Raw genomic sequence first — 144179 nt, 5'->3', positions numbered from 1 at the left:
CATGCAATGTCAGGAAATAATGGGTTAACTTGACACATTGTAGCAGCAAAGTCTGGACTGTGATCAAATATTTTTTAGCTCTTCTGTCCCCCCAGATCCTGAGTTATGCTATACAATTATTATATATATATATATATATATATAAACCATGATTTATGTTAAAAATGTACTACCCTACATGTGCTTTGTATTACATTTACACTGTTTAAATGTTTGCAGGTGTGTTCAACAGGTATAAATGTATCCCTATTATTGGAACAGCATGCCTAACAGGGCCGGACTGGGACTAAAAATCAGCCCTGGCATTTAAAGCACACAGGCCAACGTGTTGTGAGCTCCATGCACTATATTGTTGCACACTGATGCTGGCGCAGTGCGCGTTGCTGATGCTGTACAATATGATGTAGTATGAGTGTGTGTGTGGGGGGGAGAATTATTTCTCCTAATGACCCTCAACATTACATTGTTAGCACCCCATTTACATCAATAAATACCATGACAATACATTATTAGTACCCAAATTACAGCAATAAATAACCATACTTGCCAACTCTCGGAAACAAGTTTCCGGGAGAGGGGGCGTGACTGGAGGGGGGGAGGGGGCGGGACGAGGCCAAACGTGTCATTTTGGTCCCACCCACCGCGAAAACATAATTTCCATCGCGGGGGGCGGGCCCAAAATGACGCGATTGGCCTCGTCCCGCCCCCTCCCGCGCTCCAAAATGGCGTCAATCACAGAGAATCGCGTCATTTGACGCGATTCTCTGTGAAATCCAGGATGCGGGAGAAATGCCAACAAGCCCGGGAGCCTGGGAGACTGAACCAAATTTCGGGAGTCTCCCGGACATTCCGGGAGAGTTGGCAAGTATGTAAATAACCCCCCACACACACTCATACTACATCAATCACCCTCACATTACAGCAACCGGCATGACCCCCCACATTACAGCGTCCAGCATGATCCCCCACATTACAGCATCACCCCCCACATTACAGCAACCGGCATCACCCCCCACATTACAGCAACCGGCATCACCACCCACATTACAGAAACCAGCCTCAACCCCACATTACAGAAACCGGCATCACCCCCCACATTACAGCAATACCCTCTTCTACTTATTAACAATACTAAGCCCTAAACACACTACAACATTGCCGCCACTACGCCACCCCATACTACAGTAATAACACCAATTATACAGGCGCCACTGTAGGAAACCAATGTTTTGCTTTTTTCACATCTCCCACAACATAGCAACAACAGAATACTTACACACATATAGGTAACAGGTACCATTTTCCCTCAATTAAATAGTAATGGCAACATTTTCATGAATCATTCCACATGAAAAAAAACTCTAATGAATATCTAAAAAAAACATAACTATTGAATGATCATTTGAACCCACCGCATTAAAAGTATTTCCATTTACAGCAAAATGTCAGAGAAAAATATTTTTTTTACTGACTTTTTTTAGTAACTGGATATGCGTCTTTTCTATTCATTTTAAATAACACAGTATAAATTAAGGGGGATATTGGAGGTGGGTGAGAGATAATTGGTTGTGGTCCATCAGTTTGATGGAAAACAGATGGGAAACATTTAAATTATTTACCTGGAGACGTCTACCCCCTTGACTCACAGGCAGGACCGACAAGAGGAATTTTGGGCCACGATACAGCAACTTCTTTGGGCTCCCATCATATTTAACAATGAAAGACTTGCCTTTGGCAGAAGATCATATTCTGCCACACCGTAGTGCGCCCAGTTCATATTATGCCACATCGTAGTGCCCCAAGGTCATATTATGTCACAATAGTGTCCCCAAATAACATTATGCCATAGTAGTGCCCCCAAATCATTAGTAGTGCCCAGACAAAAACTCATTCACAAATAAAAATTGGTACAGCATATCAGATACTGAGAGTGTGAGTCCCAGGAGCAGCTTAATACACCATTTACAATGCAAACAAAAAGATATATTGACACAATCACAGATAAAATTTATGATAAGCAGCGTTTTTCCTCTTAATTAAAAATCTCTGTACAGATAAATATGCAAGAAACATTACAGTGCAATAATGAGCAATACATGGTGTTTTAAACGTCATTGGATACACAGTAGTGCCCCCAGTTCATGAAAGGATGGTTAAAAACACATTGCACACAAGAAAATGTATGAACTTACCTCATTATGGCATCCTGTGTTCTGTTGTCCTACTGGGCACGCTGGGCAAGGAGGGAACAGCAGCTATCAGCTCACACAGGCAGTCGGGAGCAGGAACAGAGGGCAGTGGTCGAAGCGGAAATTTAGAAGTGGGGTTATGGAAAATATAAGTGAATGGAGTATGAAGGCTTGATTTTTTTATTTTTTTTTAACACTTGTCCCCTCTGTGCATTCCCATTCTTCATTACTACTTATGTTTTATGATGGCTGCATTCCTGACATTACTATTCTTAAGATGTCTCTTCCTTTACACTTTCTTTTACCTATGCCCCTGCACCACCTTCTCCCCTGACGCTCTCACACGTCTTCCTGCATTGTCTACCCCCTGGCACTCACACGTCTTCCTGCACCCTCTACCCCCTTGCTCTCTCACCCCTCTTCCTGCACCCTCTACCCCCCTGGCTCTCTCACCCCTCTTCCTGCACCCTCTACCCCCCTGGCTCTCTCACCCACACTCCCAGCACCCCCTTCGCCCTGGCTCTCTCACGCCTCTCCCAGCACTCTCTACCCCCCTGGCTCTCTCACCCCCTCTCCCAGCACCCCCTTCACCCTGGCTCTCTCACCCCCTCTCCCAGCACTCTCTTCCCCCCTGACTCTCTCACCCCCTCTCCCAGCACTCTCTCCCCCCCTGGCTCTCTCACCCCTCTCCCAGCACCCCCTTCCCCCTGGCTCTCTCACCCCTCTTCCAGCACCCCCTTCCCCTTTGGCTCTCTCACCCCTCTCCCAGCACCCCCTTCCCCTTTGGCTCTCTCACCCCCTCTCCCAGCACCCCCTTCCCCTTTGGCTCTCTCACCCCCTCTCCCAGCACCCCCTTCCACCCTGGCTCTCTCACCCCCTCTCCCAGAAGCCCCTTTCCCCTGGCTCTCTCTCAACCACTCTCCCAGCACCCCCTACCCCCTGTCTCTCTCACCCCCTCTCCCAGCACCCCCTACTCCCTGGCTCTCTCACCCCATTCCGCCCTGGCTCTCTCACCCCTCTCCTAGCACCCCCTTCCCCTTTGGCTCTCTCACCCCCTCTCCCAGCAACCCCTACCACCCTGGTTCTCTCACCCCCTCTCCCAGCAGCCCCTTCCCCCCTGGCTCTCTCACCCCTTTTCCCAACACCCCCTACCCCCTGGCTCTCTCAGCTCTCTCCCAGCACCCCCTTCCCCTTTGGCTCTCTCACCCCCTCTTCCAGCACCCCCTTCCACCCTAGCTCTCTCACCCCTCTCCCAGCACCCCCTTCCCCTTTGGCTCTCTCACCCCTCTCCCAGCAGCCTCTACCCCCCTGGCTCTCTCACACTCATGATCCCTGCAACTCGCGGCACCCCCGTGACCCCCCCCCCCCGCGTAAATCACGGCACCCCCGCGACCCCTCCGAAAAAATCGCGGCACCCCCGCGACCCTCATTAAGCGCGATCAGTGCTGCTGAGCACTTTTACTGCGGTCCTTCTCCGGCGCGCTGTAGTCTCCTTACTGAGGAGATCTTGTGAGTCTCACTCTCATGAGATCTCCTCAGTAAAGAGCGTACAGCGCGCCAGAGAAGGAGGTAAGTGCCGGGGGGGGGGGGTTTGGCACAGGCAGCTCGGATCATGGGGGGGGGGCCCTCACGGGGGAATGGAGGCCCCCTTAGCCCAGGGGCCTCCATTCCCTTAATCCGGCCCTGCATGTCGCCGGTTCACCGGTTATCCTTCCTTGGAACACTTTTGGTAAATACTAACCACTGCATACTGGGAACACTCCACGAGACCTGCCGTTTTGGAAATGCTCTCAGTTGTCATCTAGCCATCACAATTTGGCCCTTGTCAAAGTGGCTTAGATCTTTAAGCTTGCCCATTTTTCCTGCTTCCAACACATCAACTTCAACAACTGACTGTTCACTTGCAACCTAATATATACCACCCCTTAACAGGTACCATTGTAACAAGATAATCAATGTTTTTCACTTCACTTCTTAGAGGTTTTAATGTTGTGGCTGATCGGTGTCTATAACATAAGGTAATTCATTCATCCCATTATTGCAATAACAGGAAATAGCTGCCAAAAGATGACTCCGGTTGTCAGATATGCCAGAGTAACTAATACAGTTTAATACCTTGTAAAAATATTTAGTTTGAATCAGACTAAAGCTGGGTACACACTCATGCAATTATTGCACAGATCACACAGTAATCAACCATTTGTTCAGATACTGCAAGTGTGTGTACAATCCCGCGATCATGTTTTATCATACCAAAGCACATCGCATATGTTGATTTGGTTTTATAAACTTCCTAAAAATCACAATCAACGATGGAATGATGTCGGGAAAATGTGGAAGTGTGTTTCCACACACGACCAGCAGTGTTGGCAGGTATCTGTAGAGTGTGCAGAGTCACAATCTTTTCAGCAGATGGTTATGAGAGCTGAAGATCACAGATCTCCAGGTAAATTGTGTAGGTATGTACGAATGAATCTTTATGCTTATCAGCAGAGCCGTAACGAGGCCGGTGCGGGCGGTGCCGCCGCCCCGGGCGCAGTCCCAAGGGGGCGCAATGGCCGCCCGCACCTGCCTCTGTGTGAGGAGTGAAAAAAAATAAAAATTAAACAGACCTCAGATTCAGACTGCCGGCCGCCCGGCGCATCCAAAATGGCGGCCGGCACCCGGCTCCACCCCCTTCTGAACTCTGCCCTCTGCCTCAGCGTCTGATGTCATGACGTTGCTAGGCAACAGAGGAGCAGAGAACCAGAGAGGAGCCAGGCAGCGACGGCTAGACAGGAAGAAAGAGGAAAAAAGTAAGTTTAAAAGCAGGGGAAAGGGGATGTGTGTTGCTATTATGGAGGGAGGGGAGGGGGGGGATGTGAGCTGCTATTATGGAGGGAGGGGAGGGGGGGGATGTGAGCTGCTATTATGGAGGGAGGGGAGGGGGGGGATGTGAGCTGCTATTATGGAGGGAGGGGAGGGGGGGGATGTGAGCTGCTATTATGGAGGGAGGGGAGGGGGGGGATGTGAGCTGCTATTATGGAGGGAGGGGAGGGGGGGATGTGAGCTGCTATTATGGAGGGGAGGGGGGGATGTGAGCTGCTATTATGGAGGGAGGTGGGCATGTGAGTTGCTATTATGGAGGGAGGGGGGCATGTAAGCTGCTATTATGGAGGGAGGGGATGTGAGCTGCTATTAAGGAGGGGGGATGTGAGCTGCTATTAGGGAGGGGGGGTGTGCTGCTATTATGGAGGGGAGGAATGTGTGCTGCATCTTGCTATTATGGAGGGGAGATGCTGCTATGCTTTATGAGGGAAGGGGGAGTATGCTGCCATAATGTGTGAGGGAAGGGGGGGATGTATTAATGTGTGATATGAGGGTAGGGAGGTTAGGTGTCTTAGTACATGGGTGGGAGGTAGGCTATTAATTTAATGGTGACGTTTAGGTGGGGGCTAATTATTTAATGGGTACTATTTTATTTGTGGGGTGCTGGTGGGTCAATTAAATTTATTGTTGGGGCTTTTTATTTTAATGGTAGGGTCTATTAATTTCAGGTTAGGTATTTATCTGTTTTGCAGTCACAAGAATGCTCTCTGTATTGTATGGTGGTCATAGGAATGCTCTCTGTATAGTATGGCAGTCATAGGAATGCTCTCTGTATAGTATGGCGGTCATAGGAATGCTCTCTGTATAGTATGGCGGTCATAGGAATGCTCTCTGTATAGTATGGCAGTCATAGGAATGCTCTCTGTATAGTATGGCGGTCATAGGAATGCTCTCTGTATAGTATGGCGGTCATAGGAATGCTTTCTGTATAGTATGGCGGTCATAGGAATGCTCTCTGTATTGTATGGCGGTCACAGGAATGCTCTCTGTATAGTATGGCGGTCACAGGAATGCTCTCTGTATTGTATGGTGGTCACAGGAATGCTCTCTGTATAGTATGGCGGTCATAGGAATGCTCTCTGTATTGTATGGTGGTCACAGGAATACTCTCTGTAAGGTATGGCGGACACTAGGAGGCTCTTTATATTGTATGTGTGTATGTGTGTGTGTATGTATGTATATATATATATATATATATATATATATATTATATTCATTTCGTGCGATGGTGATAAGGGGGCACGATGGGATAAAGTTGGCTCCATGGCACGGTGTGATAAAGGAGAAACTGTGATGAAGGGGCAGTGTGATACAGATGGTACTGTTACATTTGTTTTAATTTGTTTCAGTGAGTTTTATTTCAATAACCAATTCATTTGTTATACAGCTAGCATGTGATAGCTGCATTTAAAGTACTTTGATCTATGGAGGCTCATTACATAAAGATCCTTACAAAGCCAGACCGTGGAGAATGGGGAGGGAGGTGGTTTCAGTGCGGTCTAGAACTTGTAAAGAGCTAGCTACGCCCCCCACAGTAGGTTGACCACGCCCACTCGACAATTGACACTCCCACTTAGATGGGGGGCGCCGCTTCCCTATCTCGCCCAGGGCACTAAAATGGCTAGTTACGGCACTGCTTATCAGGACTTTCAGTCATTGGTGAAATCATTACAGAATCGAATCTGAAGTAGATTGCATTAGTGTGTATCTAGCTTTATATGTAACACCCAACAATTAAAATCCTGTGCTTACTGTAACACAACACTTGCTATTTTTAATAAAAATAGGTGTTTGCCCCATTGCTAACAAAAAGATGTATTCTCTGTTTATACAACTAATTTTGTGAGTTAACAACCCTTTCATAATCCTTTGGTACTCATAAGTTTTACTGCCAAATCTTTTTAGTATATGAAAATATCTAAAAAAAAAATAAAAAAAAAAGACGTTTCAATAATCTAGTTTCAACACTTATAGTGGCAAAGTAGGGCATGATTCATCTTCGGACGCAAGTCCCGTTGTGTGCCGCATCTTGTGTGACATTGCTCTGTACATGCTCAGAAACAGACTTTATGCCAGTGAACGCAATTTCATGCAATTCATGTCCAAACGCAAATTATACCTCCAAATGCCTACAAATTGAATGGCAGAATGGGGGCGGGAAGGGGACGGGAAGGGGCAGATGCACGCAAGAAATGTACAGTAGTGTCGTACCGAGGTTGAACGCACGCACCTTCGTCAGATTCAAGGTACAAGTTTTTTAATCGTCACACTTACCCCAGCTACATGGCAGGTGTAAGTACTGACTGATCGTGAAAACTGATATGTATACATGCCATAACATGAGTTTGCAAGTAAGAAAAATTGTAAAAATGCATTTTATGTACATTATGCATTAAGAACATACTGATTTATGTATTTTGTGTAAACAAAATAACAACAATTTTTTTTAATGCATTTTTATTATTGATTATAATATTGAGAGTTGTTAATTTATTTAATAGATCTTTTTAGGCATGCAGTCTCATGGGACTATATTGCATATGCATGTGCATATCCTGCAGTCTGTTCTTTCTGTCTGTATATGGCAAGTTAAATATAGCCAGAGTGTACTACAAATGGAAATGTTTCTTGAGATCCGCTTGTACTTGAATCTGGATGGATGTGCGTGCACGTTACATAATTTTTTTAAGCGCAAATTGCGTTCACATTGCATTCCAAGATGCATCGGGCCCATAATGTGTAATTTAGTGGTGTCAGTGACAAGTCATACTTTTACTTATCACTAGTTTTTGCTGAGACAAAAAATTATTTTGACAGTAATTTACAGATGGTTTGCAACCAGTAAGATATATAAACACATAAGCAAAAATAATAATATTAATATTGGACTGATATGATTATACACATAAGCAATTTCTGTAACAGGCCAATCATAGACACAACTGTGCATTTTAATCACCTCTGCCAGGAAATAGCTACAGACTGCACGTGTATGTTTGTATCTCTGTGGAAGATGTACTATGACAGCCTGCACTGAGTTTCTTTCTGAAACCTGGCAGCTCCCGGTACACAGACATCCTGACTTCTAGCAAACACTCAGGTAATGTAACCTCTGATTCTGCTGCTGTCACAACCCTACCACCATCCCCAGTATTTGCCAAGTTGTGCTACAAAGAAATGGCTGCAGCACTCCAGCACATAGACATAGTCATTACTAATTTTTCTCCCAAGCATTTCCTCCATGGAGGCTCCACCATTCCCCGTCCCGGCTTTAGGGAGATTGCCATGCTCATTCAAACGTCTGGGAGCTCACCCACTTTTCGAGAGTCTCCCGGACATTCTAGGGAAGCCTGCATTGCACTTCCAGACATGGCCACTGGTCATATTCATAGCTGAGAAATTTTAAACAAACTGACCCTAAGATGTTTATCATTATCAATCTTACAACAGTTATATCATAGTGACCTCAAGAGAAATATCAATATTTCCTTATAATTATAATCTAAAAAACTCCACATTGCTGTGTTGTTTTCCGAACGGCTGGCAGTAACTATGAAACATACAATAAATGATGTTAACAGTAGAAACAATTGTACCCATATCCTTCTTTATTTACACTTTCATTTTTTGTATTCTAAAACGGTTTTAAAAATTCAAGGAAAAAAACAATAGGTTAAACAATATATATACTGTATATAAATATGTGAAAAAAAATACATATAAGGACACATTAATAAAGCCCAACGCTGCCCCAGGAAATTATTGGTAGCTGGTGGCAGTGCTGCTATAAAGCTACTCTTAGCTTGTAAGACAGGTTGGACAGAGTCACTTGACCTTCTGTATCATGCCATTGTGTATATCATGATCACCTCAATGTACTGCATAATAAGTTAGTGCTTTAGAAATAAAAGATAACAATAATAATACTACATAAAGGGGATTCCATCTTCAGATTACTTTAGTTTATTGTCTTGTACATGTCACCCAGCAGCTCTTTCTAAATATATTTCTCTCATTTTCTAGTTTAATTCTGTCATTCTCAGTATTGTCTGGTAACAATGTTTTGCTTTGTCTTTGATACAAATTTTGCATCTGGATACAGTGTATTTAATGCAGAGATCATAGGAGAACTGTTGTGTCTACTGGCAACACAACTAAACAACTCTGATTATATAAATACTGAAAAGCATAATAAAGATAAACAATATACTGGATTTTTGGCCAAAACTGTTAAAAAATATCATAATTGTTCCAAAACGGCATTGTTATAAACTTTTGGATATCTATCTATCTTCTGACCTCTAGGGGGTTAATCCCTGTGGATGAAAGGGTACATGGACAGTTGGCATCTGCTTGGAATGTCTTTCATCCAGGTTGGTAAATAAACACACTGAAGTGAATAGACCAAGTGATTACTAGACAAGAAATCTGAAGCATCTCAGGACATCTTAATGAATGACCGACCTCAACACTGTACCATGTTGGGAATAATTATGAACTACAGTAAATAACATAAAGAAGAGATTGCTACTTCATCTCTGGGTGCTGAGGTCCAGGGGAGGAGGGGTAGAGCATTGTTATGTGTGTGTTGGAATGGTATATAAGAATGTATAAGAAGAATATTAATGAGACACATCCCCCTCCCATGCACCATATGGTTTTCTCTCAGTTCCCTGTCCTTTAGCTAGTTCACTTAACCTCTAGATACACATAATTAGGAAACTGTTCTACTAATCCAGTTGGCAACCCCAAATACCAAGCAGATTGTAAATAATGTATTTAGTAAAAACTGAAGGAGGGCATGCATAAAATGAAAATTTGAAGCCAGCTGAAAATCCATTTAAGCATGTTCTTTAGCAGGTGATAATTTCCATAAACTAAAATGTGAATCTACTTGTAGCCTGTTATCTACTGCAATAAGATGAATTTACTGCACCTCTGGATCAAACAGCTGACAGACTGCCTTGCTAAGAAACATTAGTAAGTGTATCATATGAATGTCTTTATCACAGTAAACATTTGTGTCAAACAGGAGGGGGAGGGAGTATTCTAGGCTATAAAAATAACTCCTCACTATTGATGGTTTGCTAAAAAAAACAAACTGGTCATCTAAACTGAATTCTATAAATACATAGAGCAAATGTAAAAGAGCACGATGTGGATCCATAGCAGATTTATTAAACATTATTAACAATTTTGTAAGAACATTTAAAAATGAATAAATAAACATAAACCAAATACATATAGACAAATTACAAAGAGCAATTACAATAAATAAAAGTGACAACTATTAGTGTTAAATTAAAATATATTTTTATATCAAATGTTACATCCGTCACGCCTATCGTTTCTACTCCAGACGATCCAGCAATTGTGTCAAAAGCTCTTGCTGCTGCTGATGTACAATTCCCAACAGTCGGACAGAACATTTGGGAATTACACTTAGACAACAGCTGAAAATCCCAGAGTTGCCTAATTCTAGTATAGAACACAAAATAGAAAATAAAACATTAGATACACATAGCTAACTATGTAGAAAATGGTTGTCCCTGAGAGGTTTTGAAATAAAAATTAGACACTTGTGAAAGTACACCTCCCAATGACATAATGTACAGACTCAAGAAGTGGGAGCTCAGACCCCTCTCAATACAAAGTTGGCAGTGACGTTCAAGGAAGACCTGAAGTAAATCTCTGGGAACAAATGCTTCCTATTTTTCAGTTGCAAAATAATCTATATTGTCATTTAAAAACCACCCAATTGAAAAGCATGAATATCCAGTAAATTACAGAGTTTTCACATATAACGTCCTATAATGAATATAAAATTACATCTTACCAGTTAGTGTCACACTAGTCATCCACCATCTGCACTTCCTCTCTCTTTCATGGTCCTTGGTCTCGTGCCTTCCTCTGTCAGGACAGTAATGGTTGCTTTCTTTTTTGCCTTTTTAGCATGCTAATTATAGGTGCCCTCCTCATCCTGCAATGGAAAAAAAACATAATGTCATGCCAAGACTTGAAGTGTACAAACCACTTGTAGTGACTATGTACACAGGCTGCAAATTGAGATTTCAAAAAAATTAGGCAAAGTCTTCAGTCTGTGAGAGTTAGACAAAATGAAATAAAATGTATTAATTAAGCTTTACACCAGATTTGCTTATATTTAGATGGAACCACAGAGATAATAGACAATCTGGTAATGGCCAGCAGATCATGTCAGGAGACATGACAATAATCAGAAAACACAAAGGGGTAAATGCATCAATTAGCGGTTATCAAAAAAACCCACCAATTTTCTTCATTTAAAAAAGCAATTTTAGTAAAGGCAAAGCCCGGTGGGTTTAGGCTTTAATATAATTGTCACTTTAAATACCGATGGAAAATCTCAGTAAATTGGGGTTTTAGATAAACGTTGAAACCCATAAGCAAAGACAATTTTAATTGTAATCCTTAACTTTACACTTATAAATGCTACTGTTACTATTAATAGCTTTGTTGCAAAACTGAAAAAAAAGTAACCTGAAAACTTCAAGTCAAATAAGCAGTACCAAAATGTGGAATTCCCTACAAGACGTTCCCCTAGCCTCCAAACCTTCAAGCGTTTCCTGAAAAAAAAAATCACCTCTTTAGGCAAGTTTATCAAATTCCCGAAACACCTTCTTAACTTTCCTAAAATATTCAAACTAATTACCACCTGTCTACACAATTCATGCAAAACTTACATTTATTCTCTTTCTATACTCAAAAAGTTTCTGACATCTAACCAGACATTGGTGTGTACCTGAATCATACAGCTCCACTTAGTACTTTCTCATTTGCTAAGACAATATACAATTGGTGGCATTTAACCTCATGTATCATACTCAAAGTTTCCAATAGATTGTAAGCCTGGGAGCAAGTCCCTTACCTTGTTGTTTATACCCAGTCTTGTATTATTACTATGTTTGTTTCCCATTTGTAAAGCACTGCAGAGTAGGCAAGCACTATATAAATAAATGTTGATAATGTTAATAATAATCTCTTTTAATCACTCAATTGTGCAGTTGAGACCCTTTTGCCGACATTGGTTCCTGCTGTCACTGGAGGAGTCATTATGAGGCATGAGACAGCTTTCCACATGTGACTAAACAGCGGTCAGGTGTTCAGTAATCACTATTTTCATGTAAGACTTGTAATCCGGCACACAGAAGTTTGATTAAACTTGGCTGCAGTGTAGGACGCAGTGGGAGTGGGAGAGGGTGTAAGTTACGTAGAATCTACATCAGGGTGATTAAATGAGATTTTAGCGCATCACACAGATTTTACTTACTAACATTGCAAAAAATAAGAAACAAAAAAACAATGTTATGCCACAACTGAATTGCGGTAATTGGAATTTAAATAGTGATTTAATAGCAGGAATTTAAACATTGAGTTTGCACAAGAGAAGTTAGGAAGGAACCACTGTGTGAGTTCTATGGTGCCATCTGCTGTCAGGTGCTACACAGTGATCTGGCTTTAAAAAAAACCAAACCAACAACATTCAGGCAATGGCAATGTACAGTAAAGTAAATGAAGTTTAATTTCTTCTACACAATCTAAAAAAAATATGAACACTACATACAGGTGTAAGCATGTACTCACTACCTCAAGCTTGCACTTGTCATGAGTGTGTGTTATACAGCAGTATATAAGGAGCAGCGACATCACACAAAAGGAGGGGGCCTAGCCAAACACCACCACTTGTATAAACCCTGAGGTCTACATTCCAGCCTCAATTTGTGCCAACTTGTGCTAGCATTTTCTGGTAACAGGTGTTAATATCTGATATGCACTGCTCGCAGCAAAATGATGCCCCATCAATCTGACTAATCAGAAAAACATCTGAACTGGATGGAAAAGGTTAACAAAACTGGCTATCATATTTCAAGATGTTGAGGTCATGACAACATGTGCCTCTGCCTGTCATACAACATTACTCCATTTTAACTTAGCATTACTACATTAAAGTGTTTACACAGTGCATATATATATATATATATATATATATATATATATATATATGCTCACCTTTTTCCCTCTATAACAGCTAATTATGCTGACACTAACATTTAATATTTAAGCTGGGTGAACTTTAGTTATAGTGACTAAAAGTTATGAATTGTAGGTTTTGGATAAGTTTATTTCTTAACTTTTAATGTTATGGAGTGATTAAAAATCAAAGTTTTAAACATATTCCATGTACAGAACCAGGCTTCACTTTATACGCCCTTATTTGTTTTTAACAAAGCTGGACAGCAGTGGGGCCCACATTCAGCAGGTTTTTAGAGCCTCTAGGTTTCACACGGCTTGGCAAAAACTTGCATTGCACGTGCAGAATATTGGATGTAATATAAAGCATGAGTAAAAGTAAAGGTGCTAAAGCCCCAAAAAAGAAAAAAAAATAGTTAATAAACATAAAGGGAAAAAAACAAACTATTTCAATCCAGAAGTCTATGGAGGTATTAGTGTGACAAGTTCTTGTATATCAAGGTTCTGTCTCTGTCTTCTTTCACAACAAAGCTTGAAGAAAATCTCAAAAGAAAGCAAGACTGGCAAACAGGAATGAATTTGTTATGCACTTAGAAAATGTATTTAAATGTCATCTGATGTAATTAGTGAGCTGTATCCACACCCAAGTGCACAAATGTGAAATGCACATGCAGAAATGACTTACACTAAAGACCCCACTGTACATTCACTATGGCAAAATGCCCTTTCCCGCCCCCTTCACTCCCCAAAATCGTAGGCTGAAGTGTGCTTTGCGTTTGAGCGGACAGTGCTGTGTTTACTGGTATATGTCCCGCTTCTGGGCATGTGCAGAGTGATTTTGCATACAATGCGCTCAATATCAGCAGATACATACCTTGTGTCACGACCTGCATCCTGCAGCTCCTGTCTGCAGGTACTTTGTTGGACCTTTTGTATATATTGTATCCTGCCTGTAGTACTACTATCCACCAAAGGGGCCAGATCATACCTTTCCAGAGGTATCCAATCCTGTAATCCGCAGGCTACTGATCTCTCCACCTCTTCCAGAGGTATACACCCTGCAACCCGCTGACTACTGCATCTCTCCATGGCTTTACAGCATTGCCTATTCCACTGTTAAGAACAGTGGTTATATTACTGCCTTACCAGTTTTGCATCCTGAACCTGTATTTCTAATAAACCACTTCGTTCAACTACCTTCTCTCCGTGGTCTTACATTGGGAACCCCGACACCTTGATGAATCAGGCCCAAAGATTTGAGTGGCCAGATCACTTTCTGTATCTCTGAAGCCTGTTAATGCGGTTGAAAGTGGTCTGCCCACAAAGGCTGATAGTGATCATCTTTTGATCAAATTTACTAACATGACCGATTATTATCTGGTGTTTGGTTGACCACATAACCAGAATACTTCATTCTTCATCATGACAATAGCACACTTCGCAAGTTTTTTGGTGAACCCAGCTATGATTAAAGAATCCAACAAGTGTATGAGGCATTAAAACGTAGTTATATTAATGACCATGCACTGAAAATGATTCTCTACAATAGGTAGTGGAACAAAAGGTGTTTGTAATAAAGGTTTAGGACAGGCACTGCTGAAACACTTAGTTGCTGCGTATACCCTGGCTTAGTAACCTTTAAAGAACACATGCATTTTATTCTCCCCACGATGGCACCTTCAAACATGGGAGTGACATTTTCTACTGTGCGGACAATAACATCTGGGACTAAAAGTACCTTTCTCCTCTGTGTGGTAGCTACTCTGCACAATAAATAATTATTAACAAAGAAACATGAAACATTCTCTGCACCTTATCAGCTTCTTGCACCCGTTTAACTTCAATCACATTCTAATAAATATTAACAAGAGTGGCATCATTGACTTGGTCATGGTCAAACTGCTGAAGTGTAAACTGTTTGCTACAGCAATTAAGTACCCATTTGTCTCCGCCTCAGGTTGCAATGTTTCAGCTGGTGCCTCCTCCCTCCCTGCCAACGCCACTTCACCTGCTGCCGTTCTCAGGGTGTTATCCTCTGTTTTGCTACATTCTCTCCCAAGTCATTCTCCTTAGAAGTCAAATCATCTTACATTGTCTGAAAGACCCAAATAATAGCTTTAATTATGGAAGCCAATTCTACTAGTTGCCATTGTTGCAGTAATAAGAAGGCCTGTTTAATCCCATTGTGTTGGTGCCATTGACGCAAAGGACCCAGACCTTTGGTACCCATTTCTCAACTGTAGGTTGCAAGATGGATGTTGACACCAGTGTCAGCTCACTACCTGAATCCACCAGAACCAGCACAACAGCTGGGAAAAATCTGAAGTAGCCAGTTTACACTGCAGTCCATTGGCTCTTGAAATGATGGTCTTTGAACCAAAATATGATAGACACCACCACATTGGCAAACAGGTCCAATTTGTCTACAGGTTCAGTTTTGTTCTAACTGGGTATTGTTGAAGTTTAATAATTGGATCTCTTGTGATGCAATTAGTACACAATCAAACAATTATTTTAGCAAATAACAACATGCAAATAAGTTGAATCTATTTATTTCTGTTAATATAAAATATAATGTGGTGAAGAAGCTAATTAATGTTTCCAACAAGTTAATTATGTAAAGTTTGGTCTCATTCTGCTCGCAATCGCATGAGAACATTTCCGGTATTAGTTATGTAGCGTTTGAACATTGTGAACGCTAGTAATAACTAATATTACTTTTCATACACCAGATAGTCACTTCAGAGATGTCATAATAAAACTAGTTTATACACGTCTACAGGCGGGAGCCACATATCCTTGTCCTGTTGCAGAAAGCAAGTCATTGTCCTGCTGCAGAAAACAATTTGGAGCCAATCAGACGACTCCCTGATGGTACTGCATGATTGATAAGTGCCTGCCTGTATTTCTCTGAATTGAGGACACCATTAATCCTTACCAAATCCCCAACTCCATTTGCTGAAATGCAGCCCCAAATTTGCAAGGAACCTCCACCATGCTTCACTGTTGCCTACAGACACTCATTATTGTACCGCTCTCCAGCCCTTCGGCGAACAAATTGCCTTCTGTTACAGCCAAATATTCAAAATTTTGACTCATCAGTTTAGAACATCTGCTGCCATTTTTCTGCACCCCAGTATCTATGTTTCTGTGCATAGTTGAGTCCTTTGGCCTTGTTTCCATGTCGAAGGTTGGCTTTTTGGACGCAATTCTTCCATGACCACTTTTGGCCAGATTTCTTTGAACAGTAGATGAGTGTACCTGGGTCCCACTGTTTTTTTCCAGCTCTGAGCCGAAGGACTGGAAAGCCAGGCAGGCACGACAGGGGGCAACATTAAACCAGCATAAGTATACGATAGAACCTGAAGGGTCTGCAATATACATTTTGAGTAGGAAATATGGCCAGAGAGGAACTGTGTATTGTGAGAAGTGGACAAAAATAGCTGCTGAATATATGCAACATTTTCATGTTTGGTAGCTTTGATCCTGATATATTGAATACAGTTAAAGATCATATTTGTATGCTAAGTTCAAGAAAATTATGGCTTAAACATATCACGTGTTTAAAATTGTGACAGTGTGAAAGCAAAGTTTGGTACGAAAGATTAGCACAGGTGCAGAAAGATAAAGAAAACTGTTCCAAATCTGAGCACACAACAGCACCACCCGCACCTTATGTGGTTAGTAACAAAAGCACAGCCAGGGAAAACAGTGAACCCTGTAAACTATATCCTGTTTTGGGAAAAATAAATGTATTAATTTTTGTGAAAGTGATGATGATGAGACTGCATTAATCTCTGCAGTAGCTCATACATTAGTTACAGGAAGGTTCACAGAGATCACGGAGGAAGGATACTGTCCCACTCTCATTTGCTGCTGCAGACACCAATAAAACTCTCCCACATTCTAGTAAGCACAGAAATATCCATTGTGGAGAGACAATAGTTCCAGCTATTGACCCTGGATGTAGCGATACTGTAGAATTACGGCCAGTAAAAATAATAGCTGTTCCCAATAGTAAGGCAGATAAGGATGGAGTAGTTCCAGTCAGGAATGTAGTCATGCATTGTCCTTGGAGTAGATCTGAATTGCATTCTATTATCACTGATTTCTCTGATCCTAGGAAAGATTTAGCTAAATGTCAAAAATGTATTAAAGATCTGGGGAATGCACACAAACCAACTAATATAGATTGGTGATAGTGTTGATAGCTTGTCTCCCTTCCAATACTGCTATTCCAAAGTTTATCAAGAATAGTCAACTTGAGGAGGATAGAACTGTAACTAATGAGGACAATCAGACAATTATAAAGAGCATTAATGTTTAACTAAGTGTACACTTTCCTGTGGTAATTAATTGACACAAAATATTTACCATTAAACAAAAGGATAATGAAAGTGCTGCAGATTACTTTGCAAGGGCAATGTCAGACATGGCTACATACACTGCAATTCAAGACATAAAAGACAATGTTCACCATAGGGAGGCAGTGGTATCAGTTTTAATGGATGGGCTTAACGAAAATTTAAAAATTAGGGTAGAGATAGCCATTCCAAACTGGAGAGGTATAACAATGGACGCCCTCCAGGAGGCTGTAGTCAGTCATGATAAAAATATTGTCAGGAAGAAAGAGATGGAGTGAAAAGACAATGACAGTAAGTATACAAGCTTTACAGATGTAGCCTTATTCACAGGGGTATGAGAGAAAATATTAAAACTGTGGGAAAGAAGGGCATGTTGCTAAACAGTGCAGAAAGAATAAGACACCCTTATATTCTTAAATTCACTATAAAAGGATTCTGACAGCCATACAACTGAAAAAGTCCACAGCACGGTGGACGAAACGCGTTGCCATTTGTTACCATACCAGCACATGCTGCAAGCTATCTGTGCTTATTTACAACTTGATTAGCCGAGAAGTGATCCAGTCCTATCCGTTGATGCGAGTACGCTGATTAAAGGACACAATAGGAACACTCTGGCGTCTATTTTGTTTTACACGGACTAACAGTCATCTGTTACCATACCAGCACATGCTGTAAGGCATTTGTTCTTTATCTACATTTTTGACTAGCCGAGGAGTGACCCAGTCCTATCCATTCATGCGAGTACGCTAACTAAGGACCTATTAGGAACACTCCGGCGTCTATTCTGTTTTCTACGGACCAACATCAGGTGCGCACCTGTTTCTACTGATCTTTCTACAGCGGAGCTAGCAAGCTGGCATGCTGCGACCAACACTAATAAGAAGTTGCAATCCCTCTAACATCTAAGGCAAGTTTGGATTGTGGAGGTATTAAGTTCCCAGACTTAACATTAGATTGAAGATTTACCTGGACATATTCCATTCTATCCACAATACCGGAGGACTTCTTGTAAATCAGTAAGATTGTGTTTCACACATCCTTAACATCTATGTAGTCTCCTATTTGCTGATACTTAATATTTTCCATACCATTGGTTTTCTGTCGATGATCCACCTTGTGCAATTATAATTATAATTATTGAGCTCATAGGCTTACCGAGGAACATACACCAATATTTGTAGTTCCCCTCTTTTATTATTACTTTTTATTTCTTGCTATGCTATTTTATTTATGATGGAATTTTTATACTGTAATTAGAGTAAACAGAGATGTGCATTTATCTTTTTTTGTATATGTGATTAAATCATTGGTATATAATCTCCAGATTCTCTTTTGGTTGTTTTACTTGGAGATTACTGTATTGACTGACATCTTACCTATGATGTTTGTCTTGGTCTGAGATTTTCCCAGCGCTGTCTCCACTTTTTGTACCATATATATATATATTTCAGGGGTGTCAGCACCATCCCATGATAGCTGCAGGGTTCATCTCTTTCCATATGTGACAATTATTCAGCGCCAAGGTTACTGTATTTTGATATTAGCCATACAACTACCTAAGGAAGTAGCCGTCAACAACTGTAAAATACACACATATGACAGGAACCCCATATCACTTGGTAATCACAGAGCAGATGAGGCTGCAGGATTTGTGTCACCTACAGGAGAAGGCTGTCTGGAAGTTGAAGGAACGTGGTCAAGAGTCCTCTGGACTCTGGAAAGATGAACAAGGTATGCCAGTATCTGCCAAGGCATATCTTCCAAGCTTAGCAGAGGTGGCACACTATCTGACTCACCTGGGTAAGGGGGGTAAGTGCAAACTGGTATGAGCATATTGGTGTGCACTGAGCTTCTCTTCACAGACTAGTAAGAAAGCAATGTCTTGTCTTACTTGTCTGAGAAGGAATACCAGAAGACAAATACAAACAGAGGCATCCCACATTCCTCCTACAGATGGACCTTTCCAGGTCATACAAATCGACTTTATCCAATTACCACCCTGCAGGATTCACAAATATGTATTCATATGTTTTCTCTACTGGGTAGAGCTTTATCTAGCTGCTTCTAATACTGCTGTTTTCACTGCAAAGAAAATCGTTCAGGAATTTGTTTGTAGGTTTGGTATTCCCAAAATTATTGAAAGTGATCGTGGTACACATTTTACTGGGGATGTCTTTCAGCTTATGTGTAAACTCATGGGTATTAATAGTAAGTTACACACTCTGTATAGGCCACAAGCCAGTGGGAAAATAGAGAGGGTAAATGGTACTCTCAAGAACAAATTGAGTAAGGTGATAACTGAAACTGGATTGGCATGGCCGGAATCTTTGCCACTAGTTCTCCACAGCATCAGCAACACTCCTAGACCACCTCTTAACCTGTCACCTTTGAAATACTTTTTAGCAGACAACCTCACTTGATGGTAGATCCCCAAGATGATTTAAAATGCAATAATGAAGTGACTGTTTAATACCTTTAAAAGATGAGCAAGCAGCTGAGACAGTAACCCCCCCCCCCCCTCAAAATACTGTATCCCATTAGATGATTATCATTCATTGGTTGGTAAGGTCTTAAACCAAATTGAATGCTGGGTGTATTCTCACGTGCCTTAGGGACAAAATAATGTAGGACAAGTACCCTTTCCACTAAATATCTCAAAGGTTCTTGAATTACAGGGAGGGAGAACCAATAGAAGAGAGGTATAATATTAGAAGATCCCCTAGTTTTACATTTTGCCTATACTTGGTAGACAAATCTCTATTGTGTCTGAATTTTACGTACGCAAAGAAACTTGACTATTGGGAAGCAGAATGAAACGATGAGAGAATAGCCCACTTCACAAGTGTGAATGACCCATTGATAATGTTAAAGTACAATTAACCAAAAAGGCTAAGGATACCATAAACGAGGCTATGTTACTATGAAAGTATTGGTTGGAAAAGTTCCTCTGGGTTACTGTTGAAACGTTATCCAAGCTGAAACTAGGTATGGGTAACTTTACCAAGACTTTGTGTAACATTATAATGGACTGTTTTATACCTTATATCCTTCCAGATGATGTATATTACATTAGTGGACGAAGGGAGTACAAATAGTTAACTCTGCGCTCCAAAGGAATATGTTTTCTAGGAAAGATAGTTCCTGATATAATGACTATTTCCCATGATAAAATGACTAACATTCAGAGAACAATCTCGCCTCCATATGTACACACACATTATGAACACATAGTCAAAAGAAATATGACTCCATGGAAAGAAAATATATATATATAGCCGCAAATTTAATTACAGAATCCACAGGGTTTCAGATCATGGTTCAATTGGACCCCACCAAGATTACTCAGGGAAACCTAAATTATAAATACATACAGGATCTGGCTAAACTAATTGATAATATTACTGAAATATATGATGACACATTCAGGTATATGGGTAAGGAGCTGCAAGCTTATAAGAAGGAATTAGTACAACTTAGATTGGTAGTAAATAATTTCATTGCAATTACTGGTGGATATTGTGTCACCTTGGCCACCCAGTTCGGTGTTAAGTGTTGCACTTATATCACTAATAATACAGATGACCCTAAAGAAGTAATTGACCGTAAAATGGATAAGATCCTACAGTTAAAATGGGAATTTCATAAGGCCCACAATTCCTCTTTATATGAAATAGGGGAAAGGTAGCAGGATCAATCTCATGGTTGTTGAATCCTGTCAAATGATTTTCAGGTTTAGGGGAATGGGTACAAGAACTGGTAACTAGTATAGGCAAGCTACTCATCCTTATAGTTGGTGTCTATAGTAATTGGCTTATATATCAGATGTGTCTGCTGTGTTGAAGTGTGGTAAACATTCAACTGAGATGACCACAGCAAATGGTAATGTGATGGTATTTAGAGGGACATATATAAAAAAAAATGAAGTGTTATATTACGACCCTGCAATAGAATCTTGAAAGGGTGAGAGCGTTGGATACACTCTCAAAGGGTGGACTGTTGAAGTTTAATAATTGGACGAAGGTGGTAATCAATCATTTCTGTTCTGTACACTACAAACCGTTGCAATGCAATTAATATGCAACGTAATTATTATCGTAGCAACATTTAAATATGTTTAATGTATTTTCTATCCTTTAATATAAAATATGAAGTGGTGAACAGGCTAATTTTTGTTTACAACATTTAAGTTACATTGAGTTTGGTATAATTCTGTTTGCAACTGCATGAGAACATTTGTGATATTATTTATATAATGTTCGCACATTGCAAACGGTCATTATAAATAATATCACTTTCCATACACCAAATAGCAAGTCCAGAGATATCATAAAAGAACCAGTTTATACCGGTCAAGAGGCAGTAGCCTAAGAAGGACACCTAGCTACAACAAGGAACAATGACCAGAGGAATCAACCAATGGCACGTCAAGTTCTTGGGAGGTCATGACCCATCAACCAATGAATGTGGACCTTGATACTGTAACTGTGTATCTTTGTGATGTCACTGCTTTGGAGAATCTTTATTGCGAACAATACATACAGACGTAACACTGGATTATAGCATACCGTTGTGTTTGGACAGCTTTCGCATACTGCAATTTATGAAACTCCTGCGCCCTTCCAAAAGGAGTAACTGTGCTTCAGGTGTGTAGTCAACCCTTTAATTGGGTATAATCAGTGGATTCTGTATCACATAGATGCTAATAAGCTTTTTGTGCATTACAACATTATACCAGTGCCAGCCCACTCTTCTTCGGCAATATTGTCTGCCGGTCCAGTCTCTCAAAATTGAACAGGTGTGCTTCCAGTAAAGCTCGAGTGGTTTAAAAAGGCATGATAGAAATGATAGGAAATTTGGTCACCTGTATTAGGAATAAAGCGCTGCTTGTGGTAAAATCATCATCTTATCTATAATATAAAAGCCTAGCGGTGTGTGTTAGTCTGTGTGTGGAAAAAAAAAAAAAGCTGCAGCGCCACCTGCTGGGCGGAGTTATACACTGACCTACTAAATTCTTAGCATTATCTAATATTCTAAAAGTAAAAGCCTAGCGGCGTGTGTTAGTGTGTGTGTGTAAAAAACTATTTTCTCAGAAAGGACTCATCCAATTGACCTGAAATTTGGTATACTGACATTATTTGACAAAAAAATTAGAATAGTGAAGTCAGTTAACTTCCATAATCCCCTCTTCCCCCCGTGGGAGGGGTAAGAAAGGCTAAATTTACGAGTTGAGGGCTCAAACTCATTTTCGTGAGGTAATTTTACCTCATGAACACACATTAAAAAGGGCGCTTGCATCGGGAAGTAACGCTCTTCCCCTGAGGAGGCCTGGGCTAGGCCCAAATGCATGACAAGAACCTTTTTAAGACCTTAAGTAGCTTAATTTGACTAGAATGCATGAGTATCATGCACAGGTTAACTTGTTTATTTATAAGGTGCCACAGATTCCATAGCACCAGATAATCTTACAGATATGACAAACATAAGTAATGACAAATAAATATAAAGACAGATGTAGCTAATAACAATGACATGAATACCATTAAGCATAATAAACCACTCATATACGTGAGTGAGGTAGAGTCAGGGAAAGTCGCAGCTATGGAGCCACACATAGACAAAAGAAGACAGACAGACCCCAAAAGAGAATAAGCAATTGGCAAGCTGGGTCAGAGGGCAGGAGAGGTACACAACATCAAATAAACAGGCAGAGAGTTCAAGAGTAGGCAGAGATTCAGTAAACGCAGCCAAGGTCAAACACACTGAATCCAGCAATAATGGCAAAGAGTGGATTTATGTAGGTCCTTACCAATCAGCAGTTGGGTAGAAATCATGTGAGCAGGAAGTGTTGACTGATCAGCAGCTCGGCAAAAATCATGTGAACAGAGTGTTGGCCAATCAGCTGCTAAGTCAGCGGTTTCCAAAGTGTGCGCCACGGCTCCCTCCCTCAGTGAGGAGCAGCAGCAGAGAGGACGTCAGGAAAGAAGGTAAGTAAAGAAGAGTGAAGGGGGGCACAGAGAGACAGGCTGAAGTGGGACAAGGAGAGACACACTGAAGGGGAACAGAGAGATACACTGAAGGGGGGCACAGAGAGACAGGCTGAAGGGGGACACAGAGAGACACTGAAGGGGGACAGAGAGAGACACTGAAGGGGGACAGAGAGAGACGCTGAAGGGGGACAGAGAGAGACGCTGAAGTGGGACAGAGAGAGACACGCTGAACGGGGACAGAGAGAGACACTGAAATCCAGCTAACTATTACCGTATTAACGGTAATAGTTTTTCCGCAGCGCGGAAAACAAAGAATTGAATATGCCCCATAGTATCAGATTTTGAAGTGAATCTAAGATTAGGATCATTTCTATCCAGATATTTCAAAAAATGTTCAAGCAGATCTAGTGGACCATACCTAATTATTATGAAGTAATCCATGTATCTACAGTGGAATTTAATATATTTCAAAATGATGGAGGCTTCAAATCCTGCCCACTAGGAAATGGGCAAATGCAGGAGAATGCCCTACTCGGAATTCGGCAGGCTCCCGGACTTTCTGGAACAGTGTGCAGGTATGAGTAAAATATTGATATAGCAAATTCTCTGTATCTGGCATCTTGGAATTAACCCCATTCAGTGCTAAGGACGAAGTGGTCTCATCCTGGACATACATGTACAGTACATCAAGAGTGTTAAGGCTGAGTTCCATTTATCTTGAGCACTCAAGAAGTTCAAAGTAATAAAAATATACTTACCTATCCTCATAACCTGTTGGTAGGGATCTGGAGAGGAGGCAGCAAAGTGATCACCAGACAATAACACCGCACACTATCGAAAGTGTGAATAAGACCAAAGATGAGGGTTTTAAAGTGAAGATTTTATTATGAGTAGAATCTTAATTTTTTTTTCTGTTTTGGAAAGGTGGATTGATGCTAAAGAACAACAAAGTATTTCATGGTTGTATTTAAAAGAAAAATACACGTTTGCTTTTAGTTCACTTTCAAAGAAAAAACCCACTAACACTTTTTTTGTGCTATTTAGGGTAGAATTTCTATACAGTGACAGGATATAAAAGCCGACTAATGTTATTTTCTGAAAACTCATCACAGAGTCTTCTGCAAAAAAAACCAAAGAATAATTTGTGTGGATACAACACAAATAAATGACTGGTTATGATGCTGCAATGTGACCAGCTCAAAAAAGTGCCACAATCAGCTGAGCACAGGGGTGAGAAGAAGCTCTGCGGTGAAAGGGTTAATGTGTACAACACAGCAGGGGCTGAGCATTGTTGACGTTATTACTCTGTACCTGACCAATACCTCCCCGTCTCCATGTGACACAGACACGAAGCATCAGTATGGGGAGCACGGCTGAGCACACTCCGGGCACAAAGACCTAACGTGCTCGGTGATCAGGCTCCCCCTCCCGGTAACCCAGAACTCCCTGGAATGTTCCACCCCCGCCCCCGGTCACCGCGCTCATCATACACGTCACAGCGCCGCTCTCAGCTGGGGCTGTAGTTGGAGTTGGAGGCTGTGGGTGAGTGTGGACGAGGCTTGTGTGTGATTAGTGTGAGTGTCTGTCCTTATAGTGATGGAGCCGTGTCCTGTGCACACAGCGCAGGCAGGGTGACTGCTGCAGTGACTGACAGCTGCGCAGGATTGCTGACTGTGTATGTCCTGCTGCTGGCCTGTGCACATACTTACTCATAGTCCTGCTTGTCGCTGTGCCTGCACAATGTGTTATACTGTAACCCTGTATGTAATAACGGCACACTGTCCGTGAGGGATCCACTGTCCGTGAGGGATCCACTGTCCGTGAGGGATCAGTGGATCTATAAAGGCTGCCACCCCGGACACTCCCCGACACATCAGATGTGCTTATAATAATCCATAAAGACGTCTCATCCCTTCTGTTTCCAAAACCTAAACTCCGATTCCTTCACGTTTACCAAACCCTCATGGACCCGTTGTTCATTTCAGTATTTGACAAGTGACTAAATCCTTTCAATGTATTGTTGTTAAGAAAAACTTGCTCATTCCTCCCAGTTTTTACCAAGTACCCCTCCTATTCCTCTGAGTTATCAAGTAACCTCTCAATCTTCAGTGTTATCAAGCGCCCCCTTATACCTGACTGTGTTACCAAGCGCCCCCTTATACCTGTCTGTGTCACCAAGCGCCCCCTTATACCTGTCTGTGTCACCAAGCGCCCCCTTATACCTGTCTGTGTCACCAAGCGCCCCCTTATACCTCTCTGTGTCACCAAGCGCCCCCTTATACCTCTCTGTGTCACCAAGTGCCCCCTTATACCTCTCTGTGTCACCAAGCGCCCCCTTATACCTCTCTGTGTCACCAAGCGCCCCCTTATACCTCTCTGTGTCACCAAGCACCCCCTTATACCTCTCTGTGTTACCAAGCACCCCCTTATACCTCTCTGTTTGCCAAATCAAATTAAATACAATAAAAATGTAAAATTGAGGTAAAAAACTCTCTCTGTTCTGTTTAGGACAAGCTTGTGTTGAAATAACTTTACACAGTTGTGTACTATGAACAACCCTTTCATGTGAGATGTCAGTTTGCTTATCTGTCTCCTAGATCGTACTGTTTGTTGTGATTACTGTATGTGTAAGGGTAAATACCTGTCTCTAAGCAAAATCCATTGTGACATTTGTGATGTTTTACAACAAAACCGGGGGGATTTTTATGTAATTTAAATATGTTCTGATAATGATATTTTATATAAAACACAATAGGCACTGAATTCTTTATATGAATAATGTCTCATATTCTGTGTTTACTGATGTCACTTGTTCAGGATTCATATGGACACTAGGAGCTAAGGACTTATATCTTCTGGTATTTTATGTTTAAAAGAGCAAGAAATATATATATAAAAAATGTTTGACACGTGAGGTCATTGGAGGACACACCAGTGACCTCAATGCGTATATTAATAATACTAATAATATTTGTTTTATATAGTGCCTTTCTTCCAAAAGGACTCGAAGCTTAATTTGCTTTAAGCACGTTGAATGGAATAAGAAGTTTTCTGAAAGTGTTTTGCAAGTAAAAATGTGAATGGGTACGCGGACACTGAATAATAACGGGTGCCATTATTAGACCAGTTTTCATTAATTGTACTAAAGTTAAAATTGATAGTAACACATTGTGTATTTTATGCCTGTAGGTATGAGGCAGCCTTGTGCACAAAACTTCTTTATGTGTTTTTGCCACTTTTGCCTGGGCTTCTATATACTTTCCTGTGCTCTACTGATACAGTGATTCAACAAGCCTCCAATGTATCTAAAAGGACATTTTCTCTCCTGGTTTGTTCAAACCAACACCAGGGTTGGGGAGTTTGGGGTGAAATTCGTCTTTAATATCATCCATAGACATCAGCACCACCAAATTGTTCCACCTAGTTATGAACACTTGTTGAATGCTTGGATGTCATTGCTAAGCATTTTAACATTCACACATCCACTGTACTTTTCTGTTTGGTTATTTTACAAACCATCAAACACTTTATATGGCATATTGTTCATCTGGTAAGTTAAAGTATATAGCAATAGCAGAACCTGCAAAAAAAACACATTAGGGACATGGTGCATTACTTGAACAGCAGTTCCTGGCCAAGTAGCTGCCTTAGACTGTTGGCTCTGGTAATAGTGGAGGCAACATAATGGAATATCTCGGAGCCCCGTCTTCCAACCATTGTTTTTCTGCTCACTTGTTTTTGTAAATCATGGCCTGTCACTGATGCCCTTTTCATAGTGATACAGTAGGTTGTATTATGGTAATAGTATCAATAAGTTGAGAAAATGACACAACAGGGACATTGCCAATTGCAGGATGTTCCTCCAAAGTTGATGACAGCAGGAGAAAATGCTTCAGGGAGGCTACCAAGAAGCTTACGGCAATATTAAAGGAGCTGCAGGAATTCTTGGCAGGAACTGGTCACTCCCTGCATATGACAACAATCTGCCATATTCTGGACTTGTGTTTTTCCACATTACGCCATAGCCTAGACAAGTCCTTTCTCACAAAAGAAAACATCCAACCCATCTACATGTTGCAAAAAAAACCAAAAAACAATCACAGAATCCATGGTAAGAAATGTCAAAGTTGAACTTTTTGGTCTGAAATCTAAAAGATGCGTTTTTCAAAGATAACACGGTTCACCACCCAAAAAAACACCATGCCTGCTGTGAAGCATAAGGTTGGCAGCATCATGTTTTGGGACTGCGTCTCTTCAGCTGGGACAGGGGCTCTAGTATCAGGATAGAGGGCATAATGAATAGCTCCAAATATCAAGATATTTTGGCACAAAAGATACTGGCTTCTGTCAGAAAGCTGAAGATGAAGAATAATTTCACCTTCCAACATAATCTAAATCCCTCATCCATGTGGCATCAGAAAAGGGAAATAAAAATCTTGGAATGGCCTAGTGAGAGACCAGACCTCGATCCCATTGAAAACCTGTGAATTGACCTAAAGAGGGCTGTGCACAGGAGATCCCCTCACAATTTGATGAAACTTGAACCTTTTTTGCAGGGAAGAGTTGGCTAGTGTTATAAAGTCCAGGGGGTAAATTTACTAAACTACGGGTTTGAAAAAGTGGAGATGTTTCCTATAGCAACCAATCAGGTTCTAGCTATCATTTTGTAGAATACACTAAATAAATGATAACCAGAATCTGATTGGTTGCTATAGGCAACTTCTCCTCTTTTTCAAACCCGCAGTTTAGTAAATATACCCCTAGGTATATGAAGCTGATAGAGATTTATTGAAAAAGACTCTCTTAAAAAAAAGCAAAGGATGCTTCCACAAACTATTCATGTATGCAACCAAGGCATTGTAGTTGGTTGTTGTTTTTTTCACTTTTTCCTAAAAAATGTTCTGTTTGTTTTAAACTTGAATTTTGTCGGTTTAAAGTACTCATTAAAGGGGAATTAAAGTGACTTATCTTGATTTCCAGCTTTATATTACATATGCTTGCAATTTCTATAAAAGTGTGCAGACTTTTTATATCCATTGTTTGCTGGCTGTATGTTTTCGTCATGGGCACCAATGTTCATAATGTTTGCTTTTATCCCCCTTTCAGAGACAAAAATGTACAGAATGCAGCATTAGTAGATCAGAATTATCTTTGTGCACATACACTAACACACAACCCTATAGATAGGTAGACTATGTACTCCATCCACAAATAAAGCATATACGCTTCTCCAAAAGAAGATTTAATCTGCTGTTTATTAAAATTGTGACTGGCATCCGTCAGCACAAGCCACAAGCATATAACATGTTCCTAAAACTTAGTGGATGAGACTTGGACACGGAGCTGTCATGTAAAAGGCATTACCCAGAAGTCTATTCTTCCTTTGAGGTGGATTATTTGCATATTGGTCCTATTAAGTGCAGCTTTTACGTTTTCCTAACTCCACTGCTTTAATGAGAAGCCAAAATAAATCCTTATTCCATATCATGTTATTTACTTTTGATATTTGATCTCTTTGCAGCACTCCAAGTCAGGATCTCTGAAGCAGCCTAAAACATCTGCAATTCTGGAATATTGTTTATACCTGGAACCCACCAATCATGTTGTGCTGGGGAAATGCTTCATTTGGACAGCTGGGACTAGGGGGGATTGATGACGAAATTGTTATAGAACCCAGAAGTTGTGATTTCTTTCTAAACAAAAAAGTCTGTGATGTAGGATGTGGAAGCAGACATACCGTGTTTGTATTGGATGATGGCACAGTTTATACTTGTGGATGTAATGATCTAGGACAATTAGGGCATGAAAAAGTCAGAAAAAAGCCAGGTAAGAACATTTCTTCTTGAGCGATTTATACAGTATAAAGAATAAGAATTCAAGAAGCAGTTTTTTATATTGTTTTGAATCAGAAAATGTTAATTCATGGTGACAGCTTTCTTTCACTTTTCCTTTGGCAACTCTCCACAAAGTGCAGAGGTCAGTCAGATGCGTAGTTTTGTGGATCCTAAATATATTAACTCCTTTCTGCCTTACAGTCTTATAGGCGAGTTCTATAAGGAATGTATAATTTATATTTGCATTGCTAGAACTATCTGTGCTTTTTTATTGCTTTTTTGTTTCTTTAGTAGCCAAAGGCAGCATTAGACACTAAGGAAAATGAGAATCTGTTGCATATCCACTGGTTCTGATGTCGCCTAGAAAATGATATAGTTTGTACAGAGCAGGCCACTATACAAGTGACTGTGGGCTTCAGACAACCACAGGACTAAACCTGTGGGATTCAGAAATTAAGAATACATTTGTCTTTGTGTAAAGTCCATCTGAAAATGCAAAAATGAGTAACTGTTATAATGCAGTCTCTGTGCAATCATATTAAAGTTCACAGTATATTACTTGACTTTCTCCTTATCTCATACACACTCCCGCACAGTTGTTCTGCAGGCTGCGTTTGATAACCCAGTGAATGTTGTTCCTAAGTTCCAGAATTGCATCTGGAAACAGAATTCTGGGGTAAATCTTTGGTATTTTCCTGTGCAGTATATCACTATATATAACATGAGCTACAGTAATGTTTTCGTTGCTGACAAGCATCGCCTTCCCTTCTGAGGGGGGGGGGGGGGGGGAGAGAATCATTGGTAACATCATTATCTATGTATCCATGATGTCTACCCCACCCTCTTATCCACTATGTGGACTAAAAATGTGAAAAGCAGAGAGCTCAGGAACAGTGCAATCTCAAGAGGGGCTTTACATATTAAAAAATAAATAAATAATTATTTCTCCTTTACCAATGATAAGGACAAATAATATGAAACAGAATGGCCACACTCAAAAATAAAAAAGGGACACTAACCTCCACAGAAAAATGTATATGCCAGATGTAGTTTTATATCCCTCCGTGCAAGCGGAGTAAATTTAGGGTCTTTGTCTGTACCTCTCTGTCAGAATTTTGTACCTCTCTGTCAGAATTTTATACCTTTTCTCCCACCCTGATGATGCCCCCAACGATGTCGCACTAATGGCTATTGTTTTGTGTCACTGGAGAACTCTGCGAGGATATGTGAAAAATTGTTATTTAAAAAAAAAATGATTGGGAAATAGAAAGGAAATAATGGATCTGTACTTTATAGTACTCATAGTATCTAGGTTAAATCCTACAGTAAAAATATTCATATACATCCATCCCTTAATGTGACACAATAAAAAAATACAGTTGCATTTGACTAGAGTGTGAGCATATTTTGTTAATTTTTTTGTCCGTGTCTACCCTGTTTTGATGTATGCTTGGGTAATTCAATGTACTCATCAGCATGCTCACAGCAGCACAGTTTTTTTCAGCAGTTGAGTGTGCTGATCGTGGGGAAAGTAGTGACCTGCCCAATCTATCATCATGTTAGGGAGGACAGGGCTGTATGTGACAGACTGTATCATAGTGAGAACAGAGGAGTGGACATAGGCAGGAAATCAAATAAGGAATTGGGTAGTGGAAGTAGCTGGGTCCTCGACCAGCACAGAACATTTATGTAAGGCTCCAATGCATGAATGGTGTGTCCAACACATCTCTATGTAAAGTTCATACATTCAAGTTGTTCAAAGTCCTTTAATATGATATCCCATGAATAAATGTGCGATAAACACCTCTTTCTGCTTTGTCATTCTGAACTAAGCTGTGAATAAATACATTCCCCCCCCCCCCTGCACATTTGTGTAGAGTAATGGGTTTACTTTTACCTTTTCTAGAGCAAGTTGGTGCCCTTGATGCACAGAATATTGTTGCTGTCTCGTGTGGAGAAGCACACACACTGGCACTCAATGATAAAGGTCAAGTGTTTTCTTGGGGTCTAACTAAGGATGGACAGACAGGTATTCATGTAATAGAAGAATATGTCAGAGTGCCAAGGTAATGCATTAACATTAATTATTACTTTGCTGTGAATGTGTCTGTTTGCAGTTGGTATTATATAATAATTGATGGACTTCTGTATTGTCAGTGATCAGTATTTACTTGGTGTTTTAGTATCTGTAAATATGAAGTTTCTTTACCACTAATTCGTTGTGCAGACAGTTTCTATTGTTCAAGCCATTGTATGCATACAAAAATAGTCCATCTTCTAGTAATCACTGTAGTATTATACAATCGTAGAAACTATATCTTTATGCTTCATTGTATATCTGTTTCACATTACATAGAATGACCTTTCATGTTTCTAAGTCAAATACATCACTCTCCCTCTTAATTTACAGATTACCCTTAGTGTGTGTGCAACATTGTGCACACCAGCATTTACCCAGAAGAGCGACAAGTAGGAAGAGTGCCCAATATGCTAATTACAAATCTGCTACTGTCTGCTTTCCTACCACCTCTCCTATGACCTCTTAGTGCACTGTACTGGACTCAAGTGCTGGGTGTTCTGCAGCCGGAAGAGCAGCTATATATTTTTATTATCAATACTGGCCTTATTCCCTTCTGGTGACTACATATTTTTATCTGACAGGTCTGAGATCTGGGGCAGTACGGTGGCTAAGTCTGCCTCACAGCACTGGGGCATGAGTTCAATTCCTGACCATGGCCTTATCTGTGTGGAGATTGTATGTTCTCCCCATGTTTGCGTGGGTTTCCTCCGGGTGCTCCGGTTTCCTCCCACACTCCAAAAACATACTAATAGGTTAATTGGCTACTATCAAATTGACCATAGTCTCTCTCTGTCTGTGTTAGGAAATTTAGACTGTAATGGAGCAGGGACTGATGTGAGTGAGTTCTTTTTACAGCGCTGCGGAATTAGTGGTGCTTTATAAATAAATGGTGATGATGATGGGATCAGTGCTGTACTGCACCAGGGATTTCACAATGTTTCATTAATTACAATGCTATCTTGCATTTTGTATTGATAACATAACTGTATCAAGCCAAGATTCTTGATTCAAGAAAATGCCACCTCAATACTCTGTTGCGACATGGCACGGCTGTTCATTTTACTGGTAGTTATTACTATTCAGTTGACACTGAGCTGCACACTTCCTGCTGTATCATGTTGTGTCTGATTTCAGCTACAGAATTCCACAGCCTAAGTGGCTCTTGTAGCAGCACAAGCATTTAGTATATTCTGGTGTCTTCTAGCAGTCAGGAGGGTGGCTGTTCTGAACTCTCCAAGCTGTTAAAGTTATTGGCTGCCCAAGTAACGGCAATGTTTAATAGAGACATGTATGTTTACTTTTAGCGGGGGAACGACAATTTGGTCTCTGGAGCAAACACTTAGGGGAGATATATATATATTTATATATATTATGGGTTAGGGGTATATTTACTACACTGCTGTTCTGACTAACCGCTGATTCTCTGCACTTTCCCGTCAATTATTTTTTTTTTAACGCCAATTTTATTAAAGACAAAACCCATTGTTTTGTTCATGCCCTAAGTATCAGCCAGTGTCCCTCCCTAAAAAGTATGACGCCCAGGCCACCATTGTACCTCCACATAGTGTCTGGTGGCATCATCTTGTTGAACAACATTTCCTTTAAAACCTGCTGGTTACTAACTAGCTATTCTTAAGTGCTGACAGTGTCTGCGAGTAGCAACCAATCAGATTTTAGCTGTCATTTTGTAGAATGCTCTAAATAGATAGCTAGAATCTGATTGGTTGCTATAGGCAACATCTTCACTTTTTTAAACCCACAGTTGAGAAAAGATACTTAGGGATTAATTTATTAAACACCATGGCCCCAACAGGATGAGGCCAGGCAATATGAAGCATGGTTTATTCTTTGTTCTAAATATATCTTTTTTTTTTTTTTTTTTTTCTTAGAAATATAAAGAGTTTGTCTGAAATACATATTGTGCAGGTATCCTGTGGCCATCACCACTCACTAGCACTCTCCAAAGGTAATACATTTAGTTAATATTACTGTCATCCTGCTTTTTAAAGTCTTTTTATATAACTGAATCTCTTCTCTTGATCATGTTATGTTATATTCCCCTGACCAGATATGTGGCAAATTTGACACACTGTTGGTCAGTTGACCACAGGGCTAAATATGCACTTTAGCAGGAAAAGGGAATATGATACAATGTGAATGATACTACAAGCTCTACCAATTTTGTTTTTGTAGTATGATTTTTAATTACTTATTCCTATCATGTCTGTTTTATACCACAGAAAGTGAAATTTACGTTTGGGGAGATAACAGATTTGGCCAGCTTGGATTGGGCTATGAGCTGAAGAAAGAGGCAGCACCCAAACACCTTAAGTCTTTATCAGGGATCCCCTTTTACCAGATTGCCGCTGGGGGAGCCCACAGTTTTGCGCTGACACTTTCCGGAGCTGTTTTTGGATGGGGGCGGAACAAATTTGGTCAGCTTGGTCTTAATGATGAAAGCGGTAAGAGTGGTTTCATGCTGATAACTTATTTTGTTTTTATTGTTGTCTATTCTACACAGTAAATTGAGTGTTAATGATGCATTTGATAAGTTACTAATGGTGTGCCCCTTCCAGATTGAGTGAGGAGGTTCAAAACCTTAAAACCTATTTAAAGTCCGCCTTCTCTTGAAGCTCTGTCTAATACAGAAATGCAGCAGCCAGAAAAAGATGGGCGTCTTAAATCTGGGTTAAACCTTTACTTGTTTTCCACTAGAAATCTGACCAGTCTGTGTCCACCCTCAACATTTTTGTTTCACCTGTATTATGTAAATTTCCAATTCCAAAAAGGTCTTTCCTAATTCTTTAGTTTGCAGTAATACCTATACTTTATAAAGGACTCCCAAAAAGACTTGTGTCCAGGTTATATTTCTTTCCACTGTACTGGATGCTCTGCTGATACTGACCATGGTTTCTCCAACCTGCAGGAGTGCATTGCCAAAATGTACATTTTACAGACCCCTGTCGGTTTGCTATGTTTCAAACCTGCCATGTGTCCCAGATACCTGTATACTAATACAGCTATTATGTTTTTTCCCCAAGCTAGAAGCATTTTGAACCCAAGTAATTTATTTCCCCCATGATTTGTTAACCTTGAGCTAATCGAATGTCAAGTTCACCTTTTTCTAACATATGTATTATTTCCTGCAGACAGATCTGTTCCGTGTCTTCTCAAGTCATTGCGTTCTCAGAAAATTGTACATATCTGCTGTGGTGAAGATCATACTGCCGCACTTACAAAGGTACAGTCTACTACCAACCATACAGAATACCTACCCCTCCAAATATATGGTTAGGTTTCACTAAAAAATCATTTATTCATGATTCAGATCTTTTCCATCCTTTTTGTTATGTCTTTAATTATTTTCTTTTCTGTTTCTGTGTTAATTTCAATAATTTTCAAATTAACGTATCATTATGAAGTACCTACTGTACCAAGTCAGTGCACCTCATACTCTCTTGTAGCTGTCTATGCCATTGCTTCCTGTCTAAAGATGCCCATCCACTCTCTGGTGCTGCCAGCCATTTAGACCTAATTGCCTGCAAATTGCAAATTGTATGGGCCCATAATGACTGCTGGTTCTGATCAACATTTGATCAGATCTTTCAGATGTTTTTCAGACTGTAGGTTCGCATATTACTGTGTTAGTGCAGTTGGACTATGCCCACAAACTGCACCCTGAAGAATCAGCCCAAACAGTGAATGATCCAACCTTTCCAATTCCATTACACAATTATGCTTGAATTAAATATTGATCCTTACTCGGTGCACTCTTGTCCATTGTCTCGATCTGCCCATGTAAGGGCAACTTAAGGGAGATTCTAAACCGTTTCATTTTTAGATCTATGTCATTGTGCCTTTATTTCATCAAAATATACAAAGTAGATGAAGATGTGACTTCTATCCAGTAAAATAACTGGATATAAGAGGAGCATCCGGTTCCGAAGAATTTAGTTGCCTTCATTATGTGTTTTCACTCTTTGGGGTCACGTATGCAGTGACGTTTCCAGCTTAGTTGGCTGTAATTGTATTATCTGTTTTATCTAGGAGGGTGGTGTTTTTACTTTTGGAGCTGGAGGATATGGTCAACTTGGCCACAACTCTACAAACCATGAAATCAACCCCAGGAAAGTGTTTGAGCTCATGGGAAGCGTTATCACACAAATTGCTTGTGGGAGGTAAATACACCCAAATACTTTTATCCCAGTTTTGTTCTTCCATTGCTTTACACCTTACTCCAACTGTTCAGTGTGTGTGAGTGATGCCGGATAAAATGAGGCGGTGAGTGTGAAGGCAAATCGCTTATAACCTCCATTTATGTAACATAAGACCAAATTAAGACCAATTAATAATTGAGACCTTTGTTATTATTTTACAAGCAGAATTGCATCTTAATGAAGGGCAATCATATAAAATAAATTGTATGTCTTTTCACTATTTAATTCAATACTGAGACAATATGCTTAAGATCTAATTTTCTCTTTATTTTCTAATAATTCATTAGAATACATAGGTACTGTATATGATACTGTACTGACCACTTGTTACCAATAGGACATCTATATTCTCTTGATTTTATGGCTATATATTATACGTTGCAGCGGGCTGTTAATGACAATCTCTGCTTTAAAACAAAGTTGGCAGAACAGACTTGAAGTGAATGCTGTTAATGATTCTTCATAGGAACACTTTGAAAAACACTACAGTCGGCTACAGCTGATTGGACATGGGCGTCTGCTACAGGGAGAGTAGAGAATGTTTCTTTAGGATGATAACCTTGAGTGATGTTCCACTTTAAAAAAAAAAAAAAAAAAAAGCATTTCACCATCGTAAAAACAAACAATGCAGTTTGTAGAATAGAGGGGAAATTGGAGAACAAAAGGAAAACATGTGAATAAAGTGTTTGTGCCTGTCAGCTTGAGATGAATGAGAGCATTCTGATTTAATATAGTCTCTAACTCATAAATCAATGTAATTGTGCATGAGGCCATTCCTCTAGCCCATTAATATAACCACATCAACCATGATTATCCTGCAACAATTTTAGTTGAGGTGGTAAGTCCCCTTCTTTCTTATTAGCTTGGAAAGTCAGCGAATTTTACAAATATATAGCGAAATATACACGAAAACTGTTGTACATATGTATCATTTCATGCACTGTCAAAAGGGTGACTTTCTTGGTCTATATTAAATCAATCACTCCAACTGCTGTGGAAATGTACACTAGTTGGCCAAGGTAGTAGTAGTATTATGGTTTTTGTTTTTCCCCTAGACAGCACACGTTGGCTTTTGTCCCTTCATCTGGGCGAATCTACTCATTTGGTCTAGGCGGCAACGGACAGTTAGGAACTGGATCAACATGCAATAGAAAAAGTCCTTTTACTGTTAGAGGAAACTGGATATCGTACACAGATTATTCCAAACATCCCAACAGTAAGTGTGTGTTTTTTGGTTTTATTTTTCTTCCCTTTTTCACTTTTATCAGATTTGTTTACTTCTAAATGTATTGGTTTGTTTCATATACCAGATACAGAGGGGTATTACTGCGTGAAGAAAATTTTCTCTGGTGGAGACCAAAGCTTTGCACATTACTTTCATACACAGGTATGGTTTAACATCCCATATAGTTACTCAACTTTTCATTGGCTTTTAATGGCATTTATGTTTCCATTTTAGCACAGCAAACTTATGCACTAAAATTCACACAGTTGATTTAACAGACCATATAGTGTCTTAGGTTGGTGCTATGCAAGAATATATATACGCAATGTGGCACAAGCAGATTTTCCCCGCTGACCACTTACATAAAGCTGAGAGTAGTGTTGAGGGACTGCTGAAAAAGGGCTCAAACAGTGCTTCACAAAGGTCTTTTGTGTCTTCTGCAAATGTCACACAAGAGACTAAACGGCCACTAAAATAAAAACTGGTTGAATTGCTCAGTACGTAGAACTTTTCAGGCAGCGTTTTTTTTCAACCAGCATGAAAAACGGTACCCTCAAATAACTTTTTCCCTAGCTGCTATTCTGCTGAGTGAAAATCTCTTCTGTGACAGGTTGTCGAGTCTGGGAAGCTTGTTTAATTTTAAGATGGCAGAGATGATTAAATATCAGATACCTGCAAGTTTCTGCATAATATGCATGACTTTGCCTATTTCATTTATCCTTTAAATGGTGACGTTTCTCATTTCTAGAACTGCCTCCCTCCAGATGACTTCAGAAAGCATAGCCATTCCAGAAAAATATGGACCGTAAACGCAGAGCTTATTGAAAGATTGCTGACTTTCTCAACTGGGAGACCTCCATTAGATTTAGTAAAGTAAGATTACCTTTTATTTGTTTTCAAAGGCCAAAACTATATATAAAACATAAGTGTCAAACTTGCTTGCTTATCAACAAAAGGACCCGGGGTTAAATTTATCAAGCTGCGGGTTTCAAAAAGTGAAGATGTTGCCTATAGCAACCAATCAGATTCTAGTTGTCATTTTGTAGAAAGTACTAAATAAATGATAACTAGAATCTTATTGGTTACTATAGGCAACATCTCCATTTTTTTTGAAACCCGCAGCTTGATAAATTTACCCCCTGGACTCATCCTGCAATTTTGCAGTCACACCGTATAGGTTGTTACCTGCATGTTAAGATTGTAACTAGTTAAAGGACTTGTCTACTTTCCAACAGCCTCCCATTCCTGTGTGAAACAAATTGGTCCTTTACAACCTGCACCGTTGCCTGAAGCAAGGAGACGGACCAACGCATATGTTACCAGGCAGCCACAGTAGTTTTCAGAGCAGAAATCCAGCCATCTCTGCTAATTCAATTGACCAAGACAGAGTGAGTAAGTGAATGCAGCATCTGATGTGATGGCCTTGGCTCCTGTCTACTAAAGTGCTCGCATTCTGTCCTGGCTGTGAGATGTCACATGAACAGATGGAATGCTCCTGCTCTGTAAACTGCAGCAGCTGTCTTGCAATAAATAATGCAGTCTGTCTCCTGACATATGCAACAGTGAGAGTCCAGGAGAGAGACCTTAATTACTAGTGAGGGCGACAGGACATGCAAGGGAAGTTGTCCAAAGTATACAACCTGTTTTTCAAGGGAAACTGAGTACAAAAATGCATTTGTGATATGTAAAAAAATGTCCCTTTAGCATTGTTCTGTATTAACATAAATTGCATGCACAGATTGCAAATCAAAGCTATAGAGAACAGATAGGGGAAACATAGCAAGCATACAATACAAATAAAAGCAGATTGGGGAAAATACTCTAGGTATTCTAACACAAATCATACAGGTTTTTTTTCCATTTCCCCCTTTAATTCATTTTATAAGCAAAGACTGTTTATTTTTTGTTTTAATAGTGAAATTGGCAAAGTGTTCTCATCAGCTGCTTGTCTAAATGGAAGTTTTCTATCAACCAGGTATGTGTCAATGGTCATCTGATAATTATAGAAATATAAGTCTGATGTAATAACCTGCATAGCGTCTTTGTGAAGACTACAGTCATGGCCAAAACTTTTGAGAATGACACATGTATTGGTGTTCACAAAGTCTGTTGCCTAAGTTTTTATGATGGCAATTTGCATATACTCCAAAATGTCATGTGATCAGATGAACTGCAATTAATTTCAGTCCCTCTTTGCTGTGACAATGAACTTTTTCCCCAAAACATTTCCACGGTATTTCAGCCCTGCCACAAAAGGACCAGCTGACATCAGGTCAGTGAATCTCTCGTTAACACAGGTGAGAGTGTTGACGAGGACAAGGCGGGAGATCACTCTGTCATGCAGATTGAGTTATAATAACAGACTGGAAGCTTTAAAAGGAGGATGGTGCTTAAAATCATTGTTCTTCCTCTGTTAACCACGGTTACCTGCAAGGAAACGTGCAGTCATCATTGCTTTGCTGCTAGTAAGATTGCACCTAAATCAACCATTTATCGGATCATCAAGAACTTCAAGGAGAGAGGTTCAATAGTTGTGAAGAAGGCTTCAGGGCACTTAAGAAAGTCCTGGCGCTTGCTGAACGGTCTCCTAAAGTTGATTCAGCTGCGGGATCGGGGCACCACCAGTGCAGAGCTTGCTCAGGAATGGCAGTAGGCAGGTGTGTGTGCATTTGCACGAACAGTGAGGCGAAGACTTTTTGAGGATGGCCTGGTGTCAAGATGGCCAGCAAAGAAGCCACTTCTCTCCAGGAAAAACATAAGGGACAAACTGATATTCTGCAAAAAGGTGCAGTGATTGGACTGCTGAGGACTGGGGTAAAGTCATTTTCTCTGATGAATTTCCTTACAAATTTTTTGGGGCATCTGGAAAAACGCTTGTTCGGAGAATGAAAGGTGAGCGCTACCATCAGTCCTGTGTCATGCCAACAGTAAAGCATCCTGAGACCATTCATGTGTGGGGTTGCTTCTCAGCCAAGAGAGTGGGCTCACTCACAATTTTGTCTAAGAACACAGCCATGAATAAAGAATGGTACCAAAACATCCTCCAAACATTCTACCAACCATCCAAGAACAGTTTGGTGACAAACAATGCCTTTTCCAGCATGATAGAGCACCTTGCCATAAGGCAAAAGTGGTAACTAAGTGGCTCGGGGATCAAAACATCGAAATTTTGGGTCCATGTCCAGGAAACTCCCCAGACCTTAATTCCATTGAGAACTTGTGGTCAATCCTGAAGAGGCGGGTGGACAAATAAAAACCCACAAATTCTGACAAACTCCAAGCATTGATTAGGCAAGAATGGGCGGCCATCAGTCAGTATGTGGCCCAGAAGTTGATTGACAGCATGCCAGGGTGTATTGCAGAGGTCTTCAAAAAGAAGGGTCAACACTGCAAATATTGACTCTCTACATAAACTTAATGAAATTGTCAATAAAAGACTTTGACACTTATGAAATGCTTGTAACTTTACTTCAGTATACCATAGCAACATCTGTCAAAAAGGTCTAAAAACACTGAAGCAGCAAACTATGTAAAAACAAATACTTGTGTCATGTCGTTCTCAAAACTTCTGCCCATGGCTGTACAGTGATGGACCTTAAAATCTTGCCCTTTCAAGGTGCTTACTATAAACCCTAGGGTCAAAGTGGGTAACGACAGCTGTTTGGAACTGCATCATATCCAGAGTCCTCCCCTGCGCAGCCAACACTGTATTGCACAACATTTTATTGGTTTTCCTTGAATTTGTCAATTAGATGTATTGAAAGACTTTGCATCAAAAATGCTGTCTTGCATTTACAGAACAGATAAAAGATGAAAATGCAAAGTGTTTATCACAATTATTAATACGCATTGGTGGGGACTGAGAAGAAGGGGAAAAACCCATTGTACGTGAGTCTTCGTGGCATCATTGAATAGAGACCAAGTGTGATAGGCTGACACATTCCTGACTCTTAGCTGATTATATTATAATTGTTACATCAGTACTCTCAAGTGTTCCAAATATATCATTTACACAAGTATATCGCCATTTAACTAATGGGCCAGTGGTTCTACATAATGCCAGGTGGGCATAGAGGCATCTCCAATGGGTAATATCATCATATGATGTTTGTTATCTTTTACTTACAATTAAATACTCTGTGTTTTGTTCTTTTTCTAGCAATAACGATCACTACAGGACGAGTAGCAAGTTCTCTGGGATAGACATGAATGTTGCCAGACTCTTCTTCCACAAGCTACTGAATTCTGCACAACCACAAATTGTACAACTGGTTAGTTTTGCATAAATGTCACAAATTGTGTGTACATTACACACTTGACTTCATTTTCATTATTTCCGTAGCTGCTGGTGATGGATAGATGGCTCATGAATATTGTTTCCCCACATAATACGATTGTCTTCACTTCTGTCTGTGTCAATATTACAAAATTATGTGTCGCATTCCTAACGGGGTGGTATATATAGACGTACCTGCTTAAAATCCACCCAAACATATTTCTGGCACAATGTAAAGTAATGTGTGTTTCTCCACACTAGATGCATCTATCTTTCCTGTCGCTTCCAACTTCGTAATATCGCCCGCATCCGGCCCTTCCTTTCTCATGAAGCAACCAAAACCATTGTCCACGCGCTTATCTACCGGCTGGATTACTGCAACCTTCTTCTCACTGGCCTCCCCCGCTCTCGCCTCGCCCCCCTTCGTTCTATACTCAATGCAGATGCGAGGCTCATCTTCCTCTCACGAGCTCCTCCTCTGCCTCACCTCTCTGCCTTGCCCTTCACTGGCTCCCCTTCCCCTACCCTATCCTTTTCAAACTTCTTACCCTCACCTACAAGGCCCTCTCCCACTCTACTGCCCCCTATATCTCCAATCTCCTCTCCATCCACACTCCCGCCCGGTCCCTGCGTTCTGCCAATGACCGTCGCCTCTCGTCCACTCTGATCACCTCATCCCACTCCAGAATTCAAGACTTCTCCCGAGCTGCCCCCCTGCATTGGAATGACCTCCCACGCTCCATCCGTTTGTCCCCTAACCTGTGCTCCTTCAAACGGGCACTCAAAACCCATCTCTTCCTTAAAGCCAACCAGCCTTCCACCTAACCCTCTCTCTATGCACAATCTCATCTCCTGGCTCCTCCTCTGTAGAGTTGAGCGCTTGCTCCCCCCCCTCTGACTCCCTTTATGCAGGCTGTCTGTTTCCCCTCCCTTTAGGATGTAAGCTCTTATAAGCAGGGCCCTTCTCCCTCCTGTCTCTCTACCTTCTCTTCTGCTCCAACTCCATTATATTTGCTTTGCCTGGAGTCTCTGAAGTCTTGGTATTACTCGTTTATTGTTCTGTACTGTTATTCCCTGTACTGTCCATTGTTTGTACTGTGTTCGGAGCTGCGGAAACCTTGTGGCGCCTTATAAATAAATAATAATAATAATCTTTCAAGTATTACGTGAAGGTTTCATTTTCAATAAATTAACTGTTTGGAAACTCTGAAGAGCTAAAAACAAAGACATCTTGCTTTTGTTTTTAATAGACTTTTACAGTTGGGTTTCATATAGCTGTTTCTCTTTTATACAAATTATTAAAATGACCCAAGCGAGAGATTGATACACTTGATTGTTGCAGAGAGTCTGTCTGAGCAGAGGATGATTTTACTGCTAATTTTCATTGACAATATTAAGATGTAACATGTGGAACCTACATAACTCTCTATACAGAATCTGACCCCCAGTGACCGGAGGGATGGAGATGAACACCTACAGTAGCTTGTATAGGAGTGCAGCATGGTTAGTAAAAGTAGTAGGTAGGGACACTGACATGGCAGCAATATGCTCTTAGGAGAGGCACTAAATATTCGGGTGTGAGAGAGTCCCAAAATTAAACTGTGAGATGAGGGTTATTTCATCCTGGTTTAAAATCCGTGAGGAGTTGTGTCAAAAAAAAGTTTACATCAGACGAAGCTTAACTTGCTCCATGTGTTCCTTTAATTGACAAAAATGTTTTATTAATTCCCACTGTTAAGCCAAATATTTGGTTTAATGAGAATTATGAAATCATGATTCCACAGTACAAGAAATGGAAACAAATTGCTTATCAGACTGTAATGTGCTTGGCACTCAAGGAGTCTAGTTATGTACGATTAACCAGGAAAGACATCCCGATTCTCACAGAGTTTGAGGGTTAGTACAAGTGCCAAGCCAGCAAACTAACAATTCTGCAGAATCTGATGATTCTGACCCTTGTCTCTTCCTGGCACAGAGTTACAGTAGATAATGCAAGCGGTGACATAGTAAACACATTAAATGAAGACACTTTTTTCTATTTAAGTTATTTTGAAACCTTTTCTTTTTGTTTTTTTTTGTTTTTTTCAGATTTGCCATTTACTTTCCTGTAAATTTACAAATCCGATTTGGAAGACTGTCTCTATTACTATTTGAGCTTGTATTCTGTGTTTCTCTACATAGGTGGCTGCTACTTTGGAAAAGAATTTAATACCAAAACTACCAAGTTCCCCGCCTGACATTGAGGCATTGAGACTGTACCTCACTCTCCCAGAGTGTCCACTCATCACAGATCCAAATAACTTCTCCTCTCTGACAATCCCTTTTGGGAGTGCAATTATTAAGCTTGATAAGACTCCATTAAAAGTTCTAGGTGAGTACAAGATTGCTACCAAGTGGTGCCATAAGCAATAGCTCCAACTGTAATAGGTGAACATGTGACTTAGTATTTCTATGTTGTAGAACTCACGTCATTTTAGATGTTTTGGGGCAAGCTTGCAACAGCACCATTATTACAACAACAAAGTAATCCATGCCATAGCAATTGTTTTTAACTTTCTGACATGACATTTTAAAGTGTTTAGCTATACTTTAAAGTGAAACTTAACCCGAAGAAAATATTTTAATTGTAGCCTATTTAAATTTCGCCTTTTCTTAAATGTTAGAAAGTCATCCAGAACTCGATAACCATATAACAGTATATTTTTCTTGTAAAGTCACTGAATCAGATGTATAAAGTGACTTGTTGGCAGTAATGTATAATACAGCTTAGTGTATATACTGTATGTATATAGCACAGAGTCCTCTCTCCTAATGTCTTCTCTACCCCCACCTCATCCACCTGTGCGTCCTTGTGTTATGTCTCTTATATGTTCTCTATATGTTTGTTGTATACCTTTTTTATATCTTCTGTACAGTTGTGTGCTTTTTGGATTTAATTTTGCCTCTTGGTCCTCTGCGTCTTTTTAATATGCTCCAATTCCCTCTGTACAGCACTGTGGAATTTTGTGGCGCCATAAAAATGAATATATATCTGTCAAAGCAACATATGTTTATTTTATTTCCCTATTTTTTTAATAGAAAACTGGTGGTCTCTGCTTGAACAACCAGAGTTTATGCGGCTAGTACAACTTTTTAAAGACGTTGTATTGCATCTCTTGAAACTCACAAAAATCGGAATTCCTCTTTCGGACAGAAGGATTTTCAACACACTTCTTAATACAGCCTTAAAGGTTTTGGAAATCCTGCACAGGGTAAGTTTGTATTTTTGGAGTGATGCTTATGAAGAGCATTAAAAAGAGTATATATTGTTTTAGAAGTATGTGTTCAGTGTAAGCAGGTCCATTATTATCGAACGCATCTTGGAATATCAGTAAACTTTTGCCATTATTACTGCTAGAGTGAACATGTAACTGTATTAGTCTCTTATCAGCTCAAGAAATTAGTATAACCTGAGAACGCAGCAAAATCATAAGGTATCGTCCTGCCTCTTGCATATCAGTTGGCCAAGTACAGAGCTGACATCTAATCCAATCTGTCACAAGAGAATGTTTGTCACTTAGGGGGATATTATAACTTATTTCCCTTTTCCAACATTTAAGGTGATGAGAACCATGATGGACATTAAATATATCTGTACTAGCATGGGATCTATTATCTTGTATGCTTACAGTGGTTTTCACAATAACAGGTTTTTCCATAATTTGGAGCAACATGTCAAAAATATACTAAAGTACATATGAAAATGACCCACCTGTCCCAGCACTATCTTTGGCCTTTCCTTTCTCATTAAATTATATGACAGTGCTCCTCACAGTGACTGTGGTATGATGTAGTTATTGGACATGTCTGTTTTATTTGTTAGTGGTTTTTGGAACAACTCTCATATCTGTATATGTTTAATGGTATATGCACTAATCTGCAGTATTTAGGGAAAGCAAAATATTCCAGGCTGAAATCCATCATATTGTTACTTCCAACAGGTAAATGAACAATCTGGACAGATTATACCATATGATAAATTCTATATTCATGAAATACAAGACTTTGTAGATATCCGGAATGATTACGTGAATTGGATACAGCAACGGCCACGTTGTTTGGTAAGTTTGGTGTCTCTGACATGTGCTTATCACTAATACAGATAAAAGTAAGTCATACTGCAGACCTCACGTGTCAAGGGTTTTGCCAGGGCAGTCCTGTTTTTTTGTCATTGCTAATTTGTAACTGAATATTATTTTTCCTACAATGCACACTTTTTAGTGTACAGTATCAGAATTATTAGCATGATCTGATTACTGTCCTATGCATTTGGCAACCCAAATAAGCATGATGATCCATGTATTGAAAGTAAACTTCCATATCTCACGGATGTGCCAGTTTTCTATTTCAGAAGTGTGGGACCCCCAAGATGCTTTCTTGGGTCAGAAATCAGTCAGGAAGTGATTGGGTATGAGTGGGGGTGATCATTTTATTCCTCCAAGCCTCAAAACTGAAATATTCAAATATTTAATATATAAACCAAGAAATTAAATGTTGTTAATTTAGTGTCGTCTCCCCTCTCCATTAGACAGCTAAAGCTCCTTCTACATCTGTAGGACATTGTCCAAAAAAGAGTTCTGAAAGCTGACAATACAGTCCTTTCAGTTACTGTGAATCCACACATTACATTTCTGCAGAACAAGTCTGCCAGAAAAATGGAAGAGGCTTTATGGACATATTGAAGTATAAACATTCCAAAGATTGCCTGCATTTTTCAGTTCATATATATATAATATATATATATATATATATATATATATATATATATATATATATATATATATATATATATATATATATATATATATATATATTATCTATATCTATAAATTATAGGCTAGACCAGCGGTTCCTAAAGTGTGCACCCCTGGGAGCCGCGGCGCTGTCACAGGGGTGCCGCGGGCCAGGCAGAAAAAAAACAACAAAACAAAAACTTACAAATCCGCTGGGCGCCGGGACCCAGTATCCTCCTCTCTCGTGCAGCTTGTCAACTTACAAATCCGCACGGAGTCGGGCGCTGGGACCCAGCATCCTCTCTCACGCTGAGAGAGGAGGATGCTGGGTCCCGTCACCTGGCACGTGCGGATTTGTACGTTTTTGTTTTGTTTTTCTCTGGCTGGCACGCGGCACCCCTGTGGCAGAGGGCAGTTGGAGGGGGACAGCCACTCTGGGCAGAGGAGGGGGACAGCGTGGCAGAGGGCAGAGGAGGGGGACAGCGTGACAGAGGGCAGAGGAGGGGGACAGCGTGAGGGGGCAGCGTGTCTGGATGCAGAGGGGGCAGCGTGTCTGGATGCAGAGGGGCCATTTTTGCACACAACTAAATAAGTATTTCTGTCCTAACCTAAATACTTATTACATTTTTTTGACCCAACTTCTTCTAAAACAGGACTGCTCAGTAATTATTTTGGAGGGGTGCCTTGAAAAAATTATGGAAACTCTAAGGGTGCCGCGAACTGCAAAAGTTTGGGAACCACTGGGCTAGACAATAGTATTGAGAGAGAGAGTGTAATTTTTCCCCCTTTTAATACACAAAAATCAAGCCCTAGAACAGTGAGAGTCCAGTGAAAAGCAACTAGATTGAAAGGGTATTCAAGTTCTTTACAATAAGAGCAGTGAAACGATGAAAAGCACCTCCACAATATTTGGTATTGCAGACACGTTACAAACAGTCAACAGAAGATTGCTTGCAAAAAAAAATATTTTGCACAGGTGATAGTGTGTTGACCCAGACAGTGGTTATATTACCAATATGATCTGGGAAGAAATAGGTTCCCCTCAGGATAAATTGGACTATTCCTTGTTGGGAATATTTGCTTTGGATCAACTGACTAGGAATAAGTAATACAGATGGTAGGCTTGACAATGTTTGTGTTACTAACTATGGTATGTAAGTTTGGTTAGACACTACTTTGAAACACTCTAAAATTACTCACAAAATGTAAACAATAAAAGTGGCATCAAATCATGTAAAGTCTGGAGAATGTATCCACCCAAAGCCAAACCTGCCTCTGCAGTGTACAGCTGAGCTGCCAAAGGGTAGACACTACTTAATATGTACACCCTATGTCTTTTGTAACTTCATGTTGCATTTGAGATGATTGCAAGTGTTTAAAAGAAATGCCTTTTGTGACCATGAAGTTGGTTTATCTAGAACTAGAATATTAGAATGTGGCATTGATACATGAGAGAGGTGTACTAAAGAGCTTTGTTACTTTGAACTGTCTCTACCCAAAACAGTCTGTACACAGCACAGGACAGCCGTTGTTACCTTTGTAGCCATTGTCACAGGGCCAATATTCTGTTTGTAATGTTTCATATCTAGACAAGTGCAAATGTTTGTTTCATTTCACAAGGTTATGGAGGTATTATCAGAGTGTCTGCTACTAGGGAAGATACATAGTTCCATTTTAAAAAGAAATAGTGACGGAAAATTTGGCTTGAGCAGGTCTATATCATATTTACATTGCACCTGTATGTAAGATGTGTTGGGAACTCGGGTACTAATGAGCGCTTTCCTCCTACTGCATTTTCTCAGGACGTAAACCAGGGATTGCCTGAGGTAAGAATAGGATTTTGTTTTGCTCTTGTTCGCCCTGCCATATCCATGCAACTTAAACTCCACATTCCCAGCATCTTTCTACCAAGTTCAGAGTGCATCCTAATTATGATAAACATAACCAGCATATATTCTAGCATCGTCCCATCTACCATACAACATCGACTGGTGGGAGGGGAAAGAGGGAATTATTTGTCTTTTATTTAGTTTTTAAAGGCAATGTTCGCTGCTTAGAGGTGGTCTTGTTTTTCTAAATATCTGTAACATATAAAGAGTTCATTATTCTTAATGATATACTTATTCTTAACACCTGTTATATTGATGTGTCAGGAAAAAAAGCCAGGTATCTCCCCCTGGTTAACAATAGAACTGCAAAACCTAGATATTATGACAAAATGGCTGCCTGTTTGCATGGCGTTTCCTAGAATGAGCCTTTTAAATGAAGTGTCAGACCTTGGACTCTACTGAGCAACAATTAACCAACAAAACACTTCCATGTTTCTTCTAGCTTGCCCTTTTTCTTCAATGTGTGCATAAAGTGTATCGCCAGAATTTACCCGTATCACATTTACACACTGTGTTGTCCCTTCTGTTTTACAGGGAGCAGATGGTTCTCTCACAATCTGTACATATCCCTTTGTTTTTGATGCACAAGCAAAGACTACTCTTCTGCAGACTGATGCATACATACAGATGCAGGTATGTTCTTAGTTTATGCCATATAGCTCCAACATTGTTTGGTATGCAGTGTTCTCCACAGAAAACGTTGCCAGCCAGGTGGCTTTAAGGAGCAGCTGGGAGGGGGCAGTGTAATACTTTGTAATAATATTGATATATATTTGAGGTTATTGCCCACACCTGCCAGGACTGATGAGACTGTTGGTCATTGGTCTAACACACACACTGCTGACTGTAGTGCTCACATAGTGCCTGTTCAAGTAGGAGAAACTAAACTTTATTCTATTATAATAAGACTCCAATAACCGGGTGGCAAGTAAAAACAGCCGGCTGGAGCACCCGGGAAATAGGTGCTGGGGAGAACACTGATATGGGAAGCAAAATTCTGAAAGTAGAAGTAGGAAGCAAGCTACTACAAATACACTATTTTGAGCTGATTATAAACTTCACTGTTGATTTTAAAGTATCAACCCGTGTTTTAAGGATGTAACTATAAATCACAATGTGTAACTCCAGACGCTAGCTACATGTTCCATGGCTCACTAAGAGGGTAAATGTAAACTGGTTCTGATGAAGGATGTCCAATTGGCTACATCAACAACCTTCATCTGCAACATTATACGTACAGTATATACTCCAGGTTGTGAGCCACTAGTTGATTATGGAACTGAAGGAGCAGTTAAGATTGCTTTCAGCTATTTTTTTGAGTGTTCATTATTTTTTTAAAATAGTTATTGTCTTTTAAAGATGATGATGGCAGCACCTAACTGAATTTGTTTTATTAGATGGCTGTTGACCAGGCCCACAGGCAGAATTTTTCATCCATGTTTCTGCCAGTGGTTGAGTCGGTGGACCCTTGTCTTATTTTAATAGTGCGCAGAGACAATATTGTGGGAGACGCTATGGAAGTTTTAAGAAAAACCAAAAATATTGATTACAAGAAGCCACTGAGGGTAAAGTATAAACATTTTTTTTTATTTTGAAACATTCAGTTCAGTCATTAATTATTACTAAACCTATTATTGTCCACCATAGGTTATTTTTGTGGGTGAAGAAGCAGTTGATGCAGGTGGAGTACGTAAGGAATTTTTCCTGCTGATTATGAGGGAACTCTTAGATCCAAAGTATGGAATGTTCCGCTATTATGAAGATTCGAGACTCATCTGGTTTTCTGATCAGGTACAGAATATAACATTGTCTAACTGCCATGTGACTAGAACATATGTGATAAAGTTATGTTTGTAGCAAAGCAGTTTATCATGCATTACTTACTATAGTAATTAATTTGCCTTTAATTTGTGGAAGAATGAAATTCAGGAAAATCCTGCAAAATGTATAATAATGTAAATATATTTTTTTTCATATGCAAAACTAATTGGATAATTTTTTTTAGTCTGGATCTTTTAAATTAAGATGAACGGTATAGTGAGCTATACACTTAATAACAAGGATAATTTGTTTTCAGTGGCTGCCAACCCTGCTCTGAAAAGCAATGTGGGAATTATCTTGGTGCAGCATTTGATTATTCTTAAGCTATAGTATCAGGACAAACGTTGCTATTCAATATATCTCATTTGTTTTCTTTTTGGGTTTTTTCTTTTAGACCTTTGAGGACAGTGACTTGTTCCACCTCATCGGTGTTGTTTGTGGTTTAGCAATTTACAACTTTACGATTGTTGATCTTCACTTCCCTTTGGCTTTATACAAGAAGCTTCTTAAAAAAAAGCCCACCTTGGATGATTTAAAAGAATTATCACCAGATGTTGGAAGGTAAGTGAGGATGTCCATATTAATAGCATTGAGAAGTCGCATTGTCATAGGACTCGGCTACCTTTTTTCTTAAGTATGACCTCTGTTGACCTCCCATAGTTGAGCATAAGGTGAATGTGTAAATGTCCTGCCACAGTTTGTTATGTAGTCCCCATTGAGGACCAGCTGTATTTCTCAGTGTGAAGCAATGGTTTAAGCTGTCTCATCATATGTGAGTGAGTGGTGTAGACTGAACTTGGGAAATAAACAAATGTAACTTTCATCTTATAGGGTAGTAGTGATTAACCCTCAAGCCTGTAAATGTAGCTCTAATCAAACCTCCTCACCCTTATTCTGTGTCAAATGTTAAGGTTGTATAGACTGCCCCCTTCTGGCTGAGCAATAAATTGGTTATCTGATTAACCATTCAGTATTTGCATATATTCGTGCCTCATCTGTGCCCAAATTGTGTCGTCATAAAACAAATAGCAGTCCCAATAGTCATCGGACCATCTAATTAGATCAATAACATGGGTGGTCAAACTGCCTAAACATTCTGGTGCGCAAACCTAGTACCCGGATCTGCCAGTGTATGGGCGACTTGAGTCTCTTTTCTGTTTAATAGTGTATGATGGATGGAGTGCACCTTGTTCCTATTACTTATTTCATACCTTGTGCATTTGTTTGACACTCATAGAATTTTGAATCATTCATAACATTTGAAAAAAGTGCATATATTTAAGAATATAAAGGCAAGTGATGTGGTGTTAAATCTGTCTGTCTTTCAGGAGCATGCAGCAGCTGTTGGACTATGAGGAAGATAACATTGAAAATATATTCTGTCTCAATTTTACAGTAAGTGTCTGCTCTTGGAAATGTCATTGACAACATATTTAACCTCCTCCAAGTCTTGCTGGAGCCAGGGACCTACTCACTACGAAAAGATCTTATTGCTCTTTGCTCTGTGATGAGTTTCAGGTTTCTCCTCTGGCAATTGTCTTAAATTCCTTAAACATCATAGTAAAATGGTACTTTCCCTAAAAACAAAGCGATGGAGGCTTTACTATTTGAGATTACGGATAACATGCACTACCTGAGCATTTTAGATGTTCTGAGGCATTTCGAATGCGCAGAATATATGTACTATAGAATGCAGACATTATTTAATAATAAAATTGCAAGTAGAACACTTGCTGTAACATAACCAACCACTTTCATTGCTAAAAGTTAATATCTGATTTACTGCTGTTAGTTACAGCATATTTTTGCTTTTTGCAGTATATTGTTAAATTAGACCCAAGATATACTGATTTCTTGCAGAGCATGTAATGGGAGCAGGCTTGTATTCTAGATATGCTTTGGTATTATTGGATACATTATACCGTTTCCCTGACATTGTAACCATTGTTGGACCATGCCAGTTCTGCAGCAGTGTAACCATTTGGTAAACCTAACTTACCCAGTATTGACTAGACTAATTTGTGCCTCATCTGGGGGACACTTCTCACCATGGAGTATAGAGAGTGGTGTGTTAGGAGTAAGGCACTAATACAGTAAAGACTTGTCTGGCCTGCTCCTTCCACTCTAAAAATGTGTTTGTTGTTGCAGTGATACTGTTATACATTGTTCTTATATTTGAAGCCAGGTGGGTTATAGTTAAGGTGTGGGATGCAGTTGCAGGATACAGGTGAGGGGACTGTAGCTACATTCATTCACCTCCTCCTTTCTCAACAGGTAGTACTGAACAGCTAAAAGCTAGGTGTGGTTGAAAAAGCTTGTAAGGGGTTAATTTCAGGAGGGGCTGTGTGCTGTCCTATACCTGGAGTGGGGAAGGCCATTTAGTATCCATTGTCCTCCACAGGACTAGTCCAGAGATTTTGTCTGGGACCCAGCAGGGGAGACTGTGGATGGACAGCTTCTCTCCACTTCCCCTCCAATCCTCTGATCCAGCACCCAACAATGTGAGATTTGCCCAGGGAGGGGAAAGCACTGTGGAAATTTGGCACCTGGTATAAGAAACCACTCAAGGGGGGGAGGGGGTATTTAGTCTGAGGATTGATTCCTGGAAGGTGGCTGGTATTGAGTTGCTGTTCTCTACCAATAGACTACATTTGTGACCGAGAGAAATCCAAGGGTTTTGGATTCTGCAATTCAGGACAGCAGGTGACTGTAACTACTTAAGCTAGTGGGGGGAAAAGGACAGATAATGTGGTAAACCTGTCTGGAATTTATTTACTGTTTAGTATATAAAATTCTAGTGATTGTACAACATTACATTTATTAATAAAAAACATTTTCACTACATTTGCCTGAGTGACTATAGGAACCTTAGAAGGTACTGGGGAGGCTTCCCTAGCATATTAAGGAATCCCTGGGTGGCCAGCCAGTGTGAAGTGGGTAGAATTGGGCCAAATAAACCCAGTATCCTCACACCGTTGCAAGTGCAATTCAGTCCCTATTGTCATCTGGGGTGATTGTCCCAGTTCTAAAGGAGCATAAGGCTTTGAGTTACTACTCAAACATTTTCTTGTGCAGAAACCGTTCTTGTCTTTCCACCCTGAACTTGCAGTCCCTAAACTTACATTTGAGGGTGGACAAGTTTAGGATGGAATCCATACATTAAGTTCCATAGAACAAGATGGTTTCCTCTTCTCCATGGGCATAAAGGATGCGTATCTCAACATCCCAATATAGGAAGGCCACCAAATCCTTCTCAGGATTGCAATCGAAAAATTCCATTACCAATTCAGGGCACTACCCTTTTGTCTGGCTACAGTATTTACAGAAGTTATGGCATCTCTCAAGGGGTGACTGTCATACTGTTCCTGGGTGACTTTCTTAAAAAGGTGAGCTCTGCCTCTCTTCTGACCCATTTGCGCTTGACCATGGATAATCAAAAGTTCAATCATGCCCCAGCCCAGAGCATGACTTTTCTGGGTCTCATCTTTGACTCCAGAGAGTGTTTGTTTTTACCAGAGGAAAAGATTCTAGCCGTTCAGAAACCAATAAAGTCCTTGTCTTCCAAGCAAGTATGTATCCTCCATTACATTAACTGATTAGGAGAATGGAATCTTGCTTCGAAGAAGTGTGGTTTGCATGCTTTCACTCCCGGACATTCCAGAACGAGATTCTAGCCAGGTGGTCAAGGTTCAATTCTCAATTGGCAGCATAGTTTTTCAAACTGTCTTCACAGACCAGTCAATCCTTTCTGTGGTGGCTATTGATGAAGGACCAACCAGGACCTGCCTTTCTCTTTATGGGACTGGACAATAATGACCACAGTCTGCAGGGATGGGGAGTGGTGACTCTAAACCTCCGACTTCAGAGGTTTTGGAGTGGCATATATAAAACACCAAGGGGAAATTAGAAGTAATCTACCAATATGGTAGACAGCCAAGTTCATGTGCCGGGCAGAACGTCATATGCCCGAGATCTCGGCGGTCTTTTATCCCAGGGGTAGACAATAGGTAGCAATCCATCCTGGAGAATGGTCCCTCCTCTAGAGATGTTTGACCAAATTCTGGAGAGTTGGAGGTCGACAAGATGGCCTCTCAGCTGAACCACAAGGTAGCTCGATACTGTGCAAGAGCCAGTTATTCGCAAGCATTGCTAGTGGATGCCATGACTGTTCTCTGGTAGTAACAGCTAATGCATCTTTTCCCTCCAATATCCATGCTACCTCGGATACTGAAGAAGGCTAAGAGAGAGGGTGTGCCAGTAATTCTGGTGGCACCAAGCTGACTGAGAAGATCATGGTACACCCCAGTTCCCTCTAAGATACAGTACACTCTACCAGATTGGTGAGCACCTCCTGGGCGGTGCAGCATTGAGCCTCGAATAATCGTGTAAGGCAAGAACGTTGTACTCCGTACAAATCTTCACAAGATTCTTCAGATTCAACGTCTTCCTTTCAAAAGACACCAGTTTTGGGCAAAAGGTTTTGTACGCAGCAGAGTCTGAGCTTGCCCACTCCTAGGTGCAGCTTTGGAACGTTCTCATAGTGAGCAGTGTCCCCCTAAACGGAATGAATGAGAAAAGAGAATACTGGAACTCGCCATAAAATCCAATTATCTGTATCCATTTGGGGGACACTGCGCTCCCAACCCCTTTATGTTGTGTTTTTCTGTTGAGTTTAGTTGCTGTTAGAGATGAGCGGGCTCGGATATCTGAAATCCGAGCCCACCCGAACGTTGCCGATCCGGGACAGATCCGGGTATTCCCGCCAATTGCAAAACTGAAACCGAGGCTCTGAGTCATAATCCCGCTGTCGGATCTCGCGATACTCGTATTCTATAAATTCCCTGCTAGCCGCCGCCATCTTCACTTGGGCATTGATCAGGGTAGAGGGAGGTTGTGTTAGGTGGTCCTCGGTCCTGCTATATCTCGTGCTGTGCTGTGCTGTGCTGTGCTTTATTTTTCAAAATAAATCCAAAACCTTAAATCCGAACCAAAACCTTTCGTCAGGTGTTTTGCGAAACAAATCCAAACCCAAAACCTCAAGCAAATCCGAATCCAAAACACGAGACACCAAAAGTGGCCGGTGCACATCCCTAGTTGCTGTTTGGTGATTGTTCCAGTCCTAACCTTGAGTCTTTGTTAGTTAAAAAACTGATGGGTCTCTGTACATTAGGAGGCATAGAGGGATAGGAGCAGACCAGTCAAGTCTTTACTGTATTTGTGCCTTACTCCCAGCGCCATCTATACCCCCTGGTGAGCAGCATCCTTCAAATGGATTCAGTGCAGCCCTTGGGTAGACTGTGCCCCTTCTGTGGCAGTTACACTGTGATCCAAAATATAAGCTATATCTGAACAATTGAGGTACATATTTGATGTGTAGCAATCATCTACCCAAAATATCCAGGATTAATTGTTTACAGGTGGAATCTATTGGTTACTTAATGAACTTTAATCAGAAATACCTTTGGACTATTTGCTTTAAATGATGCTTTCCAGTTGATTACCGAATAGCCGATCAAAAACGGATTACCAAAAGACTTTTTTAAATGACAACCTGAAACTCAAATCAAAGTTCGTGAAAAGTATCAAATGGTTTTTCCCCGTCAGTAAGGGTCATTTATGAATTGCAATGCTTCGTTATCTGCACAAGTGCGCCTACTTCCCCATGTAGCACATTTTGAAGTACTTGCCTATTTCCCATTGCTTTAAGCAAAATCAGTTTAGAACTCATTGTCCAACTTTATCATGCGACATAATTACGAGTAGGCTGTTCTTGCCTCATACAATGTATCCAAAAGCATCTTCTCACCACCCACCCCTTTATTTTTTTAGGCATTGTAAATGAAAGCCCAATAATGTTGCACAAATGTTTTGATTAGAATAATGTATTTCTTCTGACTGATGCATATTTGTCGGTCTTTCTCTTGAAAGGCAAATTACTCATTAGTCCATAGTTCAAATACACAGAAATTGAAAACATGATCATATCAAAAAAACACAGAGCAAAAGGAACTTCAGTCATCCAACCAAACAACTAGAACATAAAGACATACCATTATTTGCCAGAACATGAATTCATATTACCATCAGAATAAAATATATTAATCTCCATAGAAAAGTCTATAAATATAGCCACCAAAAACAATATAACTTGGAGATCAAGCTAACTCTATACTGTCCAGCTTCCATATAGTCTAAAAAAGATAGACATGGACATACATACACGCAAATTAATAAAATTAACTTTCAACAATAAAATATCTCCTCATATAGATACTAGTGGGACCACACTGATGGTAGAAATGCCAATATCGGGGGCAAACGCAGGATTTAAAAGGGGGGGGTTTCCGCCCCCCGGAAAAAAAAAAAATTGCGAGAGGGAGCTGCATTTCGGTGAGTCTGAATTCTACAGCAGCCGCGGCGCTGTCAAGCATCATCCGCGGCAGTGCTGTATTATACTACAATACAGCACTGCCGCGGACGCTTCTTTGACAGCGCCGCGGCTGCTGTACAGTACCGTTGGTTCGCGGAGGGAAGGGGTTTCTGGAGAACCAGAAACCCCCCCTGTGTGCGCCACTGAATATGATGATTATTTGAAACAAGAAAAGAAAGAGAAACCAGTGTTTGATGTAATAGGAGGAATTTGTTAGTTCTTTGAAGTCAAGGGCGAAGGGTTACCAGCCGCTGTTCCGCAGAGCAGCTCATTATCACATTTTCCTTAGAAGTGTGGCTCTCCCCTGCAATCATCCACAGAGCTAGATTAGAAACTCTGTCCCAGCAAAGCACTCATGGCTCTGAAAGTAGACTCTGTAAATTTCCATTAATAACAATATATTTAGCAGGGCAGTGCAGTGTCACGTCACTTTGCTTACTTGTCCAGTGGTAGATGAATTGTCTGCAATGAATAAAAGGCCAGTAGGTATGTGTAGATTTCACTTAAAAAATGTAAATAGTCCCCTATTTTCTACTTAGTATGGGACCACGCCAACCTGAAAAAGCATCTGAAAAGAGTCAAAAAGCTCTGTTTTGCCTATTCTATATATAATTGTTTGCTAGGAACACTCTCTATATTAAAGTGTATCTAGCATTTACAGTTACTGAAACATTTCCTGCCAGCGTGTCATAAACCTGACATTGAGTTAAACCAAGTAGTGCAAATTATATTTTGATCTACTCTTCAAACTGCTGATGTTAACTAGATGACATGGGGGTGGCCTTGGGTAGAAGACCATAAATTCTCTCCTTTTAAAGAAGGAGATGCTTCATTAAAGGTAAGTACTAGATTTGGTAAATTACATTGTGGCATGGCAAGCAAATTATTTTAAATACCAGATGTTATGTTTTGCACATTTAACCCCTAAAAAATACTTTTTTTCCCTGTTCTCACAGATTACAGTGGATAAATTTGGGACAACAGAAGTCCGAAATCTAATTCCAAATGGTGATGAGACACTGGTGAACCAAAAAAATAAGTAGGTTTCTAGTAATTTGTTAAGGTATAATCACTGCTGGATATAAATTGTATATAAAGTATATCCTTTTACCTTATTATAACAAAATAATAGAATAGTTACAACAGATAAACACCATATTATCCATCTAGACTATCTTAATGATTATTGTTCAATTATTTATAATGGAAACACATGGGTAAATGTGAACCATCAAGTCTTCCACACTGATTTGTTTTATGTGTGATTGTGCAAATAACATCCCACGTGGTCAGGGTTATGAATAAAAATGCAGCACTAGCTTGATTGCATATAATTATGGCTAGCATGCCTGTAAGATGAGACCTCGGTGTCGATTGCCAGGGGAGTGTTTGGCAGGAGCTTCAATAATCAAAACGGTGCAATTTGCTAATATTACACAAGCAAGGTGCTTAAGGTGATGTCCACAAGGATCTCCAAGGGAAAAAGGAAACCGCACAACTGCAAGGTAAAGCATGTGAGTGATTGCAGATCAAATTGACTGCAAGTTCCAACTTGTGGCACAAGCAGCCAGTTTCATCATAAACTCCACATTTGAGGATCTCATAGCTGGGTTGCAGAGCATGAACTGCTCATCATACCTGGCAATGCATGTTTGTGAGTTTAGTGGTGCAGTAGAATACCGAACAGTGGAGGAAGATGGTATGGTCAGATGAATCATCCGCCATCATGTTCTCAACCAACAGACGAGTACATGCGTGGCCCGTGTGTGTGTGTATAGTATATTTGTTTGTGTATCTCTGTGATGTATGTATATGTGTTTATATATAACACCCAGTTAATCAATATATGTAATAACCAGCAGTCAAAAGTTAGAAAATTTTCAAAATTATCAAAATCATAGTAATAAAGAATGCCCAACAATTGTGAATAAAAAAAGATTATATTATTAACATAATTATACCAAACAAAAATAAGGAAACATTTTAAACAATGTCAAATGTCTGGTTGGTGTCATTTGTCTTACTGGCTAATGCGATGCTTGGACCTGTAAACACTGGTTCTGGTGCTGATCACTTTACGATCAGTCAGGTGCATGTAATTTGCCAAGTACACAGTTAACCTCTGCTCATTTTCTCTGACAGTGTTTCTCCATCTTTCACTTACCCTGTGCACCTTCAATTACAAATATTTTGCTTCATTAGATAAACTGTGTGTTTCAGTTCTTTCTCTCTGATTTTCCCCATCAGGTTGTGAATCCTTTCTGTTTTGTTCTATGTTGCAGAGTTTCCCTGGTTCTGCTCATTTCCTTTTGTCAGCTTCCTTCTCCTTGGTAATTGCAACCTGTATACAGCACATTTGGCCAGATGTAAACAGATTATTAACTTCTTTCATAGACAAATTAGAAGTAGCAATCTTGTTAAATCGTCTTACTGACCATCTTCTTCTGCATGTCCTCCTCGTAAATGGAGGTATCATCCACTGCTTTCTTGATGGTCAGCATGGTCTGTTTCATTATACATGTGTTTAGTAATTCTTTTTGGAGACTCTCCTTAACTGACCATTCCTCACTAGAATCATCTGCAGATAGGGAATGTTTTTGCTAGCAAATATTTCTCTGACAGTTTCTGGTGAAGAATAAATTCCCATTCCTTCCTGGGAGCCATCATGTTGTCCTCTGGAAGAGCCCTGACCTCATTTTCTAGGTCATTATATGCACTCTTCAGAGCCTGGCTGACGTTTTCTGATTTCTCTTTCACCTGTTTTGTCTGCTCCAGCTACTCAGAGAGGTAACTGGGTACACGCCTCCATTCCAAGAATTTGCGTAAGTCAGAGCTCCGGAATGGAGCCCTCGGCACACTCACGGAGGCCAACAAAACGTATATTGCTGCAAAGTCTACTTTGTCATTCAAATTATCTGGGGGACACTGCTACCATGGGTTGTATGTGGAGCCTGGGAGTTGGCACTTAACAAGTTAATACATTTGTTTATACTTGCTGACTGAACTCCTCCCCTCTGTAGCCCCTCCTAGCCTCAGTGTATTTTAAGTGCCCAAGGAGCTGGGCTTACTGTGGCTGCTCTGCAGCTATCTTTTGCTGATATTAGATTTATTTTATTATCTCTTTTCTTAAACTTAGAAATTGGGGTGTATGTGCTGCACTGCAGTACATGCACTTACTGGGTTAGTAGTGGAAAGTATTCCATTACCAGGTCCCAGCTTCCACAGGAGGCGCACAGGACGCACCATACAGAAACTGCTATTGCAGTACAAGCAGTGACAACGTCGGTTTCTATCTGACCGCTGTCACTCAGAACCGCACTAGATGTCCGGCACTGCTGTTAGGCAGAGAGCGCCAGCCACTAAGAATGCGGATATTTGTCACTCAGAACCGCGCTAGATGTCCGCCGCTGCCATTAGGCAGAGAGCACCAGCCACTAAGAATGCGCACGCCCATTTACAATTCGGATCATGCCATTCCCCCTGACGTGCGGAGGGGGGACTGGGGATCATGATTCTGGCCACAAAGGAAAATTGGAGCAGGAGACTGGATTTAATATAAAAGCACCGCACAACAGCCGATTTTGACAGATACCGCTGTAGAAGTGGGAGAATCCCAGATAGGGGTTATTTCTCTCCCCCTCTGCCCCATCTGCTATGATGCAATGGTATATTCATGAAGCGGGAACTGCAGACATGGCTACAGCCATAACAGCTTCCTACCCAGGTTTCAGAGTATGTGTCTACAGGAGTGATGGTTCTCTCTCCCTCAATTCCACTTTGTTGCCACACAGAGAATGTTCTACTGGAAATTGTTTTGGATACCAAGGCCACAGTCTTTGGCCAGAGTGTGTTCTGGGGGACAGACTGAGTTTCATCCTTATTGTTCTCTAATGCTTCACAAACAGGAGGTTTCTTTGGGAATGGCATCCTACTTCGTGATTCTCCCTGAAGGGAGGTTACATCCTACTCCATCCAGGGCATATGGTAAGTAAAGGATTGGTTTTCACTCTCAACTGGGTAGTCCAGATGCTAAAATGTCAAACTTGTATCAAGAGGACGCCCTACTTAAATGAGTGTCCCTTACGGGACCATCTCTAGACAGACAAGGCCTTGGCCCTGGGCAATGGTACATGGTGACACGGATGCCGGCCTATGGGCTGGAGAGCATTGTCCTTCATCTAAGGGGAGGGGGGGCTCCGTATCTGACCTAAGGAACCTGATCTTTGAGAGGGTTCTACAGACATGGGTTGGACCAAAGTGTCACGTTACTGACCCAGCAGGGGGTACGGTCATTCTTCAAGAATTCCAGCCCTTCTTTGCTCTGAATATGCCAGGGTCAAGACATACGTCAACAGAGCGGGCAGGACCAGGAATGCATCAGGGCGTTCAGTTACAGTTTAGTTCATTGGGTGGACTTCTGTCATAATGGTCCCGCCGGGAAAGGGATAGTCTCTACGCAGATCTTCAAAGACTGTGCTGGGGGTGGCTCTACCCAATATACATCTCAGGGTGCCTTTACACGGTGACCAGGACCTGGATTCTGTTCAGGACCAGAGTTCCTATTGTTGAGGCGGCCTTCATGTCCATGCAGTGAAAGTCCCGTCGTTATGGCTGGCTTCTGATGGTTACGGAGATTCTCAACCAGAATAGTGGCCACCCTTCGGGTAGGCCAGGAAGCCTGTGGCTACTACAGTGCCACAGGGCGAGCAGGGCCTATGTGGGGAGGTGAGAGCATTAGTCCTTCACACATCTAACCCCCCCTCCCCCCCCCCCCCCTCATTCCTGGTCCTCACTTTCCACAGAAGATTACAGGTGAGTCTTCGGATCAGTTCCTGACTGATTCGGTATCTGCTCCTCTTCTTGGACTTCCTTTGTAAAGACAGAGGTTTGTGAACTGGCAAGATGTGTGTCCTCTTTGTCTAAGGGTTCCTGCCGTGGCTCCAGGACACTATGTACTTCTTCACTAACAACTTCCTTACCACCTCGGGTTCAGCTGAAGTGTTGTTTCCACATGAAGTGGATTTTCCCGATTAGAACCTTTGTGTAAGATATCAGGCTGGGGGCCAGATGACTGTATACCTAATTTTCCTATCCGTCATGTCAGGACTGTGACACACAGTTCCCTTATTCAGCCAATGCGGCTTTATAGGCTTCAATTCAACATGGAGATTCTGTTCCGGTCTTTCAGGAGGTAGTTGCCTCTTGGGACCTTATTTCAGTGTTTTCTCTTACCAATTGGGTCGTGTCCTCTATCTCATGTGGAGTGGCTGTTAAGATTTAGGAAGCCTGGCTTCCACTAGATTGGGTTTATGCTGAGATTAGGGAAGGCTGACAGCTCAGCAGACCATCGCCAGGAGTTTCTGTATTCAGTCTGACAGTCATGGCTGGTTCTTTTGGACTCCGTCTGTATTGGCTTGGTTTCCATTCCACCCACTCCGTGGGGGTAGACTGGGCTGCACTCGTGGGTGCTTTGGCGCATCACCTCAGCTGAGGAGTCATATAATCCTCTGGCTGCTATTCACATGGGTAACCTTGTTACTGTTGACCCTACGACCGCTGTTTTTTGGCCATAGTGTTGCGTGGTGGATTATCAGAGCATTCTCTCCCTTCAAGGGGCTGCTTTAGAAAGTCCCCATGGTAGCAATGTCCCCCAGATAGGATGAATGAGAAAAGAAGATTTTTGTATTTACGTTAAATCTCTTTTTCTGTATCCATCTGGGGAAACTGCGTTACCTCCCTTTTGCTCTTCTACTGATTGGTCTTGGTTGTTTGACTTCCCTTCCTTAGGTCTTTTGCATTACACTGTAGCTAGGATGGGTTGCAGAGTGGAGGAGTTTAGTCAATAAGTATAAACAAATTTATTAGCTTGTTAAGTGCCAACTCCCAGGCTCCCCACATACAACCCACAGTAGCTGTGTCCCCCAGATGGATTCAGAGAAAGAGAATTAACAGAAGTACAAAAATCTTCGTTTCCAGATTCAAAAGTTTTTGCTTGTAAACAGTGAAGTGAGAGGCACGACTGGAAATTTCACCTCTCATGGGACAGTAAAATCCTCCAAAGTAGATATACTATGTTTGGCCTCTCCCATCCTTTCTCACGTTTTGTGAACATCATGCCTGATAACGAGAGGTCCGTCTGGACACTTGTTAGCCTCAAGCTCAGAACGAGACCCTATGAGGTCAGCAGGAGCTGAAGGTTGCTGAGAGGTAGCCTGGGTGTCTCCTGAGTTGGGCAACATAGAGGATCTGGCAAATCTCTCCAATCAGACTGCCACAGCAGCGGTTTGACTGGACTTGTCTGTCACGGAAACTGAGACACTGCTGGTAAATATACCAAGAACAGGCCCAATAAAGTTTTCCATATCTCCAGAGCACTGTGGAAGTTAATAGTATAAGGATAACGGGTAGGGGGAGGTGGAGGGGAGCAAAGACAAAAAGAAGAAATATTGCTTCTGGGGTTGAAGTTGGTAACTGGACTGAAATCGCAGGTACCAATGCGCCAAACGGGCAGTGTAAAGGCAATACAGAGGCAATGCGTAGCACAGTTCAAAAGGATTTCACACAGCCCATTGGGGTACACAGTATACAAAATGAAATCCAGATGTAGGTGGCCAAGACAAACCACTTCACATGTAAACAGCAGGGAAAGTACAAGTTGTAGCAAAGGCAGGTGTCAGGCAGAAGGTAATAGTGGCCAAATGTGCAGTAGAAAAGACACCATGTTACTGCCAATTGAGGTACCAGCTTAGACATAGGCAGATAAAGGTAAGTATCATTGGGTAGGTTAAGCAGGATTATTGTTGACAGGCCAATAGCACTCGATTAGCGTTCAGAGTCTGTTACACTTCAGCTGTCTGTCTATTGCCTAGCGGAGGTGTAACGTAGTGGCTGCTCCAGTCATGGGAAAAAGGCACTCAACGCTTGACCAGTAAACAAGCTGCGTCTGCGACCACTGTCTCCTCTAGATCCAGAGCATCGGAAAAGGCACGTTGTGCTCACATCGTCTGCTTCAGACCACATAGCAAGGAGTAGGACCCAGTGTGTGGAGCCGTTAACGATGCACAGGAATCGGGCTCATCCCCACATGTGCACAGCTGCATCAGGCTGGGATAAGTCTAACCCTACAGGGTAGGATTATCCTTGTAGGGTGTCTGGTGGTTGAGTTGTCTCCTTACCAGCCCAACTGTGGTTCCTGCTCAGTCTTCTACCTCTGATGCTCATCTGCAACATGCCATCTTGCTACATGGAACTGTTGCTCTTAGTGTGCCTACAGGAGTTGGGTGACTGGTGTGCTGGTAGCTACCTACCACACTGGTAGAGAACACTGGGCAGGCCAGTTAATGTCAACACTATATAGAGAGAACTCCTACTGCAAGGGCTACTTGCTGCCAATTCGCATCCATTGGTAAGATTGATGGGTGTGCTCACCCAGAGTTAAGGCAATTTGATGCTTTTAAAATCCGTATCTGTGTGCAGATATCAATATCAGTATGTGTTTTTGTTCGATTGTATATACACTGTGTGTGTGTGTGTGTGTGTGTGTGTGTGTGTGTGTATGTATATCTATATATATATATATATATATATATATATATATATATATATATATATATATATATATAATCATCACACATAATAAAATCAGTGTATATTATATTAGTAATGAATAAAATATCACTTTTGTTAGATGTCATATAAATCTATAGCAATACATGCGTATGACCTTTATTTACTGTATATTTGTCATCGGTTCTGGGTCGAGTAATAATTTTAAATTATGTAATAGACTATTATATGTCATATCTTGAATACCATCTTTATTGATAATATATCCTTACTGCCCTGCTGATTAATGTAGTGTATGGCCAAAGGTACATATAGTTTTTTGTTTGTTTGTGGGTTTTGTTTTGTTTTTTTGGGGGGGTTCTAAATCATTTTGCAGTGGTTTTGCTTAGTATGAAAAGTAATAGACCCTGTATTCAGTATATAACTGGTGGGCCCCTTCATCAGACCACTTATGTATGTTAGATTGGGCCAGTTTTTTAAAGACACTAAAGTGTTAGAGACTCAAGCAGTGGTCCTGGGGTCCGAGCGTGGACATTTGTACAGAGCGATGACAGGGTGGTCCGGTATCATTTATGGTTGGTGTTGACTCTCTATATAGCAGATATTAGATTGCTGCTAGGCTATAAGCTCGTGTGCCCCATTCTCATGAACATCAGGGAGGTCTTCTGTGAAAGATTTCTTTTTATAAAGCCCTTAAATTGTAAGTGATGAAAGGAAGGCTGAGTGATTCCAGGCCCCCTCTGTGCTAAGAGTCCTCAAACTAACCAATGAGTCACTCTTACAAAATGAAGGTGCTTGTCAAGTGTACAGAGGTCAACGCTTACAGATATTCCAGCGATGCTAACAACTCATGACTACGTGGTATAAATAGATTCAGGCAGCCAGGCAAATTCTTCAGGCCCATAATGTAGAGATCTGATGATAGACCTATAAATAACAGTGTGAACAAATAACCTTTGTTTGTTAATTATCATGTCTGAGTAATAAAAAAATATATATATTTTCACATATTTAAGTCATGGTTCATAAATGGTTTTTTTTGGAAGTAGACATCGTCATTCCATACGTACTAACTGATGCAGCAGAGAAGCAATTAGATAGCCAAACAGAAATTAGAAACAATGAGTAGTACCTTGTATATCCTCCATGCTGTTTTTAAATCTGCTTGGTATGGCTCCACCTAATGGATACAGGAGCACATTTAAATATGAGTTAATCCATGTAACTTTTTTTTTTTTTAATTTGGGTTCATTATTGCTTATCATACAACAATTATGTAGATACAGTTCTACAACATCTTATGTGAATCTCTATAATTTAACAACTGTATAAATAATATAACAGAAAATAAAATGTAATAACTATTAGTACTGGGAAGCTAGATGGTGTACAGGGGGAGGTGAGACAGGAGGTAGGTAATCTGGATAGAGACATGTCCCAAAAAAGAGGCCAAAGTCCAATATGATAAGGGCTGCAAAAGAATCATCATTATCGGCAGGTATCGGAGGCAAGAAGTGAAGTAAACGGTAATGAGAATTAAGGAAGCGGGCTGTAGCCAAGGTGACAGTGGAAGGCATCGGGTCCTTTAATCCTCAGCAAAGTCGCTGTAACTTCTGTATATTTATCCTGAGCTGAGGAGATCGACTCCTCTATTTCCATATAAAGGTCTATTCTACTGGACCACTCTGAATTGAAGGGGGTCTGACAGATTTCCAGTGTACCGGGATTACATATTTTGCTGCATTATTCAAATGCTTTAACATCGATTTCTTATAAATGGAAATGGGAGTATTGTGGTGTGTGGAAAATGGCAGAAGCCCAGGTCTACTGGGACTTCATGTAACGTTTTTACTAGAGGTTTTGTTTTTGTGCAGCTATTCTTGCCGATAAACAGCTCAGAGATGCTTTGGTTTAAGCGTTGCTCTTAGATTATAAATTTGTTTTGCACAGAATGTTTTATCCATGTTAATATATATTCTAAAATGATTAATGCCTGTAGGTCATCTTGTGTTGTGTTGGGTAGATAGGTGTAGTTTAGACTATGCTTTGTGGATACACTCCTGTATTGCACACTGCCAGTGACACAGCTAAGACATCTATCTATACATTGGAGCCATTGCAGGTAATTCTTATGGCCAGTTCATTCAGTGTCTATGACAGCTCTTCTCTGCTTCATTAGCTATATTTATCTTGGTGTTTGTGAGAGAAAAGTTGTAGCATAATAATACAGTTTTCTTCATGGCTCCTCATTGTCTGTCCTTAAGTATTGTGTAATTAGACAGTACTTGGAGAGCAGCTGATTCAAATTATGCACAATTGAGCCTACATAAACAGAGCACTGTCTGCTCCTGGACAGAAAGTGATTCAAGTAACATAAGGTTCATGTAAAAGATAATTTTCTCATCAGCTTAAAAAAGACATCTAGCTGCTTTGTGCCTACACATGAAAACCTCTTGCTAAAAGGTAGTGGACTGAAACTGTGACTGTTGGACAACCCCTTCTTAATAAAATATGCCCCTGGTAACTCTCTGTTACCTATAGCTGATACCTGGCTTCCATCAGTGTAGGACTTGGTCTGCCCATACCTCTTCACAATGGAGCATGATCATTAGAGCCGTACTCAGTCAGCTGTGTTCACTGCACCATCCTCTCTCCATAATGATCTATGTGGCATTCTGTATATTCCAGTCAAACATTGAACAGAGGAGGAAACAAGGAATTGACTAATGGCCAATTGCTCAGGCCCTTTATCCAACTTCTAAAAGCAAATTCATCCTTAACCCAAGTCTGAACATAGTGACATTTTTAGATACACTGAGTAAACTATGATTTGGAGCAACATTAAGGTATACTGTTGATCATGACCTTAAAAGTCCAAATGCTGAACCAAAAATCACCCATAAGTCTTTATCTTTCCCCTGCCTTAATAATGAGATTTCTGTTTGATCTCTTTCAATTGTCCCCAAATCCACTGACCTCCTTACTCATCCTTCTATGATTGGCTGAAAGGCAGTATCTTCATTGACATCGGAGGTGAAGTAGGATTGACTTATACTGTGAGAGCAGAGAATGCATTTCCTCATTAAGGAACCTGTTAGCTCAGGGCTCTGATCACTATTACCTGTGGAAAAATTTAATTTTACATATTTATTTTTGTTTTAATTCACAGGCAAGAGTTTGTAGATGCCTATGTGGACTACATCTTCAATCGCTCAGTGGCTTCCTTGTTTAATGCATTTCACGCAGGCTTTCATAAAGTGTGTGGAGGGAATGTTCTAGAGCTCTTCCAGCCAAACGAACTGCAGGCCATGGTTATTGGCAACACAAACTATGACTGGAAGGAGCTAGAGAAGGTTAGTAAACCAAAATACTTTTGTTTCATTTCAATGGATTTCATTTTGGAACTCGCAAATGGTGGAAGTTCCAGACAAATGTACCCCACATCTCTGCTAGTAGGGTCTAAGAATGGTGTGGCATTATACGTTTCGTTTTGGGTTGGATTCTTTTGTAAATAAACAGAAATTCAATATTATAAATGGTACTATGATCTATATCTATGATCTATATGATCTATATCACTTGGTCTGGGTTTACTCTCCCTCTCACTGGTCCTCACTTGTCCAGTCATGCAATCAGAGATCCATATAAGAGAAGAGAGAGAAGAAAACTGGATTTTAAATTTGTTTAGCACTTTGTTACAAATTATACAATAATAACTGACTTACAACACTGTAAATAACAGTGAATTGGGCTCATAATCATAAACTGGAAACCGACCATTGTATTCCACCGAGTTTCCAAACAGGACAGGCGCATTTCACACAATGAGTGGTTTAGCTCATGGGGTACTACAGCTGCCGCTCTTTATATATTGAACTGCTGTAATTCAATAGGTTGGCAAGCCCCAGAAAGTTACAATCCATTAATTCAGTTAATAGTCTTTATATAAATGAATAAGTATATGTTTAGAATATCCATGTGGATATTGATTTATTAGAAATACATAAAATTATTTGAATTTATATTAATGAGTGAAACGTCATGGATAGGAACGCTGGTAGTTTTCATTTCTGGAAATGGTGGCAACCATAGTTGCCATCTAGTGATTGCATCTACATCAATGATAATCCTAAAATGATTTGGAAAGCCTGTAATTTTTTTTGTCTCAAAATGCTATTTAAAGATTAATTTAACAGTAATAAAACAGTTACAAAATAAAAAAAAAAAATATATATATATATATATTTGATGTCTTGTGTCTTGGTGTGTAGCATTATTTTTAAGGCATACTATTATTGTCTGTGTAGTCTGTGCATTAAAATGCAATTTTCAAAGTTCCAATATTAAGTTAATGTTTTTTCCATCTGTATTATAATCTGTATATTTGTGCAGATCAGCTGTGTCTCCACAACAGCCTTGTACAGGTACAGGATTGTATACTGTGGTAGTTCATAGCATGTCCATTTATGCCGATTGCATGTGGAGAAATAGGTTGCTTTTTTCACTCCAGAAGTATGTTGCAGATTCTCCCGCTATAACTGTTCATTTACATAAGTGAAAACAGTGGACCTACATTATAAAGGTGGTCTTGTGATGTTCTGCACCTACATTAGTGTTTATACAAAGAACAACATGGACTTGTGGGCCAATATGACGATGTCTGAGCGTGCACAATTGAGCATCTTATGATTATAGAAGCTGAGCACATTGGGGCATTGATAAATGTGGGCTATGTGCAGTCATGCACCTCATGCAAGGTGCAATATTTAAATGAGATTCAAGTGGTCGGAGCATTTCCTGGTTTGCATGTGGCTGCAGAGCTTTTTTTTTCTTTGCAAAAGGACTTGGAGCTGGTGGAAAACAAGTAAAAATGCATTTTATAGATTATTTCCACCAATTTAATGAAATATTCAAATGTACAAGAGCAATACAAGCAGTAAAGACATTTCTGGTGTCCCCTTACTTTATAGGGAAAAAAAATGAGGCTAAACTAGGTAGACTTTTAGGAGAAAAGTTTAAATTTATGTAAGGAATGGTCCTGGATATTAGAGAGATGTATTAAATATTAGCGATATAAATTGCAGCCCACTGTTTTGGGTGTTTTAACATTTAAGCTATAACAACAACATATGCATTAAACACTAATGCAATATTTTACATTGTATTTTATATAGCATACAGAATATAAAGGAGAGTATTGGGCAGATCACCCAACGATTAAAATATTTTGGGAGGTTTTCCATGAATTATCCCTTGAAAAGAAAAAGCAGTTCTTATGTAAGTATGGTTTTTATTTTATTATTTGATTCTGATGTCATGATAGTTTGAATATCATTCATCATTGATCTCTGAAACAATGTAGCTCTATGTGTAATCTGAATGCTCTTGCTGCAGTACTTCATTCACCTGACCATAGGCTAAAATAACTCTATTCATGTTTAAGACACCACGTAGCTTGAATGTATTTCAGGATGTAACATATATAAAACTATCAATGAATGTGAAATGGTAAAACGTAGTTGCTACAGGGCAGTGTGTGTGTGATGATTTATAGTTCTTCAAGTCAATGAGATGCGGAATGCAGCAAGTAGCAAAACTCTGTACTCTAAAAATATATATTTCCCTATAATCATTTGTTTCATAGCCTTTGTTAAATTATTAGGAAGACCGATTTATTATTCTCTAATAAACGTTGATGGCCTTTATTGTGAAATGTAAAGATATTAGAAGTCAGACATGTTTTGTGACTACATAAAAATTGAGTCCACAGGCAGATTGCACTCATACGGACCTCCAAAGGGGTTGGGTACGGTTTTTCGATTGCGAAAAATCCAACACCCATGAGACCTACAAATAAAAAACGAATGTATTAAAAACGTCGGGTTAGTGTTTAAACACTTGACCTGCGGGATCCCAACATTGCCGCTTTAAATTAACATTAATAGAAGTCGCAATGACACTAAACTGTAGTGCCAGACAGCTCTTTATTCGAAATCCCTTGCGGTCATCATGCTGCTCCATCGGTGATCAGGTAAGTCTATTAATATTTACATCGGTTTTTAATACATTAGTTTTTTATTTGTAGGTCTTGTGGGTGTCGTAATTGTGGTAATCATTTTAACGATTACCACCGCCTCCAAAGTGATTTCTATTATCCTTATACTTGACAGTAATGGGGTGCATTATTAGGACCGTGATTGGTTGCTGTGGGGGGGGGGGGGGGGGGTTGAACTTTTGTGATCAGTGTAATCTCCGGTTAAAGTAAATTTGATATAACATGAAAGGGATAAAACATAAAAGCTGTAAGTATTGTTCAAACATAGTGAATGAGCAAATGTCTCTGGTATGGATGAGGTATGTCCTAACATGGTCTTCATAGTGAAACTTGTTGTCTTTAATGACTAGTGATGGCGTACAGTTTATAATTGTATAGTATATCACGTACAGAGGGAGTAGGTGTAACTTTTGAGCTGTAAAAACAATTGTTTTTGCCATTAGCTTCGTGCACAAGTAGATTATAAGAAAAACCTGTCTCTCTGCTGGAATATATAAATTCAATCCTTTCATTATGTGTCATTTTGGTTTCTTTACAGTGTTTTTGACTGGCAGTGACCGGATCCCTATTCTTGGAATGAAAAGTTTAAAACTTATAATACAACCAACAGGAGGAGGGGATCGTTTTCTACCAGTTTCTCATACTTGTTTCAATCTTTTGGATCTCCCCAAATACACCAACAAAGAGACACTGAGAGGGAAGTTGATTCAAGCTATTGACCATTATGAGGGTTTTAACCTCGTATAAAGAACGCTTACTGAGGATTTTGCATCACTATCTGTTCATATATAGTCTTAAATAACTGAGCCAGGCCAAGATGATATTTAATATTCTATGTAGAGGGTTTTCTGATGTTTGTTTGCAATTATTGAAATACGACATCTGTACAGGCTGAAACACTGCACCTACATATTGTATATAACCACAAGTGTCACTCTGTTCCATCCTAAAATAAATTAGTCATTATGTGGACACAGGCTTCAATTTTCAAATCAATGAGTGTATTTCAAATCTTTAAACATTTATTTTGCCCTGTACACACCTTTGTAAAATATTCTATGGAAAATAAAAGGTTTTTACATTAGGATTTGATAGTTGTATTTTGTATACTGCTTTTATGTAATATTCTGCAAAAGCGGGGTCTACTGTTCCTACATGGTTTACATGAATTCCTCTTTGAAAAGTCAAGAAGAGGTTTCCTGCCAACAAGATGTGTTTCATTGGTTTTCAACCGCCATACAGTATATACATACTTTGGTGCTGTCAGGCTTAAGGTGGAGAGGATGTTAATAATACATTTATCTGAAGGGGGATTCTACATGCTTTATCTGGGGTAACCAGGAATTGTTTACATTGAACATTTGTGTATATCTCAGTGTGTAAATGTGTATTTCTATGTAGGTAAGAATGTCAAGACTGATGTCTCAGGCTCTCTTCATCAGGAATGTTCCTGGGTGAGAGGATGCTTGAGGGAGCTGGAGGGGAGACTTTTCCTATGTCTCCTTTTCACTTATATTCTGTGTAACTTTGTTCTAAGTCTTTGCATGTCAACTCCAGGTATATAATTATTACATTTAATATATAAATTTTAACATTGGTTGAGGGCATTATACAGACATCACTGGTTAAAAAAAACAAATATATACAAATATGTCCAGTTGTCTGTTTCTGGGCTTGTGCCCCAAGCCTCATTAAAAAAAATAAAAAAATCTGTATATGGTAGGGTTTGCTGCTTAATTTCTGGGGTAACCTTCTAAAGTTGTGCTAACTGTATAATGGTAATTATTAGAGATGTACCAATTTCACTTTTTATGGTTCTTTTAATTTCATTTTACTATACTTTTGTAATCTTTACAAAATAATTCAGCCAAAGGCTTTAGGCGTTACCTGAAATAAGAAATACAATGGTAAAAGTATTTAGTAACAAGTGCTTTCTTAAAGTTCCCCTAATGGTGTTTGTATGTTAGTATAAACTTCCTGCAACTGAAGATAAAAAAAACCTTTTCGGTTTAGAGACAGAAATATTCATATAACTAATTTAATTTCACTGTCAAATGTTACTGTTTGACTGAGACAGCAGAGGTACCCACATGATTATGTTTCAGCCCGGCAGCAGTACCAGTCCAGCAGCGCTACCCACATGATTCATTATCATTTGTTTATATAGATCCACGAATTCTGCAGCGCTGTATATTTGGCATTCACATCAGTCCCTGCCCCAATGGAGCTTACAGTCTAACTTCCCCACACACACGGACTATGATTAATTTTGTCAGCAGCCATTTAACCTACTTGTATGTTTTTGGAGTGTGGGAGGAAACCAGAGCACCTGGAGGAAACCCATGCAAACATAGGGAGAACATACAAACTCCACATAGATAAGGCCAGGAATCAGACTTATGATCCCAGTGCTGTGAGGCAGAAGTGCTAACCACCAAGCAACCGTGCTGCCAGCTCAACAGCGGTACCCATATGGTTGTGTAGTATCCCAGCAGCAGCGGTACCCGCATGGTTGTGTACTGTCGTGGCAGTGCATCCGGGTAGGTTAGTTCAAAAATCAAATTACAGGCAGAGTAATTCCCTAGAAGGACAGCATATCCACGTGACAGAAATGCAGTTCTTGACCACACAAGATAGTCACAGACTCCAAAAACACAGTGTATATAACAATGATTATTCAGCTTGCTGGTGATTGGTGGCGATATGACTGGTTAGCCGTGGAGTGTCCTTCCCCCTGCTGACTGGTGACTATTAGTCCCTGGGTAGAGGGTGCCTAGTAGTTTGGGCCAGTCGCACCATGCCATGTCCTTGTTGACTAGAGGACAAAAGTAGATTATATGGAATTTGTTTACTCTCCTTGTTTAGCCCATACTCCTCGTCTTGTCTTATCTTTGATTAACTCTTCCACTTCGCGACATTTAAGAATAAACCTTCCACAATACAGCCCTTTCAGCTGATTGACAGGCCAATCAGACGATAAATGACCAATTGACCCAATATCACAGTAGTGTGTATGTTCCAGTAATGAACAAGGATTGTTCTAAAGCACAGATCCAAAGTTTGATGTGATTGTTCAGCAGAACTATAAATCGTGTTCAGCTATGGAACAACGTCCTTCCCATCCAAAAGTGTGCACGAACTCACGATCAGGATTTCCATAGAGTTTACAGAGTCCTGATCTTTTCAGTACGATGATTATGATAGTTGAAAAGCACAGATCTGAGGGTAAATATTTTGAAACCTGTATAGTGTATATGCATGAATCAGCATTCTGATCAGGACTTTATTTTATTTTTCAGTCATTAGTACAATCATAGATAACACCTTGATTGGAAAATTCTGTAGTGTGTACTCAGCCTAACACACAATCAATAACCTAAAATATGCAGGAAATGTTGCATATTTTAGGTGTTATTGATTTTGTATTAGGCTGGGTACAATAAACTAACAAAGCCTGATGAGAACTGTTTAGTAGGCAGCAAAAGACAATGGAACGCAAATGTTCTTATATCTTATACGCTCGAGTACAAGTTCACAGGGTCGGTTTTCACACGTACCAACCACCCCCTCATCCAAATAACAAAAATAGCAGAACAGATAGGTCTGTTCTATGTTTTTATATCACACCCCATCCCACGAAAATGCCTACATGATATTAAATCTTACTTTGCATCCTGGTGGTCCACAGGAGTGGCTGGAACATGTACTCAGATGATGCATGCACTGCTACTGAATACAACCTGTGGTGCAATTCTTAGTCTCTGCTGATTTGGCACCAATTCCGGGAGGAGGGCAGAGAAGTGATTTTGTGGTTACATCACTTTAAAACGTACATACCTTCTACATTGCTATTGAGAACTGCTCTACTGGTTCGTATTGTGGGGCAGAAAGAGAGTAATCTTCAAATTGATAAAGCAGGCTTGGATTTGGTTTGATGTCAAAGTCTTTGGCCAGTTCCATGGACAAAATGGCTGTATTCGGCCAGAACACTGCACCAAATCCAGTAATTGGTACATCAAGCAAGACTTGAGGGTTATTCAGTCCTAGCCAAAAATATTGGCACAACTGCAATTTTTTTTAAACGCACAATTTCTAAACAGAGCGATTGTATTTGATGTCCACAATTCTTTCTCTGTTATAATGGCAGAACCTTTGATTTTTTTTCCTGAATGTAATACTGTATATCCTTTTTATATCTAAAAATGAAAAAAAAATGTTATTGACACCCTAGACTTGATATTTGGTAGCACAACTTTTGGTCAAAACAACTGCAATCAACCGCTTCCTACATCCATGATGCCCATCAGGGAGTTAAAACAAGCCCTCCTCCAAAATGAAGCTTTTTTTTTCCCTTCTGAACAAGAAATTATATGTACGTTTTGTATGTATGTATAGATATATAGATACATTTTTCTCTTTCAACCAATCTGGGGGACACTGCTACCATGGGGTTGTAGGTGGGGAACATGGGAGTTGGTTCTGAACTAGTTACCTTGTTAATTGTAAACATGCTGACAGACCTCCTCCCCTCTGCAACCCCCTGTAGCTCCTCAGTGTAATTCCAAAACACCAAGAAAGGGGAGAAAAACAACCAAATACAAAACAACAGAAGAGCAGAAGGGAGGGAACGCAGTGTCCCCCAGATGGAATCAGAGAAAAGAATTTATCGTGAGTATAATAAATATTATTTTCTCTTTCAACTAGTCTGTGGGACACTGCTACCATGGGAACTTACAAAAGCAGCCCCCTTATGGGCTCTGCTGCCCGGCTCATAAATCACGTATGCCCAAGGAGTTGGGCTTACTTTATTCTGACTAGTGAAAATTAGTAAGGATTTTTCTTTTATTTAATATTTTACATGTTTTTATTTAGAATAGTATCACAGCCTGTTTCAGTGTGTGATTAGAATCGGCACACTATACAAAAATGCAGACTGTACAAGAGCTGTCTCCGGGTGAGAGCCGACCAGACGGATTTTGTAAGTGTGACAAGTGGCTTCATAAGCCGTTGTCACAGTAGGTGGTCCCTGATGACCGACGCTACCTCTGGGTATAGATTGCTGTGATTCAGCGCGATGGTGGCAGCCTTCTTATGGACGCTACCAAGTTCCATATTTGCTCTGTACTTTTCAGCCCAGAACTTGATAGCATAATTTCTCGAGTAACAGGTGGGAAAGCACGTTCCTCCCAGTCATTGTACCTAAAGCGCAGGTACCAAGGCTCTGCTCATTTCGCCAGCCCTTTCGAGGGAGCTCCTCTGATAGAAGTCAGGTGAGCAGGGGCAGACCTTTCAAGACGTGCCGCTCCCAAGCTGCAGGAAAAACCAGCAACCTGACTTGCATCCACCTCCCCCATGGCCGTGGGAGTGGGGGAGCGTCTGCAGTTACTCAAGCAGTGGATAGCATCTTCTCCAGATTGATGGATTCAGGGGAACAGAAAAAGTTGCTACATGATTGATTTATCGGGTCAAGCCCCTCGTCTGTTCTTTCCCACCTCCTTACCACTTGACTCCACAAGAAGACAAGCAATGTTACTCTGTGTCACTTCTCTTCTTTCCACAGGGGTCATCTGACTAGTTACGGAAATCCAGAGACGCCAGAGATTCTACTCAAATCTGTTCTTGGTCACAAAACAGGATGGTTCCTTCCACCCTATTGTAAATCTAAAGTCCCTACCCTTACACCTACGGGTGGACAGATTTCGCAAGGAAACTGTTTGATCAGTGATAAATGGCCTGGAACTGGAAGAATTCCTGGAATCCATAAATATTCGGGATGCCTACTTGCACATCCCAATATGGGAGAATCATCCATCTCTTCTCCGCTTCACAGTGGGACGCTTCACTATGGGAGCCCCCACTATCAATTCAGGGTGCTCCCATTTGCTCTTTAGTTAGCGCCCAGGATGTTCACAAAAGCTAATTCAGTGATGGCCGGTTGTCTTCGTTCCATGGAGGTCAGAATAGTGCCTTACCTGGAGGACCACCTTATCAAGGCTGTTATGTCAGCATGTGGACCTCACTATCAGGGTGTCAGAGTCAAACTGCTGGATCATAAATCTAAACTAGCCTCAGTTAAACCCTTGCCAGAGGATGACATTCTTGGGTCTCATCATGGACACCAGAGAACAGAAAATTTTCCTTCCCAAGGACAAAGCTTGTTCCTTGCAGAATATGACGGCCCGGGTCCTGGCAGGCCGCAGTCCCTCCATGCTCCTCTGCATGAAGCTCCTGGGGAAAATTGTCTCGACCTTTAAGACTATTCCATATGGAAGATTCCACTCCAGAAGGTTTCAATGGAACCTTCTGACAGAAGTCTTCCAGATGCTAGTTCGCAGGTGGGGTCTTCTGGATCTGGACCTCATGGCGTTGAGGCCCAACAGTCAGGTTCCCAGGTTCTGCTCAAGGGCCAGGGATCCCCTGGCCCTGGCAGTGGACATCGTTGTCATGACAATGCGCTGGGAATTTGGGTTGGATTACCTATTTCCCCCCATCCCAGTTCTTCCACGTGTTCTCCAGCAGGTCAGGCAGGGAGGATTTCCAGTGATACTGGAGGCACATGACTGGCCACGCCGGGTCTGATATGCAGAGATTCTATTCATGGCAGTTGGTCAGCGGTTTTGTCAACCTCTTTTGTGATGACCTCCTCCTTCAAGGCCTCTTTTGACATCAGGACCTGCCTCTGATGGCTTTAACGGCATGGCTGTTGAAGCCAGCCTCTGGCGGTCAAAAGGGTTCTCTTCCAAGGTGGTGAACACCCTTTTGCGGGCTAGAAAAGAGGATTTGGCAAACCTACATCAGTAGTGTGAGAGTAGGGTCCGCCACACTGCGACATTTAACCTACCCCGTCTTCTGGCTTTTCTCCAGCATGGCCTTGAAATGGGGCTTCAGTTGGGTTCCCTAAAAAGTTCAGGTCTCGGCCCGATCTGTTTATTTTCAGTTGCTGTTGGCGGACATGCCAGACATAAGGACCTTTTTGCATGGGGTGTTGCACATTCAGCCTCCCTATGTGCCTCCCACTGATCCATGGGAACTAAATTAGGTGCTTACCATGCTTAAGAATCTCCCTTTTGAACCTTTACTGTCAACGGGCCTTAAGTTTTTGACGTGGAAGTTGGTTTTTCTGTTAGCAATTGCTTCAGCTCACAGAGTGTTGTTGCTTGGGGCTCTTTCATACAAAGAACCATACCTTATTTTCCATGACGGTAGGGTGATCTTCTGCACCATTCCGTCCTTTCAACCTAAAGTAGTATCGGGCTTTCCCTTAAACCAAGAAATTGTAGTTCCAGTTTTTCAGGAGCCTTTTACTTCGACCGGAGATAACCATATTGAGTACTTGGACATGGTCAGGGCATTATACATTTATGTTCATCAGACCTCACGCATTAGGCGTTCAGACTCTCTTTTTGTGTTGTATGATCCCCAAAAACATGGTTAGCCTGCTTCCAAGCAGAGCATTACTATTTCAACAATTAAGTATGCTTTCTTCAGTGTGAACCGACCTGTCCCCAGTCGCATTACTGCCCGTTCCACCCGGTCAGTGGGAGCTTCTTGGGCTACACGGAATGGGGGCTCGGCAAAACAGCTATGCCAGGCGGCCACCTGCTCCTCTGTGCACACATTTACCAAAGTCTACCAGTTCAATCTTTTTGCCGTAGTGTTTTACAGGCTGGGCAGTAAGAGCGGTCCCTACCTTAAGGGGGCTGCATTTGGAAGTCCCCGTGGTAGCATTGTCCCCCAGATTGGTTGAAAGAGAAAATAGGATTTTTTATACGCAGAATAAAATCCTTTTCTGATTCCATCTGGGGGACACTGGGGATCTGCAGGGGCGTTGCCAAGGGGAGGGGGTCTGTCAGCATGTTTACAATTAACTAGTTAAGTGGCAACTCCCATGCTCACCACCTACAACTCCATGCTACCAGTAACCCCCAGATGCAATCGGAGAAAAGGATAAAATATATGGTAAATGCCAATGCCCAAAGTGAACTTGTATCAAAGAGAGAAATATGCAATGTGCTTATCTGATCAGTATGTTAAACTCCATGATCTCCTTTAACCTAATCTCAGGATTCTCTTCCAGGGTGTAGCTGAAAGCTCAAACAAACCAAAATATAGTATAGTACGCTCTACATTCAACCAATCATTAGAATACACATTTAATTAAGAAAAATCATAAAAACATAGTTTGAAAAATGCCCGTACATTAAGGATATTAGTATGCACTTATTTGAAATAAACAGTGTCAGCAGGTCTCTCAGGGGGTGTGATCCAGGTCTATAGAAGACGTCCCAAAGTTGAAGTAGTAGAATAGAACCTCCTCATATCTCTGATGCGTTTTGTCTGGTTTGACCCTTTGAGAAAGTCTTACCAGAAATATATATATATTCATTCCCAATGTTGTCTGTTATTGCTGTCCATGGACTTGATTGTCCTGAGGTGAGGGAGGCAATTTCTGTGACATTTTTCTTGGAGGCCACAAGCCCTATTACTGGTGTGCCAAAGGTTTCTATAACCTAAACTTCTTTTCTTAGACCTAGTGCTCGTTCTCTAGAAAAGGCAACTGACCAATTAAGACATCAGTCGGATATTTGACTTTACCTTGATTTGCATTACTGACAGGCCTCAAATATCCATGCGTAGATCCAAGCCATAATATTTCTTAGATTGGAAGATCTTACAAGTGAATGAAGGAATTGATATTCCTGTGAAATATCTCCAGATTTTTTTTTTAATAAAGACAAATAGCATACCTGAACACTTTACCTACTAATATATAGTAATAAGCACTGATTTTTAATAAATGTCATAGGAAAAATGTCATTAAATTGACACACAGGAAAAGCTTAAAAGATTGTATCAGAAGAGGATACTATTTTTTTTCTTTATTAAAGATCAAAGTTATTGCTCAAGTTATTTGCTTTTGCTTGGATGTAGCAGACTGAAAATGTGTATTGTTGCGGAAATTAAATCCTACAATCAGATATGGCAACCCATTTTATTGATTCACACCTTGCATGGATTAATTATGAGATGGAAACATGACTGTTAATACTTGCAATAAATGCTTTACTGGTCATCTCACCAACTTCCGTTGTCTAGATAACATTCAGGAAAAGACTCAGCTCTTCTGCTCTTGCTAAACAATGCACAGTGTGCCTGATAGTTTGTGTAAATGCTGCAAAGTCATTGTGATTTATATAAACAATAATGTTTGCTGTGCATATATTAGAAGTTACCCAAGATTTCAGTGATCATACACAGGAAATTACATCTACTACCTAAATACAATTACTCTGTAGTGTAGTATATAATACTACACTAAACTGCTGAATCACTGCTCCGAGATATACAGATCTCATATCTCCATTGTTCATTTCCTGAGCAGGCGTATCTAACCCTGTAAGCATGAGTCTGAAGAACAATTCACGAGTGATGTGCTTTACATGTCCGATAACCTTAAAATTGATTGGGTCTTAATTTTTTGACATCAGTACCCATTGCTTATAAAGTTTATTTTACACATATATAACCATATTAATGGCATTTATCTATTATTCATTTCATTACACTAAGTGGTGCTCAAAGAACACTCTAGTTTTATCTCTTCAATCAATTTCCTGTAAACAGTATCTTGTATTACATTTGCAAACATTGGCAGTAATAGTCCACCATATATATGTATTTCTTGCGGAGGAAGGATTACAGACATTTTCTATTATAATTTCCATTGGTCAGATAAGGACATGAAATAATCATATTTTTCAGTATTAACTGGACATTTAAGCTACCTTATTCTGTATACAACTCTAATTCTCTATTTTTACTATGTTGGGCATTATAACTTTACTATAATGTAGTATTTAAAATGCAAAAATATTACAGTATAAAAAGTGGAATAAACATCTCATGATGAAGACGGACAGACCTGAAGCTCCATCTAAACCGTACTGCACTGGCTGTGCTAACAGGAGCATTTTCTGCTGCAAAATGGGAAATTATATAAATGTTGGAAAGAATGAATTTGGCAGAAGTAAGAGTTAAGAAAAGTATATCATTTTGTGCCAGTTTCTTTATTACATAATTAAATAGGAATATGCTCAGGAAACAATTTTTAATCTCAAATACATTACACCAAACAGACACAGTGGGCCTAATTCATTAAGGAAAGGAAAGCAAAAAATTAGTAACTTTGCACCTTAGCAAAACCATGTTGCATTGGAGGGGGAGCTAAATTTAAAATGTGGGGGCAGAATAATAGTTAGGGAAGGACATGTCCTAGATCAAATTTAAATTTCAGTATAACAATAAAGCTTTTAAATAAGTGAAAAAACAGACAGATTTTAACTTATGTGCAAAATAATAAACCAATATGCACCCCTTGCATTAAAACATGGTTTAGTCCCGGAGAAAACTTACTATTTGTTTTGCCTTACTTCATACTTGCCAACTCTCCCTGAATGTCAGGGAGACTCCCTGAAATAGGGGTGATCTCCCTCACTCCCTGAAGAGTCTGACTTTCTCCCTGATGCTGAGCCAGTACAAGACTTGGTTGGCTTCGCCATCTGTGGCATGATGATACTGTTCAGAAATTGTGTCCTATGTCCATGTATTGATGCCTATGGAGGTGGCCATTGTCATGGAGACCAAGATTTAACCAGGGACTGACAGGTAAGACAACATGACTTCAGTAATGGAGACAGAAATGTAAAAGACACTTCAGTCTCTAGAGATTCATTAGCTGCTTTTCTTTAATGCATAGTTGCCTGCTCTCCAGGGATGTCCAGGAGACTCCCGCATTTCTTGGAGAACTCCCGGGCAAGCAGGGCAACCTCCCAGTTCTCGTCCCCGCAATAGATAAGTGGCGGGGGGCAAGGCTTAATGACGCAAATACCGCGTCATCTTATAATGTGATTCGTTAAGCCCCGTCCCCGCACGCCTATCTTCCCTGGGATCTCCCTGAAGCCAAAGAGAAAAAGTTGGCAAGTATGCTTTACTTTCCTCAATGAGTCAGGCCCCGTATGTTCAACACCAGGTGTGGAATACAGCATTGCCCAGCCTCATAGGAACTGTGGGGGAGGGCCTGGCGATGCTGTCCTACCTTCCTGAGGCCCCTACTGTGCTCTTCTGGGCATTTGGAGCCCAGTTAGAAGAACAGAGTGACGAGCCCTCAGGAGAGTGGGTTGGAATCGCTGGGTCCCCCTCACCATGCAGCCACATTGCTCTGCACTGGCGGTAGTTCCACCACTGTTCAACACCATATAATATGATCACACTGTGGTCACAAAATATGTCTTTGTAGCCTTTAGCAACACGTGTTATAAAATAAATCACAGTATTTGTCATACCAAGGAGGTTTCGACATGTTTGAAACACATGAAAAGGCCATTTATGAACATACCAATGTTATTTTGCACCTTCCCGGTTGCGCTTTTATAGGAAAGGGCATTTCTACAAGTATAATAAAAATAAATAAACACCTGAAAAATACCTGTAAATGCACTAGATCAGGCCTGTCCAACCTGCGGCCCTCCAGATGTTTGTGAAACTACAAGTCCCAGCATGCCCTTCCAGCTATCAACAGGTTGTCTACTGGCAAAGCATGCTGGGGCTTGTAGTTTCACAACACCTGGAGGGCCGCAGGTTGGACAGGCCTGCACTAGATGGACAATTGGGTGCATATGTGCCAATCGAAATGCTGTGTGCTTATACATAAATGACCTTTTTGTGTTACATTACACAACTAAATATATTTATTAAACATAAGACCTAAAAATATGTAGGTAATCTTTACATTTGTGCATAAAGCCAACAGTAGCATTTTAAACCGTTACTAGGAATAAGCCAAATAAGCTGAATAAATAATATATTGTGGTCCCTAAAATGTAAGTGGCTGCCAATAACAAAGACATTATTTTACATGCATTCTACTTAGCGATATACAGTCATATAATAGCTAATACAAATTTTATAGTACACGTATTAGTCTTCAGGTACCAGTCAAACTATTTTCCTCTATAATGACGACCAATCTCTCTCCAGCAGAAATGCTGGGACTTGTAGTTCCATAATAGATGATATATTGACATTTTTTTATTACATAGGATAATAGAAAAGCGCATGATATACATTTTCTGCAATAAAATACTATTCACAATTACAAATAACATATAGTAACAGGATTGTAAATACTTCAGGGAAAGGAGGTTATATTTCATAATTTCTGAATTTCCGAAGAAGGTCTGAGGGAGCCTCAGCTGACCAGCGGAAGCGCAGAAGGCAGTGCGTCTTGTCTGGACTTTCTATAGTCAAGAGAGAACAAACTGTTGGTAACATCACAGGTACATACAATGTGTGACATCACTGAGGTAAAAAATTCACATTGATTCAACCCAGAAAATGTCTGTGCAGTACTGGTTCGGTATGCGGTCGATGGCTAGACATTCGTTTGGTCAACAACATTAGGCCAACAATTCAAATGTCAACGTTATTATTAGGTCAACAATTCACATGTCAACAGTATTATATGGTTAGGGTTAGGCTTAAGGATTGGGAATGGGATACAGTTAAAGTTAGGAATATTACTGTCGACATAAGAGGAAGCACTTTTGATATATAAATTATGGGGCAAACATTATTTATTGATTAAGGGGCAAAAATTAATTTATAATTAACCTATATGGGTAAATTTTATTTTTCATTATATAAAGGGGACAATATTATTGTATTATTATTACATGGGGGCACTATATAGTGCCACATGTGTGCATCATAAATAATTATTGCCCCCTATATAAATCAAATAGTACTGCCCAGTTAATATAATTATATATTCATATTTCCCCATAATATAATACAATAATATTTCCCCCTTAAGTTAATTATAAATCCATTCTCCCCCTTAATCAATAAATAATAATTGCCCCCAAGATGTTTGAGTCAATGGTGTTCCCTCTTATGTTCTGAATAACCAGATAGCTGAAACTGCATGATGTTTGAGCTATCTCGCCTCTCACAATTACCTCTTTTGCTGTGGCCTTTGTCTGGCGTTTTTGTAAACCCCAGCTTAGTAAATCCGGCTGTATGTTCATCAATGTTAAAATCAGGATGGTGATTTGTAAAGTGGCCGAAATTTGTTTGTTTCATCAAACCGCCCTTTAGTAAATCTAGCAATTGGACTTTACAGTACCCATAATTGCCCACGTCTACCACTACAAATTATTGAATATGTCTTGGTAAATTATGCAAAGGTGTGTGTGGGGGGTTAAACACAGGAATTAGAAGAGAGGTTTTGGCTGTAGGTAAGTGGCCCATGGTATAATAGGACAACACACAGCCTATAATGAAAAAGAATGAAATGTAGAATGATTATGTTTACAACTACTTCCTCTAATTGCGCATTTTGGACTGCTGTCATGGGCCAGAGAGACCAGGTAAATAGCAGCAGAGCCATGTAAGTGTTACATATAGTAGGTGTGCACTGCTGAGTAAACTAATGGCAGCATTGTAATTTTATAAATCTATGGAACAAGAGTGGCCTGGGGGTAATTTCCATCCTGCCGTATTTGTCATCATATAGTTACTGTAGTATAACTGAATTCCAGGGAGTAAATGTATCAAGCTGCAAGTTTCCAGGTGGGTTTGAAAAGTGGAGATGTTGCCTATAGCAACCAATTCTATTCTAGTTATCATCTATTTAATACATTATACGCAATGACAGCTAGAATCTGATTGGTTGCTATAGGCAACATTATATATATGTATATATATATATATATATATAGCCCTGTTTTCTTAAGCTCAGGCCAACCTCATGCTGGTCACTAACATCACTCTCACTCACTGTTCTGTAAATAATCTGATCTGCATTATTGTCTTATCCGTTTATTTGTTTATTTAATATGTCTGATCTTTATATTTTGTTCTTCATGTATCATGTTATGTGTTATGGATCGCTGCTTTCTGAATATGTTGTGTACGGTGCTGCAAACCTTTTGTGGTGCCTTATAAATAAAATATAATAATAATAATATGTGACCACCATGGGACTCTCCTGACCATATTTATACAAACTAATGCTTTGATTTTCTTTTATATTGTGTGTGTATATCTTATGTGATATATATCATAGTATGCAGAAGTATTTGCTCTACAAATGTAGAAGATTGAATTCCTTTATGAGAATTCTGCCTTTATGTCTGCAGTAAATAAATGTTAAATAACCTACACATGTCTATTGAATGAACATAATTCTAGAAAGTACTTCTTTTAGACACTACAGGTTTAGTATGAATCTTGTTGATTAAAACATGGTGTTTTGATAAAAAGATATTGCTTGTTAACCAAATATTTTTACATTTAATTCACAAACCTAGAAATTCTACTTTTTTTTTAATAGATTCAATATTCTGATTCATTGTCTGGCTATGATAAAATACCAGTGTTATAGCTATCACACGTTTCTCCATCAAGTTATACCACCTTATTGTTGCTAACAGTGTTAGGACATAGGATGTCTAGGTTCCAGCTCTGGTATCATAATACCATGCAGTTTACAGGATTGTCTTTGTGACTGAATGAGTTTAATATATTGGTGGCTAATATCATAGTGTAAATGTACCAGGCTGTCTAGAGGACAATTCTTCATTTAAGCTTCCTCATGATGTTGCCCACTGATCCAGGTATCCCTATTCTGGTATAACAGTGTGTAGAGAAAGAAAGAATAGGGGGACATTTAAGAAAGCAGAAGCAGAGGAAAAAAATATCTCATAGCAACCAGAATGTTGATTTAATTGCCTAAGCTGTGCTATAAACTCCTTATCAGTACCATACATGCTCTATTATGTCATGGAGGTTGTAACCACATATGGTGTAAAATCAAAACTTGCCAAATCTCCCGGAAAGTCCGGGAGACTCCCGAAATATGGGTCAGTCTCCCAGACTCCCGGGAGGGCTGACATTTCTCCCGCATCCCGAAATTCCCTTCCTAAAATGAACGCGATTCACCGGGAACCACGCCATTTTGGCCCCGCCCCCCACAAAACCCCCAGCATTTTACTTGGGGGCGGGGCCAAAATTACACAATTCAAAGCGCCCCGCCCCCTCCCGCCCTCTAGCCACACCCCTCTTTCGGACGTCGCCTACTGGAAGTAGGCAAGTATGATGTAAATCATATGGTGTACTATGCAATGATATTACCGCACTTGATGTAATGGAGTTGTATTTAAAGAACAATGACTGATGATACATTTTCAGATACTAAGCCAAGCAATAGAAGGAATCAATTTTAAAGTCAACTTGGACAGTGGGTTAACATTCTTATCAAATGGTAACCCTGTCTAAAGGGAAAGACTATGAGAATAAAACTGTACCCACAGCATTCACACAGTGGAAGCAGAGATTTTGTGGGATGGCCACATCCATACCCAGGAGAGCAGCCACCCTACCAGTGTACTGTCTAAAGTCAATTAATACAAGATGACAAAAGCACTTATATGTCAGATACTCTTGACAAAAATATTCAAATGAATTAACTTATTTTTATATGTCAAGAAAAAATATTACAAATTATACATCAGCAATGACGCTTTGGGAAATCATGTTGAAATAGTTCAATTGACATTTTAGATAAAAAAAAAAAATGAAAAGCCAAGTAACTGCTCAAAGTTCACATCAATTCATCAGTTCATTTAATTTTGGTGTTACCTTCAGGACTTTTAGCCGACAGATAATCAATGTCTTCTGGGGTTTTCTCCAACACACAATCATCGTTTTCATCACTGATTTGTGTTTTCTTTTCTTCGGCGTTCAATGAAATTTCATCGTGTGCTTCATTTGAAGAGTTAGCCGGTGCCTCCAGCATTGCTTCTTTTTTGTTCTGTACCGCCCAATGCATTGACTAGAAATAGATGTTTTCTGTAAGTAAATCTACTGCAAGTATGCTGGACAGGCTGTGTTTCCAAAACATAGCACATAAGCGTAATACCTGCCCTACTCTTATCGCCTCACCCCCGGGACCTCCAAGTGACAAGTGTGGGGCGATGCGATTTGCTTTATCGTGTCCCCAACCCCAGCTGTGCAATGCTATTCGGGTGTGGAGCCATGAAGATTAATTTGCAGCAAATCTCGCCATCATGCCCCAGTAGGGAAGCGGGTGGGGCGCAGGAGGGTGACCTTCTCTCCCGGGAGTCCAAGAGAATTCCCCTAAATTAGCCTGTTTATTACCATTTTACGTTTTAAAAGGGTGTTTCCACACTTATGGACCACACTGTATAATACACAGCCAGGTGCTCTCCTTTCTGTGTGTATAAAGAATTGGCACAGGTAGTGTTAGTTAAATTATTGAAGCATATATATTTTTTAAGTTGTCAGGTGGAGCACCTTGTTACGGCATACTGTATTATTGGGGGATCGACAGAACCCAGGGGGCAAATTTGTCCTGTTTGGATTACAAGCAATAATATATCACAGATTTAATGGCCATTTTTTTAAGAAATAGCATAGGGTTTTTGAAGGATTTATGACTAAATACATTACAAGGAAAATACTAGGAATAAGAACATATAAAGTAATTCTCCCCCCCCCTACCCAACCAATCTGACATGTGTCTAGAGGGGCTGGGGGTTGGGGAGAGGAGGTGCTTTTCTTTGTGATGCATAAAATGCTATAAAACATAATAAAAAGATACAACTGTAATAGCGCTTAATAGTAAACCTGATAAAAATTAGTAATATATTAAAGATTTGATTATGTCTGCATTAGCAATGTTAGTCTCTATTAAATGTGGGGGGGGGGGGGTTTGTATGCTATTAACTTGATATTGGGACTGGTTGAGGAAAATAGGCTTTTTTAATTACATTTTAATATAATGGCAAGGCTAATGGGGGAAATGGGTGTACTCATTAAAAAAAGGAATGCTTTTATTTAACGTTGGGGCTGGTTGGGGGGGGAAGGACGTTTATTTATTAAACAAAAGAACACTGTTAATTTAATTTTAAGGCAGTTTGAGGTTGGCTGTGTATTGTAGCCTATCCTGTGTAAAGTTTTATGACAGTTTATACCAAATGTCAGTAAAGCAGCAGAAGGTGAAACAGAAGAAAACAAACACTGGGGGGGTTATTGTAGAGCAACAACCCATTTATAAAATACTACAAAGCTTGGATTAGGAAATATTTGTTTAGTTCAAAGGCACATGGTATTGAAAACGTGTAATCCTAGCAAAACAAATTATTGTGAAATAGTACATTATGCAGTCAAAACAGAGAGATATCTGCCAAGAGAAAACTCTCCACCAATACAGTTTCATCATTTGCTGGGTCACATGATAATCAGAACTGCATGAAAACATAGAGCGAAATTAGAACCAGACAGATGCCATATTTGACACTGCTTGCTTTCTGACACTCTCTTCTCTTTAATGCTCAATATATTCAGAAGAGAATACTACACCTACCATTTTTAAAGAATCGTTCAGAGCTTCCCATTGTGTAAAAGGAATCATGATTTTACTCCGTCTCCAGTAGTCATAATGTGAACGGCTTTCCTCATTTGTTAGGGTGTCTTTGGCTTGCTGAAGTTTCTGAAACTCTTCAACTACAAAACAGTAATCATATCAGGTATTGAGGACACCATGAACTTTACAATTCAGAACTTTATAAACATATCACGTCAGTCATTTGCATTAAAATGTTACTCAAGTGTGGCCTGAGTAGCATTACATGCTTAAATTAGGAGACAGATTCAACAGACATTGTAGAGGTGCCACATGTTTGGCGTTTCAACACTCCCAGACCACTCATCCCAAAATGCCCTCACATGCTCCTCAGTTGCTCCAAAATTCCACCACATGCCAGTCAGAACCCCCACTTTCCACAAAATGCCTACAGTCATTCAGACCCCACTAGCCATAAAATTCCCCTTGAACGCCCTCAGATCCCACATGTACTCAAAACCTTTCAAACATGCTACTAAGATCTATCCACAAATTCCACTCACATCTTCCAACATTCCCCCAACATGCCCCTCAGTGCTCCCTACCTGACACCCACAACTCATTAGCTAATTCAGTGACTCGTAGTAAATAAAAACGCGAGTCACAGAGTTGGTGGCTGTCTGTGGCCCACTAGTGATTTAATATATTAATATACCTCTACATATTTAAAGAAACAGATATTAAAAAGCAACTTAGTAAGGGACCTGTCACCCAAGAACTATAAGAGAGGAAGCAATAGTTATACTAGAGCTATAATATGAGAATAATTAGGGAAACTAATTCAGTCTTAAACTGGAGATGCTTTGTGCAAATGCCCATCCAAGGCAGAGATATCAATGCACTCAACTGGACAAAAATGTGTCAATTTGCTTACTGTATTTGCCCATTATTTGGGACTGAGTTTTAATGATTTCCCATAAATCTTGTTAACCCTATATCTTGGTGCCCACTCAGTGTACATTTACCTAAATTCCTTTCTATTGCCACACCTGCATCCTGGAGCTGTTAAGAATGGCGAGTTGACAGGGAGGTAACAAAATTAGGACTCTGGCCGTAATTACAAATCTTCCTGTGCACAGGCTAAATTCAATAAAGTCACATAAGGGCATGTATAAACCATTCAATACCGTTTTATTTTTGGTTTGTATAAGTTTTCAATTTTGACCATGCCAGTACATGGAGGGGTAAGGGGCACTAACAGGAAGCTAGCAAGAGACAGTAGCATCAAATACTATACTACACAAGTGGTGTTAATATATGATTAAACTCTGCCAGTCATTGCTTATAATTGGAGATTTCGGATGTCGTTACTTCAGTGTTCATTAGGAAAAGTTGTGTATTATAATGAATAGATAATATATTAATTACATATATTAGGTCGCTGCAGATTTCTGTGACCTGTATAATGCACTCAATATATAGCCTTGTGCTGTTATATAATCACAGAACTCCTCAGTAACTTCTAATATCCATAAAAGTTATAGTAGTAAATGCATTAACCATATATATGATAAAATACTTTCCAAAAGAAATCTACCTGAGTTTTGATTTCCGGGATGTTTGTCAGGATGGCACTCGAGGGCTCTAACTTTATATTCTGCAACAATTTGTTCAACCTGGAAGAATAAAAAACACACTTATGTGCCCATGAAATATTTCTGTCATATTGACAATCCAAATAAGGTCAAGCTATACATGTCCGCACAATGGTCAGTTGTTTTCCTTGAGCAGTAGGAAGCTGTCATGATTCATTTTCCACTTGATTCTCTTTTGTCGAAAACGTACTTTCCCTTAGTCATTGTTATTTATCTGATAACAACTGTAAAGATGAAAGCACAGGAAATTATAACAGCCAATAGATATGATGACGGATGTAGACAGATAGCTCTATTTAATATATTTCCAACATTTGCTCTTCAGTGAATAGTTTATCAACATATTGTCCTTTCTGCCTCATACCAATGACATCATCATCAGCTATTTATATAGCGCCACTAATTCCGCAGCGCTGTACAGAGAACTCACTCACATCAGTCCCTGCTCCATTGGAGCTTACAGTCTAAATTCCCTAACCCACACACACAGACCAAGAGAGACCAAGGTCAATTTAATATCGACCAATTAACCTGTTAGTATGGTTTTGGAGGAAACTGGAGCATACCCATGCAAACACGGGTAGAACATACAAACTCCACACAGATAAGACCATGGTTGGGAATTGAACTCATGACCACAGTGCTGTGAGGCAGATGTACTAACCACTGATGCCCCAATGACAAATTCCAGAGTTTAAACTAAACCTATCCCTACAAGATCTAATTACACACGATAATGGTTAAACTGCACAGCTCTGATCATATAGCATTAAGGCCAAATGAATAGATTACTGGGGGTCCAAACAGTGTGGTCAACCAGTTACAACCTATGCAAACAGATTGTTATCATCAGCCTCCTAGATTCACCAGCATAGATAAAATAAAATCCACTCAGTTTCCGAGTTAAATCATGATCACTGTTAATTTGGGATCCACGCACAGATATCTGAACAATCTGGTTAAAATGTCCTTCTCATCATGAAAGGCAAACACATTAATGTACAGGTGCAAACTGAAATAATCATTGTGCTCTTAAATTAAGGTCTTGTTTTAGACTATCTGGTAATGGACTTCTGATGTGGATTCTAACTGTTTTCATAACCGTTTACAACATGCATCCAACTGCACCTCCCAATTATGTGAATAGGAAGCAACATTATGCTGCATCAGGTCCAGCCTGAAAATAATGTATACACGGAGCAGGCTCTGTTAAGGACCATTATTAACAGCTGATACAATCTGTTGCATGTGTCTTGTCATATACCAAGTGTCGTGTGTTTATAGTACAAGTTACATCAACTCATCAACTCAGCAAAACTGATCTATATGGAAATGTCCACGTGAATGACCCGATAGAGCACCATTCACCTGATAAACCGTGACACCGTTGTGTACAATGTATATAAAAAAAATCAAAACATTTTGTGACCCTATTATAGGTCAGGATTAGGAAAACCGCTCTTTTACTGAAGTGCACCTAACATATCAGTCTGGAATTTGCAGTTGTATAGTAAAAGTCTTCCCATCTGTGCCATTGAAGCGTATCTCCCTCATGTCTCTTTAGTGATAGAGGGGGCGGTATACATTGTCGAGCAGAAAGCCTCTCTGACGTCAAGGATTGAATAAACAGTGCAATTACCTTGACTGTTTACCATAGCACACAAGAATATTATGTATATGAGTAGAAAGCCAAGGATTTTATTGTGTGTGTAGCTTGTCCCAATACACACACAAAACATTCAAAGAGAAAAAAACACTTATTATATTTAAAGATAGATAGATAGATAGATAGATAGATAGATATGATACATTATGCTAATGGAAGACACAACTAACATTTCAGTACAGTATTATTTTTAAGCATTATTTATAAGGCACCATCCTTTGCACAGCTTGAATGGAAGTTTGTCAAGAGATCTAACATACAATTAGAGCCTGTCATACAGAAGATAAAGGGAACTGAACCTTGCTTCCATTCTTCAATTGAATATCAGTTTTGGCTACTTTAACAAAAGCTAGTTAAACATAACAAAGTAATTAAGTAAATGCATTAATTGTATTGCTATTACATTAGTAATTATATATACTGCAGTTGCTGTTTGGCTGCATATATGATATAGCAATAAGTGCAGCGTATGCCTATATAGAATTAAAACATATTATGGAAACATCTGCATTATCACAGATAATGCCTTGCAAATAGTACATACTTTATATTGCAGCAGCATCACACATCAGTCTCATTTGCCATAGACGTTTAGTGATGCAGAGGAATGAGGCTCAGTACTAGCAACGCATTAAAACAAAATATATTAAGTATAAAAGGTAATGTAATAGCTAATTATACACAACAGAATAAATTAGATGCGCACTAACCGTGGAGAGCTCATCGCATCCTAGCAGGGTGTAATAATCCGTCCCCAAAGACTCCTCACTGCTATTCAGAAAGGCCTCCATCTGTCTGACAGGATGAGCAGGGTGTACTGACTGGCACAGAAGCTCTGCTCGTCTATATAATAGATGGTGCGCTGCAGACACCTATGCTTCCATGGGCAGCTCCCCACTTGTTGCTCGCTATTGGCACTTTAAAGGGGAGAGACTGTTTCACTCGCAATGCAGCCTGGGATTTGTATTTAACAAGAAGAACGTGCTTCGCTGTGTACCAACATGAGACTGATAACTAGATTATAACGCTGTTGCAAAACATGTAGTCCTGTAGTGTTCAACGTAAATATACTTTACTAAACATCTGCAAATAATCTGGAGTTACACAATCGCCCGTACTGAGTAATGAGAGTATTTCTCAGAATCACAGTGCACAGAAATCACTTAAAATATTATGCCTATAAATACAGGATTTATAATAAAAAAAAAATCCTAAAAGTGAAAGTATTATCAAAACATTTTTATTTTATAAAAATACAATGTTACCCTTCCCTGACTTTTTATATGTAATGCAATACATGTACCTGATGACGGCACTGTTACATTTTCCACCATGTTGCTCTTTGGGTAAGAAGCTCCAAGCAGGGGCGGCAGCTCCGTTTCGGCTGCACTGTAGTATACAGCAGCCGCGGCGCTGTCAAAGAAGCGTCCGCGGCGGTGCTGTATACAATACAGCACAGCACAGCTGCGGACGCTTCTTAGCGGGGGGGGGGGGGGGGTTTCTGGAGACCCAGAAACCCCCCCTGCGTGCGCCACTGTGGGGGGCGTAGGGGCAGTGGGCTATCTTGGGCTGGGTCACTGGGCCACCTGCATTTTTTTCCTTTAAAATGTTTCTAATAGGCTGCTGAGTCAATTCTTGCCCCCCAGGCTAAAATTTGCCAGCCCTCCCCTGGCTTCAAGCAATGTAATATAAAGCTTCAAACATATGACATTGCAACGTGTAAATAAAGACCGTCTCCATATCCCCACGCTATTATAATTAATATATGACAGACTAAAACTGAAAAGATTGATTGAAGCGACTTGTACTAAAGTGGTAGCAAGTTAGACTTTGATGTGGTGTTTACAGCTTTGTACAGTGTGATCATTGTCTGTCTCTGCACACACATAGGCGCACTTCTAAGCTCTGGAAGAGTCTCCTGAGATCGGAGGGTAGGTGAGTACCTCCAGGTGCTCCACTTTCAATGTGCCTAGTATATCATACCTCCCAGCTGTCCCAGTTTAGGTGGGACATTCACGATTTGAGGGCTCTGTTCCCGACAGCGGCAGCTTTGTCCCACAGGTGAATAAGTTGTGTGGTATGTGTCGTTCACTGCTGCATGGCAGAGCAGTGGTGAACAGGTGCCGCAAAAGGTGTTTGGAGGGTAGGAGAGTGCTTCAAAAGTGCTAGGAAGACCCGGGGGGTGTGGCCATGCCCCACTGTGACATGACCACTTGGCTAAATTAGCTATACCTTCCTCTGTAGGAAATAAAGATTTAGGTACACATCCAGGTACACAGAGAATAATCCCATTTGTCCTCATTGTTGTTCATATTCACAGTACTCATATTTATATTGCTATGTTTATGGCATCTGCCCTTTGCATTATTTTGTATACTTACAAGGTCTCATTTGCAAAGTGCACTTGAGTAAGACCATAAAAAGCCTTAGTCTGCCCAGCACATGTCAAGATACAGGTCTAATCTCTGCTCTCAGGAGATACCGAATGCATTATGAGTACCATTAAACCTATATGAAAGCCATTACTAAGTTGGTAGAAAATTCAAGTCCTTTTGGCCTTGCGCTCACAGAATGGAATGCTCCTAAATCATGTGCCACAGAAGGAAATCTCGACTGTGCACTGCTCAGCAAAACAAGGCATACCAGTAAGCTCATAATTTCAGTAACATATTACTACATTTTACCAGGTAATTTTTTTCCTAAATATTTTGTTGGTAGTTTTCAGTTTCTGTAGTAGAAGTAAACATGCACTGTGTATTCATTACTTATTTGTGTCAATAAGATTGATAGTGACTTGACCCACAACTACAGTTGTTATCTCTGTCCTCAAACACGTATAGAGGTCAGTGTAACCTACCTTGTTTTCAATCATTGCTACCATTCCTAACTGCATAACGTGTGCACTTTCATTACTTGAATGAACTTTCATTACTTGAATGTTTATTTTGTACATTGTTTTATGTTCATTCAAGTGAAATTAGTAAATCACACAGGAAAAATATTTTATACCCTGTATTTCAAGAATTATTTTATTTTGCATATTGGGTTTTTTTGTGCTTTTTTTTAAAATTTCCTTCATTGTTATGGTTGTTGTTGGTGGTATGGTTATATGGTGAGAAATGTATAATCTAAAAAAGTCTAATGTGATATATAAATAATAATGTTACCTTTAAACTCTTTTACTTAAGTTCTATACATATTATATTTCTCTTCTTGAACACAGCAGAGAGATAGGACATTACGTCCACTAAACATGGAATGATTTTCTACACATATGTATAGAAAACATGATTATGTTCTACTGATTCCTTGGAGAGATTCATTATCTCTATAGCTTACTTGTTTTACCGGTATATATATCAATGACACATTGCATTTGGCTGGTTCCACTGGCTACAAATTTATAGAGAGGTCTTCTCAAACATGGATTATGGAAAGTAGGGTTTTGATATATTAGTTGTCCTATAAGAAAATATAATGTACTTGGAGTGACCCTAAATATGGTAGTTTCTAGCCAAATAAATTTCCCAGTCTTTTAGCATCTGTGGGCTGGGCAGTAAACACATGGTTGACTGGTTGGCTGTCTGTGCCACCTGGCATCTCTGAATAAACAAGTCTGGTGACAAAAGTAGACCTCTGATGTATTCATCCAAATACATTAACCCATTTTTTGTTTACAAACAGTGATTTTCTGGAAGTCATGTTATCTAAAACAACACATATTTTTGGGGCTTAATCATGTCCACATTTTTATATTGCTTTTCTAATTATACTTATAGAGCCATTATCATGACAATGACATTAAAGGTGTTTGTTGAGTTTCCAGTATCAGTACCCACCAATACACATCAAAACAAGGATTGTCTCGTCTCTCACAGAGGCTGCGGAAAATGGGCAGACATCCACGGCCACCATTGCAATGGGTTGATTGTTTGGAACCAGGACAACACTGACCCTTGTGGTGAAATTCAAGTCAATGAAGACCTCAGCAGCTCCTGAATCCATGACAGCCGTGGTGGCTGCTAGCATGTTTCCCAGTTTGAGAATGATGGAAAGAGAGAACTGGTATTCCATGTTAGGAAAAAGATGGTTCCTATGCTCACTAGACTCCTGTCCTGGGTGTGTTGGCATTTTCTGATGGTTCTATCTCTGTATCTGGGAATAATTTTCTTTGCCATGACCTGAATCACCTGAGCACAGACATCTTCCAGATTGTCTGCCCTTGAACTTCTCGTCCGTAAGGATTGCAAACCAAAACATCTGCTTTGGTTTGTCATAACTCCCAGTAGAATAGTCACTGAGTACTGTATGTAAGCAAGGAGTTAGTGGAAATCATGTGGATGACTCCAGATATTATTATTATTATTATTATTATTATAATTTATTTGTTAGGCGCCACAAGGTATCCGCAGCACCGCACACAGTACTAACAGTAGACTAAACAGGGTGAAACCATACAGAACAATGAACAAAAAGTACCAATACTTCAGAAACTCCGGCTAGTCATATGCAGTAAAGACGGACCGGAAGAACAGGTATGGAGACAGGAGGGGAGGGGGCCCTGCTCATACGAGCTTACATCCTACGGGAGGGTAAACAGACCAGGCACAAGAGGAGCCAGTTGAGGCAAGAGGAGAGAAGGGAGGACGAGCTAAAGGGAGGAGATGGGGGTTAAGTAGATGGTTGGTAGGCATTGAGGAAGAGGTGAGTTTTGAGTGCACCTTTGAAGGAGCACAGAGTAGGAGAGAGACGGATGGAACGAGGGAGGTCGTTCCAGAGAAGGGGGGCTGCACGGGAAAAGTCTTGGATTCTGGAGTGGGAAGAGGTGATAAGAGTGGAGGAGAGGCGGCGGTCGTTGGCCGAGCGCATGGGGCGGGCAGGAGTGTGAATGGAGAGGAGGTTAGAGATATAAGGGGCAGTAGAGTTGGAGAGAGCCTTGTAAGTGGTGGTGAGGAGTTTGAAAAGGATTCTGTAGGGGAAGGGGAGCCAGTGTAAGACAAGGCAGAGAGGGGAGGCAGAGGAGGAGCGGCGTGAGAGGAAGATGAGTCTTGCGGCCGCATTGAGTATAGAGCGGAGGGGGGAGAGACGGGAGTGGGGGAGGCCAGTGAGCAGGAGGTTACAATAATCAAGGCGGGAGATGATGACTGCGTGGATGATAGTTTTGGTGGCATCCTGAGAGAGAAAAGGACGGATGCGGGCGATGTTGCGTAGTTGGAAGTGACAGGCTTGGGCAAGGGAATGAATGTGGGGGGCAAAAGAGAGAGAGGAGTCGAGGGTGACACCCAGGCAGCGAAGTTGGGTGACAGAGGAGATAGTGGTGTTGTTGACGACAATAGAGAGGTCATCGTGGGATGGGAGTCTGGGCGGAGGAAAGACAATGAGTTCAGTTTTAGAGATATTGATTTTGAGAAAGCGCATCCAGGAGGAGATGGCGGAGAGGCAGTCGGATACCTGAGCGAGGAGGGTGGAGGAAAGATCAGGAGAGGAGATATAGAGTTGAATGTCGTCAGCATAAAGGTGATACTGAAGACTGAAGGAGGAGATGAGAGCACCAAGGGAGGAAGTGTAGAGCGAAAAGATTAGAGGGCCAAGAACAGAGCCCTGCGGGACTCATACGGGGAGAGGGTAGGGGGAGGAGGAAGAACCAGATGTGGATACAGAGAAGGAGCGATTAGCGAGGTATGAGGCGAAACAGGCATGGACAGAGCCAGAGAGGCCGACAGAGAGAAGAGTTTGCAGCAGGAGGGGGTGGTCCACGGTGTCAAACGCTGCAGAGAGGTCAAGGAGGATGAGTACGGAGAAGTGACCCTTGGATTTGGCTGATAGGAGATCATTAGTAACCTTGGCCAGGGCAGTTTCGGTAGAATGGAGGGGGCGGTAGCCAGATTGGAGAGGGTCAAGGAGGGAATTGTCCTCGAGGTGCCTGGTTAGGCGGCTGCAGACAATCCGCTCAAGTAATTTGGAGGCATAGGGGAGAAGAGAGATAGGGCGATAATTAGCAAGAGAGGTGGGGTCAAGATTGGGTTTTTTGAGGATATGAGAGATAAGAGCGTGTTTAAAAGAGGAGGGTACTACACCAGAGGAGAGTGATAGGTTGAAAAGGTGTGCTAGGTAAGAGCAGGCCGTTGGAGAGAGAGAGAGAGCGAAGGAGGTGGGAGGGGATGGGATCGAGAGGGCAGATAGAGCGTGGAGAGGAAAGAATAAGGGAGCAAACTTCTTCACCGGTTGTAGGGCTGAAGGAGCACCAGAGTTGGTTGATGGGGGGAGGTGAAGCAATGAGGGTGGTGGCAGAAGGGGAGGAGGAGATGTTCAGTCTGATGGCCTCAATTTTGGAAGAGAAGAAAGTGGCGGAAGTCAGAAGCGGAGAGGGAAGGCGGGACAGAGGGGGAGGGGGGGAGAGGAGGGAGCTGAAGGTGGCAAAGAGGCGACGGGGATTGGAGGACTGAGAAGAAATGAGGAATTTAAAGACGGATTGTTTAGCGAGGGAGAGGGCAGAGGAAAAAGAAGAGAGTATGAGTTTAAAGTGGAGGAAGTCAGCCAGGGAGCGAGATTTCCTCCAGAGGCGTTCAGCAGTGCGAGAGCATCTTTGGAGGAAGCGGGTTAGTTTTGAGTGCCAGGGTTGGGGAATAATGCGGCGTCAGCGGATAGAAGAGGCCGGGGCAACAGCGTCCAGGGCAGTGGTGAGGGAGTGATTGTAGAGAGAGGAGGCTTGGTCGGGACAGGCCAGGGAGGGAAGGGGTAAAAGGAGAGTTTCAAGAGAGGAGGAGAAGGAGGTGGGGTCAATAGCATCCAGGTTACGTCTAGTGACGGTGGCTTTGGGCAAGGCAGGAGCAGGGGAGGAGGACAGAGTGAAGGAGAGGAGGTGGTGGTCAGATAGTGAGAAGGGAGAGTTGGAGAAGTCAGAGAGATCACAGAGATGAGAGAAGACATGGTCAAGGGAGTAACTCTGCTCTCCAGCTACTTAGCCCTCCTCCTCGAGGGTCCTCCACCCCACGTCCATTCTCGCTCCCTCCTCCCCCCTGGGGGTCTCCCTGTCTTCCGCGCCTTCCTTCTTGGTCCCCGTCGTTTGCGGATCCTCCCTCCCCCTTCCCCGCCCTCTCTAGCTGTGCATTGAGCTTACTGAGTTGCTGTGTTTACTGTACTGTGCTGTCTCCCATTGTATTGTAATTTTGTTTGTCTCTGTACGGCGCTGCGGATGCCTTGTGGCGCCTTACAAATAAATATTAATAATTAATAATAATAATAAAGGGAGTGACCAAGACAGTGGGTGGGGGAAGAGGTCCACTGAGTAAGGCCTAGGGAGGAGGAAAGGGCGAGAAGTTTAATGGTGGCGGGGTCAGAACAGTTGTCAGTAGGGATATTAAAGTCGCCAAGTATGATGGAGGGAAGGTCAGAGGAAAGGTAGTGGGGGAGCCAGGCAGCGAAGTTGTCAAGGAAAAGGGAGGAGGGGCCTGGGGGACGGTAGATGACGGAGACACGGAGGTGGATGGGGGAGAAGAGACGGATGGAGTGTACTTCAAAGGAGGAGAAGGAGAGGGAAGGTAAAGTAGGAATGACACGAAAAGTGCAGTTAGGGGATAGGAGGAGACCCACTCCGCCTCCTGGACGCTCGTCTGGTCTGGTGGTGTGGGTGAAGGAGAGGCCCCCGTAGGAGAGAGCGGCGGGTGAAACGGTATCAGAAGAAGTAAGCCAGGTTTCAGTGATGGCAAGAAGATTAAGAGAGTTGGAGATGAAGAGGTCATGGATGGAGGAAAGTTTGTTGCAGATGGACCTGGAGTTCCAGAGGGCACAAGAGAAAGGGAGGGAGGGAAGAGGGGAGATGTAGATGAGATTATCAGGGTTGATGGAGTGAGGGGGAGGGTGAGGGGTGGGGCAGTGAGAGTTGGGCGAGAGAAAGGGGCTAGGGGAGAGGATAGGTATAGCAAAGGAGCGGGGCGGCATGGTAAGAGACAGGGGGACTGGGAATGAGAGAAGGGGCAAGAAGAGGGTAAGGGCAATTAGCGCCGAGGTGAAGGCAGCAACGGGGGCCAGAAGTGGGCCAGAGTGGTCGAGTTAGATATGGGCTGACAAAGCAGAGTAAGACAAGAACAAAGGAAGGACTGCAGAGCACAATGAAGTGGAGCAGGAACAAAAGGCTTATGTAGGTGAATGTCAAGCTGAATACAGAGGTTGATTACACCTTCCAAGGTGTCATGGAGGCTGCAGCTGGTCAGCTCATCCTTGATCTCCTCTGATAGCTTCTGCTTGAAGTAGCAATCTGTGCTTCATTGTTCCATCCAATCTCTGCTGCTTGGGTATATATGTTATTGATATACTGGGCTAGAATGGCATGCTGGGAGATGGAACAGCCATCTTGCTCAAGTTAGTAATGCAGGTGCAGTGGCAGTGTATTACTGAGAGTCAAATATAATTTTTAAGGTGGCCAAAAATCCCTGGATATCACCCATTGGAAGGTCTCACACTCATGAAGAGGTGTGACCTAGGTCAGCAACCCTAATGTCTAATTAAATGGCATGATTGAACACTGCATTCTACTGTGAATGCAAAAAGCTTTGCCACTAGATCCAATAGTCACCTGACTTGCTTACCTTATTATGGAAGGATAGAGAATAGGGTTTGGAGAGATGGGTTCCCATGACATCTCTCACTATTAAAACTTATAACTGCAAACACATAACATCTGTTTAATCCGCAAACTTCCTTTCTGAGGTCTCTTTGAAATTAGAACCCTTGTCTCTTGACCCTCCGTCCTTGTCTCCTGACTGCTCCCCTCTTGTCTAATCCACTCACTTCTGCCCATTGCTTTGCCTCTTGTCTCTTTGTTTATCCACCCACCAAACCCATCTCTTGTGTGCCCCTTCCTTCTCTTTCCCTCTCTGTCTACTATGTCTATCTTCCATGTTTGGATCATTACACAGGGCCCCAAATCTATATAGCCTCTTATTACTGTTGAACAGATGTTTTTAGAGTCAAAAGGGGAGAAAAAGCTGTATTTAGCCCGCATAGCATAGCGGCATCTCGTCCAAAAAAAGAGGGATATCAACATCCACACGGGGAAATTTATATGTGGCCTGTTAAGTAAAAACTCCCACAGTGTTATACCATAGTATCCTAACTAACCTGACTTGCCCAATTTAACCCCTTCAGTGAAAGAAGCCAATTATAACCTGAACACAAACCTTAGCTATTAATTTCTCTTTGGGCTGATATAGCCTTCAGTTATAATAACCTTGCTGAGATAACAGGAACACCTTCCCTTCATGTGTACAATATAAATATACAAAATACATGTTTATTTTATTTTATATTTGCTACAACACACTTGGCAAACCCTAATGCATGGAGCATCTACTAAAGTCTCAATAAGCTTCTGCGAATCGTTTGCAAACCTCTAATTATAAGCGGTTCGCTAGTTTGCTAGTTCCTCATCATCATCATCATCCGCTACTTACACCAGCCCCTGACCATCCCCAAAACCTTTACTGTACATTGCCTATGTTAGAACACTCCTTCCGTCCACTTCAGGCATAAGGAGTCGTAAGTGTAAAAAAGTTACAGATCTGAATAGCCTCAGTTATGTACTTTCACTTTCTGAGCATGCGTAATGCGGAAACAATGAATAGACTTTAATGGTATACACAGTGGCACTCCAGTCTGCTAATTTACAATATAGATTAAAAGGTATCATTTTATTGAATCCTCATTAAAATATATGTATTTGTAGATAACTGGATCTGCATACAGCGATATATTTAAAGATGTAGATGAGTAAAGACGAATAAAGAAAATAGTGCGTCAAGTGTGTAAGTTTCTACTGAACCGGTTAGAGAGCCAAGTTATTTAAGTATTTATTTACACATCTTGGCATGTCTAGTGTCAGTTCTATGTTCATAGTATTTCATCCAGGTAGAGCTGTGTGTCATTTTAATATATAAATTGTTAAATATATTGAATCCTAATAGTATCATGTCTTCATTTTACATCAAAGAACACAAATGTTGTTATATACTTCTTAGTGCATGCTTATGTTTAGAAACTTTGGGTGAAATATCAGATATTATGCTGTCTAATGTTAGTTAGTCCACATACAAAATGAATTTAAAGGAATCTGATTATTCCCTATATGTTGGTAATAGTATTGAACATTATTAGGAAAAAAAATTAAAGCTTGTCTCTACAAGCACTGCAGCTCAAACTGAGTGTCCTGATGTATTGTAAAAGTTATTAGCTTACATTACTCACTATATTGTCCAATTATTGACTTAATTTCATCAGCATTCATATTTATTCAAGATATATATATATATATATATATATATATATATATATATATATATATATATATATATATAATACATCTATATTGTTCTTGTACCCACTGAGCATTATACCACCACCTTAAGGTGAATCAGAGGAACTTAAATGAGTTCCAAATTCTATCTCTCTATTATCCCTTTATAGTATCAATAGTGTGGTTACTATGTTTCAAAATGACTTGATATACTCAATATTCACCCTTTAGAATTGTTCTTCACACGATGAATTCACTTTAAATACGACCTGGACTACAATTTAATCTACTGTAGTATCTTATTTGAACTTGTTTATATTCCATATTATTAGTATTTTTGTCTCATCAGGTTGCAAGAAACAAGCCAGTTGTATGTGATACTATTAAATATTATTGACACTTTACCTCTTATTCATCATTAAACAGTGTTACGCTACACATGTATTGCCACATATTCAGATTTCATATTTTCATTGTCCTCTGTTGTCTACAGGCATATATAAAAGGTGGAAAAAAGGAACATCAGGAGAAAGCGCTGGTACCAGATATTTAAAATTGAATACATTTTAATACCATTGACACTAATATTAACACACTTTGCAAACATCAATTATACCAGAAAAAATTATCATTAAAACTATATTAATTATGTTGCATCAGCTTATACTTATGTATAAATAACCTGAGACCTGAATATATAGCAATAAAACATATACTTCATTAGCATCTACAATTCATTAAAGGAGGTACATCAGTAAATGCTCATAGGAATATATAGTACAATATAGACAAGATTCTATATAGCGATATAGAGTGATATAGTGCAACATCGCCTGACGCGTTTCTCAGCTGTGAATGCTGTTTCATCAGAGGCATCCCATTGAGAAGGACAATAAGACTCCATTGGATAAGAATTACAAGCTGATTAACATTATTTTCCATTATTGGTGCTGCGGATTGTTCCCCCATTCTTGAGGGTTCTGTTTAGACACAGCTGGTTTCATCACCCAGCTGGCTTATCAACATTGTTACCAACAATGAGTCATTTATTTTCCAATTTCAATGACTGTATGGAAATATCAAATGGACGAGTACTGAATTTATGAATACTGAGCTATATTGCTATATAGAGTGTTGTCTATATTGTACAATATATTCCTATGAGCATTTACTGATGCCCCCAGCCCAGCCTGCCCCTGGGTACATAGTGATCATCTGATCATTATTTAATTTCATCAAGTTTCTGATTATATTAGTACCATCGCTAATCACAAATAGATCCACAGATTATTTTGGCATCTTCTTCTGTTTTAGGGCCACCTATTTGGACCACCCTCGCATCCTACCTCCAACTAGCCTGGCCAAAAGTATCCCCAGAACAATAGGGTCCACCACATCCATCCATTTATGACCAAGGTCACTGATAACAATGCAAGTTTTAAAATATATTTATGTCAAAAAGGCAACAAACAATTTATGTATCTTAAAAAAGGAATAATACAATATTCAAATTGGTTCAATAAATTATTCTCACATCTGGGGGTAAATGTATTAAAGTCCATTTCTTTCAACTCGCCGGGAATCAGCGAGTTGACAGCTAAAATTTAAAGCGGCGCTGCCTTGTAAAGGCAAGTTTCCCTTAACAAGGCAGTGCCGCTTTAAATTTTAGCTGTCAACTCGCCGATTCCCGGCGAGTTAAAAAAACCGGACTTTAATACATTTACCCCCTCAGACTTTTTTTTCTTTTTGTCTTATTAGTAACAGGATTTTACTTCTTTTTTTATATCTTGCTTTACAGTGGTCAATTGATAGAAGAAAATCGCATAGCTATTATTTTCATTGAGGTCAAGCGGTACAATATAGTAATGTAGAAATATCCACTTGCTTTGAACGTGTCGTTAATGATAGGAGGACACATCCTCTAATGTTATAAATGCAGATATAAAATGAATAGAATACTTAATATGAAGATCGAGGAAGAATCCTAAAAAGTTTTTGTGCAGACGAAAATTCTATTTACTATAGCCAGTGGGAAAAAATGCAAAGATACTTTTACTACGCAAACAGTTATGAATCAGGCCCTAAGTATATAGAATAAAACTCCATTGAAGAGCTATCGATGGCTTGCAATGTGCTTGATTTTGTTGCCTTCTCTCTGGATTCACGTAGCCTGCTTTCTCCCTGATTTAAGGGGGATTCCTGGTGGGGGAAGGGGGCTTCTTACCGGTGGAAGCTCCTTTAATGAAAGAGCAGATATAATTCTAGGTGGTCAGGCACACCTGTTGTATAGCAAATGCAAAGCGTAACCATTGTAGGAATCTCTAACAGTTGCAGATTACATGAAGTAATAAAGCATTATGGTTATACTAACAATACTAGTAAACAATATCATCTGGTTAAGATATGAATATATTTAAATTATATTTCATAGACAATAAACAAGTAACCAAGTATATGTAGTAATTATTACATATATATGTGCATTCCAATAATCATACAATACAAAGCCACAAAGGGAAAGTAGTATTAGTTGCCAGAAGCTACAAGTGTCTAAAAAACACAAAGAAAAGACATATAAGAACATGTTAAAACATAGAGCACATTAGCAATTTAAGCCTATACAGTAGTTGTTAGAGATGATAGTTTATCTTTCTTACAAGATGCAGGCCATAGAAACCTGAGGAGCATGTTTACATTCCAGCGAGTGTTATGTATTTGGAATTTTTTCAAGTACTGTTTGTAACTCTCCCATATTATTTTCCTCTACATTGTATTGTGCTTTTGTAGTCATTAAACCGAGTTTTAAATCTATGTGTAATTTTTATTGGTTATACTGTTTGAAGCGATCTGTCTGAGACGAATCCCCACCAAAGAACTTTTATTGGAAAGAGTTGGGCTTAGGAAAATTATATTTACAGTGGAAAAAACTTTAATTCTTTTAGGCATAGTAGAATATTTTTGAATCGAAAGAGTTTTACTGTGGGAATCATTTTTTCATTGAGATGTCTCGTTTTGCACTTTATTCCTAAAGCCCCGAGGCATGAATGCCTCGTACAGTAAGCCAGGCACCCATTCTAGGAACTTTCAAAAAACAGACTAAAGACTTGCTTGTTTACTGAGTCATTTAATTACTACCCCTTAAATTTCAAAAAACAAATGCTGTACTATGTTAATCTTTGTTTCATTTATTTTTTAATGTGTTTTTTCAATCTCCAAATATAAAGCTCTTCGAGTCCTATTGGAAGAAAACTGCTATACATATAAAATTATTATTAATATTTGTATCACGTAAGGAGGAGAATGAAGACAACATGGAAGTCACAGACTGAGAGGTACTGAAAGTTAGACTTCACGTTTTACAAAAGAGAATAGAGCTCAGTATTGTGATATTTGCCTTGTGCCTGCTACAGTGCTCTTTCCCTGTTCACACCATTGCTGCTCCTTCATCTCCACATTTCAAGACAGAAAAATGTCCCTGGATTTCTTTCCCCCCTACTCTTGCCAAATATGATGCAGTATTTATAAAGATAAATCATTTTTTACATTATTGTACAATTAGTAAAGGGCGCACAATATGTGTATATCTGGGGGGTGGAGGATCGGTTATATGTGCCTATAATAACCTAAAGAGAAGAACTATTGCCCCAACAAAAAAGTAAAGATGAAATAGTTATATTTATGTAGCACTGGTGTTATTTAAACTTATATCTGTAACACAAGACTTTAATGTATGTATTTTGCTTTATCTATAGTAAAAGATTTAAAACACAGATATGCACATCTTATTAAACATTGTGGGGCACATTTAGAGGTGAATGCTTAGGTATAGTACTAATACCATCTACTGTCCAAAGTAACTATTGAATTGTGAGACTTAAGAAAGTGGAATCACTTACATAAGTCAGACTGAGAAAGCTATTTAAATACTACAAAATGAGAATTAATTTGGATCTCTCTGGTAGCCAAAGAAAAGCTGTGTCAGACAGCTCCACAAAGAATCTAGGATGCATGAAGAGTTGAAGTGGGGTCCCTGTGTATATCCAGATAATTGTTTATATGCGACAACCTTATTTTCTAAAGATAAATAAATAACTTTTCTGCACATCTTTGTGTCAGTTTGTCATTCCTTCTGTTTGCTAGTATTTCAGGAATATCATCTTGGTAACATATTACAAAAGACAACATAGAAATAATTGTCAGTGCATACCTTAAATTCTCTTTTTGGCCCCGCATAGACTTTAGACTCAGATAGAAATCAAAATGAGGAAAAGAGTCTGAGGGCTTAAAAATTAGAAACAGGAGAAGAGATACAAACGTTGTCAGATAGGATCAGAAGTTGAAGGGAAGGCCACGTTCAGACAATTTTTTAACTTTCAGGAACATTTGTGTAGTGTTTTTATCCTTAAATTCCACAATGGATAATCTCAGGTTGTATTGTAAAATATGTGGCAACACAACAGTTGTCATATCTAAGGGTAACAAAATTGAACTCTACTTGTAAGATATAATTGTCTGAAGGTATGATTTTCATTGAAGTTTGTTACCATTAATGTCTTTTTTAATGTATTTATTTTATTTGGACATAAAGAACTAACAATTTAACTCCTCATGGGAGGTAAATGTATCAAGCTGAGAGTTTTCCGGCGGGTTTGAAAAACCATTCAGATTCTAGTTATCATTTATTTAGTGCATTCTACAAAATGATAGCTAGAATCTGATTGGTTGCTATAGGCAACATCTCCACTTTTCAAACCCGCCGGAAAACTCTCAGCTTGATACATTTACTCCATGGTCTCTTAGATCATGAAATAATATAATGTTTAATCTAATAAATATTTAAGATACAGATTAGGATTTAAATTCACTTACAAATATTGTATAATGCTATCTACATAATAGGTTAATATTCCCAATTATAATTTATTTTTATTTGTTAAATTTCATAAATCCACCCCATTACCCCTCAAAATCAACTATCCAAAATTAATGTGTTGCATGTAATTCCAAGTGTCAAAAACAAGCTATAATGATTCTCTGTGGATTTATCCTGTTAAATTAATGTCTCCTGAAGGAACAACTGCAGAAGAATTATTGTCATCCCTGTGGGCTGCATTATATTGTCTCTTTGAGGAATACGACTAATTATTTTGTAAACATACAATGATCTGTTTGTATTACACAGTGCTCTTGAGCTTTAAGCATTGGGGAAATGGAGATGTATTTAAAGTTCAGTGAATATTGTATTGTTGAAACTCAGACGGACACATTTCAGGTAAAATAATATTTTGACTGAGACTACACGGATTATGATATTTGAGCTTGGGAGGACTAAACAAACTAACAAAGGTGAAATAAATTCTTATAGTCTAATTAATTTAGAACTCTAACTACATTTAAAGAGGAAAAAATAATGTGAGAGGAACTATAGTAAATAATGTTTTGTGAATTCAAATTAGAGTTGCATTATAGCAGGAATCATAATTTTTGTTGTTAGTGTAGGCTCTATGGTAGAGTATTTAGCATTGTACGTGTAAATCAATACACTCAACAGTCATGTACATAAAAACAGAGAAAGGAAATTAAAAAAAATGAAACAAGTTAATAAAATACTTCTAATACTTTAAAAGCGGGTAAACTGTAATTGTGCTACATATATTACAATCTACTAAACAACACATGGTAGTGAAGATGTTTTAGTAATTTTGGATTGGATCAAGCAAATGTAGATCAATTCACTGCACATTTCAACCTGTGGTGCAAGCAGCCATCAAAACAGTCTAAGAAGTTCAAAGAGCAGGACATCATAGAATGCAGTATTTAAACAGCTTATCACACCTGGTAATGAATGTTGCCAAGCAGTGGATGAAGGTGATTTGGTAAGATAAACCTTCACCATGTTCTCAACTAATGGACAGGTGCATATATGGTGCCAGTCTAAAGATCGCTACGTCATGCCTGTTTCCAAAAGTGAAGGGTTCTGGCGGTTATGTACAGTAATAAGGGACATATTCCAGGCATGATTTAGGTGCTATATTTCCCTTAGAAGACAAGGTCAATGCTAATTGCTTCTTCACGTTATTGAGTGATACACCCTATGCTACAGCATGTGTTCCTGATGGGAAGGGTGCCATCAATGATGATGATATACCCATCCAGTATTTCATATATCATGGACTTACCAGTTACTAGATCTGAACACAATAGGGAATTTATGGAATATTCTGAAACAAAGCCTGAGACAGTGTCTTCCACCACCATCAACCAGGTATCAGTTGGGTGACTACATTGCAGGAGAAGAGTGCTGCAGCCTTCCTACATCATTAGAGACATTGGTAAGGTCCATGACACTTTGCAAATAGACCATGCTGTCCACATGTGGTGGCTCAACATCAACTGACCTTATATTGGTGTTTCCATTTGAAACATATGAAAAACACATGGCTTTTCATATGTTCATATTATCATCACAGGCTCCTTTCTCATGTTACATAAAAGGACATAAAAGATACAAGATAAATATATTTTTGACATTGATCGAGCATCACTACCATGGGAGAGCATGAGTTGAATCACTAAAATCAGTGCAGGAGTCTTCACAGGACCATCATAATTTGGTACTTTAACTGAATTATAAGAAATAAAAATAAGAAATTAATCTTGCATTGTTTAAGCTCAATTGTACTAAACAATAAGAACTGTAGGATAGTCACTTGGTATAACTGTGCTTTGCAATTATATGTGTACCTACCCTGTACCAGAAAGAAAAGGGATGTAATGAAGGAGAACTTAAAATGTGAATGCATATTTAGAGCAGATATAACAGCAGAAATTAATGAATTAAATGACAGTAGTAGGATAGTGTGATTCAGAAACAATTAAATATACTATTTTTGTCACCTTTTCTGTAGAAATCTATAACAACACATTTTCTGCCTGTATCAGTATTTAATGATGGATTCCAGTGAGGTAAGGACTTTGCAGTCTCATATATTGTCAATTATAAACCAAATCATACTGATATATTATTGATTTCATTGCTCCGTCCTGCTAAATAGAGATAAACAGATGGACCTGTATGTAGAATAGTAGGAACTTTATTAATCTCTGCCAGTAATCTAGGATCAATTCCTTAAAACCGCTATGGAAAAACCAGGTGTAGAATATGGCATGGAGGAGGCTATCATCATCATTATCATCATCATCATTTATTTATATAGCGCCACTAATTCCGCAGCGCTGTACAGAGAACTCATTCACATCAGTCCCTGCCCCATTGGAGCTTACAGTCTAAATTCCCTACTATAGACACACACTCACACACAGAGACAGACAGACAGACAGAGAGAGAGGGAGAGACTAGGGTCAATTTTTTTGATTGCAGCCAATTACCCTACCAGTATGTTTTTGGAGTGTGGGAGGAAACCGGAGCACCCGGAGGAAACCCACGCAAACACAGGGAGAACATACAGACTGTTGGCTTAAAGGGTAGTTTGTAACTCTGAATCTCTGAAATAATGTGGTTTATTGCTGGAAACATTGATGTAGTTAATATGGCAGCAAGGTGAAATACCATATGTTTAGAGCTGAGTTCAGACAATACAGAAAATGGATCTAGTATCTGGCATGTAAAATGCCTGCCATCTAGAAACTCTCATGTGAAGGTAATGTGGATAGTGAATAATGGCTGGTGGACTTTGACTGAGATAAGTGAAATGAAATGATAGAGGGATAAATGTGGTAGAGTATGTGAGAATATTTGGAAGGTTAAAATGTGTGCTTGATTGTCTGTGTGTTCTCCTTCCCCCACAGGTCCCTCCGTCCTCCCCCTACACACACACAATACATTCACACACCTGGAACAATAGGTAAAGTTTAACACACACACATTCACACACCTTTAAACAATAGTTAGTCAAAACACACACACAATGACTTGTATATTTATATAACAGGCAATAAATGTAATGTATTGCACCAAAATCTATACTTTGTGTAAAATATTGTTATGCTGTTTACTGTTTTATAATATATATATATATATATATATATATAAGTTTTACAATTAGAATGTTAATAATACATCACGTTTTAAATGAAACTATATTTTGTGCGTAGTTTTTCTTGAAGATATGAGCATAAGCTATTATATGAATATTGGTCCTGTGGATTTAAGGAAAAATAAGAATTATATTCCTTAGGTTACATCACAATTACCTTTGCGAGGAGTGGGTTGACGGTAACAGTCATATATTATGGTATTAAATGGTCATACATACATTTGCCAGATTATTAAGGAGATCAAAACTCCCATAATCCCCCTAGAAATCCTTTTACAGGAGGTGTTGTGGGAAGTTGAGTGGAGTGAAGGTGTTACTTGCAAAGTATAAAGTAGTCACACTCATGCTCCTTGTTTTATATAGTGCAGAACTGTGATTTCATTTTTCTGAGCAAGATTATTATAAGATAAAATGGTGGAGAAGCTGGAGAAAGTGCATTGTCAGGGGCGCTCCTTGGGATACACATTAACACTACACTAAAGAAGGTGAATTCTGTACTACAGGTTGTGGGGATTGGGTGTTGGCCTAATCTTTTAATGAGACTATACAGGTCCCCTGTACAATGCACTGTATTTAAAAAGGAAGCCTATACCCCTCTTCAAATCCTCAACTATACAGCCTCATTGAAGCAGGGAGACCACAATCATGGATTTCCCTGCCATACTGAAAACCAGCCCCAGGCTGGTCAAGGAACCCTGTCCTTTATACTGGGACCACTGTGATGGCAACTTTGTCACTCTAGGGGTTCCAGTCTTGTTAATTACCCCTGCACCCTTCTTGGTGCACTCTGAGCAATGTAATGAAAAGCTTCACGCACACACAAGTGATACATGTAATAAACAAACAGTCCTGGGAGTAAATGTATGATTTATTTTAATTATTAAACACACTGATGGTTTTATAAATGTGGTTGACAATGTGGTTTGAAGTGTCCTGAGAGGTGAACTTCAAGTCCTACAGTAAGGTACAGATATATGGCTGTATTTAGGAATATAATTAAGAAGGTATTGACTCTTCCATTATAGAAAAACTTTTTAAAAGTTTTTTTGTGTCATTTTGCAGTCTGACCCATGTGCATTGAAAAACAGAAGCTGGGTAGATGGGTTCATGCTCCTCGGATTTACCAGTGAAAGAGACATAAGTGTTATACTTTTTATTTTCTTTTTGCTGATCTATATACTGACCCTTCTGGGAAACATAACCATAATCGCACTGATTAGATTTGAGGCCACTCTAAGAACACCCATGTATTTTTTTCTAAACAACTTTTCTTACCTTGAGATAAGTTACACTACAACTACTGTACCCAGAATGCTCTCTGATCTGTTCTCAGGAAACATGGCTATATCCTTTAATAGTTGCCTCACTCAGATGTATTTCTTCTTTCTCTTTGGCACCACAGAATTCTTTATTCTGGCACTAATGGGATTTGACCGTTATCTGGCCATCTGTTATCCACTTCACTACTCTAACATCATGAACAAACACTTTTGCTGCCAACTGGTAATAGGATCGTGGATAAGTGGATGCCTAGTTCCAATCGTACCCACAATTGTTCTCTCTCGCAAGCCATTTTGTGGCTCGAAAATCATCAATCATTTCTTCTGTGATGTTGGCCCATTGGTGAAGCTCTCATCTCCAGACACATTCTTCTTAGATTGTTTTATCCTCATGATTTCTGCTGTTGTGGTCCTCAGCTCATTACTGCTGATTACAATGTCATACGTTTTCATAATTTCTGCTATATTACGAATATCCTCATCATCGGGGCGTCACAAAGCTTTCTCAACATGCGCTTCGCATTTTTCTATCGTAACTATTTTTTTTGGCACTGTAATTTTTATGTATGTCCGACCATCCTCTGGAGAAAATTATCAGATGGACAAAGCTGTATCAGTCTTTTATTCCGTTGTTACACCGGCTTTCAACCCTCTTATTTATAGTTTAAGAAACAACGAGGTAAAAAGAGCCTTGATGAAAGCTTTCAAAAGAAAAAGAAATGATTGGGAACATTTGGGAGTCATTTCCTCCATCAAACTCGATGCAAATTCTAGACACTGGTAACGTTTTCTTTGTCATGTAACAAAAAAACTATATTATGTAACTTAACTTTATTTAATAACATTGTGCAATGTGGAGTAATACACAGCACCCAGATTCCATCATGGTTCTAGTGAAGTCTGGCAAATTAAATCAAACTTCTAATTGGTTGCTGTGGGTTACAGCACATTTGTGCATACAGCACAATTTTATTAAATAAGTCCCATGTCAACAGCATGTTCCAGCTTATGTAGTGTTACTTATTACTACTTTCATAATGCAGCAAATCCAGGATTCGGTTTCAGGTTCATAAAATCTTAAGAATATTTAGCAAGATTTAGGTTTCCAGTGATTTTTGTGTGTCGACTATATGGTGTAATGTATCCCATAGCCGTGCTGGTCATAATGTGTCCCTCCGAGGTCTTCAACATGTGAGCCCCAGCTCCTTCCTGCTTTAGTGTCACGTTTGTTATAGTCGATTTAAAATGTCTGCTGCCGATGATTACAGATAGGTGACTTTGATTTACTGTTACGTTTTATTGATATTAATGATAATATGCAGCCATTCTGCGGCCCCTGAAATGTATCACTGGTCTACAGATCACAAAGAGAAAACAAGAACTCAATAAGTAATTTCAGAATTTACACAGGTCATGGAATTCAAAGTGGACTTCTAATTTTCATGATTTATAGCACAGATGTTATTCCTCTATTATGTTTCATACACCTAAAGAACATTTCCAGAATACGCACATATCTGACACAAGACACCGCAAAAACATTATTTCATGCACTAATCATCTCCCGCATCGACTATTGCAATTCCCTCCTTACTGGTCTTCCCAAAGTGAGACTTGAACCCCTACAATCTATTTTGCACGCAGCGGCTAGATTGATTTTCCTTGCAAACCGTTATTCCTCTGCTGAGCCACTCTGTCAGTCTTGACATTGGCTGCCTGTATTTCAACGAATCCAATATAAAATTCTTGTAGTAACATATAAGGCCATCAACAAAATTGCACCAACATACATTTCCTCACTTGTCTCAAAATATGTCCCAACTCGACACCTCCATTCTGTACAAAATCTGCATCTCTCTTCCACTCTCATCACATCCTCCCATTCTCGGTTACAAGATTTTGTCCGGGCTGCACCCACTTTGTGGCATTCCCTCCCTCACACAGTAATTTTCTTCTAGTCTTCAAACGTTCACTGAAAACCCACCTGTACAGACAAGGTTATGATATTCCTCAACCACCATCTTAATTTCCCAAGATTACCCTATTACCACCCTCTACACAGCTAACGCAAGACAACAACCCTCTGACCAACATTGCCACACACACAGCCCACTCAATACCTTTACCTTTTAGCTGGTCCATTGTGCAATATTATGTAGCAGATGCCCTTGTGTTTCAAACTCCCATTGTCCCATAGATTGTAAGCTTGCGAGCAGGGTTCTCTTACCTCTGTCTGTATGTATTACCCAGTATTGTCTTATTAATGTTTGTTCCCAATTGTAAAGCGCTACGGAACCTGCTGGCGCTATATAAATAAATGATGATTCCTCTAAATACAAACATTTTGTTACTGAAGTGTTGTCCTCAGGATTTGCAGATTATAATCCATGACATCAGAGCACCCCCTTAGGTAAAATATCACTTACAAGGGATACAGTTCTATAAAACTGATCATTTAGGCCCCCCCATTTAATTTTAACGTGCATATTTTGACTAATAGCTTATAAAAGAATTTGCTTAAATATGGCTTGGGTTTCAGTAGTGGAACCTGGCAATACATTTTGCAATAAAGTAATCTGAAACACCATAGCAATACCCACTATCTAAGAACTACATTTATTAATTCCACTTCTTAAAGAGCAAGTAAATCTAAAAGGCAAAATTACCTTATATGGAAGAGATGTACTATAGAACTTGCAGTTAAGTATATATGATGGGAATATCACTATACATAGTCAGTGACAGTAACTTTTGTATATTTACAAGGTGCCAGCTAGGAAATACAGTGTTTGCTGTGCCAGACAAGCAGCAATGAAACCAGTCACATAGGTCAATGTCAAAATTTGGTACACACCTCGGATCACTTCTGACTGGGGCCTGTTAATGAGGTTTGTAGAGGATACTGCACAGGCTGATAGTCATCTTGCACCTGAATTCAATCACATGATCAATTTGGATCAAATTATTACTGTGCATCACATTTCTTTTGGGGCAACATAATGTAAATTCAAGTAAACTGCTTGATACTGCAGTATGTGTGACCTGTAAAGCAATACCCCTAACCACAGACTTTCAAAAGATTTTCCTGTCGCAGTTACCATAGCTAATTTTATAAGGGTCTTTAAAAATACCAACTAACTGATTTTTTTTTATTTTCAGAAACCTGAGTTACTTAACTTAGAAAGGAAGGGGAAGAGGCAATGGGAAGGTACCCAGGGATACTGGCAAGTGGAACAGCAGTATCTATAACAGAATGGAGAACATAGTGTATGGGTGACCAATCTGAATGTGTGTCACAAAGGGACTTGTCGCTACTTACTAGGTCCCATGTTACTCCTCTGGAAGCCAAGTGCTGCCTGGGCAGATAAACTGCACATCACTCCTTGTGCTAAAATGTAATACACCGTTTAATTCCCTCTCTAAGCCTCAAGTGGACAGATGTTTATTTTTGTTTAATAAAAACAACTCACTTTGTGAACACATATATCCTTCCAAATATCATTATACATGACACTATTATATATTTTTGTTTATCAATAAGAACTGAATTTAGAGAAATGCAATAAACTATTGTAAAAATATTCACAAGAACTTTAAAAGTGATGATCCACAGTAAACCAAATTTGAAGAAAAGCCGTCACTTTAGTATTCCATAGTAGAAGCACGGTTTTCAATTAATGCAGATGTTAGCTTCCATTAGTCAGATATTTAACCCCTTTGCTGCCAAAGGAGAGTTGTAGTCTTATTAAAGTACTTCCAAAATAACAATCAAATCCCTTAAATGTAAAAAATTATATATCTATATCTATATCTATATATATATATATATATATATATCAACACCTGTCACAATAAGCCCTGGCTACACATTGGGTACTGTTAATCTCTGACTTTGTGTACCACTGCAAACTAACTGAGGCAGAAGTTAATCTATCTATGTCCATTGTTTATTGATGTTGCCATTTTCCAGTAACTGATAAATTAAAGGGCATGTTCCATTCCCAGCAATACTAGTTTGCAGATTCATAGGCTGCATCCTCAAAACACAAGTGCACTTATTTCCTTCATTGATACACCCACTTTCTGTACTTGATTTACCGTTCATTAACAATACCAATCTTATGTGAAAACTTAAGATTGGTAACATTTACTTAAAGATGAATATACTGAACCCATACATTTGTCTAATACTGTTTGCAGTAGGGTGATCAAAGTTTACTGGTGCTTGCAGGTTCAACGGATTAAGGAACACAACCTGCAATGTAGGAGATAGTTATTTACATATAATTCTCCTAGGTCATGTCTAATACAATAAGCAACACAAGTTTAAAATGCACAAAACTCTAAATTACTAGCCGCCACCTGAGGCACCAATATACTTCAACCAGAAGCTAATCATCGTGCCTGCCAAACAGGATTCCACTGTTTCCCCAGTAAAACTACATGATGTTTAGCATTAGCATAGATGCACACAGAATCAGTGAGTGTCAGTGTGCTATTGTTCTGGAACCATAGCCACTTCCAATATTTATGGTCAAATCAGGTAACCCCAGAAACAGATTATGGCACCACACAGGTTGCATACATCAGAGCTCACATATGAATGACTGCCTATGATTAAAGGCAAAGTGCATTGTAAGTTCCATTCCTGGCCAAATTTAGATATTGATTTTCCACCAAAATTCTACACTTTTAAGAAGGTATCGACCTTTGATCATCAACCTAACTCACTAGGAAGGGACAACAGCAGAAATGACCATAACTGGATGATTTGCCCCCTTAATAGAAAAGCCCGTTATGGGGCTGTTACAAATTTATATGGGAGTGAATAAAGACACACAGATTATAATCAACAGTTTAGAGTGTATTAATAAAACATTTCTTTGGGTCAATAAGTGGTAGACATGGGTATTACAAGTCATCCTCATCAGTGTGGTAGCTCATACGGCACAAGCTTGTAGTGGGAACCACACTCTGGACAGCGGTTTACTTGCCCATCATGGATCCAGAACCAAATGACTTGAGAATTGTCTTCTTCACCTAAAACAATATATTTCAATTAAAGTTTATTAATAATTAAGATCAATTTATATAACCATCACCTCTAGGTAGTTCATAGTTAATTCATCCCCTGTCTACAGTACATGTAACAAAATGCAGTTACACCATCCTGTTAATAGGCTAGTGGTATTGAACACTATTTGCGGGGAAAATACAGTTTATAAATTGCTTGAAAGATACACTGAAACCATACCAATGGGGAAATTATTTTCTTGCTGAAATATCTTTGTACTGTAATTACCTGTAAAGCCAGGAGGCTCCGTGCCAATAAAAATAAAATAAAAAATATAACAACATATTTGGCCTCTGGGTAACATTACCCAACTGGAGTGTATTGGCTGGCGTTTTCCTTGTCCAAATAAATAGTCTAGTCAAACAACTAAAAACAGGATTGTTGATAAAACTGCCTTTTGTGATAAATAAAGGCTCTGCTCAACATTTTTAGAATGACTCTACTCACAGTGGTATTTTTCCCATTAGGAAGACCTACCCAATACACTTTCCAAACAAACTCCATAGATAAATATCAGCCACCCATCCCAGGCTACCTACACATTTACTATATTAGGTGATGTCCTATTCTTACAGCCAGTACATGTTAAGAAATAAAAGCTCTCCTGTTTGTTTGATCTATCATCTGTGCAATTACTGCTACTGTGTGTAGGATCATTCCTGCAGTTCACCAATTCAGCTGGTTGCTAGGCAAATAGTTACAAGCTTCATTCAGCTATCAGTCTGGCAGCCACATACCACACTACCTGCAGCTATTGTTCCTGCAGTTCTGATTTGTGCTGCTGCCTTTATAAACCTCTTCCTGGCAGCATACCAATGCTGGTGATAGTTCCGACGGCCTAGAGTGCCTTGTACCCTGGCCTGTTCTACTATCAGTGTTTGACCCTGGTTGTTTATAGGAATTGGTGTCCTCTCCACTCCTGAGTCTTGACTTTGTTAAACAGATTTGCTCTCATATCTCTACCTGCCCTGACCGCTGGATGGTTTAAAGGATTCCGCTGTATGCCAAATACATTCTGGTTGCTCATTCTGGCTCAAGAGTTCTGCCAATATATCTTGGATGCTCATTAACTCAGACTGTGTTTCTATCTACTCCTCTCCACTGGGCAGGTGCTGGATCAACAACTGCTACTACCTGAGTCTAAGTCCTGGGGGCAACAGAGTGTTGTGGAATGCAACAAGTTCCTCATCAAGGGGGCTGCTATAGTTGTACATCTCATGCAGCAGTTCTAGTAGTTGAGGATCTCGCACTACTCGGTCCTTAACAGTTTCCCACTAAATAAAGACTGTAAAGGCAGGCTTCTATTGCTTACCATTTCTGTACATCTTGAGTGCTGCCTATTTTAATTTGTTTCCTTTTCTATGATAATTTTATTTAGGGTTTTTAAAAAAAAATAAAAAAAAATAGTTATAATTACATGCATGTCATAATACACTATAATCCTTCAGAAGTAATTTAAATGTACATATTACTACTAGTTGTTGGATGTTAACAAGCCAAGTCTCTGCTACCTGATATTTGTTTTCTCTCATTTCTCAAAAAAATAAGATGTATTCTAAATTTAAAAAAGTAGAGTGTATGCAACACTTGGATAGCCTTACCCATCAGTATGATATAATTATATTTTAAAATAATCTGCAAGACAAGACCATGCGTACCGGTACAATAGTAAGATGTGCAGCCTGTCCTTCACCCACTGTTCCCCATAGAAATAAATACAAGTAAAAAACTGGTTGCTATAACAACATAGGCCAGAGTTTGGGCACTAAAAGAATGTTAGCTTTAGGAGTTTTTGCAAATAGAAAAAAAAAAAAAAATCAAAAAAAATATCAATGACTTCATGTTGCATTATATAAAGCTTAATGCAAGAGGGTACATAAGTGGTGCCCCTCAGTTCTACAAACAGTCCCGGGGGCAGATTCAATTAGCTGAGAGGTGCCACTGGCTGCACACAGAGCCGGCTATTACGGTACAAAATTCTCTGCTCATTTTCCTCACATCTCTATGGAACGTGAGGGAAAACAAGTGGAGATTTTAGTAAACTCTCAGGTGCAATGTGTCTCAGCCACAGTGAGTCACCTTGTGGCTAATTGAGTCTACCAATGTGAATGGAAACTGTTAAGATTATCTCTCAAATTGGGTGGTAAAATGTTGCATCAAGAATATGTTGTGATAGAGGAACACTCTCTCCAACAGTAGACACATACAATAGGCTATAAACCAGAAAAAGGGTCAAAAAAAAACTCCATAATACATTTGGACCTCCACAATGCATCCAGTAACTACTTTTCCTCCTCGGACTCCCTGGCAGCTCTAACGAATGTGTATCTCCGCAATCAGCTGAGCAGAGACAGGCAAAGGAAAACGTTAAGACTCATTGTCGTAAGTGTATTTTTCCTGTCTCTTCAGCAGAGTATAGGCCAGGGGTAGGCAACCTGCTGCTCTCCAGGTGTTGTGAAACTACAAGTCCCAGCATGCTTTGCCAGTAGATAACCAACAGATGGCAAGGCATGCTGGGATTTGTAGTTTCACAACACCTGGAGAGCCGCAGGTTGTCTACCCCTGGTATAGGCAATGTCATAGTATAGAGAATGGTTCTTTAAGGGCTTACCACGATATTCCCAGAGCAGGACACAGAGGGCCTCAGTGTCACACCAGTTATGAATGCTGGCTGAGGAAGGAGTGGTGCTATGGACTGCTAGTTGCCTACAAGATGCAAACACAGGTGCATTGTCTCCCTGTTGGCAGCAAACAAGGAAGGTTCGGAAAATCAACTGCTGTGTTAGAGCGCGCTTGTGTCAGAAGTTATTTCCAGGTCAGGTATGATACAGCAAGTAGCAGTGAACCACATCAGAGAGCACTCAGCGCTAGATGCACCGCTGTGGAGACCCAGCATAGCCTGCAAGCACGGACCCACAGGGCGCTCTATATATGGATCAGTGGAGTCCCTTGGACATTATGCAATTTCTTTGAATAGTGAAGCAGCAGAAATAGAACCGAGATCATTTAATAATGGAAAGCCTTCTAAAACATTAACAAGGTAATGGGGATGTAGGATTTATCAACTCAGATATCATTGCAAGACTTCTTTAAGTGCAAAATGTAAAGGCAGAGTATTTGTGGTTCATATAATTATTAAAGACCTCATTAATAGAGAATGGGAACAACTGGCTGAACATCAGGCTAACCCTAAAATGGATCTGGCTGTAGCCAGCTAAAACTACTATTCCACTAGAAGATGGAAGTCCATTAAGGGATCCAATGAATGGAAAGATGGAGAAAAGATTTATTTCTTCAGGGACTGCAATCAAGTAAGAGGTAGCTATGTCATCATTCTCAAAAGCACTCAGGATCTGGCTGGATACCTTGTGCAAAAGATACGCAGGAGAAAATCAGTAGAGATGACTTGCTTAGAAGTATGGACGTTGAGAAAAATAATGGATTTCTTACGCGAGGCATCTTTAGATTCATCAGGAATGTGGCTTCAGTAGCGAGAAGAGCCCTTTGGTTACAATTTTGGGCAGCAGACCTAAAATCTAAGCAACTTCTAAACATTGCTTCATTGAAGGTTCTTTCATTTATGCAGACAAGTTGGAATTGATGTCTCATAAGATTACAGGAGATAGAATTCTGTGGTAACTGATGAGATCTAAAAGGTCATCATTGTTGATATCTTGTCAACACCTGCCCTTGTGAGCAGTATCATAAGTAGTTTAGGGGTAGTATATCTAATCAAACTTTTCATTACTTCAGGTACAAGGAAGAGGATTCAGACTCTTGGCTTATGGACAGTGCAACTGCCAGAGACTATTGCGGAAGGCAGGATTTCAAAGTATGTAAATATATGGTCACACACTACTCAGGATGGCTGTGTGCTGGACATTAAATCCTAGGGTTACAATGTAGAATTCCAAAAATTGCCAAAGGAAGACATTTCTGTGAAGTCTGAGAATTTGTCCTCTCCAGTGAGTCTGGAGTCGTTGCACAACAGTCTACAGATGTTGATGGAAGAGTGATTTCTTTAGCTCCCAGAGAGAGACTGGCTTCAACTCCAGGTTTTTCTACTGAAGAAGCAATCGAGATTTACAGACAATTTTAGACTTGGGGCTCAACCACATTGTATAGATGAAGCATTTTCGGATGGAGTCCCTAAGTTCTATTCTCAATGCAATAGAGAATGGAGATTTTCTGACAAATAGATTTCAAGTGGCAGTGTAAAACTTGATTCTCAGATTTTCTTGTTCTAGGGTGCCATTTCCAGTTTACCAGTATACCTTTTGGCCTTTTTACATCACCAAGAACATTTACCAAGATATTGGTAGCCCTCATGACTGCTGGGTTGCATGCGGTCTGGCCCTATCTGAAAGATATCCTGGTGATGTGCAATATCCTTTGAGTGCCCTAAGCAATGACAATCAAGGTGATCTCTTTTCTAAAGGAACACAGATGGGTCAAATATGACCGGGTCCTCTTACACCTTCACAACAAATACGGTTCCTAAGAGTCCAGATAGATACAGTAAGAGAAAGTGTTACTCAAGAGGAAAGAATACAAAATACATCCAACATCAGATTCAGACATTGGGGCAACCTACAATACGGGACTATCTCAGACATCAAGGGATGTTTTCATCCACAATAGTTGTCCTGCTGTGGGCAAGATGGAACAAGAGAAAATTTCAGTTGGTATTACTCATCCAGTGGGAGCACAATCCAGAATCCTTATATTATGGCATCAGGCTTCCATGAGTGCCAGGAATTCACTTAACCGTTGGCAAGATTCAGCATTGGAAACCAATAGAGTACTGCTCACAAAACCAGAATAAGTGCTGTTAACAGATTCCAGCTTCAGAGATTGGGGCAATAGATTTACACACTCAACTGGTACCAGGGATTACAGGAGGAGATTAAGTTACATGCAAACATTTTGGATATCATGGCAGTTTGACTACCATTTACACACTTTCAACATCTATGTCACAGACATCCAGACTGTGGTGGCATTTATATAACTAAAAGGAGGCAGCAGGAGCAAAGCCATGATGGCAGAGTAAGAAACACTTCGGACAACTGATATGAGCAGAAAACAACTTAATGCCTTTTTCAGCACTTCATGTGGCAGGAAAGAACACTGTGCAGACTCAGTCACAATTAGATCCATCCAGGAGAGTGGATATTACCCAAACAAGTTTTTCAGATGCTGGTACAGAAATTTGGAATACCTCAAATAAATTCAGAACACAAAAGGTAAATTGGTTTTACACTTGTCAGATTCCAGAACAGAAGTATTAAATGCTACGGACAAGGTCCTGGAACATTCATCTGAAGTATGTATTTCATCCTTTACCCCTCTCATTCCACGCACGGAGGAAATACAGGAGAGACCAGTAGAAACTATAGTGATTCTTCTCTTTTGGCCTTGGTGACCAGAGTTTGTAGTAGCTTGGGAGATGCTTCTAGAGCAGCCCTGGCCTCTACAACTCTGAACAAACCTCCTACACCACAATCCAGTTCTTCCAAACCTAGGTACCCTCTCCTTAATGGAGTGGACATTGACTGGTCATTGCTCATGAGTAAAGGGTTGTCTGATAAATTGCAGGGTTGTTGAAAGCCAGAAAACAAAAATTGTAGTAGAGTGGTGCAAACAAATAATTTAATCCAGTCTCTGAACATCCCACAGGTTATATTTTTTTCAAGGCAGCCCAGAGAAAGGTCTCCGTACCTTAAAAGTCAATACTTGGCATCAGATCTTGTATCAAATTTTTTCAGGCAGTAAAGAGAATTCCGATTTGCACAAAACCACTTTTAAACATTTATTCAGATAAAGTAATGTTACAGACAAATCCTGCTTTTTACCAAAGATAGTGTCTACATTTTATATTAGGAGATTATACTGCCATCTTTCTTTTCTCTGCCAACAGCCATCTAAAGAAGAAAGGTGGCTAAATACATTGGACCTTACCCATCTACCTTTCTAGGACAAAAGAGCTAAGACGACTGATCAACTTTTCATACATTCTGGAGTAGTCTGTCAAGGTCACTCCATCCAAAGATTCACTTGTAAGGTGGATCTGTGAAGTCATTACACAAGCCTATAAGGTGAATGGATGAAAGGTGCCCGATATACAAATGGCCTATTCAAGATGCAACCACTTTGGCTTGCAGAGCTAAAACTTCTGTGAAAGATCTGCAAAGAAACAGGGTGGTCCTCACTTCCTACCTTCTCCAGACATTACCTCTGGGATATGATGTCATCTAGGCAGTGTTCTCCCCAGGACCTATTTCTGGGGTGCTCCATCCGGCTGTTTTTCCTTGCCACCCAGCTCTTAGAGTCCAACAGTCTTTTTACAATAGCATAAACCATTGTTTCTCCTATTATAACAGGCTCTATGTGAGCACTACAGCCAGCTTGTGTGTGTTAGACCACTGACCACCAGTCTGACCAGTCCTGACAGGTGTGAGCAATAACCTCCAACATTTTTCATTATTATTGCAAATTACTACAACTGCCCCCACCCAGTTGCTTCTTAATGCCACCCAGCTGGCAAACATTTCTGGGGAGAACACTGATCTAGGGATGCAGAGCTTGTCAGAAAGATCCTCCAGACTATGGATCAATACATTTTATTTGCAACATATTTTGTGTTGGTCTTTTACTTGAGCCCACCCAATTATTGAGTGACTGCCTAAACGCGATATGATTTCATCTTGCTCAGGCATTCACTCAATTGTACTATTGCTTTAGGGCTACCAGGAGTCCAAAAAAGGAAATAAGCCAATTATATTGATAATTTCCTTGGAAGACTCCATGGCAGCCCTGATATTACCCACCCATGTTGTCTATGTTTTCTGGGATAGCTTGGGAAGTTATTCAGACACTCAGAAAAGGAAGCCACTTTATATACCCTTTGGCAGTGTTTTCCTGTTTCTCAGCTGATCAGGGACTTAAACCTATTTGTTAAGGCTGCCATTGAGGAAACAAAATTAAACACAAAATATAATTTGCATATTTGCTGATGAAAACAGAGCTGATCTAATATCTAGCAAGTGTATAGAGAATTGTAATTATTCTGCTATCCATTATCTAAATTGTTACATAAGCTATTATTCTGAGTGAAAGTGTTACCAGTAATTGAATACTTACATATGCAACCAACAAGTCTTTGTTTGTTAACGGCGGGCACAATATGCGGATTTTCTTTGGTTCCTGGATAGGACTTTGGTTTCAAGATGCTGAAAGGATCCTTCAAAGGAAAAGAAAGCAGCTTAACGACTTGAAACAATGACACTTAAAACAGTTGGGTCAGTGACTAAACAAAAGGTTACTTTACGATATTACACATATACCGGTATATATATTATATATATATATATATATATATATATATATATATATATATATATATATATATATATATATATATATATATATATATATATATATATATATATATATATATACACACACCAAGATCTGTGGTATTTGGCAGTCTGAAGAATCCAAATGTACAAAAAAATGAAATATCTAGTATACATATGTAGTAAATTAAATTGTATGGAATCAATATGTCGCAACCAATCAAAAGGGGTGCCAATCCTTAACGAATAGCTAGAAGGAGATTGTAGAGAGGTGCGCCAATAATAAAATATAAAGATTCTAAAAATTATTATGCATAAAACTGGAGTACTGAGATCTGAGTGAACGATAGACAGCCATAAGAAGGTAACAAAATTGAATAGGACCGTACTGAGGAAAATAAAGTCCAATATTGAAAGTAGCAAAGAAGAAGCAATCGATGCGTTTCATTAGAAACTAATGACTTTCAAGATGGACCGTGGATTTAAATTTGTACTGAGCTCATACTGAGAAAGGGGGCAGACTCTTCCCATCAGCCACTATATTACTCGGGCAAGTTTATACTACCTTTTACCCAAGACCGAGGTAAACTTTGTATCTAATATCACACTATTTATGATTAGACTTTTTTTTTAATACAGCCATTTATGGACATAAATTAGGAGTGGACTGGCCACCCACCATATAGTGTATTCAATCAGTCATATGCGATATATTAACACTTATATTGACCGTGCTCAGGATTTTGTCATTTACATTTTTTTTTTTTTTTTTTTTTTTTTTTTAGAGTATACACTTTAATTGTTTTTTTATTAGGTATCTTCTGCTATACTAATCTCACTGCAATTGTGTTTGCATTATTGATTATTTTGAATTAATAAATGTATTTTTCTATACAGAATTTCCGCCAGTTTTATGCATAATAATTTTTATAATCTTTATATTTTATTATTGGCGCACCTCTCTACAATCTCCTTGAAGAAACCAAATGACCCATTCAACCTGTATTGAGGGGAGGGGGGAAATGGGAAAGGGACACTTCTCAGGTAAAAGTAGAAGTGTGTTCAGTGCTACTTTATAAATCTCTGCAATCCATGGTAAATACTTAAACCCCTCCTCCCAGATCAGAAGCCAAGACACCGGCCAGACTCCTGCAATTAACTCCTCATTGTCCTCCACTGCCGACAATGTTGAGTCTCTGAATTGGCTTTTGAAGCTATGTAATCTTTTGCTCTCACGACCACATGCAAAATTTTAGTTTTTGCTACTTAGCTGGGCAAATTTAATTATTTAAAGAAAAAAAGGGAGAAAACATGTTCTGGAATGGTGAGGGGAAGATCAGTCTTGCCACAGAATTTAGGACAGACTGGAACAGGAATAGATGATTTTGGTGAATAAGTTTCAGTAGTTGAGGTGGGAGATGAGAGAATGGATAAGGATAACTAAATGGACTTTTAGTGGTGCCTTGGGAAAGTAAAGGGGATATTCTATCAGTATTACAGAGGTGACGACAACCGGACTAAAAGAATGAAGAGTAAAGCAGTCAGCAGAGCCAAAGTAACTGAGCTTGGGAGACCATAAATTGTGGCACTAGGTGCTGCCGACTGACGGAGAATTGAATTGTTACCTCTGGGAGGAAGGAAAATAAGTTTTTGGACGTGCTGAGCTTTAATTGGGGTTGGCACATCAATGGAGATACACAGTTGGACACAAATAGCAGAAGAAAGGGCAGAGGTGTAAATTTAGGTGTCATCAGGGTAGAGGTGGTACTGAAAACGAGTGAACTAATTAGTTTGCCAGAAGAGGTGTACAGGGAGAAAAGCAGAGGGTCGAGAACAGATTCTTGTGTAACCAACAGATAGTTTGAGTGGGAGAGACAATGAAGGAGCAGTTTGATAAGTGAACCAAGAGAGAATGATCACGAATGACAATGGAGTGAAAACTAGTGATTAATACTTTCTAAAGCAACAGAGAGGTCCTGGCACATGAGCATGGATAAGAGACTGGTAGACTTTCTGCGATTAGATTAATGGACACTTGTGTTATGGCATTATGGCACACAGGCTGCAAGACCCATGTGCAATTTGGTGTCATACATGTACAATTATGTGGGCAGTCATTAATTGTACACACTGCGATCACCATCATCACCGAACATTTAAAACCAGCTCAGATCAACGCCAGAACTTCAAACATTTTAGCTGTCTATAGTTGTGTTTAGGTTTAAAATACTCTGGCAGTCAAAAATCAATTTATTTGCATCTTTAGTAGTGCTAAAGAGGAGACCAATGAGGATAAAATTGTCCTGAAATTCGGCATTTATGCGATGCTCAACAAACCACAAATGGCAGCAGAGATAATTTATATCTGCCTATATTTCAGACACAGACAGAAAATGGGGTAATTGTCCACCTGCAATAATCAAGCAAAATGGGATCTAGCCATTCAGTCTGACCAACAATGGTCACATCTATCCAATTCGTCCACCCACACATGTGACCCCCCAAACAAAAAAGACTGGTAATTATTTTAATGAAAATAGGATTATCTGGCATGTTTATAAATGCGGCTAGAATATGACAGCAGTCTGCCTGCATGTGCAGTCATTACCTGACTGCACCAACTGCCCATTGTGACAGCGTTTGGTTGTTCACTCCAAACCTCATGCAATTTGACTACCCATGTGTGCAGTCACACTAGACCAGGGGTAGGCAACCTGCGGCTCTCCAGGTGTTGTGAAACTACAGATCCCAGCATGTCTTGCTACCTATCTGCTGGCAAATCATGCTGGGACTTGTAGTTTTACAACACCTGGAGAGCTGCATGTTGCCTACCCCTGCACTAGACCTTTATCCGGTTTCTTGAATCTTGAGCCGGTGACAAGATCTCTACATGTCTGGCCTGTTCAAGTCACCAGAAATCCAGGTAGTCAGATAAGTGGTATACACAAGAACAGAGTGGTATATATCCAACTCCAGTCTATGTAATTACTTTCACAGAGCAAAGAGCAATCTGTGCCAGCACTTTTGTGAAAAATAATTAAATAAAAAACTTGTCTAACCTACAACTATTTCATGTTCTTGTAAGCTTCTAAATGTGTCCAATTAAATATCAATAAACAGGTTAAGTTAGTTAAAATAGGTTCAGTGAATAGTAAACAAAATTAGGGTGTGCTTTTATCTACAGAGGTGCCAAGACTAAATGTAGAATCTATTTCCTTTGCATTTGACAATTCTTGAACATTTTCTATGAGGGTGGGTAAATAAAAAGCTATAAATGAACCACATTCATGAAGCAATATACCTCTCCTTTCTTCAGACCTTGCAGGATTTTTCTCTCAAGTCCAGTTGCCTGCTCATCATCAGTGGGAATACCTAAACACAAAATTGGGCAATTTTTTTTTCACAATTTCTAACGTTGTCTTGTAGCCAATTTTAAAACACTAACAAGCCTGGACAAACACTGGGTGCCATGGTGTACGAAACATATCCTGGAGACCAGACCAACAACGTGGATTTGGTCATGTTATCAGTACGCACTCAGGACAGAGTGCGATACTGCAGGGACACAGACTCGTATATAGAGGGACAGCTCCTGGCATGTGAGAGCACAAATTGGTATTCCTATTAAGTTTTCTGATTTAACAATGCCTATATATAATAATTGCTAAGTGTTTACTTATTTACATATTTTATGTCCTTCCTAATGTCAGTGACCTTAACGGAGGTTCTAATGTCAGTGACCTTTAGGGAGGTTCAATAGGAAGGAAGCCAATGCCTCAGTTTTTGGTGGCGACATGGTAATTATGAACACTCCCTTTTGTTTGCTAAAAGCCATACAAATGTCTGTCTAAGAAGTTTTGACAGTAATGTGGTTTTTATGATTAGTTCATTTTCTGTAATTTTTCTTTCAAATATCAGGAACAGTGATGGGGAGTAACCAGCCCTCCAAGCCTTCAACCGAGGTTCCCCAACTCTTTCCTGAATAATTGTGAGATTAGTTTGTTACAGCATGTAACACTTGTCTAACAAGTGTTTAAAATGCCAGCTGATTACAGACATTGGTCTCTTTCTTTGATGAAAAGTATTGTTTAACTTGATCTGGAGATTAAAGTTATTGTGTAGCCCTTTTGGAGGTTAGAGGGCTACCCATGCATCCCCTGAAGTGCATCTGGTTCACTGATCTAGAACTACATTTTTGTATTCTCAGATTAAGGGGCACATTTATCATTAATCAGCAAAAGTGAGAAATAGTTATCAATCCTTATCGCAAGGATAAGGATTGAACTATTTCTCAAATTTATTAAAAAGGGAACACAGAAACAGCAGTTCCGAAAAACTGCTGTTTCTGTGATAGAAAAAAAAAAATCACACTTACCCCCCTCTTCGGATGCGCTGTCTCGGGATCTCCTCTTCTTCCTTCAATTGCGCATGTGCAGTGCACATGCGCACAAAGTCCCCACTCTGTCTCTGCAACTATCATTGCAGAGAGAGCGCGCTGAGTGACAGGGAGGGATCATGTGATCCCTCCACACATGCGCTGTCCAGCTCTGCTCTTCGGAGCAGAGCTGACAGCAGTGGATTTCTTCAATTCTGATAATGTACGCCAGAGCAGTCACCATTCTGTTGAATGGTGACTGCTCGCAAAAACGATCAGGAGTGCAAAGCAGCAGATATCCATGATATCTGCTGCGATGCACCTTTAATAAATTTGCACAGGGCACATCGGGACTTTAATTCCACGGTAAGTGCACAATAGTGCACTACCGTGATTTGTTAAATATGCCCCTTAGTTTACTAGTACTGACTACATTGCAAACTACTGCCTACTATCATATTGGGACCCTTTGTCTCTTACCTTAATGCAATCCACATTTTAAGACATGGGTCTGCCTTTATTTTTTTGAAGCAGCACAGTGGCTTAGTGGTTAGCACTTCTGCCTCACAGCACTGGGGGCATGAGTTCAATTCCCGACCATGGCCTTATCTGTGTGGAGTTTGTACCAGCATTCATTTTTGAGAGCCTACTAAAGTGCATTCTATATAAACAGCTGCTGGATTGTGCTAATGGTGCTCCACTGAAGCAGTTGCCCAGATGAGAGTGTTGTGAATATCTGCCTAGTTTGCCAGGTTAAATTTGCTCTGCAGTGGAAATGCCTCAGTATGTTCAAATGCAGCTTATCCTGACAAATTAAGTTTAATCTTTACATATGTAAATAAAAACTCAAGCTACAAATAAGAGTGATAAGGGCAAGGATCCCTAGTTCCAACAGCTGACTTCCATATACTGCAACAAAGATGGGACACAGTCTGGACAGCCATGTGCAATTATCCCTAGTGTTTGAAAGCCAACCTGACAGGAATGGTAAATGAATGGCACTTTTTAATGCAGTGCATGCTTTGTAAGAATGCACACTAGTTAAAAGAGGGAAACCATTATAGATTATGTACACTTGGCAAATATCAAAAATAAGAAATCATAGGGCCAGTATAAACATGAGAAATCCGGAAAATAAATGTATATATATATATATATATATATATATATATATATATATATATATATATATATATATATATCTCAATTACACCAGGACCAAAATCAATGGAGCCATTTGTAAACAATATACATCTGAGAAAGTCCCTTGTGTTATCATGTACTACTACAGATTACAAATAAAAAAAAATAAGCTCCCGAGTAAAGAAACTAAAACAGAGCAAATGAAAGTCAGAAACTAAACATCACGTCTCTCATTATACCCTAAACAGGAGTGTGCATTGCTGAGAGCAAGGTCATACAGACACAGTAGAGTATCAGTGAGCTGGGTGTCACCTGTTCAGTGTCTCTGGGATTGGATCAGTTAGTAGTGCAGTACGTGACTAGAGGAGGTGCAAGAACAGTCAACTTTACTACTACAAAGTTATGTACAATGACCTAAACTGTCCTTCACAGGGAACATTCCACCTTCTAACACAAGTATTCCAGTAACAGGGATTTAAAACTAAAATACTTTTGCAATATGTACACATAGTAACTTATTTGACCCCAGAGAGCAGAGGAGTGAAAGTAAGCTGTAAGAGGTTTCTGAGTCACACAGGGTTAATTATACCCACCACCGGCGCTCATTGCTCTAAAGCATGGTCTGCTGATGTACACAGTCCGGGGGAAAGCTGCTGTCCGAGGTGCAGCACGAATGAGAAGCTGACAAAGTCTCCAAGAGGCCATTTCTCCCAAGCACCCAACACAAATCCACTATAAGCCGTCTGCAAGGTGTCCAGAGGGCTGGTCTGTGCTGTGTCAGCTGCTATTTATAACTGTAGACCAAACCAAGCTGCAGTCAGAGGGGTGGCTTGGGGATAAGTTTCTGTGTAATGTATAACCTCATAAGCATAACATGTAGGAAGTATACTTTATCTTAGCCTTGTTTTAAAACTTCTATAAGTATATGTGGGGTGTGGTTGAAAATTGGAATTGCCGGAATGCCGGAACGCTGGAATGATTTGGCTCCCTGCAACGCCCTCTACTGCTTGGTGTCTTAAGTGAAGCTTGTGCTTTCTCTTTCTCTCCCTATATAGGGCATTCTGTTCTGCTACACAGATACGTTCTCTGTAATATATGGAACAACTATTCCACATATTATATTGCATATATAATATATATCGTATTGTGTGTGTGTGTATATATATATATATATATATATATATATATATATATATATATATATATATATATATACACACACATATACATAATATATTTATATATATTTCTGTATATCACACCTATTACCCATCTATTCTAGCTGCCGGAATGGAGCCCGAGGACACTACCCATCCATTCCGGGTGCCGGAATGGAGATCCGAGGACATTACCCATCCATTTCAGCAGCCGGAATGGCGCTCTGAGGATCTTAACCATCCATTCCTGCTGCCGGAATGGGGTTCTGAACACCTTAGCCATCCGTTTCGGCTGCCAGAATGGGTCTGCCAGTACCATAGACATCCATTTCGGGTGCCGGAATAGAGGTCTGAGTACATTAAGCATTTATTCCAGTTGCCAGATTCAGGCTCTGAGTAAATTAATCATCCATTCTGAGTAACGGAATAGGGCTATGAGCACCTTACCCATCCATTCCGGGTGCCGGATTGGGTCTGCCAGTACCTTAGCCATCCATTCCTGCTGCCGGAATGGGGTTCTGAACACCTTAGCCATCCGTTTCGGCTGCCAGAATGGGTCTGCCAGTACCATAGACATCCATTTCGGGTGCCGGAATAGAGGTCTGAGTACATTAAGCATTTATTCCAGTTGCCAGATTCAGGCTCTGAGTAAATTAATCATCCATTCTGAGTAACGGAATAGGGCTATGAGCACCTTACCCATCCATTCCGGGTGCCGGATTGGGTCTGCCAGTACCTTAGCCATCCATTCCGGCTGCCGTAATGGAGCAACAAGGACCGTAACCATCCATTCCGAGTGCCGAAATTGGTCTGCGAGTACCTTACCCGTCATTCCGGGTGCCAGAATGGGTCTGCCAGTACCTTACCCACCCAATCCGGCTGCTGGAATCCTCTGAGGACCTTACCCATCCATACCGGGTGCCAGAATGGATCTGACAGTACCTTAGCCATCCATTCCGGCTGCCGGAATGGAGCTGCGAGACCCATAACCATCCATTCCGAGTGCCGGAATTGGTCTGCGAGTACCTTACCCATTATTCCGGGTGCCAGAATGGGTCTGCCAGTACCTTACCCATTCATTCCAGCTGCTGGAATGGAGCTCTGAGGACCTTACCCATCCATACCGGGTGCCAGAATGGATCTGACAGTACCTTAGCCATCCATTCCGGCTGCCGGAATGGAGCTGCGAGACCCATAACCATCCATTCCGAGTGCCGGAATTGGTCTGCGAGTACCTTACCCATTATTCCGGGTGCCAGAATGGGTCTGCCAGTACCTTACCCATTCATTCCAGCTGCTGGAATGGAGCTCTGAGGACCTTAACCATTCATTCCGGGTGCCGGAATGAGTCTGCCAATACCTTAGCCATCCATTCCAGCTGCCAGAATTAGTCTGCAAGTACTTACTCATCATTCCGGGTGCCGGAATGGGGCTGCCAGTACCTTAGCTATCCATTCCGGCTGCTGGAATGGAGCTCTGATACCTTAGCCATCCATTCTTGGTGCCAAAATAGGTCGGCCAGTACATTACCCATCCATTCCGGCTGCTGGAATGGAGTTCAGGGGCTTAAACCATCCATTCCGGCTGCCAGAATGGGGCTCTGAGTACATTTAGCATCCATTCCGGCACCCTGAATGGATGATTAATATAAACAAACCCTTTTTCCGACACCCAGAATGGATTGCTAAGATACTCAGACATCTATTCCGGCACTCGGAATGGATGGCTAAGGTACTGAGACATCCATTGCAGCACCAGGAATGGATGGCTGAGGTACTCCGGCATCCATTCCGGCACCCAGATTGGATGGTTAAGGTACTCAGAGTCCCATTCCGGCAGCCGGAATGGATGGTTACGGTACTCTGAGCCCCATTCTGGCACTTGAAATAGTTTTTCAAGATACTTAGAATGGAACCTGGGATGGATGTCTAAAGTACTCAGGCATCCATTCCGGCACCTGGAATCAATGGTTATGGTACTCAGCTAAGATATTGAGACACCTATTCTGGCATCTGGAATGAATTGCTAAGATATTGAGACATCCAACCCAGTAGCTGGAATGGATGGGTAAGGTACTCTGAGGCCCATTCTGGCAGCCAGAATGGATGGTTAGGGTACTCTGAGCCCCATTCTGACTGCCAGAATTTATGAATAATGTACTCATAACCCCATTCCGGCACCTGGAATAATTGTCTAAGATACTGAGAGCCCAGTTGTGGCAGCCAGAATGAATGGCTAAGATGTTCAGAGCCCCATTCCGGCAGCTGGAACGGATGGTTAAGGTCTTTGGAGCTCCATTTCGGCAGCCGTAATGGATGGTTAAGGTCCCCAGAGCTCCATTGCAGAAGCCGGAACGGATGGGTAATACACTCTCTGCTCCTTTCCAACATACATTCAGATAGGTAGAACAGATAACTAGAATATATAGCTGTGATATACAGAAATATATATAAATATATATAAAAATTTATTAAAAAAACCTGGCAGCACAACTCCCTCCACATCCTTAATCAGCTCAAGTGCAAGGCAGTCTTGGCTGGCAGAAGGAGAATAAAAAAAACCAAAAACCAGTATGTCGGATGCCCGACCTCTAATCGGTTATTAGCCCCTGTTACGATTTTGATGCCTTAGTCAGTATTTGCACAGGCTTACCTAGGGCGCGGAGTCTAACGGCCTTCCGGTCTTCACCAAGAACCACCGCAAGGTAGTGTGGACTTTTCTGCCGAAGAACCGCAGGTCGCGGGCCCCAGATTAGCCTACTGACGTAAGGGAGAAAGTTCTAAGTGATGGCAGGCAGACAGGCAATATGACAAAATGGTGCAAGTACAGGCACTAACCGTTAATTCCAGGTGTTGTAGGTCTGGAGCAGTAACCGGTAGATGCACGGAGCCAATGGGTGCGTGGCAGGATATGGGTCCAGAGACACGGCCGGGTCGGTACACAGGTGATATCAGGTATACGGTGCCAGAGGGAGATCCAGAGAATAGCTGGTAACACAGCCGGGTCAGTGCACAGGAGGTATCAGGTATACGGTACCAGAGGGAGATCCAGAGAATAGTTGGTAACACAGCCAGGTCGGTACACAGGAGGTATTAGGTATACGGTGCCAGAGGGAGATCCAGAGAATAGTTGGTAACACAGCCGGGTCGGTACACAGGAGGTATCAGGTATACGGTACCAGAGGGAGATCCAGAGAATAGTTGGTAACACAGCCGGGTCGGTACACAGGAGGTATCAGGTAGTACACAGGGAGCAGGTTCACAGGGGTCAAGAACACAGGAACTGTAGCCAGGAACAGGAAACACATTGCTCTGACACAAGCAGCGTGTCAGAGCAGAGTAGATATAGAGATTTGAATTCCCCGCCCAGGAGTCACATGACACGATGCAGGGAGAAACCGAAAGTGCGGGAGTGCCATAGGGAGAAGCGCCGAACAGCAGAGACACAGCTGCCAGACAACGCTGACAGCGCTGCGGAGCGGGGACAAGGTAAGTTCATAACAGCCCCATGCGAAAAATGCTGGGACTCACACTGAACCCACTGGCCTGTTGGAGCTAGCTCGTGGGAGTGGGGTATTTAACAAGATTGTATAAGACTCCCCCAAAACATAATTTTGTTCCAAATGGCAAAATCTGCTCTTGTTTCTTACTCCCAGGGTTCAAACTATCGAAGTTATATAGTGTGGAATAGAACTTCTGAAACTCGCGTCCTGTCTGGTCAGGGCTATAAATGGTTGAGCCAGAGGTGGACTTCACGGCCATAACATTGTTTTGGGAGTTTTGACCCCTCAGACGGGTGCTTAAGATCCTATCTGCCATGTCCCCCTATCGTAGAGCGCCTGCCTCAGCCGTTTTAGGGCTGCAGCAATGGACTCCAAGAGAACGAGATTCAGGTCAGACTGTACCTTTAGGAGTCTGGTCAGGGTAGTGTCATCTGGAGAGATTTTTGTTGTCATTCCAAAGTCTTGAGCAAAATAGCTAACGATGTATGATTAATGATGGACAGCTTCTTACGGCGTGATACCATGCTAACACGGTGGCCCCGCACCACTGCCTTATGGGTGCCCCAGAGGGTCGTTGAGGGCATATCTGGAAGGTCATTTAGAAGGAAGTATTCATCTAGAAGGGTCCAAAGTTGTAAAGTAAGATATGGGTCGTGGAGGATAAAGTCATTGAGGCGCCAGATGGCATGGCGAGGACAGGAGACTATGTTTGAAAGGTCAGCAGATATGGGGGAATAGTCAGACCAGACCATCGGTAGCTGAAAAAGACCATGTCTATTCATGAGTAGGTTCTTTGGAACGGAGAATAAAACATATAATCTCGGGATGTGGATTCCCTAATCCTCCAGGAGTCAAAGAGAAGATGATGAGAAAGGAGTGACGTCAAGGCCTTGGATGTACAGGACTCCGAGCCACTGGCGGGGGAGTACCAGAGTGGACGACCTATCAACATTAAAGTTCCCGGCTATAATCACTTCTCCCTGGCGCACCTGAGAGAGCAAGTAGTTTAGGGCAGCGAAAAGAGACGCTGGTTTTGGTTTGGGATGTACAAGTTAACTACTCCACTTCTTTTTAAATTGTTTTTTTATTAATTTTCCAGATAAAAACAAAACGAACAAGCATTGTCATGAAATTACAGTGTGCCATAATGTGAGTTAGACTGTAAAATAATAAATAATTGCCTAGGTATTGTCTACCTCTGGGCTTATTAAACACTTGTATCCGTTATAGAGATTCAATACACCATGGTGTTTTTTATTAAAAACTATGATGTGGATACAATCTGTGGAGTCATATCTGGAAAGCACATACCTAGAGATCAGCAACATATTTTCTTCCTTCTGCATTTGCCTGTAATATTTTGCAAGTCCTACCCCAACCACACCAAATAGCAAAATTAATTGTCTCTCTCATGTGTCATAAAGAATTTCCTTCCATGGGGCAGATCTTATCCAATCCATTAGAAAGTAAGATATTCATTTGACATTGAAAAGTTTTAGGGCTGGAAAAAGCACTCCACCCACATTTTCAATATAGTTTTCAGCAGAGCAGTTGTACTAAAGAAGAACAGTTTCCTCCTTCTGCCAGAGCAACAGTAGTGCCAACATTACCAAAAATATCCCATTCACATAGGTGGACTTAGTAGTGCAGACCCTTTTAGCTCTCTCTTGAAATGAATTCTTAGGCGTTGCCACAGACACGGCTATACCTCTCCTTGTGGTACCCTACATATTGGGCAATCAGAGCTATTCATCTGGCCCATCAAAAGAGATGTAAGATTTGTGTATAGTATTACAAGACAATTCCTAGTAGGAAGTAGAAGGCAATTGTTGAGTTGTATTATTTAGGAATCTTAAAAAATGTTTCATACATAAATGAAGGGTCATGTTTGGCCCATTGGGCCAGTCCCATCTGTCTTCATATTCCTAGGGTTTCTGTAAGAATCTATAATAATAAGAAATTCTCCCCTATCAGGTGTGGATTCCAGAATCATAGATTAAAAGGTATCATCCCAGTCTGTGTCAAAAAATTGTCTTTTGACCTGAGTAACACAGCTATCCGCTTGCTGAAAGAAAAAGTGGTTCCAACCTATAATCTCACGTTTGGATCTATGGTGAATGTGTATACTGATTTCATTTAATTTTATATGCCTAATATTTATTCTCCCACTCCATAGCCATATAGCAGGTGAAAGTAACCTCCCATTTTTTGAAAATTGGGATTACGAAGTAAAATTAACAATAAGGAATATCAGGTATTTAGTCCCAACCTGCATCTAGATGTTACTCAAGTTTTCCATACGGACATCATTAAACCGTTCTCCCTGACCTCTTCTGGAAGATGAAAGTATGGAGGGAGCAAGAGGCATATCAGGGACATATGTGGGGAGACCTAGGGGTAAATGTATGAAAGTCCGATTTCTGCAAGTCACCGGAAATCGGCGACTTTGCAGCTAAAATTTAAAGGGGCGATGGCTTGTAAAGGCAAACTTGCCTTTACAAGCCATCGTGAGGTAATGGTGGGGAACTTTAATTTATTTGTGGGCTATTTCATTAAATAGTGGGGCCTATTAAATTAGGATGGGGTGGCGGGACCTGTAATTTAAAGCTAGTGGTACATGGGGCTATTAATTAAATATGGGGCTGAGTTTGGGGAGGAGAGTTATTTACTAAATGTGAATGTGAATTATTTAATGCCGGGGATGGTTGTGGAAAATGGTAATATTAAACGTAAATGCTATTAATTTTTTGCTGAGGTTAATTGGAGGGAAGTATATATACTTATTAAATGTGTATACTATTCATTTATTGTCAGGGCTGGTTTAGTCAAATAGATCTATTTATCAAATGTGAGAACTATTATTTTAATATTAGGGCTGGAGGAAGGCCAAATTATTTAATATGGGTGCTATTGATTTAATGCTGGAGCTGGTTGGCATTTTCTAAATTTCAAGTACCCATTATTTTTTCCAAATAGGGCCTCCAGCATTCCAGGATCCAGACAAGCAGCAACTGATTAAAATAAACCAGCAACCACAGATGGTGAATGTGACAAAAACAGGTAGGAGAGAGCAGGACAGACTGCCAACTGTCCTGAATCTAACGGGGTAGTCCCGAATTTGGGTGACCTGTCTCGCTAAGTTAGGGTTTGGTCAGACAGCAAGGACAGTTGGGAGGTATGCTCCGCTTCACAGTGTACTGCTCGTGAAGGCAGAGCTGCGTGTATCTAACAGTAGTGCACACAGTTTTGCATGTGTTTTTGTCTAAAATGTATATAAAACGATAACCCCCATGTCTTAAGTGCCCCCCCTAAAGCCTTAGTCCAGCTCTGGTGATACTTTAGTGGTTCTTACATTGATTCCATTGCCTCTCTCTGATTGCTTGCACTGGTCCCATTCTCTGATCACTTTGTTGAACATATATAAACTGACAATATTATTAATATCAATATCATTAATCCTGCCTCCTTCGCACTTTGTACATCATCTGAAAACACTTGTAATAGGTTTCCCCTTTACTTATGCCATTGTCTGTCAACCCTCCCTACACTGTTAATTCAAACCACCCCCAATCACTGGGCACATTTAGGGCTTATACACATTTGTTGCAAAAGAAGTGTTTTCTTGCAGATGCTATGTCACATTTGTGATGATCGCACCTGGACAGCCATTTATTATAAAGATTATTATTAATACATTTTTGAAACACACAGTGCACATATTTACATATTATATATAGAGAGAGATTGATAAAGGAATTATTTTGCTGTGAGTTTTTGACTTTTTTTGTGTGTAATATTTCTATATTAAATGGTACAATATGGTTAATAATGGATTGCATCGTCATAGTCAAGTTGAACAAACCACTAAAGTGGCTATGTGTTTTTACAGGAAATATCAGATATATAATTGACAAATCAATTAAAAGACCGTAAGACCTCTTGTTGTATCTTTGCAGGGAGGTCCAGCGGCCAGAAAGTGCTTAATTTGGAGAAATCTCCAGATTTTGGAGTTTGGCAGTTCCCAATTGGCCTGAATTATTACAAATGGAGAAACACCCGTGGGGTTAATCAGCTGGCCGACTCGTGTGATTCCATTTCGAACCCATGTCTTGAATGTGCCGAATGTACCACCTTGACATGGTAGGGCCAATAGTGGGATCTTTGATGGAAGGTAATTTGCTAAGCCACGGGGTAAACCAGGGCAGCGAGGGCAGAATTGCACCCTCAATGTCAATCCACTATTTATCACTGTTAGAGATTGTCCATTCCACAATTCTCCCTGACTGACATGACTGCATTGTGGTATGAAGGAAAATGTGGGTGTTGTAAACCCCTCTGGTGTCTGCAGCAGTATAGCACATGTTTGATACAGGGTCTTTTACCTCCCCAGACGAAGTCTCTCAACAGTCTCTGAAAGTCAATGAACCATCTATCGGGCATGTGGATTGGAAGTCTTTGTAGTAGATAGAGGATGTGGGGAAGGATATTCATCTTAATTATGTTAACCCGACCAATCCAGGAGAAGTTCTTTCCCCTCCACTCTCTCATTCCGCTCGAAGCCGTGCTATTAGAGGACCAAAATTGACATCACAGATCGCTAGGGATCAACACACCCAGGTACTTAATGTGATGGGGATGCCATTGGAAGGGAAACGCTTGTTGGATACCCTCCGCTACATGGTTAGGTAATGAGATATTAAGTTTCACCAATTTCGAGTAATTAATATTGAAGTTAGACAGGGAACCAAAAAGCTGGAATTCCTTGACCAAGTTTGGAATCAATATAATCAGATTAGTGACCATGGCCAGAAGGTCATCCGCAAACAGAGCTAATTTATATTCTACCCCTCCTACCTGTAACCCTGATATGTCAGGATTTTCTCTAATGGAGCTGGCCAGAGCTTCCATACAGAGCACAAAAATTAGCGGGGAGAGTGGGCAGCCCTGCCTGGTACCATTACCAATCAACGCAGGTTCCGAGAGCTTCCCGTTTATTTTAATATGTGCAGTGAACGAGTGGTAAAGAGCCAAAATCCTGTGGAGCGCTAGTGGGCCCAGACCCATGTGTGCAAGCATGCACCGTAGAAATGATCAATCAATACGGTCAAATGTTTTTTCCGCGATTGTAGATAAAAGCAAGCCTGGGGTATTAGAGGACAGTGCCAAGTGAACCAAATCAATGGCCTTAATTGTGTAGTCCCTAGTCTCACGACCTGTGATAAAACCAACCTGGTCAGAGTGAATTAAGCCCGGGAGAAGAGATTTCAGCTGGTTGGCGATGAGTTTTGCGTAAAGTTTAATATCCACATTGAGTGAGGAAATCGGACGGTAGCTTGAGCATTGGGATGGGTCTTTGCCCTCTTTAGGCATCACTGTGATGTGGGCTTTTAGTGAATGTGTGGAAAAGGCCGGCACCATCAGGGGGATAAGTTTATGTTTGAAAACCTTATAATAAGAGACTGAGAACTCATCAGGGCCAGGGGTTTTTACCTAAAGGGAAGGATTTAATTGCTTCCGCTAGTTCGTCGTGTGTGAATGGTTGCTCCAATAGAGAGATATTTGCGTCTGAGAGAGTGGGGAACCCAACCTCCTGTAGGTATGCAGATATCTGAGGCGTCTTTTCTGGTGAGTCAGCCCAAGGGGCTTTCCCTGAGATGTTGTAGAGACGTGAATAGTATGAGTGGAACGATGTTGATATGTCCGACATAAGCTGGCAGTCTCTGACTTTGTCATTTTTAATCACTGCTATGCATGATTTGGCTCTTTGGGACCATAGGGCCTTTGCTAGCATCAAGCTGGGTTTATTGCTCCACTGAAAGTAACAGTTACGGCATTTGCGGTGGTCTAATTTTATTCTGTTGTACAGTAGTTTATTCAGGGCTGACTTCTGTCAGTTCTGCTAGTACCTCAAAGGCCAAAGTGGCTTTATGACTGGAGTCAAGATCTATGATTTTTTGAAGGAGATGGTTTGTGAGGGCTTCCTTCTCTTTTTTCATGTAGGAGCCTAGTTGTATTACTTTACCACATATAACACACTTGTGTGCTTCCCAGAGTGACACCGCTGAGACCTCCGAGGTCTATATAGTTGTCTAGGGCCTGTTCACTTTGAGTTCTACAATATGAATCTTGTAGGTGAAGTTCATTAAGTCTCCATGAAACAGTTTTTATCCCGGGTTGGGACAGGAGTAACATTAGGCAAATGGGGGCGTGATCAGTCCAGGTCGCTTGGCCTATAGATGTGGAATGAACCAAATGTAGGTGTCTGTGTGGGAGGAATAAATAATCAATGCGGGAGTAAACTCCATGTGGGTGTGAAAAGGTATAGTCTCTGACTGTAGGGTATTGTATCCTCCATGTATTGGCCAGCTGAAAACTGTGCAAGGTGCGCCTTACCTTCACGAGTAGGGACCTACGCAGTCTGGGAACTCCATTGGATGAGTCCAATTCCGGATGCAGAGACCAATTGAGGTCGCCCCCTACACCAGCACACCCTCCACCAGATCCTCAACCTTCTCCGGAACTGAAGCCAGAATAACATTTTGGCCCTGGTTTGGGGAAAAAAGGTTAATAAAAGTATAAACTGTGTAATAAAGCTTACATTTAACCAAAAGGGCGCTCTCCTATATCAGTCTAGTCTTTTGTAATATGGTGAAAGGAAGTGTTTTCAAAAAGAATATGGCAACACTGAGGGTTTTACCAGCACTAATGGTACTAAAAGTATGAGCTAGGGTAATAATGATCTCGAAAGCCGGAGAAGACCCATACTTAAAGTGTGTCTCCTGTATGAAAACAACATCATCAGCGTCTTCTTGCAGGGCACGTGAACATTTCTCCGGGAGGTTTAACGCTTTAGCATTTACCGAGACAATTTTAAGGGTGCATGTGGGTGCATAGGAAGTGGAAACAGCAATATTTAAAGCTCGATTTCAAAGTCTTATAGGAGGAATGGAATTGGAAGTCACCATGTCAGCCAAAGAGGAGATGTCAGAAGCTGGAAAGTGTGGGGAGGAAGCTGCAGGTGAGACAACTGAAGCAGAAGAAGATGTGGAGCTCTTGAGTAACTGTCTGAGATCAGATCGTTGAAGCTTGTCGACAGGTTTTCTGGAGTCCCGTTTTGCAGGGCCTCTCCTATGTTTGCTCATGAGAGGCAGGCGTTGCACCATAGTTAGATTAAAGAAGACAACCATAAATTACATGGATGGAGCAAAGCATGTAGTTACCTTTAGTCACATTACCCACAAAGTGGCCTAGGGCGCCATGTGCCTGGACCGCAGACCGAGCTCACACTGACATGGTTCGGAGGTAATGTTGATTCAGTTGGTTCAGTGAGTAGTGTGGTGGCGTACCTGCTACACACTCAGGCCTGCAAGCCTGGAGTCCTCTTTAGCATACATCAAACAGCTGAGCTGGAAAAGTCTTATGTGCTGTGTGCACTCTCCGAATTTCGCCACAAGGTGGCAGCAGAGGCTCAGATATAGAGCTGTGAGAATCAGCAGCACTGGTAAGTCTAGAGTAGTAAGTAGATGAGGCATAAAATCAGACACTGACCAGGCTACCCACAGGATTAACAGACCCCTCCAGCGGTTCACTTGATGTTTACATGGCTTACTGGACAGAAGGATATAGCAGGGTGTCCTGACAGGTGTTGGATGGCTGAGTCTCAACAAGCAATCCGCACCCACAGGTGCCTCGGCTGAAATGTCCCAAGGTGCTCCCTGGCTGGTAGCTTCCCGTCAACGCTGTAAGCATAGCTGGCTGCCACCGGAAGTGCAGAGGGCCATGGACTTCTGGTTTTGCCGTCTTAGAATTTTCCGCAATAGAGAAGTCTCGGCCGGAGGAATCAGGTTGCCGCCCCTGAGTCAGATGTCACCAGGAGACAGGGAGTCCAAATAGGACTATCAATTGTTGTTGCTGGGGACATTGTGTATCGGCTAGCAGATTGGAGGAGCACCAGTTGCTGTCCGTGGGTCACAGGTGTAATATTGACCGCTGATGGCCCCTCAGGAGGTGTTATCAGCCAGGGCTAGGGGTCCGGAGCTATATCACGGCAGCCCGCGTCTTTATGCCCAAGTAGGTCCTGATCAAAATGCTGCGGTGTATGTCCTCCCCAAACACCGTTCAAAAGCATTGAGGTAAGGGGGAGGCAACCCCAGTTGACAGCTGAGCTAGCAGGCTGAGTGGAGGGCTGAGAGGATCCGATGTAGAGGGATATTTTTCCTCTTGGTTAGGAGCTCAAAGAAACTGTGACCAACCAGTATGGCTACCAGGCCACGCCCCCCATATTCATTTACTATTTGCGGCCGCAATTCTGCGCGGCTGCGCATATAAAGAGGCATTACGGTAGCGCAACATTGCGGATTCCGGAGAAATCCGCGATGTTGCGGTACCGGGACCCATGCGGCCTCGAATCGTAATTGAATATGCCCCTTACTGTCAAGCTGTTTATTTCTAAAGTTGTTTTCATTCATTTTTTTTTTATAACTGACATACTTGTATCCATTTCCCCCACATTATCTGTAAACATTACTTTGACTATTGCAGATTTCTGACATGCAGCAAATTGAAAAGTTAAAATGTAGCAATTATTTTTGTCAGCGTGCCATTTGCTGACTCTCCCTCATTACCTTATATTATACTTAAATCTTCTTCCTCTTTTACGGATGGCTGTGAATTATAGGTGATGAATACATGCTTCCTTAATCAGAACAGTTTTAATCATTTTGCAAACATTTTTATGTGCAAAATAATAAAAGTCCAGAAGAGTTACTGTTACTGCTACAGAACATATTACTAAATGATGAACAATTTGGGCAAATTGAGTTGGCACAGTTATTAACCAGGAGAATGGCTGCCAACCTGCTAAAGCTCTGCTATTTTGTGGAGATAAAATGTGCATATGCATTGCTCTTATGTGACCAGTGATAAATGCAGAGAAGAACATAAGTAAGTTTAGAACAATGTGACTAAGCACTGATGGAGTCATTAGACCCAACAGTGATTTAATATAATAAAGAAAAAAATAGAATTTAAAGATAACATACCCACACCTTACTGAAGTATCAACTTTTTAAACCAAAAAAGCACTTGCAGTGGAAATAAAAAAAAACACAGTTTTAACTCTTAGGTGTTAAAGCACAAATATCTTTAAATTGAAAAGCTTATAATATCCTTATTGGAGCAAAATAATATATATATATATATATATATATATATATATATATATATTTTTTTAATTTAGTCATTAATAATGTCTCGATTTTTGAGGCATAACTGAAGTGAACTGCAGTCTTTGGGATCTGTTTATGAAGATGAGATAAGCCAAAAAACACAATGGCAGGTCACTGCCTCCCACAGGATCACTACAGTAATCTCAATACTCTTACTGCGGTGAACATTCTAATAATATAACTGACTAGATTATTCATTCCACATACACTTCAAAACAGTATATGGGCTAAAAGGATTTAAGAAATGATGACAAAAATGTGCTCAGACCCTAAACAAATGCCCCATAAAACTATTCTTAAAGTAACTATGTAAAAAAAATGCTAGATTAGATTAAAGACACTTTCACCTCAGGGCGAAATAATATAGGTTACATAATATTTAACGAGAATGTTTTTCTATATATTCCTGAGTTAAAGCTTTATTAAGAGATTGTTTTTCTGCGGCACTATAGAAATTATACATATTAATTGCTATTTATACATATAGGTGTTTTATTGTTACTAGATATTACAATTGAGTTAATTAAATTGGTATATTTAAATTATAAATCTATCCTCATAGTAATATGATTTATTATAATGCTGCTGATGTCACTGGTTTGGTACCTACATTTTTAAGAATCCATAAAAATATAGATATGAGCCAATGGATAAGAGTCTATTAATCAATATTGAGCAGGATAGTATATAAGCAAGACAGTTATCCTATATGTCTGTCACGATCTGCCACCTGCAGCTCCTGTCTGGCAAGTATTATGTTGGACTTTTGCATTTATATGTATCCAGCTTGCAGCACCACTGTTACACCAAAGGGATCACTGTGGTACCCTTTTGCAGGACTATGCCTTAGTGTCAGGGGTGTAGTACATTTTACCCGGGTCCGGCCATGCCAGGGGGCCCGAGCCGGGCTCTCTCCTCCCGGGGGGGGGGATTATTCGTTAGTGGGGGGAGCTGGAAGAAAAAAAAAAACCAGATACTCACGTGATCGCGCGGTGCAGTGTCCCTCCTCTCCTCTTCTCCATTCACACTGACTGCCGGGCGTGACGTCATCAAGTCACGCCTGTCAGTCAGTGAGGAGCGCCGCAGCCAGCGTGAAGAAAGAAGACAGAAGAGGAGACAGAAGAGAAGAAAAGAAAGGAAAGAAGTTGACAAAAGATAAGTAAAGAAACTGAGAGGCAAGGGGAGGAAAACAGAGAGGGACAGTACTATAAAGAAAGGGGAGAGAGAAACAGAGGAGGAAAAAAAGCAGAGAGCCACAGAGGAATAAAAAAAAAGTGGGAAAGAGGAACAGAGGAGGAAAAAAAAGTGGGAGAGAGGAACAGAGAAGGAAAAAAAAAGTGGGAAAGAGGAACAGAGGAGGAAAAAAAGGATAGAGGAACAGAGGAGGAAAAAAAAGTGGGAGAGAGGAACAGAAGAGAAAAAAAAAAAAAAAATGGGAGAGAGGAACAGAGGAGGAAAAAAAGGGGAGAGGAACAGAGGAGGAAAAAAAAGGAGAGAGGAACAGAGGAGGAAAAAAAAAGTGGGAGGAACAGAGGAGGAAAAAAAAGTGGGAGAGAGGAACAGAGGAGAAAAAAAAGTGGGAGAGAGGAACAGAGGAGAAAAAAAGTGGGAGAGAGGAACAGAGGAGAAAAAAAGTGGGAGAGAGGAACAGAGGAGGAAAAAAGTGGGAGAGAGGAACAGAGGAGGAAAAAAGTGGGAGAGAGGAACAGAGGAGGAAAAAAAGGAGAGAGGCACAGAGGAATAAAGGAGGGAAGGCAGCATGGAGGGCGCAGTGTGAGCATAAAGGGGCACAGTGTAGTTGTGAAGAAGGGGCACAGTATTGTGTGTGTGATGGCACAGGGGGCTTGTTGCAATGTAGTGAGTGTGAGGTAGGTGGTGGCTAATTAATGGGTGCTATTTTGTTTGTAGGGTGATGGTGGGGACTATTAATTTAAGATGGGGTGGTTTGGGGGCTATTGAATGTTGGGGTGAGTGTAGGGAGAATGAGGTCTATTTATTAAATGTGGCTATGAAGTATTTAATGGCAGTGATGGTTGCGGGAAATAGGTACTGCTGGGGCTGTTTGCAGGAAGGGAAATAAATTTATTTATTAAATGTGAATAGTATTATTTTAATGTTGGGGCTGGAGGAAGGCCTAATTATTAATCGTGAGTGCTATTGATTTAACGCCGGGGCTGGCTGTACTTTTCTAAATGTAGCCATTTTTTTCAAAATAGGTCCTTCAACATTCTTGGATCCGGACAAGCCACAACTAAAGAAACCAGCAGCCACAGGTGGAAAAAGTGAGAAGAACAGGTAGGAGAGAGCAGCACAGTGTGTGAAATGTTGTGATTCTAGTAGGGACAATACCAATTTTTGGTGAATGTTGTGCCCAATGTAAGGT

At 40.3% G+C, this 144179-nt stretch overlaps 4 protein-coding genes across 6 annotated transcripts; 2 read left to right on the top strand and 2 right to left on the bottom strand.

The window, feature by feature from the left end:
- The first annotated feature begins 24873 nt into the window (after window positions 1-24873).
- Window positions 24874-70673, top strand: HERC4 (HECT and RLD domain containing E3 ubiquitin protein ligase 4). Of its 3 annotated transcripts, XM_075216447.1 has the most exons (25): window positions 24874-24963; window positions 28943-29247; window positions 31162-31321; window positions 33225-33301; window positions 33576-33797; window positions 34485-34576; window positions 35383-35513; window positions 36608-36768; window positions 36863-36939; window positions 37526-37650; window positions 38693-38752; window positions 40937-41048; window positions 43235-43424; window positions 44132-44304; window positions 45034-45153; window positions 47628-47651; window positions 48249-48347; window positions 49112-49279; window positions 49362-49505; window positions 49930-50096; window positions 50864-50930; window positions 56922-57004; window positions 66701-66884; window positions 68706-68808; window positions 70125-70673. In XM_075216447.1, the coding sequence occupies exons 2-25, from the start codon at window positions 29022-29024 to the stop codon at window positions 70331-70333; spliced, it is 3174 nt and encodes a 1057-aa protein (XP_075072548.1). In that variant the 5' UTR covers window positions 24874-24963; window positions 28943-29021; the 3' UTR covers window positions 70334-70673. The 3 variants fall into 3 exon arrangements, 2 of the variants coding, with proteins under 2 accessions (XP_075072548.1, XP_075072549.1); XM_075216448.1 differs by lacking the exon at window positions 47628-47651; XR_012693356.1 differs by lacking the exons at window positions 40937-41048; window positions 43235-43424; window positions 44132-44304; ... (9 more) ...; window positions 68706-68808; window positions 70125-70673 and adding an exon at window positions 38013-38169.
- Window positions 70674-79634: 8961 nt separating this feature from the next.
- On the bottom strand, window positions 79635-91270 carry DNAJC12 (DnaJ heat shock protein family (Hsp40) member C12). The gene is made up of 5 exons (XM_075216445.1): window positions 91043-91270; window positions 88609-88687; window positions 87033-87172; window positions 85286-85478; window positions 79635-81882 (listed from the first exon to the last, which is right to left on the bottom strand). Exons 1-5 carry the CDS (start codon window positions 91121-91123, stop codon window positions 81788-81790), a joined length of 588 nt encoding a protein of 195 aa, XP_075072546.1. The 5' UTR covers window positions 91124-91270; the 3' UTR covers window positions 79635-81787.
- Window positions 91271-109786: 18516 nt separating this feature from the next.
- On the top strand, window positions 109787-113479 carry LOC142161148 (olfactory receptor 6F1-like). The gene is made up of 2 exons (XM_075216442.1): window positions 109787-110740; window positions 113120-113479. Coding segments are annotated over exons 1-2 (954 nt in total). The 5' UTR covers window position 109787; the 3' UTR covers window positions 113121-113479.
- Window positions 113480-114803: 1324 nt separating this feature from the next.
- LOC142161150 (cytochrome c oxidase subunit 5B, mitochondrial-like) lies at window positions 114804-128686 on the bottom strand. The gene is made up of 4 exons (XM_075216444.1): window positions 128504-128686; window positions 125694-125764; window positions 122178-122277; window positions 114804-115000 (listed from the first exon to the last, which is right to left on the bottom strand). The coding sequence occupies exons 1-4, from the start codon at window positions 128613-128615 to the stop codon at window positions 114888-114890; spliced, it is 396 nt and encodes a 131-aa protein (XP_075072545.1). The 5' UTR covers window positions 128616-128686; the 3' UTR covers window positions 114804-114887.
- Window positions 128687-144179: the final 15493 nt, after the last annotated feature.

This window comes from Mixophyes fleayi, chromosome 6 (genome assembly GCF_038048845.1).
Source record: "Mixophyes fleayi isolate aMixFle1 chromosome 6, aMixFle1.hap1, whole genome shotgun sequence".
Taxonomy (NCBI): Eukaryota; Metazoa; Chordata; class Amphibia; order Anura; family Limnodynastidae; genus Mixophyes; species Mixophyes fleayi.
This window is presented reverse-complemented; position numbering and strand designations above follow the sequence as displayed.

Coding starts and splice junctions, on each gene's coding strand:
- HERC4 (XM_075216447.1), top strand. CDS start 29,022: ATGTTGTGCTGGGGAAATGCTTCATTTGGACAGCTGGGACTAGGGGGG. Junction 48,348..49,111: donor ATGCATACATACAGATGCAG/GTATGTTCTTAG, acceptor TTGTTTTATTAG/ATGGCTGTTGACCAGGCCCA. Junction 66,885..68,705: donor ACTGGAAGGAGCTAGAGAAG/GTTAGTAAACCA, acceptor TATTTTATATAG/CATACAGAATATAAAGGAGA.
- DNAJC12 (XM_075216445.1), bottom strand. CDS start 91,123: ATGGAGGCCTTTCTGAATAGCAGTGAGGAGTCTTTGGGGACGGATTAT. Junction 85,479..87,032: donor TGAACGATTCTTTAAAAATG/GTAGGTGTAGTA, acceptor ATCTATTTCTAG/TCAATGCATTGGGCGGTACA. Junction 81,883..85,285: donor GTCGGCTAAAAGTCCTGAAG/GTAACACCAAAA, acceptor TCTTGACTATAG/AAAGTCCAGACAAGACGCAC.
- LOC142161148 (XM_075216442.1), top strand. CDS start 109,788: ATGCTCCTCGGATTTACCAGTGAAAGAGACATAAGTGTTATACTTTTT.
- LOC142161150 (XM_075216444.1), bottom strand. CDS start 128,615: ATGGCCTCTTGGAGACTTTGTCAGCTTCTCATTCGTGCTGCACCTCGG. Junction 125,765..128,503: donor TAGAGCAATGAGCGCCGGTG/GTGGGTATAATT, acceptor TTTTGTGTTTAG/GTATTCCCACTGATGATGAG. Junction 122,278..125,693: donor AAGGTCTGAAGAAAGGAGAG/GTATATTGCTTC, acceptor TTTCCTTTGAAG/GATCCTTTCAGCATCTTGAA.